Source organism: Zootoca vivipara, chromosome 5 (assembly GCF_965207765.1).
Source record: "Zootoca vivipara chromosome 5, rZooViv2.hap1.1, whole genome shotgun sequence".
NCBI classification, from domain to species: domain Eukaryota; kingdom Metazoa; phylum Chordata; class Lepidosauria; order Squamata; family Lacertidae; genus Zootoca; species Zootoca vivipara.
This window is the reverse complement of record NC_142588.1, coordinates 61,638,936-61,783,114: the sequence shown is the minus strand read 5'-3', so window position 1 is coordinate 61,783,114 and position 144,179 is coordinate 61,638,936. Positions and strand designations below refer to the sequence as shown.

Here is a 144,179-nt window from a genome sequence, read left to right as displayed (position 1 = left end):
ATGCTCCGCCGAGCTTGACTTCCCTCCCTCCCCTCAAAAGGTTTTCTAATCAGTTCTTATCTCGCAGTTCCATTGTATCTAATCTTTAGGGTCAATTCGTAGGATTTATTTCACGCCTGCAAGTGTCTTTAAACCTTTACAGTTCATTTCCATATAGTCCACAAATTTACTCCAATCCCTTAGAAACCTTGTCTCCCTCTGGTTTCGAATCCTGCTAGTCAGTCTCGCTAATTCTGCATATTCAATCATCTTTGTCTGCCAGTCTCCAATTGTCGGTAAGTCCTGAGTTTTCCATTTTTGGGCTAATAATGTCCTCGCCGCGGTTGTCGCATATAAGAAAAGGGTACTATCCTCCCTAGTTATCTCTTGGCCTATCAGTCCTAACAGAAAGGCCTCTGGTCTTTTGGGAAAAGTATATTTAAATATCTTTTTCAGTTCGTTATATATCATTTCCCAATATCCTTTAACCTTTTCACATTTCCACCACATATGATAAAAGTCCCCTTCCTTTTCATTACATTTCCAGCACATTCTGTTACTCATTCTATACATTTTCGCTAATTTCACTGGAGCTAAGTGCCATCTATACATCATCTTCCAAACATTCTCTTTCAAAGCGGTACATGCTGTAAATTTTATTGTTTGGTTCCATAATTTCAACCACGCATCATATTCAATATTATGCCCAAAATCCTTAGCCCATTTTATCATTACCTCTTTCGTCAACTCATCTTTAGTATACCACTCTACCAGCAAGTTATACATTTTGGACAACAATTTTACTCTGCCCCCTAGCAACTCTGTTTGAAATTTGGACCTTCTCTCCTCAAAACCCATTTTTTTATCTTGCACAAATACATCATTAATTTGACGATATTGCAACCAACTCGTCAAATATACTTTCACCTCTTCATACGGTTTCAGTTTCCAACCTTGTTCCGATTGTCTTAGAAAATTTTCATATGTTGGTCTCTCACCTTCCATATTCACTTTTTTCACTATGATCACTTCCATTGGTGAGATCCACCATGGCGTCTTGGTCTCTAACAAGGCTTTATTTCTTTCCCATACTTCAAATAACGATCTTCTTATAACATGGTTCGTAAATCCTTTATGGGTTTTTTTCTTATCATACCATAGATATGAATGCCAACCTGCTCTGTTGTCAAATCCCTCCAAGTCCAACAGACCATTTCCCATTTTTAAGAGAAGCAAACTGTGCCTTTTATGACTGTGGTTATTTCAGAGGCAGCTGCCAAGCACAGCAAAGTCAAATGTTGGCTTACCCAAGGCGGCTTACCCAAGGCGGCTTCTCAAATCCTTATTTATCATAATTCTCAGAGAAACAAAGGTGTGTATGAGAAAATTATACAGTCTGCATCATAAAGCTGGCTTGAGAAAAGCAAATACTCTGGAGCTTTAGGAAATAAACTATTCTGAATAAACCAAGGGAGATTCCATACTAGCCATTAGCAGGTAATTGCCAGACTTTGTTCAGTCACTCTATATGGGACATCCACGGTGGGCACAACTGGGCTGTTGCTGTTTTCAGGTGGGATTCAATCACATAATGGCAAATTCAGGTTGCACAATTAAAGTTGATTTGGAGCTATTGCACAACAAGTCTCTGCATCAGATTTTTTGCAGTAAGGAAAGTGACTGGAAAATGCCCTGGAAAATGTGGGATAAAATTTGCTTGATGCAGCACCATCTAATCCCCCTGCAATCAAACCAGATTGAATGTTCAATAAATAGGTGACATAGTCTAACCTGCTTTCAAAACATTGTCCAAACAAATCAGGATGAATGGCCAAGAAACAAGTCATCTGGAAATTGATCACCATAGTCTAAAATCTCATCATGTTTTTCCCTTGCGGTTCTTCTGTCTTTTCTCTGACTTTGGAAAATTTGACTTTTTCAGAAGAATGAGTAGCACCATCTTCACAGGTGTAGATGCCTTTACCACTAGTCAGTGGCAGGCCTACATTTTTTGGAGCCCTGCAGCTTGAAATAATATGGAGGCCCTTTCACAACCAGCAATGAGGTGAGGTCTGAGTAGCCATTGCTATTTTCACCAATTGGGTTGTCTACAACCTTTACAACATCTGTGCTGCTGACTCTCAAACTTTGGGATAATTGAGTCAACTAGACCAAAATAATTCCTTCAGAATTAGGGGCCCTGAAGCTTAAGCTTCATTGGTTTCATAGTAGATCCGCCACTGCCACTCGTCTTCGCTCCTTTTTAAAGGGTGGGGTTTCAATGTGGACAGTGACCTAGCTAGACACTGAAGTGATTCCAAGCCCTACCCTGGAGATGCTGGGATTGAACCAGAGACCTTCTGCATACAAAGCAGATGCTCTACCACTGAGCTATGGTCCTCCCTGAATACTTGCTCAGATATTTACTGAGAACTTTTGTGGTCACCATAGGAGGTATTGGTGTGTGCATGAGTTAGTGACCTAACATGTCTGGCTCATAGCTGCCAAGTTATCCCTTTTTTAAAGGGATTTTCCCTTATGCTGAATAGGCTTCCTCGCGAGAAAAGGGAAAACTTGGCAGCTATGGTCTGGCTGCGGGAGACTCTATAGCTGAGCATGCTGGCTTGCCTTCTCTGTCTCCAAGAACAGCCACCTGGAGATTCTTGCAATTCTTCAACCATTGTGTTTGTCAGCAGGTGCCATTAGTTTTCTCTGCTATGTTTCACTGAACTGCAACATAACAACACTGCTGACATTTAATTTGAAGTTACAATGAACTAGATGTTTGCCACACTGAGCTGGAAGCCATCCTAAATCTTTTGACCTGCTGGGCATTCTTAACCTCCTGCAGACTCTATTAAAAGCGGCACACTTTGAGGAATGGAAGCATCTTGGGCCAGTGATGTTGTGATGAGCACGCCTTTAAGGAAAAGCTACCTCTGCACATCCCAGGAAAAGCTCCTGGGCAGCCATGGCAAAATAATGCTTTTCTGTTAACTCTAAAGTAAACCATACCAAGTTTGAGACCTGTATTTGCAAAGGATTACAGCTGACCTTGAAAGGCACCTTAAAACTGTTAGGAGGTAAAGTATTTTGATGGCTGTGTGGGAGCCGGCCTATTTTGAGATAGACAGTGCCACAGGGGAATATATAGATATAGATATATTCCCATGCAGCCATTTTAACACATTCTTGCATATGTGTAAGGGAACAGGACCAATTACTTGTGATAAATTCAAAATTCTACACACATGCACTCAAAATCAGGCACATAGCAAGGGAGGGGCAAAGGGGACGGGCCACCCCTAGCTCCACTCTGGTGGGGACAGCGCACGGGGGCTGCGCCCCTGGCCCACCCCTTGCCTCCTCCACCCAATGAGGAAGAAGCAGAGCACGCTATGGAGTGGGTTGCTGGGCGGCGCCGGCAAACTGCGAGCAAGCCTCTCTGTGGTTTGCCGCTGCTGCCGCTGCCTGACAACCTGCTCTGTAGTACGCTCTGCTTCAAAGCGGCTGGCCGAGCAGAGCAGCAGCACCAACCCGGACGGACTGCGCATGTACGGACATGCGCAGTCTGTCCTGGTGCGCGTTGTGCATCGTGACATTACAATGCATGCGTCAGGATGCATGCGCGCTGAAGAGTGATGCCCCATCCCCAGGGGGTGCCACCCCGGGCAGCCAAACGGCACCGTTTGCCACTGCTCAAAATTATGCTAATATTTGCCATTTTCCTGTCAAATGGGCAGTCCCCCCGCCATTGCCAGTGCAGGGGGCCTAATCCAGATTGGGATCCTAGCAAGAAGGGTAGGGAAGAGTTAACCCTTTGCCCCCTACAGTGGCCCTGATCTCAGTTCCTGCCTTCCTCGTATGCCCATTTGTGAAAAGCAAAACACCGTACTTAAGGCCAGACTTATGTATTTGAGGCCAAGTGTAGTTTAGTCCCCAAGATCTACACTTCAGGGCAAGGGTGTGGAACTTGATCTGGCAGGCAGGGAAGATCCTTATCTTCCCTACTTCTTGCAGGCCAAATTTCATAGATGGGTGTGGCTGCCCACCTGTCAATTACCCGATGTCACAATGATATCAGGGATCATCATCGGGACTCTTTGGAGGATTTGCAAAGAGTTTTGATGTGCCACTGATCAACAGGTTTGAAGTCATTCCCCACCAAGTTTGCTTTCAGTAGGAATTTGTGGCATGACTGAGTTCTGCACAGGGAATTCAATTGCATCTCTACCAGTCCCACATCTAATGTTACATATGACATCAGGTGTGGGGCAGGTTGCTGTGTTTTGGGGGAAACGGCTTTGTGGGCCAAATTAGGATGCAGGCTAGCCCACGTGCTAAAGCTTAGGGCCAGAGCCTGTGGTTTTCATACAGGAACTCCCAGATTCCACCTCCAGTTAAAAGGATCCCAGGTAACAGGCCTGTGAAAATCCGCTGCCAGAGATGTTGGAGACATTCCCGGACCAGAGGGACAGATGCTCTGGCTCATTATAAGGCAAATTTATGGGTTCCACTCAATAAAACATTAATCATACAAAAAAGGGAGGGAATGTACAGGTCTGTGGTTTAGGAAGCTTTGAACTCCTCTCTGGGATGTCAGTTACTGCCACATATTTATTTAATCTCCTTGGATATCTTATCAGACCATTAAGAACGGCTAAATAAACAATGCCATCAAGGTGAACCTTTGTCCTTGCTATATACTTTTCCAAAGAAGCACAACCGGTTCCAAAGTCTGGGGTTCTTTTAAGATAACAAGATAATTTTAGGCTTATTCCAAAGACAAAGCCCTGATTCTACCTCACTGACACTGGGCACAGAGTAGGAGATGTTGGGCACTTGCCTTCCATGGTCTCTACCTTTTTTCACATGCTTGAAATACAATATTTTGTAGCTGGGGGAAGTGCTATGTTCTGTGCATGTTTATTGGAAATAAGTCCCACTGTGTTCAATGGGGCCTACTCCCGAGGAAGAGGGTATAGAATTGCAGCTTTCATTGCTCTTGCAATTGGGATGCGGCATGTGGATATGTTGTATCATGGTCACACACCTATTGTCTAACAGTAGGGGAGTGGAATAACTGACAACCCCCTGCCCCATTTCATTTTTTTAAAAAGAGTTTTTATTTTCAATGTGTGTGCTTCAAATTCTAAACACTATTCCACACTATTTCTCAAAATCTGGAGAGCTCTCCTAACAATAAATTCTGCAAATGCCAGCAAATGTACTACCTTTGCTGCAGTAACAAACTGCCATTTTGTGAACATTTATGTATTTTTCAACTGCTCATCTAACCTTGATTTTTAAGAAAAGTGACAAATCATAATATTTCTGCTCCTTGCAGATATGCATTGGAAACCAGTGCAGTTGAAGCATCAATACACTAACAGTGGAACAATCTGAAGAAGACCCAAGAGAAACCCACCAGGGCCTTTTCCAGATGGCCTGTTTATTGAGCATTCACCCTGATTTTGTTCACACACAAGTTTCATGGAAGGTTATACAGCCAGCATCTACTGTTGGTATTAGAATTGTTTAGGGCAGCTTGATGTGGGGAAAAAAACTATTCCCTCCCTCCTGCGCCCCATGAATATTTACTTTTATACAAAAATACACAATTAAAACTGATGTGGAAAACATATGTGTATCATCTATTATAGTGCAGTATTAATCACATTGTTTTAATGCATGTATCACAATGCATGCATACAATCTTAACATATAATAAATTAAGCGAGAGCAACTTGGAATGAAAATTTGACCTTCGATGTGGGAAGGTAGAACTGTGCAGGGGAGGCAGACAAAGGATACACTGGGGCCTTGTCCAACCCCCACAGAGCAAGCTTATAGCAACAGTCCTGTGGGAAGGAACATCCGAAGCTGGTTCTTGCTCTGGTGGAGCTAGTTCTTTTGTTCTTTGAGCATGTGGTTCTTGGTCTATCTGTTGTGTTTTATAAATGTTATTAGCCGCTTCGAGGACTCTAGCTGAAAAAGCAGAATATACGTAGATCTGTTGTCTTTGTCCATGGAGTTTGTCCATGGAGTGCTCACTGGAAGGACAGATCGTGAAGCTGAGGCTCCAATACTTTGGCCACCTCATGAGAAGAGAAGACTCCCTGGAAAAGACCCTGATGTTGGGAAAGATTGAGGGCACTAGGAGAAGGGGATGACAGAGGACAAGATGGTTGGACAGTGTTCTCGAAGCTACGAACATGAGTTTGACCAAACTGCGGGAGGCAGTGCAAGACAGGAGTGCCTGGCTTGCTCTGGTCCATGGGGCCACGAAGAGTTGGACACGACTAAACGACTAAACAACAACAACAACGTAGATCTACTAAAGAAATAAAACATAGCCTTGCTGCTTATAGTGCATTCATTCTGATTTGTTTACATAGATAAGACATCACTTGATTTGGCCATGACCTCGCATTTTCCAGTGCATTTGCCTATCACTTTTCTTATCCTCCAAATAGGTCTGTCTTTCTTTCTTTCTTTCTTTCTTTCTTTCTTTCTTTCTTTCTTTCTTTCTTTCTTTCTTTCTTTCTTTCTTTCTTTCTTTCTTTCTTTCTTCAGGTTTGTTCTGTTAGAGTGCCAAATGCAGTATATGATTGAATCATACTCACAAAATAGTGACAGTGCAGAAGTAGGTGGGGACACATAAAAGACGTTAAATAAAGTTGTTTAACAGTGCCATCTACTGAACCAAACTGCAGAACAGCACTGCTAACCTTTCTCTTTTGAATGTCTACTGTATAGGGATAGTTTGATCCTGTTTACAGAGTTGCAGCCGTAGAAGGTTTGTTGCAACAAAAACAACCAAGAGTCTTATGACATTTTCAAGTCTAGCCCATGGAAGGCCTAAGCTTTCATGGGTTCAAGTCCATTTCATCAGAAGCTTGGAGTGTAGTTCTTAATAAGTGGTATAAATACGCAAGCTTTCCCCTGATGCACAAGGGCTGTAAACATTGAGGTAAGAGTGCATAGCTGCCAAGTCTCCTGTATTCCCCGGGAAACCCCCGTTTTTCCAGCTGTTCCCCCCCGGTTTATTCTGGCGCTGCCGCCATTTTGGAACTGGACGGAGCATGCTCAGAAGCGACTTTTGATGCTGCTTTGCCCAGTTCCAAAATGGCTGCAGCGCAACTTCTGGTGCGGTGGCCATTTTGGAATAGGGCAGAGCAGCATCAAAAGTTGCTTCTGAGCATGCTCCGTCCAGTTCCAAAATGGCGGCAGCGCTTCTTCTGGTCTGCTACTTCCGGTCCAGTCCCTTATTTCTCAGGCCGGAACTTGGCAGGTATGGTAAGAGTGCAGGGTTGGGATTTTTTTTATTATTCCATTCACATTTTGTGAAACCAAAGAAGAACCAAAATACAGGCATCCTTCAAAATCCAAAGTTCTCTGAATTTTGCAATGCAGTTGTCCAGCCAAGTAACTCAAGTAATGTGTACAGAAATGCATATACTTAGGTAAAGTGTGCATAAAACTAATATATCAGTGAAAACAACATACAGTACAAAATTAATTGTATTTTGGAAAATTGCACTGCAAAAATGAGTATATTAGGCAAAATTGCATACAAACATGGGTACAGTGGTACCTCGGTTTGCGAACGCAATCCGTTCCGCGGAGGCGTTTGCTCGCCGAGGTATTCGCTCGCCGAAGGCACGCTTCTGCGGGTGCGTGAAGTGCTGATAGAGCGCTTCTGCGCACGCGCGTGCTGCGCAGATCGCTTCTGTGCACGCGCGTGCTGCGCAGATTGCGTCTGCACACATGACGCCACGGAACCTGGATGTAAACACTTCCGGGTTCACAGCGTTCGTAAACGGAGGATTTCGTAAATGGAGGTAGTCGTAAACTGAGGTTCCACTGTACAGTAATACTCTGGTTCCGCACCGCCCTCCTTGCGAACGCTTCGGGTAACGAGCTCCACTAACCTGGAAGTAGGTGCTCCTGGAAGCGAACTTTGCCCCAGGATGCGAGTGGAAGTCACGCGCTGGAGGCGCATGAACAGTGAACAGTTAGAGCCCAAATGTATTGTTAGAAATGCTGGGTGCCACCCCCACTCGTTGTCGAGCAGCAGCAAGGTTCCAGGGGGTTCCGGGCACTCACCCAGGATCTGTGTTCCTTTGGAGAAATGAAACACGGCAGAGACTGCCACAGCTTTAAGAAATGTAGTTTATTCATCTATTTACACCTTCAGTCTGCATGAGGGAGTCCAAATCTTAAAGCAGGTAAAAGTAAATCTTACAGCATGGCCATCTCAAGCAGGGCTTGTTTCCCATAGCATTGCAGCACTGGAGTCAAATGCATCTCTCCCAAGCCAGCCTTCAGCCAGCCTGCCCAAGGTGGATCCCAGTCCTCCCCCCTCCCCCTTCCTCTTCCCAGCACACCTTGCTCCAAAGACCCTCTTTTCCTGAGGGTTACCCTGGCAACCTTCCAAATCCCTAGTCTCTGTACACACCTCAGGGCAGTGGGAGGGGGGGGGGGAGGACAGTTTCCCTTGTATTTCCAATGCCCCTCAATGACCCTGTATTGTTTCTTAATGGCCCTAGCTAGCCCAGGAATTCATCTGCAGCTTGCATTTCTCCCTTCAGATCCCAAATAATCAAATTTCTACCATTTATTAATTTATAGGGTTTAGGGGGGATTCCCTCCAATTTATAACAATATGCTGTTCTCATTGGTGCCAATAACAGACACAGAAACGTAGAATGCTCAGGTAGTTTCCTTAATAGCTGCTTCATTTGCATTAGTGGTTTTTACCTCTGAAATGCCACAATTCCTCAGCAGCTTTTTTCCCTTGAGTTCTTTTGACTCTGAATGGATGAAACGAATGACTGGCCCTTTCGCAACAGTACTGAATGGGTTTTTCCACCTAGTGGTGGCTCTAGCCCACATCCAGCTCAAATCACAAACTGTGCTGGCAATATCAAAAAGTCCTAAGGTCACTGGTGCCCGGATAGATTATCTCTCAGTTTTCTCTTGAGCATACAATTGTGCTCAATGGCTGGATTGCCAATCAGCTGTCTTTCCTGACCCTTCAGTGATTGCTTTCTCATGTTGATGATTCACTAAGGAATAAAAGCTAACAAAGGACTTCTTCTTCATCTGAAGAAGTGTGCATGCACACGAAAGCTCATACCAAAATATAAACTTAGTTGGTCTTTAAGGTGCTACTGAAGGAATTTTTTTATTTTGCTTCGACTCAGACCAACACGGCTACCTACCTGTAAAGGACTTCTCTGTGTAGGAAAGAGAATAAGCAGAAAGATCTGGTTGCGAATTTGGAAAGAAAGCAATGCCCACAGAATGCATCTGTGAACAATAACTACAGAAACTTAAAAGAATTCATTTGCTCTTTTTTCCCTTATGGGGTATCCAAGAGCCCGTATAGAGTCCCTATCGGTAGGAGAAAATAACAGAGGCCAACCAGAGAATATTGAGAAGCAAAGCAGCTAGTAAGCCTGATCTTTATTAAACTGTTGCAACAGGGTCATTACTCACCATATGCAGGAGGGAGGAGGAGCCCAGAACAATGGCGTACAAGCCCTTATACAGTGGTACCTCTACTTATGAATAACACCACTTATGAATGTTTCTACTTACGAACGGAGCTCTGTCCGCCATCTTGGATGCAGTTTAGATAGGATTTTTTCTACTTACGAATTATTAGATAGGGTTGCTTTGACTTACGCATTTTTTCTCCCAATGCATTCCTATGGGATTCGACTTACAATTTTTTTCGACTTACGAATGTGTGTTCGGAACGCATTAAATTCGTAAGTAGAGGTACCACTGTATAGACTCTTTGAAATTGCCACCCTGTAAGCTTAAGGCCACCCCCCAATACATCATACATACATCATTGAAGGGGTGGTCTACAGCAGAAATCCTGTCTGGCAGGAAACCTGTTGATGGGTTTACCTGGAGAGCCTGGCTATTCTTTTGTGATGATAAATACTTAATTCCTGAGTCCAGGTCACAGGCTCAGCCTATTTATACCCAAATGTGCCCTTGAGTGCAGAGACAATGGGGAGGTTTTCCCATTTCCTTGCTCCTTGCAGAGAGACATTTGAGGTCAATTTGGGAGAGTCAAAATGGTTTCAGAACTATTTTCCTGTACTATTTCAGACACATGGTTTACATACTTATGTATGTGTTGCCTTGTAAATTATGAACATTTAATTTATATATTTGAGACCTTAAATTCTTATAACAATATCAATATGATACAATATTACCATCATTTTAATAAGACAATAACAATGGTCAGTTGCAAGCAAAATAAGCTAGCTTCTTCTTCTTTTTTTGGCTGCCTGTTACTGCATACAGAGACATGCTTTTGGTGTTTGATCAAGGACTACACAAATAGCTGGGCCAAGGTTGGACCTTTAACTTCCTCTAAATAGCTGGTCAGCACTTCAGATGCAAACAGGATTAGGGTTCAAGGTGCATGCAATAGGGAAAAAAGTCACAGTGCCTATTCAAGGAAGAGTCTAGTGAATAAGGGAATAGGGCTGGAACTGATGGAGAGAGCAAGGCCATTCTGCGGTTCACCTCAGATGCCAGATCTGTGCCAACTGCACATCTGAGGGGAGGGCATTCCAAAGACCTGCTGCAGAACTATGGTTATATAATTGCAGGCCAGGAACACCAGTCTAGTCATTTGTGTCAACACTTGCAAGGCTACTCCTCTCTTGCAGTAAAGCCCTGCCACTCTGTAAAAAAATAATCTAGTGTTTGATTGATTTTTGGACGTTGCAAATTCCCATCATTGCTGCACTAGTTCACCCACCTACAGGTATATTGAATTCATTATTAAGACAGGGAAACAGCAACACAGCTGCCCTCTTGTAACAGCATTATCCCTGCCATCTGTAAAGTGGGAATGGGACAGAATGCTGTGGTCACCGGAACAGGATTTATAACTGTATTGTACAAAGACATAATGCTGCTAGGGCGTGGTTTGTCTAACTGACCAGAAATGCCTTCAGATTCCGATTCCGAATTAGAAATGCAAACACATAAACTTTAAAAAAATCTTTATGGTACCTCTACACGTGCAGCAGTACTCTTCATTACGTAATTGAAGAATAGGGCATCTGTGGTCCTCCAGATGTTGTTGGACTACATCTCCAGAATCTCCGGCTATTGACAATGCTGACTGAGGTTAATGGGAGTTGAACAACATCTGGAGGGCCATAACTTCCCCGTCCCTGATACCATGTAAGAAGGGCTGCAACCCTATCTATAATGACCTGGGGAAAACTGCCACTGAACTAAGCAAAACTCAGGGGTGCCAACTTGAATAAAATATTGTGGGGGCCCAGGTAAGCATGATGCAGCGCACACACACCATTTGAATGGGAATGCCTATCAACTTTGCGGGGACCTGGCCCCCACTAATATTTTATTGTGGGGACCGAAGCCCTCACAGCCCCTAGGAGTTGGCTCTGATGGTGGAACTTAATTCTGACTGAGACATGTGTTGGATTGCAGTCTTACAGTAAGACTGCAATCCAATGCATGCTTACGTAGGAGAAACATTGGGATGCAAGCCTGCATAGACATGCGTAAGGCTGCATTGTAAGTTACGGCCATCGGTCACAGCTGCTTAAACAATCCCTTCACTGAACCCTTTTGAAATGCTCTGTCCAAGGTTGTGTGAAGATCGGTTGTTTGCTTAGCAAAGAGCCAGGTGTTTACATGTAAGGTAGTAGATTAGCTTTGTACTTTTGCTCCCCAGATGTGACATTGAATTGGGCTTCAGCAATCTGGAGCCTGAATCAGCTAATTCACACAATTCTTTGCCTCCTCTGTTCATTATAATAATGGGTGTCATTTAATTCCCAACTTCTACTTCTCTAGAGATGATCAGTTTAACCAGCATCTAATTCCTGTCAAGAACAAAATATTTTGGACATTAAAAAAATCTGTCCATGCTCTCACAACTTTTTGTGCAACATTTGAGACATGCATACAATGTCTTGCCCTTGCAAGTCTCCCTAGAAAGATTTATTGTATGTGCATATGTGATTTTTTACTAGACCGGACAGATATATAATGGAAATTGCAGGTCCACAGTGAGTACAAGCTTTTGAGTTTTCCAGAGATGCCAAACAGAACGATGTGGGGAGGGTGAGGTTTCAACTGATGTTCAAATTGTATAGGGTTGCCAGACTCAATAGAGGACAGGAATTCTGTGCCGTTAATTGCCCTGCTCTCTTTTGAGTCTGGAAACCTTAAAGAGAAACCAGCAGACCCTTTGTTTAATTTCCAAGCAAAGGGTCTGCTGGTTTCTCTTTAAGGTTTCCAGACTCAAAAGAGAGCAGGGCAATTAAAGGCACAGAAGTCCTGTCCTCTATTGAGTCTGGCAACCCTAAAATTGTAGTGTCTGCATCTGGGCACAGTCTTAAGATGGAATGTGGTGCGGGGAGCAAGCATAACAAGGAGAGGAGTTAGTAATCAAACAAGACCCTTTTGGGTGCTGGTTGGCCTAATAAAGATTTTGCCCCAACATGGATTTTGTAATTATACATTTGCAGTCTCTGGTGTGTTGGGCGTCAAAAATGTTGAAATGTCGAAATGAGTGGTCTGGCAACAGATTCAATCTAAAGTATTGCAGCATTTGGGTAGCTGCAGCTGCTAGAAGTTGCTAGAATAAGGTAAAGTTTTCCTGACCTCTTCTTCCTCAGGGTTTGTGTGTTTTGAGTAAGACTGATGCTCACATTCCTCAGCAAGGATAAATACAGGGAGCGGTGTGGCATTTGTGTATGACGGGCATGTAGGAAGGTGCTGTTATTTAACAAGGAAATCTCATTTTGACCCCCTGTACAACCCTTTGAGTTATCCACCCTGTCACTGGAATTAGAGTTTTTCTGCCTTTGTCTTTCCTAACAAACTTAAATGCCACAAAAACCTGACAGCATTGTGGTGTTTGTTTGTTTGTTTTTTAAAAAAACCAACAGAGGGGAATTTGCAACAAGAAAACATTGTACTGTAATCCTCTTCAGATGTTCTGTACTAGAGTTAATTAAACATGAGGTGGTGGCACAATGATGTGTCAATTTTGGTTCCCTCAGGATCCCCCTTTTTACAATCTTAAATTCAGCTCTCCACATTTGCAGCAATTGTGTGTGTGTGTGTGTGTTCATGAAAATTCATCAGCATTTTAGTGTGACTTCTCCTAGGAATTTTTTTTTATATTCAGTTTTGACTAATGTACACATTTTTGCCTGCAATTATCCTTAATAATAATGCATTTTGTGTGTTATTTTCATTAATGTCTTCATTTTCACGCACACTTTCGCTGAATATATGCATTTTCGTAAACATTTTTTGGTTGGAGAATTGCATTGCAAAATTCAGATAATTGCAATTTCAAAGGGTGGCTGTGTTTCAGCTTTCATGCTGTTTTGGAAAGTGCAGACTTGATAGATTTGGGTTTAAATGTGTACTGAATTAAATTATTCCTCCACCCCAAGTCACTTGCTCACACTCCCCCTTTGCCATTCCGGCCACCTTCTATTAGTTGGAGGGGGGGACAAGCAGAAGGATCTTTGTGTGTTTTAGAATGCACAAGGAAGTTACATGAGTACTGGAAGCTCCCTGCTTCATTAGTTTCCTTTCCAACTAGTGGGGGGAGGTGACTTGAATGGTGTCAGGAACAGCAGACCTATTGCATTTGCTCTCCTTGCCCACCTTGTGTGCTTTTTTAACCCTAATATGGAGCATCTGAAGAGGGCTTCTGCATCCCTGAGGGGAAGGTGTACATTATCTGTTTCCTGTTCACTGCTTCTCTGCTCCACATTGCACCCCTAAACTGTTTTTCCACCTGTGAAAGTAAACATATATGTGGGGTGGGGAGGGGCTGCCCCATTGCTTCTCTATTCAAATTGCCCACTAAGCCACCTTTTCTCATGTGGGGGTAAATAAGTTTGAAACCCCAAGGTAAGGAAAGTACCTAGGGATAGGGGAGGGAGGTAATTTGGGGCAGAAAACTGACAGGCATAGAAAGTGTTAAATACCCTCTCTCCTCTGCTACTTTTCATTGTTGGAAGCGATCTCCAAACAGCTTTCCTGTGTCTCCTTTTTTATTTTTTATTTAAGACTTTGGGGTTTTGTTACATACAGTGTTTACTCAGACCTGTCATAATATCTGGAAGCTTTAAAAGTCTTTCTTTCTTTCTTTCTTTCTTTCTTTCTTTCTTTCTTTCTTTCTTTCTTTCTTTCTTTCTTTCTTTCTTTCTTGACTTTTCAGGCCATATGACAAAGTTTGAGATCCCTTGGCACAGTGAAAATCCAAAGCCGGAGAATGTTGGCAAGCTATCAAAGGCTTTACAAGAAGTCAGGCAATGCGGTGCCACAAGGCGTCGTTATTTATTTATTTTTATAAAGCTACCCTAGGAAGAAGAGAACTGAAAGAATGGAGAACAATCTGCTGATTCATTGTAGCAGGAAGCTGGTGGGGGGCAGCGGAGTGGAAACATTATTAGTTTATGCTGAGAGATCTTGGTTTTGCTGTCCTCAAAATACCTGTTTAGGCATTCTCCTTATAGATTATGATCTAGATGGAAGTCCAAGTACTACTAACACATAGATCAACCTTCCCCAACCTGTTTGGGACTACAGCTCCCATCAGCCTCAGTCAGTATATCCAATGGTCAGAAATGTTGCAGCCCAGCAGCTTGCGGAGGGCTAACATATAGCGATTACCAGCAACAGATCCATTTTTATGGACAATTGTCAAGACCCAGCACATAAAATTGAGTCGAGCCCAAGAAATTGTGCTCCCTGAGGGAGAGAAGCAGATGGTGGCCCCTCCCCAAGTCAAGGTGCAAAGATGATGCAATTTCGCATTTGAGGCAGAAAATCCCCCAAGCAACTCTCCCCCTCTTTCACAGTAAAAATAAGGGGGAGGGGAGACTGACAATTTAGTGTCATTTCATCACCTCCAAAATCAGCTCTCTGGTAGCCACATCATCCTACCTAACAGCAGGGCCAGTCCTGCCATAGTGGAAGCCTGCATGCCAAGCCTGCATGCCACACCACAGGTGCTTTGAAAATAAGCTGGGTGTTTTTAGCTTTACACACATGAAAAGGGAACAGGTAAGGTGGCTGTACTAAAAGGTAATAAAATAATAGAGTTAAACGTTGATTTAAAAGTCAGGTACTATAAGAAGAGAGAGCAGCAGGGGCTTTGTGTACCGACATCACCAGGTTAGCAGACCAAAGTGATGCACAGCTTACCTGGTCAAAGTCTTTCCTCATTATGGCAAGATTTACTATATTTCTATTTAACATACTAATTATAATTTACCCGCTGCCTTGAGTGAAATCTTTGGGAGAAGAAAAGGCTATGGAGTAACCCCTATACAAATCCAGAGTGGAGTCCGTAAAGTGATTGGATGGCATCTTATATGCCTCCTTATATGCCATGCCTTATATGCCTTATATAGCATCTTATATGCCTCCTCCTGACAAGCTGGAACGTGTCCAGAGGAGGGCAACCAAAATGGAAAAAGGCCTGGAAACGATGCCTTATGAGGAACGGCTTAGGGAGCTGGGTATGTTTAGCCTGGAGAAGAGAAGGTTAAGGGGTGATATGATAGCCATGTTCAAATATATAAAAGGATGCCATATAGAGGAGGGGGAAAGGTTGTTTTCTGCTTCTCCAGAGAAGCGGAAACAGAGCAATGGATTCAAACTACAAGAAAGAAGATTCCACCTAAACATTAGGAAGAACTTCCTGACAGTAAGAGCTGTTCGGCAGTGGAATTTGCTGCCAAGGAGTGTGGTGGACTCTCCTTCTTTGGAGGTCTTTAAGCAGCGGCTTGACAGCCATCTGTCAAGAATGCTTTGATGGTGTTTCCTGCTTGGCAGGGGGTTGGACTGGATGGCCCTTGTGGTCTCTTCCAACTCCATGATTCTATGATTCTGTCAACTGGTGATGTATTGCTCTGCTTTCCTTTGGACCACATCAGCAAGGCCAAGAAGGGATTTTTGTCATCTGGGCAGCCCAGGACCTCCATGCATACTGCTCAGGCTTGTGGCCCCAAGAGGTCACTTCAGTGCTGCTAATACAGCAGTTTGATTTCACCACAAAGGTGCACTCCATAGTCTCTCAAGGCAGACAGATGCCAACAACAACAACAACAACTGGTCACCCTAGGGTCAAACCTCATATATGTGGGACTGTTCTCTTCACATGCTTTAGCAATCCTTGGGTTTGAGGGGCAGCAGCAGAAAGGAATCTATCTATCTATCTATCTATCTATCTATCTATCTATCTATCTATCATCTCTATTGGTATAATATAGGAATACCAATACAGGCAAACAGAAGAGGATGCAGATTTGTTTAACATCTGCAAATATTAGAAATGCATTTAAAATGATTGCTGTAATTTAAATAGAACTATATCTCTCCATGGGAGGAAGTTTGTGATGTGATGACCTATGTGCCTGCTCTCTTTGCTGCCCAACTCTTATCTTCAAGACTCCTGCTCTGCCTTCTTACATTTATTTTTCTTTAAACCACACTTGGATAAGACCTGTCTGCAGGAAGGCTTAGAGGCCTACCCGGGATTTCAGAGCAGTGTCAATCGTTTGTGGGACATTTACCTCTGACACAGTTTAAAAGTCAACTAAACTTCACAAATCTCCAAAGCAGCAGGTCATAATAAACCTGATCTCCTTCGTTCTCACTGTGTTGTATAACTTATGATAGAAATGTGAAGATTTAAGATGTCATAAGTGTAGTGAATCTAGAACAAGGTGAGGAAAAGAGCAGGCAGATGGGAATAATATTCTGAGAACTCAGACTGTAATGTACACAATGCTTTGTGCACTTTAATTAAATCTGTTCAGTCTAGTATTGCAGGCAGTGCTATTTTTCTGGAAAGGGAGGTGCCATAACTCACCATGAACACCTTCTTCATTCTCTTAGAATGGCAATGGCGCCCACCTGATATTCCAACTCAACATCAGGAAGAACTCTCTGACAGTAATAGCTGTTTGACAGTGGAATGGACTCCCTTGGGAGGTGGTGGACTCTCTTTCCTTGGAGGTCTTTAAGCAGAGGTTGGATGGTCACCTATCATGTATGATCTAGTTGGGATTCCTGCATTGCAGGGGACTAGGTGGCCCTCGGGGTCCCTTCCAACTCTACAAGTCTATGATTCTATGACTCTAACCACTACAACTGGCTGTCTTTACACTACAACTTTGGAAACACCTCCCATAGGAATTTATTAACATCACCCACAGTGGTGAGCTGTGGGGTGCTGTATTCTGTCCTCAATTCTCCTAACATCCACTGTAAACACTGGATTCCTTTAAGCCCATCCTGAGAGCTTATTTGCATTCAGATCCATAGGCTGGGCGACAAATATTGAGTAAGCTTATGGCAGAATTCAGCAGAAATGAACATGGCGCAGCAGTGCATTCTGGATCACATGCCAAGAGCCTCATTTTCTTTGCAATTAAGAGATCAATGGTGTAGAGAGCCTTTCTCCCTGCCAAGCATCCAGTGTTCTTTGTACAATACCATCCAATCATAGCAACTTATTTCAAAACAGGAAACAAGCCCCTTTGGCATGTTTAATATTTGGTGAGGTGTCCGAAGCAAAAATCCCTTCTTGTTATTTCCTTATTCTTACAAAACAGCTTGTTTTCAACAGCAGGTCAAACCTTGCTGAGAATATAAAGGATTTCAACCCTTGGTGCTCTTCTTGCTTAAAGAAAAGATTATTATGTATTCAATCACTGGTGGCAATACAATGGTATTTTAGAGTAATGAATGTAAGTTAAAATGTATGTGAACTTGCTGCACCTGGAGGTGTTTTCGAGAGCATTTTTTCTGCGGTCTTGCTAAACAGAACTGCTGTGGCTACTTTGGAAACACCAGTTCTCACTTTTGCGCCAGTTCCTGTGGAGCAACATTTCATGGAAGGATCTTATGTCATCAACTCCCAGAAGCCCCATGCAGGAAGAAGGGTAACAATGCAATCCATAACTAGATTTCTTCCAGAAACAGCATGGTGCCAAGCAATCTGGAACATTAATTATTTCTGACAGGGCTGGCCCTACCATTAGGCAATGTAAGGCAACAGCCCCAGGCCCCAGATTTTGGAAAGCGGGCAGCAGTAATGAGGTGTTGAACAACTGAGCTGTGTGTGCAGTTCTCAGCTTTCCTATTGCCCTCAGGTGGAGGATACTACCTATGTTGAAGTAAACTTCAAATGCCAATCCAATTGGTTTCTTTAGTGGAGTGTTTGTTTGTCTTCTTGCTCTTCATCTCAGGCAGCAAAATGTCTTGGGCAGGCCTGATTTCTGACAACATAATGTAGTGCACTATCGTGAATGCTTGAGCAGAACATTCAGAACATTGTGTAACCCACTAACAACCTTATATCTGCAGGAGTGTTCAAGTTCAGTCTGTACGCCGACAGTGTGACTATCACCCATGGTTTTACTAGGCCAACCCTGAAAAATTAAAAGGGAAATAAAAATCAATCAATCAATCAATCAATCAAAGTTTAACATTTTAAGTAAGTTCAGTAGTTTTATATATAAATCACCAAAGCATATAAATAATGATGACAACTCTCAGGACAATTTAAGACTCTGATTACTAAGCCCATTCTCTGTATCAGAGATGACAAATATATTCAGCACCCTTAGGATAATAAAGAAACAGTCCCAACTGAAACGGCTCATAATCCTTGGGACTTGACATTGCCCTTTAAAGATAGCAGAGTCTTTTATTGATGCTCATGCCCTGCAAATAGTCAAAAGCAGTCCAATAATTAACAAAGGGTACTTATTCTAATTAATGCATGAAAGGGTTAATACTATAGAGTAAGCTGTCCTGCCAGGCTTAGCTATGTCACTTCCCCTCATCTTGGGAGGAAATAGGTAAACCTATTGTATTTAGTCTACCTGAGAAACTCAGTTTCTGAAAAGGTTTGAGGTGGTTGCTCCAGCCACTCTTGAGTTCCTATATCAATAATCTAGGAACTTTTACTACTTTGCAACTAAGCTAAGTTATAATGCCATTACAACTTTTCTGACTGATGTATGGGAAAACACATGAACCAGAACTTTGAAGAGTTTGTAACTAAACCATTTTTAACTCACCAAACATGTGATCTTTTCCCTATGCACCAACAAATCTTACAATTTTACTTTGTGTTATGAGGTCCTTGATTTTTCTCATTCTTTGTGGAATATGTTTCAGGAATACTGTATTTGCTTTAAAATTTGATGATGGATGTTATCCTTTACATCAAGTGTGTGGCATATTTGGCCCTCTGTATGTTGCTGAACTACAACCTCCATCAGCCCCAGCAAGCATGGCCAATGGCCAGGGAGGATGGGAGATGTAGTTCAGCAACAAGTGGAGAGCCAAAGTTTTATATAGTACTCTTGCAATTAATGCGCCGGTCCTTATATTCATGTAAGGTGTGTAAATATTTATGTTTTCTTATCATTAAGGAACATATGTATACTCATATTTAAAACAAACAAACAGATTCTCATTGACTTTTCTGGAGGAAGTTAAGATCTGTTGGCAGAGCTTCCTACTGGCATATTTCCCTGCACACAAGGCAGAACATTCTCTCTTGTTTCTGTTTATCCAGACTTGTTATTAAACCATCAAGTGGAATAGCAGTGAAGGCACATACAACAAAAGCCTTCCTGCGTTAATCTGACCTGTAATTATTGTTTTTGGGTGGTGTTTTTTTGTGTTAATACCATCCTGGGGACATTAATATTGTATAAACACCTGAAGCTTTAATTTTCAATATTGCAAAATAACCAGTACTGGATGGTACAAAGAGGTTGCACAGAGAGTTCCTGGTGCCGTGCATAATGCAGGTGTGGTCAAATTTAAAAGCAAAACCACAATGCAAAATTGTTTCCTGTAAGCCAAGTTAGCATTGTTACATGCCACCTCTCTGAGCCATGCAAGATTTCAGGGATTCCAAGTGCTTACCCAGAGTTTGTGTTTCCTTTGGAAATGAGGCACAGTGAAGACTGCGGAGTCTTTATGAAATATGGTTTATTTACATAGATGGTTATCTACCAGAGAGAAGGTCGCCGCCCATGGGACAGAGGGACATCGATGAATGATAACCCAGCTCTTACCTTGGGTTTTAATAGGTTTAATAGGTTTTATTGGTAACCATATATGTAATGTATTTTTGTTAGTGTTTGTCCTTTTGATGCTATGGCCTGTCGGCTACGCAAATAAAGTTTGATTTGATTTGATTTGATACATATATGTGCAATCTGAGCCTACAATGGAGAGGTTCACATCATTAACACTCCAAAAGGTTTTTGCTTCTCAGTCTTGGGTACCCGCAGAAATCAGCCATGTCTCCCTGTCCCCCTGCTTTAGCCTGCTGCATTTTACAGACATAAAAAACCTTTGCCCCAGAACACGCCACAGTGTTCTTACAACCCTAGGCTTTGTCCTGCTAACTAACCCTGAGCTGAAGAAAGGGCCCCTCTCTCGGGTGAGATTCCTCATGGCCCATCACTTTCCTTTTGTTCTCCTTATCAGCTCATCCCATCTCCTGAACATGGGAACCCAGCCTATATTGATTTTAACATGCTAGATCCAGTGTCCGGCACTTAGGAATTAGAAGGGGCCTCAGGAATTAGAAGTGGGGTCCAGGCAGCCCAGAAACTCATAACAGTATTCACAGATTCAATTAGCTGATGGATTTTGAAATCACCATAATAAAAAAGGATTAAATAATAAATGTAACAAAACAAACAACTAGAACTAAATCATTGTGCTGGTGTGAGTTCAGCTTCTGCTAAGTCAAGTAACTTCAACTTTCTCAGGTATCTTCAACCTTTTATCCCAAATATGCATGTGGGACCCATTTCCTAAGCTTTTGCGATATATTTGCATGGTGGTCGTGCTCCTATTGCCAGCCATATTGGATCAGGCCATGGTCCACTAGGGAGTTCTGACCCACCTGTTGAAGACCAGAGTGCTGCGTGTATACCTCTATTGCATGGATTCTGTCTTCAAGCAGGGACACTCTTCAAATATGGATTTGTGCAAGTGTCCAATCTAAGCTCAGCTGTGTGAATAGAGCTTTTAATCAATGCAGCAATGATTCCAGGCAAAGGGACAGCTCTCAGAGTTCCCCTTCAACATTCCTCACCCTTGAACTTCCTCATTATAAGCATCCCCTGTGGTCTGACTATTCATCTATAAACAGTCTGGCTTCCTCGTTCCAAATTCTCACTAGCTTCATGAAGTTTAACTCTCAAGGACCCTGGCATCGTGATGAAAGAAACTTTTGTAGATCTGAAGTGTGCTCAGTTGGTAAAACAGTTTATCCCTTTATAGATGCAAAACCACCTCCAACTCACAATAAAAAATGCAACAGATCTCTGAAGTGGAAGCTCTCATTCTTCGCCAGGGCAAGTTTCCTTTTAAGCTTCCCCCCCTCAGTAACCCCTTTTCTTCCACACAATACCTACTATGAGTAAATGACTTGGGGTTAACAACTTTTCCCTCCTTGGTGGAGTACTCTGTGCCTTTTAATAGCTATTGCATAGGCAGAAATTCTAATCAGGTGTAACCGCCCCACCCCCAGCATCTCTGTGTTGAGGGGGAAAAAATATGTGCTGCATTTCTGCCTGTTAGGAAGTTACAGGCATATGGTTTCTGTCAGGAGAAATGGTGTGAATCCCATATGACACCACCTAATTCTGGGGCTGCCAATGTAGTGCCTGTGGGTACAATGGTGACCCTGAGAACGTCTGGATCTGTGGGTTGTTGGTGTTGTGGGGGAGCAGGGGGGCATTTTGCTCACAGCAGCAAAATGTCTTGGGCCACACCTGGGTTTTGCCATTTACCAGTACTCATGTCTCATCATGTCCCTCAGGCTCTACCCAGCAGATCAAATATGGCCAGGCTCTTTCCACACATAGCCAGCCAGATAACATCCTCTGTCCCCACAAAGCACCATGAGGTCCTTCTCTTCTTCTAGGCTCCCCTCATGAGCTGGCAGGCGCTGCCCCTTAGCTGTTAGGCTCCAAACTCTGCCGCTCAGAATCTGAGCTTCTGCAGTCCTAGTGATCCTAACCCTAGGTAATTGCAAGACACATTGGCTCCCACAGCCAAAGGGGTATGGGGACAACTCTTCAAGGCCAGCCCCACGCCTATTACATCCAGTTGGGCATCTGTTCATTCCATACACTCTAGCATTTCTCTGATGAAAATAGGGATGTCCCATTTCATAACGATAATTTTACTATTTATACCCCACACATCTTACTGGGTTGCCCCAGCCACCCTGGGCAGCTTCCAACATATAAAAATAATAATAAAACATTATTATTATTTTTTAAAAAACCTTCCCTATACAAGATGGCCTTCAGACGGTTTGGGGGTCGGATAACTCCATACCCTCCAACATTTCTCCAGTGAAAATAGGGACATCATAAGGAAAAGTGGGACATTCCAGGATCAAATCAGAAACTGGGATGGCTTCTCTAAATCAGGGACGTCCCTGGAAAATAGGGAAACTTGGAGGGTCTGTCATTCTAAGAACAGAACATTATCTCTGGGTCTGCTTTTTGACTGTGTCATTCATGAATAGTTCGTCTACAGATCAAACTGATTTCTGAACATAGGAAGCTGCCTTATAGCTGTACTGTCAACAATGACTGGCAGCAGCTCTTCAGGTTTTCAGACAGGGATTTCTCCAAGCCCTACTTGAAAATGTCAGTGATTGAACCTGGGACCTTCTATGCGCAAGCCAGGTGTTCTACCACTAAGCTATTGCCCTTCTGTTTGTGGTTTGTGGTTAGCCACTGTCTTCTTATTTTGAAATTTTGGATATTTTCTTAAGGGATGAAGGGATGCGGACATTTTCTTTCTGGGAACACCCCCCTGCCTTCTTAAACCAATGTTATTCTAAAAACAAACAACCTAGATATAACCTGTAATTATAGGTTAAATGGGATCAAGATCCGAATGGGCAGTTATCAGGATAAATGTATTTGGACTTACATAACCTAACTCAGTGAGCCTTTAAAAAATGTCATATGCCTGCAAGGACAAATTTCAGAAGAAGAACTGCCATGGTTGAGTTCCAAGGGCAGTGTCACAGCATCCCAGCTTCCAGATGCTGTGCCATGTCTAGGAAGGGAATTCTGGCCTGAACCAAGTGTACCCCTCTGCTTGTCTGCACTTCCCATAGGACCTTTTTGCTGCCAGCAGTTGAAATTGTCTATTTTGCCCTTGCTGCCTTCCACCAAACAGCCTAAAATTTCCCCGCGTCTCCTTGAAAAAAAAACCAAAACTTTCAGGGCAGTGTAGAATTTGGTGCTTAGACATTGGTGGTAAATCAAAGGAGACGACAAGGTTTTATGAATTAATATTAAAAGTTTTCTAAAAAAGATAAAATATAACTCTTGGGGGGGGAAGCATAGGGACAGTTACAAACATTCACAGCTTTCCTCCCACTTGGAATAAAATAAAAAAATAAACTATCCATCCTTGATCTGCCTACTATGCCAGATTATTTGGGGAAAGTATGTGCTGAGAGTGCAGCAAAACTTTCAAAGATGGGTTGAGAAAGAAAGAGCAAAAGGTGTTCACAGTTAAATTGCAGTGCTAGAAAATTCCACTACCAACCGAGATCACAGCAGTGCACTCCTGACATTCAAAAATCTTACTATAGTCTTAATAACGTGACCATGCTCGATATGATTACCACCACCCCGGGCAGGTGGGGAACAGGACTCCTGCATGATGAACACAGATTTCTCAGCAGCAGTAGGGAAAACTTCATCAGTTGGATTTCTGCAAAACATGTGACAGATGAAGAGGTTGGCAGCCTACAACAACTCTCAGCAGGTTAAGCAACTTGGGTCTATAGCTGCCGGGAAGAGAAAGGAGTAGATATCTCAAGCAGAGTGCCCTTTTTGCTTTCGTGGTTTGTAAATTGGGAAATATTTACATGCAAATATTGATTCAGTGGGCACCAGAGCTTCCCCTGCTCTGGTTGCTTCAGCTCATCCTAATCACAAGGGAACAAATGGAATTTTATTAACTTTACAGTGGGTGCCTAATATCACAAATGGGTCATTTAAATATTGCAGCAGTGTTTGCCATGCGACTAGTGATTTGGCTTGGTGCTGCTTGTGTCAAAACCAGGAGCGGCTAGCGGGAAGGACTGGCCCTGCAGATCTGACCTTCCAGCACCAGCAACACTGCCATGTACCAGGACCAGGTGGGGTGGAGCAGGGGGGCAGTGAGGTCAGGATGGTGCAGCCACACCAGCAGAGCCAAGCTGGTATTTGTGTTGGTGCAGCCGCACTGCTATGCCCCCATCCCAAGAAGTATCAGAGAAGTCGATGCTGAGAGGCTAGGTCTGTGGCGTTGGCCCTCCCTGTTGCCTGCTCCTGATGAAAACTAATTTGACACCTGATATAAGTTCAATCTGAATGCTCTAGAACTGGGTGTGGGGTAAAGTAAAGTAAAGGGACCCCTGACCATTAGGTCCAGTCGTGACCGACTCTGGGGTTGCGCGCTCATCTCGCATTATTGGCCGAGGGAGCCAGCATATAGCTTCCAGGTCATGTGGCCAGCATGACAAAGCCGCTTCTGGCGTGGGGTAGGAGACTGAAAAAAAATCACATCTGGCAACCAATGCGCACCTTGGGTTTCAGATAGTACATGGGTAGATGAGTCTAAAGATCCCAAGACACAAATTTTCATGGCCCTCTACCAGCTATGGTGGTTTCCATGCGCTCTGGTTTCCGTCACAGTGTTCCATTGCACCAGAAGCGGTTCAGTCATGATTACCTGGAAAGCTGTCTGTGGAGAAACGCCAGCTCCCTTGGCTTGAAAGCGAGATGAGCGCCACAACACCATACTCACCTTTTACAGGATTTAACCCTCCAGGGGTCCTTTACCTTTTTTTTTTTATTTACCAGAAGTAATGTTTGTAGTGTTAACTCTGGAAGTGTATACTAAATTCTGATCACACAAAACCTCCTGGTGTATATTAGGCTCCAGGAGGCTCTTTTATGTTTTTAAGATATGGAGGCAGCAGGTGTTTCACTCTGTGGCTAACCAGGGGCCCATGGCTAGTCTACTAGTAGGACTTTAGGGCAATAGCCTGCTTACAGACTTTCTGAACCCTTGTTGGAAAGATGCTGCTGGACTAGACTTTGGTCAGAGCCAACAGGGTACTTCTTATGTTCTGTCTTTTACAACTGTTGGGTTCACTGATCATTGTGGATCTCTCCAGTGTTGTTCATATCAGCAATGAAAACTCTTAAGTTGCTAGTGCTTAGTCCTTTTTTTTTGTTTTGTTATTATCCATGCTCGCACATGCACTTACATAACCTGTGGTCTATATTGGTAAACTATTAAACTTCGAGCTGAAGAAATATGCTGTTGGCCTTCTCACTTCTCCTTCTCTTATTTTGACATGGGGGCGTGTTCCTCTTTGGTTGTTGGTAAGAAAAGAAGTGAATTTCCAGCTCTTCACAATTTCTGTTGCAGAATAAACACATGGCATGTTTGCAGTCATAGTTCATCATATTAGTGATTCATATCTTATAAAATCTATAAGATTTCGAGTTATGTCTGGTTTTTATATATCACTGTATAAAAAACCAGATTTATGCATATGCACCCTTTTAGCATGGTGAAATCATAGAATCGTAGAGTTGGAAGGGACCATGACGGTCATGGGGCTCAAAGCCATAACCCTAATATTAAGAGTCTCCAGCTCTACTGACACCTGCTATCCAAGTAGTACCTTGCCGTTTGGCCCATGGTGAAGCAGTTGTAGTAGTGCTCAGCTCACATCCAGTCATTTTAAGTGAGGCTTCTTTATTCTTTAGGACAGGGCTTGTGGTGAAACCTGTCTCCATCATCCAGATGCTGCTGTACTACAAATCACAATACCCCTGACTATTGGCTCTGCTGGCTGGGGCTGATGAAAGTGGGAGTCCAATAATATATGGAGGACCACAGCAATTCCTGCTTTAGGAACTGCTCTCTCTCTCTCTCTCTCTCTCTCTCTCTCTCTCTCTCTCTCTGTGTGTGTGTGTGTGTGTGTGTGTGTTAGAGAGAGAGAGAAACTTTCCCAGTAAATCAAGTGGCAATGCTGAGTTTCTGGCCAAATGTGACTTTCTTTTTTTACCTGATAACATAGTCATTGCTGTTGTGAGCACAGGGTATGCAGTATGACTAGTCCCCATGCCTTCATTAGTGATCTATTTCTACACTTCTTCTATTTTGTGTTTGGGGTAGAGGAATCCAATGAAAGTTGAGGAGTGAAAAGTAGTATCGAAATGATATTATTATTATTATTATTATTATTATTATTATTATTATTACAGCATCTTACATATGCTGCTGATGCTGGAATGGATGCATAGTATGAAGGGAAAGGGGAAGGTTGATTGGCAGTTGTGGGTATAAATCTTAATACTAATACTAATACTAAAACTAATAATAATAGCAGCTGGTGGCTAGGCCTCATTAACTTTCTGTTAACAATCTGTATCCCTGAGGCACTTGCTAATCAAGGCAGAAAGCAGACACAAACACAGATGAATTTTAAGCCGTTCAGCTAGCTTCTCCTGCAGCATCTTGTAGCAGCAAGTCAGTTTTAAGCAACTAATGAGTGGTCCACAGTGCAACAAAGTTTAAAAATCTATGGGGAAGGGCCATAGCACAGTGGGAGAACATCAGCTTTGCATGCAAAAGGTTCCAGGTTCAGTTCCTAGCGCTTCCAGGTTGGGATGGGAGAAGCTCCTGACTGACAGCCTGGAGATGTGCTGTGAGTCAGTGTACACAGTAATGAGGTAGATGGACCAATGAGCTTCCTATGTTCCTAATTACTGACTTAACAAATTTTAGGGGATCGAGTGAGCATGCCTAGAATTACCACCCAAGGCTGTGGTCCTTGGGACCATCACCCCGAAGGAAGCGCCCTTGAAATCTGTATTTCAAATAAATATATTCAGGAGTGAGGTGCAAAATTCACACAATCACCTGCTCTTTGTCCTTTTCACTGTGAGCGATGGCTCTGTCACTTGTTTGGGTGGATCAGGGTCCTTCCCTTTTTTTGACCAAACCAAGCCTTCCATTGTTGCTGAAGAGGAATGTCTTCCCACAACTACCTCATTCATCCAGTGTGTGATAAATATCTTGAATGCAAGGGTTATGGCATGGAATGCAACTCTTCAACATATTTCCCCCTTTTATTTGATCCACTCCTCCATCTGCATCTTCTTCTTTTTAATTTAAAAATAACTTCATGAATCATGGGAATCACTCGGCTGACAAAAATGAAAGGAATTGCTAAAACTATCACACCAAAACACCCTTATCTCCACTGAGAAAATAGTCCCCCATCCTGCTGGTAAAACTGATACAGCTAACATGTTGCATGACACATCTCACACTTGTACCTGATGATACGATCATATAAATAGTTTCTGAGCAGCTGTCATATTACACATAGCAGCTTCCTGTACCCACGGTTCATTATGGGTCCATTCTGGGAAGTTTCAGAGAGAGCCACATACCTTTCCTGCCGCGCGTGTTCCCCATCACCCTCCTTGGCCAATAGTCTGGTGGCAGCATTCTGAACCAGCTGAACTTCCTGAGCCCTCTCCAAAGGCAGCAACTAAGGTATGTGTAACTGTGGTCATACCGCAGTTTTTAAAAATGGGCACAGTTGCCACGCCAGCATGAGCTGTGCAAAGGCTCTCCTGACCTGACCACCACCAAAACCTGGGCATTCACATTCATGAAGTGAATATACATGGTTTTATACTATTTTGTATGTGGTTTTATATTATTTTACTTTGCCTTAAGCTTTAAAATTTGGGATTGGTGTGGTTGTTTTTTAAATATATACAGTATACTGGTCATTGACCGTCATAAAACGACAACCACTACTACATTCAGGACTCAATCCAGGAGCACACCCAAACTGTGCAACTGAATTTTCAAATGGAGTGTACCCTTATTCAAGACAAGTTGAACTCTTATTCCCTAATCTGCCCATCTATTGATTAGGAACACCACTGGCTTGTCTGCATTAAGTATTTTATTTATTACATCTATATCTTTTAAGGAGTTCAAGGCAGGGTACATGGTTCTCCTCCTCTGTGTTTCCTCCTCACAACAACCTGTGAGGTAGGTTAGGCTAAGAGATGGTGACGAGCCCAAGGTGAGTTTCAATTTGGTTGCCCAATACTAGCATCAGACCTGATTCAGTATTTGAACATATTTCTTGGATTGAGATGGAAAGGAGAAAACAGAGTTGGGTGTCATTAGTATACTGAAGTCACTGAACCTTAAAACCCCAGGCAGGGGCGTCTTGCCCATAGAGGCAAGTGGCGCAGGGAACCAGGGCGCCAAGTTCGCGCCCAGTTCTGGAGGGCACCTGGGAAGAGGCAGAGGCTGGACGCATCGACTCACTGCCCTCGTTCGCTGAGTGGATCTTGGTTTTCCTCTGCAAGGCCATCTTCAGCGCTTTGTTGAGGCCACTGGGGTTCGGCATGCTGCAGCAGCCTGGCACTCAGCAGCGCCCAGGCAGAGGCTGGAGATGAGCCCAGCGGCTGCCTAAGGCTGCGGCAGCAGTAGCAGCAGGAGGAGAAGCGGCGGCGGCGGCCGTGATGACCCCACCATCCACTCCTGGCTGCTCTCTGCCTTGTGTGCACAGCCGCCTCCCCGTGGCTGGCGGGCGCTTTGACCTCGCTCCTTCAGGGAGCTGCTCATCCCATGCACCACTTTTGGCCTTGGCTCTCCGCTGCGGCTCTGCGAAGGATGAGGAAGGTGGGGGTGAGCGGGAACTATAAGACAGTGCCAGCCACCTCTGCGGGGAAAGAGGCACTGCAGACACCAGAGCCAGCCCTGTGTTCACCCACCGCTCTACAAAAGCGCGGGAAAGTGAGGCCATAGGTCTGGCGCCTTGCGCAGTGCCTCGTGAGGCGCAGTTGCTCGAATGAAGCGCGTGGCTCTGGCTTTTTGGGTGGGGAAGTGGGGGCGGGGTGCCGGAGGGATCTCTGAACCACGCCGCTGGATAGTCTTAAGACGGCCCTGACCACAGGTGACCTCACACAATGATTTCATGTGGGTGTTAAATAGCATGGGGGTCATGCTGGAACTCGGGACAAAACTGACTTGGAATAATCAACATAACACTCTTGGGTGCAACAGTGCCTTTGAGGAGGACTTCCCTGATACTCACAGTCTCTGAGCCTCCTCCCACACACATTGCCCCTTTTGTCATGAGATGGTGAGAGCAGCAACTCACCCACCGAAAGGTACATAGAGCTGAAGGAGGAAGCTGTACAAGTGATGCTCTTTCATGCTTCCTCTTTCATCTCTTGGAACAGGAGCACCTGAACTGAAAGAGGGTGAAAAGGTAGCAAGGGAAAGGGGGGGATCAGAACCACAGAACCTATAAAGCCTTAAATGGCTCAGGACCACAATACCTCAAGGACTGCCTCTTTTCGTATGAACTGACTCAGACCCCGCAATCGTCCAGAGGGTGGCAACAAGAGAACAGGCCTTTTGTGTGGTGACTCCCCATTTGTGGAATGCTCTCCCCAGGGAGGATCACCTCTTGGTTTTAATTTATCTCTGTGGGGTTTATTGTATATTTTTTGGGTTGCCTTGGGCAAGATAAAACAATTAACAAATGTAATTAATAATAATAATAATCCTAAAGTAGCAAATAACCTAATCTGAACTAGGTGATGAGAAGTATCCAGGCTTCAGTAGTTTGTTCACATTTCATCTCCTCCATTTTATTATGTACCTCACCTTGTTTAGTATAGTGAGAGAAACTGTAAAACAGAACATGAATGAATGGAAATAAAAAGAAGTTTGACTAAATAGGGAGTTTCTTTCTCAGATGCTTTCCAAAATTAAATCCTAGAACTACTTTTCATTCTCTATTGGTTATTAAGCAGTTCCTTAAAAGTCCTTGGTTTCAAACAGCTTTTAAAGTCAGTAGCAGGTATATGATTTAGGTTACAATTTTATTCTTAAAGAAATCAATGGCAAAACACACATCAATGTCAACGGAGTAGGCTTGTTACACAAATAGCCTAAATTCAGAGCCGCCTCAAACAGGCTGTTCTGTGGTTTGCCTTTGCGACAATGGTGGTGAAGGAACAGACAAGGTGTTACTGCCAGTTTATCATTGTACTTCAGGTCCAGGAAGAATTAAAATGACAGGGGGATTTCCCATGTGAAGCCTCTCAACCCCTCTTGTTGTCTGTCCATATGAATCCTTTGCCAAAGTGACATTCTTCCTGCAAATGGAGGGAGGAGGGGGCGGGGAGCAGGAGCTATTGGGAAACAAGGGCAGACAAACACAGTTGGGTCACTGCTTCTGCTAACACTGCAGAGTCCACTCTCTCTATAAAAAGGCAAGGCTGCTTGAGTCAAAAGCCTCACAGACGCCGTGGGAGCAGTCTGTGACAGACAACTCTGCAACACCTCTCTCAAAGTCTCCAGGAAGAGCACAACATGAAGCTTGCTCTCCAAGCTGTGCTGTTCACTGCACTTCTGGGTAAGTGAATGCAGGCTTGCAGAAAGAGGCAAGTCAAAGGCACTTCAAGGCTGCAAGGTGGAATTAGAGTCAACCTTTCTGCTGCTCAGAGAATGGCAACCCTTTAAAAATCAGGCCACTTTAATTTCTGAAATAGGTTGCAAGCCTTTCAAATATTTTCCCTCTGGAAAACAGCAAAGTCCTAGTTTGGGATGGCAGAAAGCCCCACTGGTTTGCAGCAGTTCCCGCCTTCCATTGAGGTCTCAGTCCAAAAGCTCTCCTGAGTTGAATGCTTCTGCTGTCTTCTGTCAAGCCTTCACCATATATTGAAAGCACATGGCTTCCCCCCAAAAGTCCTGGGAACTGGAGTTTGTTAAGGGTGCTGGGGATTATAGCTGTGTGAAAGGCAGGGCTTTTTTTCCAGCTGGAACTCGTCAGAACTCAGTTCTGGCACCTCTCAGGTGGGCACCACTGTCATTATAAGAAAACAAGGTGCATTCATGGTGAGTTCCAACACCTCTTTTTCTATGAAAAATAGCACTGATTGAAGGTAAACTACATTCCCCACAATCTTGCGTGAGGGGAAGCCATGTAATTTCAATGTACTGTATAGTGTGGGTCTGAACTTTAAGTGATGAAGCTTCCGTTTATGCACACACTGAACCGTGAACCAGAATATCTTTCTTAGAGATTGAAACAGTGCTTAACTATAAATATATAGTTATGTAAGCTTGTGTTAGGTACAGTGAACAGCAAGATAGGTTTTAATGAATAATATTTGGGGTATGCAACTCTACCTTCCGGAAAGGGCACCAGTAACATTATTAATTCCACGATGGTGATGTGCTTGGACCAGGATAGGGGGGCAGAATTGCATATTCCTCTGTGAAATGGTTCAGAAACCCACATTAGCGAAGGCAAAGTGTATGTAGTACAAAGGGCATTTGTTGGGGAGACTTGGGGAGGACAGTATGGTGGTCAAATCCTCCTGTATTTCTTCCCAACTGTTTTCCAGCTGCAGAAAGATAGATGTAGAAACAGCTTGAGGGAGATGCAGTCAGGGAAAGGGTTTCACACCCTCCTCCTGGCAGCCGATTCCCTACTGCAAATCTCCCCAAACTGGGAGCCCCATGTTTGCATGTAATCTATGGTTTCATAACCGCACCATTGCATTTAAAGCACATCCAACACACATCTTCATCACAAAGAATCCTGGGAAGGGCAGTTTCTTTCTCACAAAGCTGCAATACCCAGCACCCTTAACAGACCACTGCTTCCAGAATTCTTTCCCAGGATTCTCGGGGATGCCTTGTGTGCAGAGCAAGTGCCCTACCACTGAGCTATTGCCCTTCTTCTAATGAGGGCTAGACTCAAATCAACTGGAATTAAGCCACAATGAATAGGGCTGTGTTAATTGCATGAGTGCAATTAATGCGTCTGGTGTTGGGAGGAAGCGACAGTTAGGATTGGTACTGTGGGGAGTAGGAAGAGATGTGTTCTTGACTCATTCACCTCCCATCATGTGGTCCCAATGAAACCCTCTCCCCAGCACATTACTTTCAGTACAAAAGGGATTCTTCCCCTGGTGTTTAATATGTGTCCGAGTTTTGGTGCTAGCAGGATTTTATTCTTGAAGCACACACAAACATGTATTGGGATGACTGTGTGCGAAACCGCCCTTCTAGAAAAGTTAACCAACAAACTGAAATTAGCACAGGGTCAAGCAAAGGAGGGTTCCTTCACCCCATGTGGTTCCCTTTTATCACATACTCAGCTTAAAGCCACTTGAGCATGTGTGGCTAAAAGTGTGAAAGCAATCTCTCCAGACTCTTTCGATCCAGAATGTGATAGCTCTGGCTGGACTTGTGACAGCCCAGTTGACATCACCACAGGCTGAATAAAAATCTCAGCTACCACGGACTGAAATAATTCATTGCCCTTAAGTACTGCAACATCAGACTAAACGAAGAGTGTTGCGTTCCTCTAAACAGCCGAGTCTTTGTCTTGGGGCCAGTATGCGACTGCTCAGTGTGATGCAGTGCAAGACCTGGATTGAGGCTCTTGTGTGTAGGTTAAGCAAAAGAGTTCTGATGAACAGAATCTGCAGAGATGCACTGAAAAACACACAGCTTTGAGAAAATCTCATTTACAAGGACAACAAGGAAACAGCAATTCAAGGATGTGTACCTAATGTAGGCATCTAGGAGCAGTTCCAGATCTTCAGGATTTTCTGCCTTGATAGTCAAGGTTAGTTTAATACAGCCTTCCACAACGTGGTACCCAACAGATGATATGGGCTACAGCTCCCATCATCCCTGACCAGTGGCCATGTTGGCTGAGCCTGATGAACGTTGCAGTGCAAAGCATCTGGTTGGGGAAGGTTGGAATAACACAAACCTGGTGAGCAAATCTTCCTACCTTGATCTTAGTATTAGACAATGGCACAGATGGGAAGAAAATCCCATACATCTGGGGAGGTGGACTTCAGACAAGGCAGTGTTATTGTCATTCATGGCCCATGATATCACAACACTTCCCCTCCTTCATTTTCTTCACAGCATTCTGTTTTGCATCTTCCGGGGTAAGATGGTGTACAACATCAACGGCTGAGCACAACAAGTGTCAAAGACTGCAGGAATGCTTAAGTGCCTCCCAGCAACCTGCATCTTTCCCACAATTCAGCTGTGTGAAGAAGAGTGGTCCCCATGACTGCATCAGTGCCATTGCGGTAAGTGAAATAAAAAAATTCCTTCAGTAGCACCTTAAAGACCAACTAAGTTTATATTTTGGTATGAGCTTTCGTGTGCATGCACACTTCTTCAGATACACACTGCGGTAAGTGATTAGTGGAAGCTGGACCCAAACACTGGGGGACTTCCCTGAATTCGGTGTGCAAGACGAACTAAACTTTTGCTGGTGGGTCTGTCAACTCTGCAGAAAATGGTTCGTTTCAAAGATCCTAGTGCCCTGGTTAGGGTCAGAAGCAGGAGCTAGAAGCGGCCCATGAGACAGAACCTGGACTAGGGACACACATTGGAAAGTTCTGACTGATTACAGAAGTGGCTGGCAGAATCCCTGGGGTCATAGAACCTGGAAGGGATCAATGGTAAAACAGTATTTGCCTGTATACTGTTTTTTCAGACTCCAGTATGGGTTATTTGCCAGAAAATGGTTTGAGTGGTTAAAACAGTAATCAGCCAATCACTTTATTATGGGGCCATAGATCCAAACAGGTTAAAACAATAAAATATTGGCCTGGCGGCAACCTAAAACAAAGTCCCAGGCAACTAGAACACTAAAGGAAGTCCCTTCTTGATCCCCTGGGCCAAATTATCAGTTTAAGATCGCTCCATACCCCATTTCTGACTCTGGCACTGTGAAAAAAAGAGAAGATAGCTCAGTTAATTTTGGGGTCCATCTGTCACTGTGTGGTACAATAGTCTTTCTAGCTCCTTTCATTCCTGTCACTTCTCCTTCCCATTTGTGTTTTCTTCTTCCCATTTGTCTACTCTTATATGTTTTCAGGCCTCCGAGGCAGACGCTGTCAGCCTGGATGGTGGTCTCACTTATGATGCAGGCTTGGCCCCGTACAACTTGAGGCCGGTTGTAGCCGAAGTTTATGGCACAAGTACAGGAGGTAAATTTCAACAGGGCTGATTTTGAGAATTCTGTTGTGCTCTGTGTTGTGGCAAGGCCCGAGGTGGGATCAGGGTTCAGAGTTAGAGGGATCAGAGTTAGAGGTTAGAGACCCATCAGGTTCATCTGAGAGTGCTGCTGGAGCAGGCCTTACATGCCCATGGAGTGTAGGAGTATAGGACTGGAACCAGTGGCTTCAAGTTTAGAATCTGACTAAACACCAGGAAGAACCTTCTGACAGTAAGAGCTGTTCAACAGTGGAATGGACTCCCTTGGTTTGTGGTGGACTCTCCCAGATCTTATTCCAATGCTGTAACCACTACACCACACTGACTCTCTAGTGCTAGGAGTGGAATAATCTGTCCGTTTGGGTTTCTTCCAGCTTCTCATTTTTCCATTATTAAATTCAGCTCTCCACATTTCTGCATCAGATTAGATATTATTTTTAAAGACCTCATGAAAGTTCATCAAGCTTCTTGAGTGCATTTCTCCTAACATACAGATTTTTGTATGCAGTTTTGCTGAATTTGCAAGCCGTATCCTGTAATAATACACTCTAGTGAGCTGTTCTTAAACTTAGTAGACAAAAGGAGAAGGTCTCCAGACTAGGGAAGGAGAAGTAGGAAAGTTCTTCAGGAATAGCTTTCTGACAGTAAGAGCTGTTCAACAGTGGAACACACTCCCTCGAATGGTGGTGGGTGGACTCTCCTTCTTTGGAGGTTTGTCAGCTGAGGTTGGATGGTCATCTGTCATGGATGCTTTAGTTGAGATTCCGGCATTGCAGGGGGTTGAACCAGATGACCCTCAGGGTCCCTTCCAACTCTACAATTCTATTATTCTTCATTGCCGCACAGGTCACAATATGCCTTCTCTCTTTCTCTCTGTCAGGAGAATCTGTTACCAGTTACTATGCCGTGGCCGTTGTGAAGAAAAATACCGTCCAGTCACTTGCTGATCTCCGAGGGAAGAAATCTTGCCACACTGGCTTGGGCAGATCTGCAGGCTGGGTTATGCCAGTGGGGCGGCTGTTGAGTCTTGGTCATATAGAATGGGCTGGAGCAGAAACAGAACCTATAGAGAAAGGTAAGAAGCAGAGTGACGAAAGCCACGAGATTGATGTGGAAGGAGTGAGAACGGGTAGGAAGGTTCACCAGACCTTTGTTGAGTTAGATGACTTCCCAGCCACACAGAAGTCAGAGATTTCTTTCCATCCTCCAGTCAAAGAAACAAGAGGTGTTATCATAGTTCAGAGATGCATTCGAGCCAAGGAAAAGTACGGTACTCACAGGGTGCAGAGCAGGGCTGGTGAGCGGGGTGGCGGCCTGAGGAGTGTCATGATAGAGAGGGCTGCATTCAGCAACCAGGCCTCAGGTTCCCCATCCCTGGTGTACACCCTCTGGGAATTTTGGCATTCTAACCCAGCACATGTTTTACATATAGCCACTCTTCATAGGTACCAGGTATAAAATCCAGGGTTGACGCAACACATTTTATTTACCCAAGTGGCTGCAGAGCATGATGTGAGAAGTGTGTCCTGGTATTCTGTGTATGTGTGCACTTGTGTAAATTTGTGTGTGTGTGTGTGTGTGTGTGTGCACGCGCGCATGAGAGAGGATGGAGGAGGCCAACTCCTGCTTTGTTTAGGCCACACCCGTCTTTTGTTTTGGCACATGGCCCCCAGAAGGCAAGCTGAGACAGAATGTGGTCCTTGGGCTGAAAGAGGTTTCCCCAGCCCTACCTTGCCAATATAACATTGCAGAAGCTTCTGGGATGTCTATCACAAGTTGTATGCCTCTGCAGTTGCTGAAACAGCATAAGGACTGAGATTTGTTTTCTGGGACGTCACAGAACAGGGTTGGAGAACCTTTGGCCCTCCAGATGTGGCTGAACTACAACTTCCCTCAGCCCAAGCAAGCACGGCCAATGGCCAGGGATGGTGGGAGTTCAGCAACACCTGGAAGGCCCACGGTTCATCACCCCTGTCACAGAGACTCCTTGGACTTTGTGTTCCACCTGCTTTCTACCAAGAGGCGAGTGCTGCCCTTGACAATAATTGCGTCCTGAGGCCATGACTGAGATGTTTGTGTGGCTGACCCATCCCTGATGCTAACTAATAGGTGAATGCTATTTAGAAGAAGGGAGCTGCCAATTCTTTGCCTGTGTGGTCTTCTTTTACAGCCGTAGCCAAGTTTTTCTCAGGCTCCTGTGTCCCGGGTTGCAAAAATGAGCCAAATCTGTGCCGCATTTGTGCTGGAAAAGGTGATGAAAAATGCAGCCGGAATGACCCATATGCTGGATATTCAGGGGCTTTTCAGTAAGTAACATGCATTTTCCATTTGGTTTTTTTTTGGGGGGGGGGTTGTGTGTGTCATAGCCCTAGGAAATTCAGGTGCTTCATAACCAAAACAGGAAAAGAAGGGGTTTGTTCTGAAAGGCAGAAAACAATTTTTGAACCTAACACTGGAAACATGCAACCTGAGAGCCTTTCTGGACAATCAAAGGACTGGTGGTTGGTACACTTCCAATTTCCTTGAACAGCAAGAGAGCCTAAGAGCATCGCTACCTTCTTTTGGCAGAGATGGGGTGTTTTTGTAATATTTGGTTTATTTAGAAACATACAAGTAGAGCTATACATGCTGCTATTGTGCAGTGGATTCTCTACCCTGCATCAGATGAGAGGCTCCCTATACACAGGTGATGCTTTCAGCTTCCTGGAAACTCTGTTTTAAATGATAGTTAGCAATTATTCCAGGGGCGGCTTCTTCTTCTTCTTCTTCTTCTTCTTCTTCTTCTTCTTCTTCTTCTTCTTCTTCTTCTTCTTCTTCTTCCTCTTCCTCTTCCTCTTCCTCTTCCTCTTCTTCTTCTTCTATTTCATGCTAGGCCCATGGAGGAGGGAATGTTCTTCAGGACTGTAGTACATGGGGATTTGAATTTTAACACTTTCTTCCCCAGCCATGATCTTGACAAAAATCAAAAAATCTGTGACATGTCTTTTAGAGTTAAAAACAAAAATTTAGCCAGATGTACACTCCAGTACAGGAGACGGGGAACTCTGTTACAAAGGAATAAAAACAATCCACTCTATTAACAGTGGAAAACAAACCAGAATGTTTCCGAAACAGCTAGACATTGCTGCGGGTGGGCTAGCTTAGCTGCCATTTTCCACGTAAGTAAATACATTTTTTAAAAAATAATGAAGGAAAACAAAGTTTCACATAATAGTGCAAGCATGGACAGGAAATTATATCCAACAGATGTCAGTAACATTTTCAGAACATGTGACGTTTATACTGTACTGCCATCACAATAGCAACATTGCCCTTTTGTGTGTGGATGCATGTGCAAATCATTGCAGAAGTGCAGAAAGAGATGAAGATTCTTTATTTTTGCGCAATAAATGCACAAACGGCTGAGTGTGTGGAAGTCTCCCAGTAGTTTCTGTGGCACAGAACTACAGTATGTGGCAAGCATACCAAGGAAGGCTTTTAATGTTTAATAGATTATTTTATTTCATTTTTCTGTTGTAAGCCGCCCAGAGTGGCTGGGGAAACCCAGCCAGATGGGCGGGGTATAAATAATAATAAATTATTATTATTATTATTATTATTATTATTAAGCATTAAAATGCCCCCAAAGTCTTGTATATTCTGGTTATCGTGGGTAGCATGAAACTGGTTAAATATCTCTACATGGCAATGTAAAGTTCTACCATCAGGTTGTGGAAAAATGAACTTTTATTGTCAATTTCCAGTGAGGTAGCCATTTCAATCTGCTGCAGAAAACATGATAAAAAAAACTTGTGCCACCCTAAGAACTGCATACTCTTGTGACATAAGCTTTTGATGACTACAATTCCAGATCATAAAGTCCACAAAAGCTTGCATCATAATACATTTGTTAGCCTTTAAGGTATTACCTGACTCTTTGTTGTTTATATTGTGAGTTTTTGCTATGATGTCTGTTTTGGAACACTCAACTTGCAATGTCTGATTCCCTCTCCATTTCCTCACAATAAACCTTTCCTTTCCGGAAGAAAGTTTTTCTGGAACAATCCAAGCCTCACCTTACCTATTCTTCCACTCTCTTACTACTCATTTCCCATGCTTGGTCATTCCTGAGTCCATCCATGTTTTATCTTTGTACTATGATTTTTAAGTTCTTCACGTCTGGACTGTATCACTTCTGCGTTCTGTTGGCGCTGAACAAAATAGACAATAGTAGTTTTGTATGCTCAGGATCTGTAATTCCTTTCTGCTTCTCTGAACATGCAGAAGGTTGGTGTAAGGACCCAAAAATTCAATTGATCTGATATTTCTTCCTCTGCTTGTTCTTCTAGATGTCTGAAAGATGGAGCTGGAGATGTGGCCTTTGTGAAAGACGCAACTGTACTAGGTAAGGACGGAGGGCAAGTTTAGCCCTTCACATGTTGTTAGACTCCAGCTCCCATCAGGGCCCTGCCAGCACTGCCTAAAGGTCAAGGATGCTGGGGACTGTGGTCCACAAAATCTGGAAGGCACCACACTACCTGCCCCCAAGTTCCTAGTAGAGCTCAACCCACTGTGCAGACGGAATTCACATTTTTGAGTCAGTTTGTGTTGAGTTCCATGGACTGAGTTGGTTCTATGAAGGCTGATTATATGTGCAGAAACCTGTATGGATCAGTTTTTTTCGCAGTGTAGCAAGTGCTAAAAAATATGCAACTTTATTTGTGGAAAGGTCATGCAATTAGTCTAATATTTAAAGCTGGAGATGCAAACTAGTTATTTTCAAATTTAACAGCAGTGTAATAAAACTGGTATAGAGCGATCCTGTCTAGTCTGTTAGTTACTCACAACCACTAATTTCAAATTCTCCTTTCCTTATTTATTACTACATCCTGCTACCGTACAATATGATCTTGAAGGCAACTCATAGTTCTTTGATTCCAAATTGCTGGCAAGATTAATTTCCACCTCTTTGACAGTCACGGCTTCCCCCAAAGAATCCAGGGGAGGTTGCTAGTTTGTTAAGGGTGCTGAGCGTTGTTCGGAGACTGCTATTCCCTTCAAAGAGCTACAATTTCCCGAGTTTCCTGAGAAGAGCAGCTGATTGCCGAGCCATGCTAGGAATAGTGGCTTTTTGAAGGGAATAGGGGTATAAGTTGTATAAGAGTACTTCAAATTTACAGTGTGTGGCTATGATCAGCACCTCTTCTGCAGCATTCAGTCTTCAAGCTACACAATCACAAGGCTGGAGGGAAACCTGAGCATCACATAGTGCAACTCCAACCATGCAACCACAGAAGCATGAGTTGGGAGGGTAGGATCCTGTTATGTAGACCATTCATCTCATTATGTAAGGTATATATATGAAAGTTTAAGATTTGTGTCTTGTTTCTTCCAAACACAACTTGGGAAGAATCATATTAATAGCAACTGCGAGCCACAATTAAACAGAAATACAGTGGTACCTTGGTTTTCGAACAGAATGCGTTCCGGGAGTCCATTTGACTCCCGGAACCATTCAAAAACCAAAGCGCAGCTTCTGATTGGAAGCTGTGGAAGCCATACCGGGTGTTCGGCTTCTGAAAATCGTTCGAAAACTGAAACACTTCCAGGTTTCAATCATTTGGGAGCCAAGGCATTTGGGAGCCAAGGTAATGTACTACTGTAATGTACTACTCCTTCCCTCTGCTGTTCCAGCACCTGGTTGACTTCATTTATTGTATCCTAAGATCAAACACCCTGTCTTACAGAGATGTAGTACAGTAACCACTTGAGCATTCCTTGGAAGGAACATTGGAAGATCTGCCTTATGCCTAGCCAAACTACTGTTTCAGTGTTGTCTACACTGGCTGCTGGTAGCTGTCCAGAGTTTCAGAAAGGATTCTTCCCCAGCCTTCCCCAGAAATACTGGAGATTGAACCTGTAACCTTTTGCCTGCAAAACATGTACTCCACAGTTGAACTACAATGCTTTCCTGCAGGAAATTGTAAGCATTGTAATACTAGATGGACTCTCAGTATATACAGGTGGAATCAGTACCATGTAATTGTAGAGTTTCACCTTCATTGTTTTTCATCATTAGCCACAGCACAAAACTCTTAATCTCAGATTTGTGGGCTCAAGCAAAAGATTCCTGCATTGCAGGGGGTTGGACTTGATGACCCTCGTGGTCCCTTCCAACTCTACCATTCTATGAGTCTATGGGCTTCTCATTTCTCAGCATTTCAGGGTGGAACCTATCTTACATACCTGGCTTTAAATCTTGCTAAAATCTTTCATAGCTCTCAGTGCAGAAGAAAGAAACCAGTATGAGCTGCTCTGTGATGATGGCACTAGGAAGCCTATTGAGAAGTACAAAGAGTGTTCTCTGGCTAGAGTCCCTGCTCATGCTGTGGTAGCACGAAGTACCGACGGTCGGGCAGATGAGATCTGGACGGTCCTCTCCAAAGCAATGGTATGTATGTCTGTATTTCATAAATTGTTTTCAATGAGGTATCCCAATGCAATTTACAATATAGTGGCCAATTAAAAAAAAAAACCCACAACGGCACATAAGATTTATAAGACCTATGGGGGACTTCCAAGCATGCAAGTTTGTAAATTAAGAAATGCACACACACAGAGAGTGATATTAAATGCTACTCCTACTCTCCATAGACCCACTGAAATGAATGGATAGGACTAACTTTAGTTCATTAATTGCAGTGGGTTGGACTTAGGTGACTACAACCCATAGTAATGGAAACATACACAAACAAGCCTGCTTCAGGACCGTATCTGAAGAAGTGTGCATGCACATGAAAGCTCAAACCAATGACAAACTTAGCTGGTCTCTAAGGTGCTACTGGAAGGATTTTTTATTTTGTTTCGACTACGGCAGACCAACACCTGCTTCTTTTAAAAAATATCTTTGCACCTGGCCAATATGGCCAACTATCGCCTAGTCTCAAATCTTCAATTCTTGGGCAAGGTGATTGAGCAGGTGGTTGCTGAACAACTCCAGACACGCCTGGAGGATGCAGACCATTTGAAACCCTTCCAATCGGGATTCAGGCCTCACCATGGGACTGAAACTGCCTTGGTCACGCTGGTTGGTGATCTCCAGCGGGCTAGGGACAAAGATGAAAGCTGTTTCTGCTGGATCTCTCAGCGGCCATTGACCATGACATCCTTCTGGACCATCTAGAGGAGCTGGTAGCTGGGGGCACTGTTATACAGTGGTTCCACTGCTTCCTCCTGGGTTGTGTCCAGAAAGTGGTGTTGGAGGATGAGTGTTCAGACCCTTGGGCTCTCACTTGTGGGGTGCCTCAGGATTCTGTCCTCTCCCCCATGCTTTTTAACATCTACATGCAGCCGCTGGGAGAGATCATCAGGGGGTTTGGGCTGGGTGTTCATCAGTATGCGGATGATATCCAGCTCTACCTCTTTCAAATCAGAACCAGTGAAGGCGGTGAAGGTCCTATGTGAGTTCCTGGAGGTGGTTGGAGGATGGATGGCAGCTAACAGATTGAGATTGAATCCTGACAAGACAGAAGTACTGTTTTGGCGGGACAAGGGGTGAGCAGGTGTGGGGGACTCCCTGGTCCTGAATGGGGTAAGGTAACTGTGCCCCTGAAAGACCAGGTGTGCAGCCTAGGAGTCATTTTTGACTCACAGCTGTCCATGGAGGTGCAGGTCAATTCTGTGTCCAGGGCAGCTGTCTACCAGCTCCATCTGGTACGCAGGCTGAGACCCTACCATGCATTCTGCATGGGGGCACCTTTGAAGTGGCCGCTGAGACCATATTACACCAGTCCTTATAGATCCACATTGGCTCCCAGTACGTTTCCGAGCACAATTCGGCCTTGGCTCAGTATACCTGAAGGAGCATCTCCACCCCCATCATTCAGCCTGGACACCGAGATCCAGTGCTGAGGGCCTTCTGATGGTTCCCTCGCTGCGAGAAGTGAGGTTACAAGGAACCAGGCAGAGGACCAGGCAGAGGACCTGTGGAACACCCTCCCATCAGATGTAAAGGAAATAAATAACTATCTGACATTTAGAAGACATCTGAAGGCAGCCCTGTTTAGGGAAGTTTTTAATGTTTGAAGTTTTGTTCTGTTTTTAGTCCTCTTTTGGGAGCCACCCAGAGTGGCTGGGGTAAAAATATATAGTGTAACAATAATAATAATAATAATAATAAATTACACTACAGTCCTGCATTTCTTCATTGTTTCATTAGACCCCAAAAAGGGAGGTGGAAGTCAGGTAGACTATGTGAGTCTAGCAGTTAAGTTGAGGGCAGGTGAACCAATGGAATGTTGAAGGTGTCCACTGGAAAATAAAAGGGGTGGAGAGAGATGGAATTGGCCTGCTTTTGGCAGGGTTGGCGGTGGTGATGCATATATCATGAGTTTTAAAAACTCTCATTGACTTTGCGTTTTCTTCTTACCCTTTCTCACTCTTCAATGAATATCTTAGGAGCTATCTTCCAAGAACGCACAATCCGGTTGCAAACTTTTTGGTTCTCCTGAAGGTCCTTCCAAAGACCTTCTATTTAAGGATTCTGCTGTCAATCTTCTTCGTGTACCTGAGTTAATGGATTCTCAACTCTACCTGGGCTCCCAGTACTGTAGTGCTATTCGGGCTATCAGAAAAGGTATGCAGGAGATCAGCTGCTATGGACCATCAATACATTGGCGGTACCCGACTCAATTTCTCTGTATCATCTGAACTGGGAATAGCTGAGAAGGCTCCAGGCTGGTGTCTGGATGCAGTGGCAGGCTAGATTAGCTTAATGAATCTGAATCCTGACAAGACAAAGGCTCTGTGGGTGAGTGGTTCTCAGATCCAGTAAGTTGATACATTGCCTGACCTGGATGGGATCAAATGCATTTTGGAGTGTGTTCCTAGATCCAGCTCTGTCACTGGAGGTGCAGATCCTCACAGTAGGTAGATGTGGTAAGAGGTATCTCTGCTGGTATTCTCTACTCTCCGGCACATGTAACAGCACTGGTGCCAATTAGGGTTGGACTTTGGGGCAGCTGTCACCAGCACTTCCCTCTACCAGCACTTAATTTGCAGCACAATGAGGCATCGGAACTCCTGGTTAAGTGACTTTCTCCTTTCTGATCCCTTAGACAGACCTTCCGCTGATACAGAAGGGAGGGTCAGGTGGTGTGCAGTGGGCAAGGCTGAACAAACAAAGTGCGACTCATGGAGTGGAGTGAGCGGAGGCTCCATTGAGTGTGCTGTGGCAGAAAGTCCTGATGACTGCATCATCAAGATCTTGGTAAGTGCTTCAAGCTGCGCAACTCTTTCCCTTGCCCCTTGCCACTGTGAGTCCTCACTTGGGTTTCATTGCTTCCACCTGGTGTGGTTTTGCTTCTGAGGCTGTGTACACATCACACATAAGCATGTTTCCTCACGCACACCAAGAATATTGGGATCTGTAGTTTTCAAAAAATGATTTATTAAATTTGTTAGTTGCTTTATCTTGCCCAGGGCAGAAAACAACTTACAACCAAATAAATGGACATACAACACACCCCACATTAAAGCCAAGAGGAAAGAGAAATGCATTAAAAACATCCCGCCCATGTCTAAAAGGCCATAGGTAGTTAAATCTATATGAGATAGCGAAGAGAAATCTCTCATAAATTAAAATATCTTCATATGAAGCGGGAACTCCCACCCATTTGTTCTATAGCAGGGGTTGGCAAGCTTTACCTCGCCTGGGCCAGTTCACTCCAGCGGCAATCCCTCTGTGGGCTGGATCATGTACATGCGCAGGATTTCCGGTGTCTGCGTCTACACAGACACGATTTTCGGCCCCGCAGAAGCGAGCCCCCATGCTGCGCTGGTTTAGCGCAGCGCACGGGGACTCGTCAAGTGGGTGGCTTGGTTCAGGGGTGGCTCAAAGGCCGGTTAAACGACCCCCGTGGGCCACTTGTGGCCCATGGGCCTTAGGTTGCCGACCCCTGTTCTATAGCACAGGGGAACCTCTTTGATTATGCTGATCATCCTACTTAACTTGCCAACCAAAGTCATTCCCTTAATAAAGGAACCAGTTTGGCAAGATTGCTCTTACACATTCTACCCCCACAGATGAATCGGAAGGGACTCAGATTCTGCGTCATGCAGAATGACCCCTGCACACTCAGAACGCTATTCTATCTTTGACCTATGAATCTCAGGGATATCCAATATACTTATAGTAAGCTCTGGGTGTTGTTGGACCACAACTCCCATGATCTCTTTTCATTTGCCATCCTGTCTGGGACTGATGGAGGTTGTAGTCTAACGTCTGGAGGGCATCCTATTGGGTACTGCACTATTCTATTTCCCCACCTCTTCTCCCAAGGAGCTCAAGTGTCATTTACTGCCTTCCCCTTCCCAAAGGGCTTTAAGAGTACTTTAAATGTTGGTGTGGACGTTACCAACCGTGTGCATTCTGTGCTCAGACACACTGAAATGTTTGGAGGAAGCTAGCTTCTGAGTCTTCCCCATTCTTTCTAGTCAGAGCTCACTAACCTGTGAGCAAGACTGCAGCCAAAGAAGTTTAATATAGCGTTAATTTCACAATGTGTATTTATTTTCCACCTTCCAGACTCAGTGCCTGGAAGGCTGAGAGATTAATGTCAAGCTGCAAAACTTAAATTTGAATTACACGATTTTAAACATGCTTCCTCTTATGCAACATAGAGGTTAAATTTTAGAAAGGTCAACCAATCTGGTGATCTCTAGATGTTTTGGACTATAGCTACCAGTATCTCCAGCCAGCATAGCTGGTAGTCCAAAATATATGTAAAGTACAGTACCAGGTTGAGGAAGGCTTTCATGGCACATGCATGTGTTTTGTGGCTTAAGACTTTTACAATTTGACTGGGAAAGTGCAAGCATAACAAAAAGAAAACGGTTTTCTCTAATACTGGTTATGTCCAGATTGTTACATTTGTATATGTATATGGCTCTCTTACACATTTGAGTAGATACCCGCACAGTCATACCTTGGTTTTCAAATGCTTTGGGGGAAATGTTTTGGCTCCCGAACGATCGAAAACCGGAAGTGATTGTTCCGGTTTTCGAACGTTCTTTGGAACCCGAATGTCCGATGTGAACTCTGCAGCTTCCGATTGGCTGCAGGAACTTCCTGCAGCCAATCGGAAGCTGCGCCTTGGTTTCCGAATGTTTTGAAAGTTGAACGGCGGTCCGGAACGGATTCTGTTCGACTTCCGAGGTACCGCTGTAAGTGCTCTTTACGCAATAAAAGCACACCTTCATAATCCCTCCCCCAAGAAAGCAGCTACATTGCAATAGATAGCAATGACTGAATAATGCCCCTGAGCAACACATTTGTTTCAAACACAATGCACGTTTTCTGATGCCCCCTTTCATGCATGGATGATGTTGTCTTGGCTATATAAAATATTTCACATGATGAGAATGTGTTTGCTATTAGCATATCTGATGTTCTTTGCAGAAAGATGAGGCTGATGCCATAAGCCTGGATGGAGGGTTTGTCTACACTGCAGGAGTGTGCGGTTTGGTGCCAGTGATGGCTGAAGTTTACTGTAAGTATGGAAAATGGCAGTTTGACTCAATACAGTCCACACTATCACAAGCACACATCTGGACATAACTTCTGATAGACCTTCATTACAGTTCTGCAAGGGGCCCAATGGGAATTTTGACCACAGGCTCAATGTTTTACACCAATTTTGCATTGTGTTTATTGTACCTATCTAAATGGGCTAGCATATTGTCACTTCAGATGAGAGCACATCACCGCGAAGGTGTGCCAAGCAATGCTCTGCGTGTGATTCACTTTTATTATAAGTTCTCAGGAAGCATCTTGTGTCTGTCCCTCAGGTCTGTGACCACAAATGGCTTTACTCCCATCGCTGTTGTGGCATTGCAAAAACTGGGTGGGTTTGGGGCGATATTCAATTAGCGTGTCCCATCAGGATTTCTGTTTGCACAACAGAACTTCCCCTCATTTTCTTCCCCCCTACTCACCACCACACATGCACCCCGCACACTCCCGAGATTTGCCCCAAAGGTTTAAAGGGGGGAGGACAGGCGGAAGCAGAAATCCTTGCACTGGCAGAATGACTTCATTAGTGCTACTTTGGATACAACTCTTTGTCTTGGAATATTGTGTCCAGAACCTCTTTCTCATTCTCTTTGTAGCCGACCCTGATGCATGTGCCCATCCAGAAAGAGAGGCAACAGGTGGGTAACTCTGGGACGTACAGCCATTGAGAGTAAACCTAGAATTTAAAGCTTTTGTTCATTTGTTAAATCTATATCTATATCTAAATCTATATCTTACCCAGGGCAGAAAACATGTGACTCATAAAACAACAACCCAACAGCTGAAAACATGGACAAACCTTTTTGTGCAATGTTTGTTTGAGAGAGAGAGACAGAGACACAGGATCTAATATTATACTTCCATTTCAAGCTGTATTTATATAAATATAATTTTATATTCGTTCATATTTATATAAATGTACTTGCCAGCTTTAAAACTCTTTCAAATCCAGTACTATTGGCAAAGATGGTGGGTGTCGTGGTCTCCATGGCGCCTGGCAAGATCGGGCAGGGTGTGTCAGAAGAGGTAGAGGATGACAATTCCATGAAGGGTGTAGGTAGAGACAGTGCCGATCGGAAGGTCGGCTGTTCGAATCTGTGCAATGGAGTGAGCTCCTGTTGCTCTGTCCCAGCTTCTGCCAACCTAGCAGTTTGGAATCATACCAGTGCAAGTAGATAAATAGGTACTGCTGTGGCCAGAAGGTTAACAGTGTTTCTGTGCACTCTGGCACTCATCACAGTGTTGTGCCAGAAGTGGTTTAGTCATGCTGGCCTCATGACCCGGAAAGCTGTCTTAGACTGAAGTGAGATGAGCGCCGCACCCCATAGTTACCATTGACTAGACCAGGTCCAGGAGTCCTTTACCTTTACCTTTTTTTAAAAAAAAACTTTTGTAGAGACAGCTCAAGCAGTGCCAGGAATGAGGGTCCCGCCCCCTGGTGGTCAGATAGCTCAGAAGAGGAGGGGGAGCCAACAGAGGCAGGTACCACCCCACCTCCTGAGAAGCCAGCCAAACCAGGCCCACCCCCGTCTCCTGCGAGAGCGTTTCCCCTGGTGGCTGAGCAGACCTGGCCAGGCTGGTGGTAGAGGGACAGTCATAGGGTTGGACCACGTCATTGCTGAAGGCACACCACTATCAATGCAGGCGTGACCGCTGAGTGAAGCAGAGGTGCAGCTGATTTCTTTAATAAAACTTTCAGGATTTCCTGAGCTGGGAGTCTGGGTTTTTCATCTGAAAGTGGGAGCCAGGACAGAGAACCCAGTTTTTAAACTGGTCTATGAGCAAAGCATCCTTTTGACTTGTGCCTATTTTTCAAATAAGGACACAACAATAGAGAGGTAGCCAAGACCCTACCCACTCATTCATTCAGCATGTGAGAGAATTACAAGCTCTCATTGGCCAACTTGTCTCCCTCCCTCCATTGATTAAGGTCTCATTTGATTTGAGGTCTTATTTGAGATTTTTCTCCCCCTGCCTCCAGTAAAGGGCTACACTGCTGTCGCTGTTGTCAAGAAAGCTAATACCGGATTCAACTGGAAGACATTGAGAGGAAAGAAGTCCTGCCATACTGGTGTTGATAGGACTGCTGGCTGGAACATCCCCATGGGCTTGCTTTACCAGGAGAACATTGGAAACTTCAATATTAGTGAGTGACCTCATGTTCACTTATTTACCTACTTTGCACATGACTCCCCTTTGGAGCCAAATGTGGCCAAGTGGTATACAACCTGTTTAAATACGTAAACAAGCCATCTCACCCTTTTTCCAGGGAGTCCAGCGCATAATGCATACTGTCTAGTTTATATTCATAGCATATATAGCAATTGTCCCAAAGTTGCATAGGAAGCAGGGCTTATGAACCCACAGATGCTTCCACCCTATATATTATGTGTCGGAAACCTGGTGCCTCCTTTCCAAAGCCTGGGAAGCTTCTGCCCAGCTTAAGAGGGAGGTGTGATGCTTACATGTGTGACATCACCCCCACCTAATAACCTTTGCAAGCTCACACTTCCGGCCCTAACTGTTCCCCTATGAAAAAAATTCACTGCATGCCACTGTTTAGCGCTGCTGTTGTCCTTTTAAAAGGGCAGGGCTTTACATGGCAGAACACCCTAACCAGCAAGGTTGTGGGAGCTGGGAAGGACTAGGAGATAGACACTTCCACTCTATTCAACCTCACTCTGCTCCTGCAGCACAGTTAGCCAGTGCTTTGCATTGTTCTGCCCAGCCCAGCGCTATTCTGCCCATTTTATATTAGTTGCAGTAAAATATGGCACTGTGAGCGCAACATTGCTTTAATACTATTCAACAAAAAATGTTTCCCAACACTTTACCACGTTGCTGAAATCTGTGAGTGTACACCTTGTGATATCTAGCCAGGATGGAGTGCTGAGAATCTGCCATTCCAGTCGCCTGCTTAAGAATGGCTGAGTACAAATGTATGGCACTGCCTTTTGAAGAATACCGTTGGATTGGCTGGGAATGTTTCGTTAGTCTATAGTGGTAATCCAGATGGTTGATAAACCATCAGATTGGGGGGGGGAGGGATGTTGGATCCTGACATAGTCATGCTTAGAGCAGACTCATTGAAATCATGGTTGACTTAGGTCATTCCTTGATTTCAGTGAATCTATTCTAAATGACTACATTTGGATGCAACCAAAATATTTTTGGGATGGGTGGGATACTTTTAAAATAAGATAGGTAGCCTGCCAGCCAACAAGACTGAATTTTTAAGAAGATGTGGGGGGGGATCCACTTTCCTCTGTTCTATTGGGCATTCCAAATATCTATCCTTTTTTGTGTGCAAATATTTCACTGCAAATATAATATGTGGCCAACTTGCAAGAACAGATACAGAGGAATTCCAAGTGACTATTCCATGTTCTCCTGTCAGGTACATTCTTCAGCGAAGGCTGTGCCCCAGGGTCACCACCTAGCAGTCCACTCTGCAAGTTGTGCAAGGGCACTGGCACTGGCGGGGCACTCGCTGACAAACACAAGTGCAAAGCTAGCAGCAACGAGATATACTACGGCTACAATGGTGCTTTGCGGTAGGTAACTTGGATATTAAAAACAAACTCTTATTCAGGAGATGATAGAGGAATGAGAGGCCAAACTGTCCCCAGCCATGTGGGTGCCAGTCACATGGTGCGTATCTCTATGGTAGCTAATAACTAGGGATGGAGGGGAAATTGCTTTAGTTCACATTTAGAGGTGAGCCTACCTAATTTGCATTTCTGAAACACAAACTGAACCATCCTTCAAAATTCACACTTCTTCACGTGTTGTTGTGTAGTTCTCCATCCAAGTAATGTTACAAAAATGCATTTACTAGGGTAGGTTAAAAAAAAAAAAAGGTAAAGGACCCCTGGACGGTTAAGTCCAGTCAAAGGCGACTGTGAGGTTGCGGCACTCATCTCACTTTCAGGCTGAGGGAGCTGGCATTTGTCCACAGACAGCTTTCCAGGTCATGTGGCCAGCATGACTAAACCGCTTCTGGTGCAACGGAACATTGTGACGGAAACCAGAGCGCACGGAAATGCCGTTTACCTTCCTGCTGCAGCAGTACCTATTTATCTACTTACACTGGTGTGCTTTCGAACAGCTAGGTTGACAGGAGCTGAGAATGTATTTGTTAGTGAAAGTGGCATATACAGTGCATTATATTAGGGGAAATGGCTTGGGAAAATGTGTGCATTAGTAAAAATTCACACTAAAATGCGGGTGTGAATCATGGGGACTTAAAAAATAATAGCCACAAACTTAAGTTCCCTCCTCCACATTTCCATTCTCCACATAAGACTGGAAAAATGAGAAACTGAAAGTGATGTTGACAGATTCACCCATCCCTACAGATTTACTATATCATATAATCATAGGAGTGGAAAGGCACCCAAAGGCCGCCCACTCCAACCCCAATCCCACAACCAAGCCATGGAACCCAGACCAAATACCATGAACAAAGATACCTTAGAGCAGGCACCCCCAAACTTCGGCCCTCCAGATGTTTTGGACTACAATTGCCATCATCCCTGACCACTGGTCCTGATAGCTAGGGATCATGGGATTTGTAGGCCAAAACATCTGGAGGGCCAAAGTTTGGGGATGCCTGCTTAGAGGTCAGAACAAAGAGCTCTAGATGACTCTTGAGAGTGAATCCATCAGCATACCATAGGCAACTCATCTCTTCACAACAGCAAACCAATCTGATCTGGAGAGGGAGGGAGAAAGTCTTCTTGGTCTCCCAAAATAGTAGACTCTGAGCATGAACCAAAATTGTACCCATGACTTTTTCAAAGAGAAATCTTAAACAGCTGCAGCAACAAGCCATCCAGTGTTTTGTCCCTATTAGTCCATCAGATACCTCCTCAGGCCCAGTATCCTCCTCCTCCTCCTCCTCCTGTTGTTGTTGTTGTTGTTAGTATTATTATTTTATTTTATCATCAGTGCTTCCCCCCCCCCTAAAAATGTTTCGGGGGACTCTCGTTTTGACTCAAGAAAACCACCATTTTATAGTTCAAATTGGGAACAATAAATACGTACAGTAAATGAACAAAAGTACAAAGATTCACAAAATGTTTAGGAGTATGCGTCCCCCTGCGTCCACCCAGAAAAAAAGCACTGAATTTTGTTGTTGTTGTTTGTTTGTTTGTTTTTAAAGAAAACTTTCATGAATTCCCAGGATTCATAATCCTATGCAGGATATAGGCCTTATTAGTATTAATTTTAAAATTCACAGGGCAAAGCTCTACTTAGGATTCCCCCCTTATCTCTGGTATGTGGAGCCTAGAAGCAATCACTTTTTGGGTACTAAATCACAAACAACAAGCTCACATATTCCATGTCAAAACCTGGATACTGAAAGCCAGTTTCAAGCCAAGATGTTTTGACTTCTGTCTCAAATGAAATCACTGCTCCGCCTAGTGGGTGGCACAAATAAGCAAAAACAACATTTTCCCCACTTCAAGTAAAACATATTAATCTGTACTTTTGACATGGCTATTAAATATAAATCCAGGTAAATAGGGAAAAAAAATCTGGTTGCCAGCATATTGCCGTGATTTCAACATTACTGAATTGGCCAGAACTCTTTTCAGTTCACAGCATCTCATCAAATTATCACCTGTGATTAATTGCGTCTTTCACTTCTCACTGCAAATTTTGAATCCGTTTCAACATAACTGGAAATATTCAAATTCATGTCAGCAGTCTGATACAAAGGAATTGACAAATGCCACACTAACATTTTTCTTTTAATTGTATTTTCTAGGTGTTTGATTGAGTCAGGAGATGTATGCTTTGTTAAACACACCACAGTCGAGGAGAACACACAAGGTATGTGGGAGGTTCATGCTAGGCCTTAGCAGGATCCACAAGGAGCCCTACTCCTGAGAATTAATCTAACACAAATTTCACAAAGTGGCCACAGGTTTTATAGACAAATGGATGTCTATTTTCCCCATCACTACATGCCCATAAACGCCCCCTGCTCACAAGAGGGATCCAAGCAGAATAGCATCTAAACAGCAAGCCAATTAGCAAGTCCATGGAAAAGAAGGGGAAATTCTGCATGAGTTACACTGAGGATGGCCAACAGCTGGCCCATGGACCAAGTGTGCCGTGGCGGAGTTTCATGCTCCAGGACCGGGGGGGGGGCGGAGAGCAGACGGGGTGGGGCTGGCGCGCGTCCCAGGGGTGTGGTGCACCGCCTGCAGGGGCATGTTGCGTGTCCTGGGGGCATGGCACGCTGCTTGTGGGGCATGGCGCCCAGCGCACGGGGACGACGACCACAATGGCACCCCACCGGGATCGCGCTGCTGGGGGCAGTGCGCTCCCCCCGCACTCCTCTTCCTCCGCCAGTGCAAGTGTGAAATCTGAAGCAGTTTCAAGGGAAGCTTTGCATATACTGTTGTATTATATGGTGGCTTGCATGAGACTGGGGACCCTGCATGATCAGAGCTCCCAGTTACAAGGAAGCCTCCATATTGCAAGAAGCCAAGGGCCTCCTCTTGTAGGAATGACAGCTCTTGGATGCTTGCTTTTCTCCTCCTCCTCCTTCTTTTTACAAAATTTCTTTTATTAACTGACAATCTTTGCATACACTCTGCTTTTACAAGCTGTAAAGAAAAGGGGGAAAGGAGCAGGTAAACTCAGTTGCTTTCACTTGTCATAGTTCTCATGGAAGTTACATAAAAATGTATCCCCTTAGGCCTCTCACTGTGCCACTGCTAAGCCATTCCTCTTAAAGAAGCAAGTTCCAATACTATATGCAGATACCAAAATATATAAAGCCTTCCCCCCTGCAGGTGTTGGTGGGGTATGTAACATAGAATAGAATAGAAACTTTATTGTCATTGTACATAGTACAGTACAACGAAATTGAATGTCATCTCTAACATCAGGGTCACCTGGTGAGTGCTCACTTGACAGATCCCTGAATAGAACAATGAAAGCTTTATAATATTTAACATTCTTTTTTCCCCCCAGGAGAAAACAAACCTGCTTGGGCAGCGAACCTCAGGCCTACCGATTTTGAACTTCTGAAACCTAATGGCGATCGCTGTCCAGTTACTGACTATGTAAGATGTGGTCTGGCCACAGTTCCCACTCATGGAGTAGTTGCAGCCCCTGGGAAAGCAGACGCTGTCCGTCGTGTGTTACTTGAGCAACAGGTGAGGTTTTTTTTTTTTTAAAGGGGACTTCCCAGATCTCACCTCACAATAAATCTGTTGGCTTGTGATAGCTTTTAAAAATAGTATGTAAATAAATTACACAACTTCTGCAGTTGGTAGCCACAGTTGGACAAAATTCTTTGTACAAATGACACACGGAAGCAATCAAGGGAAGTGTAGGAACAGTTTGATCCTTAAGGAGCGCTCAGTAGGAAGAGAACAACTGTGAAACGTTTGACGCACCATTTGGATGGCATGTGATCACCACAACCTTTAACCAAAAAATGGGCGACCAAAACTTTAACATGACAGCTAACTGAATCCTGCTTTTCTTCCTTTATTACAGAATTTCTTCGGAATCACTGGATCAAGAAAAGAGGATTTCCAAATGTTCCAGTCTGAAACCAAAGATAGCTTGTTCAAAGATGGCACTCAGTGCTTAGTTAGCACAAAAGAAAAGACCGTCAGTGGTTATCTTGGCGAGCAATATCTGACTGCTATTGCTGGATTCAAGAAATTCTCACCTTCAGGTATCAATTATACACTGGGATGAATGACACCAGTCAGCTTCAGGCAAAAACTGGATTTCAGTTGGAGTCTAGACAGTACTCTCTTATAGTCTAAGAGGAAGCATTGTATTTTTCCTCATCAAGGCTTTCCAGATGTTGTTGGAGTGCAAATTCCATCAGTCCCAGCAACATGATCAATGGTCAGGGATGCTGGGAGCTATGGTCCAGCAACATCTGAAGGACCACAGGTTTCACGTCTCTGTTCTGCATCTTTTTTTTTTTAATGCAGCCTTCCCTGATCTGGTGCCCTCCAGAAGGTTTGGACTATAGCTCCTATCATTTCTGACCATCAGTCATGCCGGCTGGGACACATGAGAGTTGCAGTCCAAAACATCTGGATGGTACCAGGTTGGGGGAGTCTAGTTTAAAGGGCATTTTAAGTGAGTGGCAAAAAGTAAATATCAATAAGGACCAATGCTACATGAACTTTTTTAAAGGCAGTTTCATAAACTATAGGTTGTATCTCCCCCCCCCCCACTTTTGGCTTGTGAATTTTTAAACATGTGTGCTCCACTATATTCTATAACAATTTTGCAAAGCAGATTTACTATAAGAGGTGATGAGTTGTAATGTTAGGATCATTCTCAAAACTATTTAGATATCTCCACCCCCCCTTTTTAAAAAGGTTAGGTTACTAAGATCTAAAAACAAAGAAAAGGCCTTTCAGAGCATGACATCTGGGGGACCATAGGTTCCCAGTCCCTGCTACAGAGAAACACCATTAAGAGCTCTGAACATGCTGTTTTCATCACTGAGCCAACGCAACTCACCTTTTTCAACTTCAGAGATGATTAGTGTATTCTTTCATCCTGTTGAGTTCTCAAAAGAATAAGAAAGCTATTTGAGGTACGGATTTGTAGGAATGGAATTTGTTGCTGCTAATGTGCTACACAGAAACCACAGGCCTAAGCTACATTGACTACTGTCAAGCCACAGAATGGTGATGTTGGTTTTTCAGTCCTATAGAACTTATGCAATCATCCTATCCCCAATATTCTAGATAGGAAAACTGAATGAAATATAATGTTATTAGCTAGCTACACTATTCATGCTCCCTTTCCTTCATTAGTCTGCACAAAACAGCCCTTTGAGAGAGTCCATACCCATATTCAAGAAGTGATATTACCCAAGACTTACCAGTAGGTCTTAGACAAATTTCCATGAGAGTACAATGGTTTCTAGGGCATTGCGAAACATTGCTAGAGTTTGTCTGTTTTGGTGTGCTGATCTTCAACTTTCCTTTTTATTTCTCTTCTCTTCTTTCTGTTTTTATGTTACAGAACTCCTTAAAGTCTGCAACTTCCACCATCATGATGTCTAATGTGATGAAAAACAGCTCCTTGTAATGAATGAGTAGCATTGCAAGCACCATTTTTTTTTTCTTGCCTGAACATGGATCTGTCCAACTGTTTCTTTTCTCCTTAACATCACAACAAAGTGTGTTCAAGCTTCTCTTTGTATGGCTTTTTAACTCCTTGGTGTCACGAGTGCAAATAAATAAATAAAAGTAACTCTCACAACCTAATTCATCCTGTTGGCTATGATTACTGATTCCTTTAGGGCAGGGGTAGGGAACCTACAGCCACAACCTCCATTATTCAAATCTACCAGCTATGGTGGCTGGGGCTGAAACATTCTCCACCCCTAAGAACATAAGAAGATCCACTGTAATAAATATATTTTCCCTCTTATATTCCATCAGGGAATTGCTGTTGTTGATTTGCTTTTAATTGGTTCAAGAATTGCTCCAGTTTGATTTTGACTCAGGCCAATAAAGATTCAGCACTACACCAGCATAGAGGAATAGGTTCATTTCTAGCTCGCATGGAACCATTTATAGATGGTTTATATTACAACGCTGATTTGCAAAGTTGGAAGAAGCAAAGAGTTCCTATTTGTCTTGCCTCTCAGAGTTACCTATCTCAACCCTGGGCCTGTTAATTCCTGCAAGAAAACAGTTCACGTACTTGAGCAAAGCTTTGGGAGATGGGCTCTACAAAGCCAAGTTGGATGGTGCTTGTGTGTACTGGGGGTAGAGTTTCTGCATCCAAAATAGAGCCCACACAGTACAGCTACTCCATTTGTTTACAAATCACCTACTACCAAGCAATACACCTATACAGGTTACCAAGCCAAGGCAGATCATCCTTACACAAGCTCCAACTGTGTCACAAGCACTAAGCAAGAACTAAAAGCATGTGGCTCAAGGAACTGAGTCAACCTGCATAACAAACCAAGCCATGTAAAGGCAGCACATTATCAGAGCTGGGCCATCTAAAGAAGGATGGTTGCCCGGGGGGGGGGGGGGGGGCTTGTAGGAATATAGGAAGCTGCCTTATCCCAATATGACAATTTAATCTGGCTCCGTATTGTCTGGTCTGACTGAAAGTGGCTCTCCAGGGTTTCAGCCCCCCTTTTAGGGCTCATCCATACTTCTGCCTGTGCCATGCCTAGAAAGCATGGATCCAAGCTGTTCTCTGCCTGACCCACACTTTCTGGGTATGGTTCCAAGCAGTTTTCTCCTTGCCCTGCTCTTTAACAACAGACCAGAACACATGTCGATTGGGAAATTTCTGTATTGCTGTTTGCTCCAATTGAGCGCTAAAGAACGGTTTCCCCCAGGGGCAAGCAGCAGTAGAAGAGGAAGTGTGCCTGGAGCTTCTGTCCTTTAGGAACCTGTCTAAGGATCCTTCTGACACTTCCAGTGGCAAGTGGTGAACATATTTTCTCAAAGTTCATACTTACAAAAAATTATATATGCTCAACAACGTTGCAAAAAGGGACTAGTTGGCTTGGCAACTATATCAACTGAACATGCCCAAGCATTAGCAGTTGACCTGAAGGAACTGGTGATAAAATTTGCAAAGGAAAAGGCATCCAAAGTGAGATCTTGATGTGCCTGAAATTGAAACTTTAAAGAGTCTTAAATTGCAACATCACAATTCACAAGATTATTCAAACTGATCTGTGTGCTAAAACATTTGAGAAATATATATGTATTACTTATTCTTGCAATTTAAGAAAAAAATAGCAGTTTCGAGTTCTGTGCTTTTCATTTTTTTCCTACGAGATATCTGTTTTTGAAAACAGAAGATAGCTATCGCTGTTGGTGGGGATTTGCAAGTAGATAGCCTTGCCTGCGGCGCAAAATAGCCTGGAACCAGCACTGCCCTAAGGAAATATGTCCTGCGCTTACTGAGATATTGAAGTCCAGCAGTTTAACGCTGAAAATTTCATGCTCTTTTGGTTTTCAGTTGAATAATGTTCACTTTCGGGTCAACAGCAAGGCGCCCTCCCCAAATACTAACCCTCTCTCACCAATTTCATTCCCTTCTTGCCATGGGCGTAGGACATTTTTGGGGGAGGGCAGGCTTTGGGTTGGGGGGGCCGGAACCTCATATTTGTATTGATTTACAGGCTGGGAGACAACCGCAACCCCTGCCCCCCACTTGGCTACGTCCATGCTTTTTGCTGGCTTTACACCTGCCCACTAAGGATAAGTGAGTCCTGTTGTCCAGCCCCCTAAAGCTCATGCTTACAATAACGTCGATGGCGCTTAACCAGGGCTGGATTTAGGTTTGGTGAGGCCCTAAGCTACTGAAGGAATGGGGACCTTTTTATGTCCAGCTGTCCTTTGTCAACACCAAATTGTCACTGTTTTTTGTGTTGAATATATGCTATGTGGTAATTTATGGACCTAATAGATATCTAAAGTCACTTGCACATGTTGCCATGCAACCAGTCCATGCAGAATGCAGGCACCCTATATATAGAAATGAGCAAACCAGTGATATTTTACGGAGCAGGCTAGCAGGCTGGGGCCCATTACTTACACCACAGGAGCCAACACAACACAACACAACACAACACAACACAACACAACACAACAACACAACACACTGTTGCTGTATGTAGGTTTTATTTTATTCGTTTTATATCTTATATTTTGGAAATGTACATCCAGGCTTTTCCCCTTTAATTTTTTTTGGGGCCCCCAAGAGAGTGGGGCCCAAAACTATAGCTTGTTTAGTTTATAATCCGGCACTGCTGCTTAACGTGCAACGATATCCTTTTGGGGGTATACGGACCCGCCTTCCGCCACCAAAACGCTCCCCTCTTCCTTTCGCCTATACAGTACATAGAACGAACCGTGTTACGGTAGTGTGTGTGGGAGGGACGGACAAACTACAACTCCCATGAAGCACCTGGGCTACGGAAGCGCGCGTCCCAGCAGTAGCTGCGCGCGGTGGCCGGAAGGAGACGAGTCCCGGGAAGGACACGTCGTCGCCGCTGCGTCGCGTCGCGCGTAGCTCCGTGGGAAGCGAAAGCGGTTCGAGATGGACGCGGTGGAGGTGACAGCCGCGCGTGAAGGGTCGCCTTCTCCTCAGGATGCTCCGCTGCCGCCCCAGGACTTGGCGAGGGCCCAGCTGCTCGTCTCGGTGGGCGTGGCCCTGCTCGTGCTCCTCGCCTCGTGTCTCCGTGAGTGCCGGCCTCCTTTAGGTGGCAGGGGAGGCGAGCGCCACTGCCTGCGGGGGAAAGAGCTCACACCACCGCCCCGCCAGCCAGCCAGCCTTCCAGTCAGGCTCTGTGCCTTTAAGAGCCACGTGGCAGGCAGAAGTTAGTCAGGTGTAGCTTTCCGCATCGCTGCAGCTTCACGCTGGGAAAAGGCGCCTGCTGAGGAGCTGCCTGCCCTGCAGTTCTTAAAGACACCGAGCTTCTCTTAGGGATCCGAGGTCGTCGTCTTTCGTAGGAATTGCGCCTGCTCAGTAAGAAGACTCTTGACACAGAATGCAGTGGTTCTTCTTTCAAAGAACTGCAGTTCATTTGCATGTTATAGAACCGAAATTTAAAAGTCTGGACTGGAGTTGTAACATTTAGTGTCACAGTTATTATTAGTTGGTATTTCTGGAGTGTTTTAGAGTGTTCTAATGGCTCTACGGGCATTGCGTTCCTGTAGGCCTTACTTTAGCAACATGAGGATAGTATTATTATTATCCTCATGTTGCTAAAGTGGGGCTGAAGATGTGTGAGACAGGTGGGCCGTGACTTGCATAAGCCCCCAGGGCGGGTTCATAGCAGAGGCAAGTTTCAAACGGGGATTGTTAGCTTGCCCTTTCTTGCCATGCCAGATAGAGAAGGAGGAGTTGGGCAGGAGTGTGTGTGTGGCTTTTATAAAATGTTGTAAGTTGTCTCAGGGCTTATACTGGTTGAAAGTTTAATACAAATGGTTACAATAAGTAAGTTAAACAGGGCAATTCAAACACCAGCTGGGCACCAGCCTGGAGCTGGGACAGCAATCAGGCCTGATGTCAATGAGTGACAGCTGTGGGGCCAGTAGGGGATCCAGTAGATCTCAAGCTGGCTTATGGTAGGATAACTGTGAATTCTGTGGCAGCAGAGTGGCCCTGGTATCATCCTCCACTTAGAGGCCAGTAAGGCTGGGTAGAGAAATACCTCTGCAAAATTCAAGGCGCCTCAAGCCTGGTGCAATGGGGGGTTGGATTGTAGTTGTAGTCCCTCTCCCCTTCAGCTCCCCTTCAGCTGGTCCCAACCAGGGCACATGTGTTGTGCTCATCTTTAATGTGCTATGCCTGAAATCACATCCTTTATAAATCAGACGATAATGAATTTGCCCATGTTTTCTGTCATGACAAATCAGGTGAATCTTTACTATATACTACTAAGGTTGTAGTGTAAACACAGTGACCAGACAGTATGCCCCATTGAACGAAATGGGACTTATAAGTTGGGCAGCTACAAAGAAAGATGGTAGAAATAGATAAAAGCAAACTTTAGTATGATGTGTAATTTTATTTGTGTGTGCATGTTTAAATGTGTTTGGCTGCTCTGAGAAATGAATTTCCTGTGTCAGATACTTAAAGCAGTGTTAGACTTAATTAAAGGATGCATGCATGAAATGCCTTGTTTTAATGTTGGCAAAATTGAGTTGCCTTGGGTATAAGCCTAAATACACCCCTCTAAGTTTTATCCTTCTTTCTAGTGATTTGGATATTTGTGCGGACCAGAAAGAGCAGTCGGAGAGCAGTGCTTCTGGTGGGTCTGTGTGACTCAGGGAAAACGCTTCTGTTTGTTAGGGTATGTGAATTCCTGTTTCAGTTTCTTTTGGACAGTTTCTGATTAAGTTTTTTGGCACTTCATTTTGTAAGATAAAGTAGAAGCATGGAGTATCAACTTGCACTGTTAAATTTGTTGTTAATATAGCTCAGTCGTAGGCAGCATATATGAGATGCAGATATATTTGTAAAAAAATGTTTTGTCAAAGGTGCTATCAGGGTATCTACAGATATATTCTGGTTCAGATTAGTTTTGTTGAATTAAGTGGCTAGATTAAGATTCAAGGGACTGTTTTTTGAAATAAAAATTGCTCTTTCCAACTTTCTGCTGTGTAGACTATAGCAAAATCATTTTAATTAGATGAATATTTTAATTAGTGAATATTTCACTTTCTTTTATTTTTCTTAGCTATTAACAGGCAATTTCCGAAATACACAGACTTCTATAACTGATAGCTCTGCCTTGTACAGAGTAAATAATGACAAGGTAAGAAGATGTAATGTTTTGTGTTCTTTAATGTTCCTAGATTATTTTGAAATGCATATAAAGTCATCAGGGTACAACCTTTCTAAAGCTGAGTTGGTCTGTGCCATGGTGGAAATGCTACCGATATGTATGTTGCCTTTAGTTCATTGATAGAAGAGAGGCAGATGTAAAACTAATTTCTGTATTTCAATACTGGCAATTTGTGTCTATAAAGTAGAAGAAGCCAGTATGGTGCCATCCATATGTTGTTAGACTGCAACTCTGGCCATGCTTGCTGGGGTTAGTGTGAGTTGTAATCCAACAACATCTTGAATACAAAATTAAATCAGTTTATAATATTTATGTGAAAGACTAAATATATGAAAATGGTGCATTAAATAGTTGGAACAAATAGAGATTGATAATGATTTAAACACAAGTAAGAGCATATGGATCTAAGCAGAATAGAGTAGACTGATTGTGACCCTCAGGCTAAAAGAATCATGTCTGCCTCATTTAATGTTCATCAAAATATTTACTGCTTCTCCTACAGAGAACAAATGTGACATTGATTGACCTTCCAGGCCATGAGAGCTTGCGCCTTCAGTTCTTGGATAGGTTCAAGGCTGCAGCTAGGTAAGTATTGGAGGAATGGATGTTTGTGCATTCAGGTTGTAGCCAAAAATAGCTTTGATGGTGGTGTGCTGTATGCAGTTGCTGTAATTAAACCTAGGCACCTATGGATTGGGGGAGAATACTTGAGTCGCTACATCTCCACTGTTCTTCCACAACCTGTATTTAGGTGCATGGTAGCATTGGGGTCAGTTTTTCAAGTCTAGCTAGTCAAAAAGTCTGCAGGTGCTGGAGACTATTTGGGTGAACTGCTGAGAGTGTAACATCTGTGTATTCTCTTTCTGCTAAAGTTGGTGAGAACGTGTAGACATAGAATTGGGTAGGGGACAAACAGCAAAAATAAAAACAAAATTTAGAAAGAAAGGACACGAACTGAGATGGGGCAAAGAGGGTAAAATAAAGAAGCAGCAAAGATGGGGGGCTACAGATGTGGTGCAGAGAGTGAAGATTTATTGTGAAATGACTTTGATATATTGTATGGGAAACTACTCAGAGAGGCCTGCAATGGTGTAGAGCAGGGGTAGGCAACCTAAGGCCCAGGGGCTGGATGCGGCCCAATCGCCTTCTCAATCCAGCCCATGGATGGTCCGGGAATCTGCATGTTTTTACATGAGTAGAATGTGTGCTTTTATTTATTTAAAATGCATCTCTGGGTTATTTGTGGGGCATAGGAATTTGTTCATTTCCTCCCCCCCCCAAAAAAAATAGTCTGGCCCACCACATGGTCTGAGGGACAGTGGACCGGCCCATGGCTGGAAAAGGTTGCAGACCCCTGGTGTAGAGAAATTGGTGCTTTCAGGAAATTGTTAAAGAATACACTGAATGAAAATTGTAACTCAATTGTTTTCCCATGGATAATGTGCTAGTGTGGCCCTTGTGAGTTAGCAATAATGTAAAAGCAGCCCTTGAAGTAATTTTGAATCTTTCATCGCAGTATAGACAGTATCAAAGCTTGTGCTCGGAGCAGAATTTCAGGGCTGCTTGCATGCAGTTAAACGTTCCATGGAGGCTATCTGTTCACCGATGCTGCTAGCTGCAGAACTATGCCATACGAGACCATGCATGGTGTACTCTCTTTATTCCGCAGGGCAATTGTATTTGTTGTAGATAGTGTAGCATTCCAGCGGGAGATGAAAGATGTGGCTGAATTCCTGTACCAGCTCCTGATTGACAACGTAGTGCTGAAAAATGCACCTCCCCTGCTAATAGCCTGCAACAAGCAAGGTAGTGCATGTCTATTTGGAATCAAAATGATGACTGTTGGTAGATTTTTACAGCAAATTGGCATTTTACCATGTCCTTTTTCTTGCATAAGACATGGAGTATCTGTACATGTTTCTTCTATATGCCATACAAATGAACCCTTTGTACATTACATTGGATAAATAACCAGGCTGTGCTATAAAAAACTGTACAGCCTGTAATCACCCAGCAGAGGCATCCTTTTAATTTTACTATTCCCAATCCCTGTTGTAATATAGCATTTATATTTGTTCAATTGATTGTAACTGTGATAGGAGGTGACCATTTCATAGTCTGTCTATAAAGTAGTCTTATCATTTCATATTCCTCACCTTCAGAGGCCAGCCTGACTGTGCCATCACCTACAGCTTTCCATCTGGCAATAACCAGGAAGAGAGCCTTTGTGCTGGTGCCCATATTCTGGAATGGTCTCTTCCCCAAAATAAGCCATGGTACCAATGCTATTACAGTTTCAGCATAATCTGAAACCTTTTGATTTGCCTTGGCTTTTGCTGGTTCTTGATGCCTGTCATCAAGAGTTTTAATTCATTAGGGTTTTAATTTAATTTAAATATTTTATTATATATTTCTGTAGAACTATCAAATTAGTGCAGTTTTGAATTCTACCTAAAGAACTGAACTGTGGCATCAACTTGTAATTTTATGAATATGGGGTGTGACTGCTCTCAAATTAAGGAAAAAGAATGGATTGTGAGAGTGCATGATAGTTTTACTGCCATGTGTTTTCTTGCTTTACCTGCTCGCTTTCAGTGACATTTTGCTGACAAGGATTTTAAAAAAGGTAGTTCCAGTCTTTTCCTTGGAGCCTTCAGTTGTCTCTCACTCTGTTGGTTTCCCTTTATATAACTGCCAATGAGGCCTTTGTACAATACGCTTAGGAATTCCCAATAGCAAAAACCCAACAACAACAAAAACCCTGTGGCAAAATTGCAGGCTCCTTTTGTAGGTGAAATATTTAGTGCCAAATAACCCAAGGTTTTCCTTCCTTCCTTCCTTAGATGTTACAATGGCAAAATCTTCCAAACTCATACAGCAACAGCTGGAGAGAGAACTGTAAGTTGAAATGGTTGGTTTGTCAAATCTCATTCATGTGTATGATGTATTGTCCAGAATTCTTGCCTGCATCTGATGTGACATCTCATACTTATTATCTCCATATGCGTCATAGTTTATTGCAAAAGGATGACTGAAAGGAACACAGAGCCAATAATTCGCCATGAGAAATGAAATGTATACTAAGGACAGTTCTGACCATAGTTTCCAAACTGTTCAGATGCCTGAAGTGGGGGCGGGGGGAGAGGGAATTGCTGGACGGTGACGTAGAAATCAGTTTAATCAAATCAGTTCACGTGTATCACATTTTTTTGAAATATTGCCATGATTCAGAAATCTCACTAATAATTTTTAGTCAGTTAACAGATGAATTGCCAGTTCTTCTCCTGTGTCCAGCAGGTGGCAGTAATATAACTTGGGTTGGTCAATTTTAAATGCGATCCTGAAAATACATTTTCATCTTTAACTGACTGGGATTCTACCTCTTAAAAGGGTGTAGGGCATTACACAGAGAGAAAAAAGAGTTCTCCCAGTCCCACAGGCCAGTTTCCCCCAATCCTGCTGTATCTCCCCCTTCTTTACCAATTCACTGCATATGGTTTGCACTTTAGAAACTGAATGGTATAAAAAATACAAACTATATTATCACATTATTCAGTGTGATAAAATAGAGCACCTCCAGAAATAGGAATGTTGTCGTTGCCAGTTTAAAGTGGATATCTCTAAATCAGTGGGTTGCGCTTTCACAGTCTGTTTTTCTTCTTCTTCTAAAGTTAATTCTCTCTTCTCCAACAGCAATACCTTACGAGTGACCCTCTCAGCTGCCCCAAGCACATTGGAAAGCACAGGCTCTGGATCTGCCTCTCAGCTTGGGAAGAAGGGCAAGGAATTTGACTTCTCCCAACTGCCCATGAAAGTGGAATTTATTGAATGCAGTGCCAGAGGAGGCAAGGGAGAGGAGGGTAGTGCTGATATTGAAGACCTGGAAAAATGGCTAGGAAAAATTGCCTGAACCTGGGAGGTAGCAAAGGCAACTGCTGGGAAAATGGTATGAATTGGAATGAAATTTTAACGCATTGCCAGGCACAGCCTGGATGGGGTGAAAGTAGCACTTGGAACTGCAATAAGGGGAAATTCATTCTGTGTTCTGCTCTGTTTTCGGCCATCTCTGCTTACCCTTTAGCAACTCATTCATTGTTACAGAATGTTCTGCTGGGATAACGGATCTTTCAGCAAAGTGCAGCCCCCTTTGCGCTTTCCGTTCTCAGCAGTTTCCCCTGCTTCATCTTAATCGGAGAGTCTTTAAACGAGGATTCTATTTTTGGATGAAAGTTGCAAGATACTGTGGAGTTACTTCAAACTATCATTCCAGGACTGTAATTTCTCCACTTCTGGGTTGCCTTCTGTTGATATTCTCACCTGAGATACTTGTGAACACCCACTTGCCCATTCACATTTTATTTGCTTGCCCATTTCATTACCTGGGAAACATTACAATATTCAGGAGTGAATGGAACCTGCTCTTATAGCATTGTGCGTGTTTGTGAAGGAAAGTTATGGGTTGCTAGTTAGATGCATCAGCAGAGGAGGACACTGCTTGCAATGCCTAGAATTGCTGTTCTCCTAGGTTTGGGCATTGTGTTGTTTCTGCGAATAATTTGTTACTGAATAATTATCACACAAAGCCAGAAAACTCAAGTAGCTGAGGAAAATATTTTGGGTTCTACTTCCAAGTAGTTTTTTCCCAGTCAGGGAGGACTGAATTGTGATGTACTACATTTTGCTTGATTGGTATTACAGTGTTCGAAATGTGTTTCTGATTAACTACTTCCTATTCTTTGGCTGATCTGGCTGATTTTTTCCCCATCTTAGATCTGGCAATCACTAATGTAACATTCTGCATAAATCTGGTTACAGGTAGGTAGCCGTGTTGGTCTGGATCGAAGTAAAATAAAAAAATTCCTTCAGTAGCACCTTAAAGACCAACTAAGTTTTTATTTTGGTATGAGCTTTCGTGTGCATGCACACTTCTTCAGATACAGTGAACATTTTCATACAGTACATTTTCACTGTATCTGAAGAAGTGTCTGAAGAAGTGTGCATGCACACACTTCTGAAGAAGTATCTGAAGTATCTGAAGTATCTGAAGTATTCTGAAGAAGTATCTGAAGAAGTGTGCATGCACACGAAAGCTCATACCAAAATAAAAACTTAGTTGGTCTTTAAGGTGCTACTGAAGGAATTTTTTTATTCTGCATAAACTTCACACCAAAGGAGTGTTGAGTGCCTAGCTTTTCAGTTCTGAATATGTTATCCATGGGTGGACTGAAGCCTTCCCACAGTGCCCCCAAGACCTGTCAGTGCCCCAGGTATTGGGAAGTATGTCTGACAAAAGAATTTTAACTGTCCTGTGATACGTTAGGACAATTGTCAGAACTGCATAGCTGTGTTTGACTACTAAGCTAGGCATAGCTGTTCTAAATAATGTCCATGTGTAATAATGTGATTTGCTTTTTAACATTTTTTTTAAAATAAAAGAAAGATGCTTAGGGTACCATTCCACAAAGGTCTGAAAGATTTTTACAGCATACGAATTGTATATCCCAGCAGTGAACACTGTCATTTCAATGGGATATGTGTGTCTATAACTATAAAACCCACCCAGCTACTGCTTCTGGATGCTTGTTTACTATATTCCCATAGACATGTGTCTATTCCTGCAGTGAATTTGCTGTAAAAACACTTCCATACTGTTCGGAACAGCCCTAATGTTTTAAGTGCATCTAGTAAAATCCATGTATGTTCATTGTTAGTGGCTCAGCCGCCATCATGGTGTGCTCCAAATTGTGGATTGTGTTGGAAATTAGTTTCATACTTGCGTGCAACTGAGTTTGGGACATTTGGACATGAAACAGCAGCATCCTGTCTGAAATCTGAGCTCTAGAACTGTGCTTGTCATTATGCTCATGGCTAAAGTTGCTGTCATGTATGTATGGGACTGAAGAGCTGCAAAGATGCAAGAATCCATCTCTTTTAAATTATTCTCTACTGATATCTGTAAATAAACATGTTTGACTAACTTTTGACTGGAATTTCTACTGCAGCTCTGGTATCCCTTGTCATTGTTATGAATACTTTCTTCAAATAAGGCAGTGAAGCAATGCATTTACACTGTTCTGGTTCACTGAAGTGAGTTCATTTTCAAACACAGGATTTTGTGTTTGTTTTTCTTGTACAAAATGTTTATATGCTTAGAAGAAATCCTAACTTGTGTCTCAGTAACCAGTTTTTTACACAGAAGGAAACAGTAGCAGTGTTGACTTAAACAAAAATTCTGAACTTGATGTTAGGGCAATATCTGTCACAAAATAACTGCATCAGGCTAGAAGGTAAATAAAGCTGGATGAGTTTGTGGGATAGGACTCATCCATTGTTTAGATGGTGGTGCAGGGGGCATGATTGGATAGAATCCAAAATAAGCTTATTGACTCATGGAGAGCTTTGCTGCAAAGGTCAGAGAGACTATAATTTCTTTTCCACATGCTACCAAATACCACTACACAAAAGCCCACCCTCTCCTCTTTCCCCACAACACCAGCTAATCCCACATCAACATTGAGGAACATTGCCATAACAGGTTAATTCCTAGCGCTCTTTCGAAGAACAGTCTTGCAGTGCAGAGGAGTACAAGAGTGTGAAAAAATAGCTCACTCAATGCCACCGCCCCAGGAGTCAAAGGAAATTGTTACTCGCTTGGAATGCACCCATGGCTTGTTGAAAGTCCACATTGTTCAGCAGGTAAGTTGGAGGAATGTGACAAGAAGAAAGAGGAATCTGAAGTTCTATGCAGAGTTCTATGCAGTTCTCCTTAGCTGTTTGCCGTATTTCGGAGCTTGTGACCGAGACTTGCAAACAGACTTTTGCGAAGGATTGTTGGAAGAGACTAGAGAGCGAGCTTGTGTCTTTTGAATTAAGGCTAGTCACTTGTCTGACCTGAGGCTTGCTTATGGGTTTGTATTTCTGTGGGTGTGCCCATGTCTGAGCACATGGTTTGAGAGCGAGTGGCTACTGCTGAGTCTAAAGGAGGAAGTGAGTTGGGGAAGGGGTTAGCAGCCACCAGCAGTTCTGCTTAGCTGTTTGCAGTCTCTGGGAGCTTGTGAACTCGCATTCGCGAGGGTGGTTAGCGGGAGAGTTTGAGGGAGAGGCCTGGAGTGTTCTCTCACAGTATACGTAGACCCATGAGACATGGATGGCAAAGGAGCTGCTGCGGTGTTCTGCAACACCTGTGCCACGTTTGTCTTCCTGCCTGAGAATGTGTGGAACTACACCTGCAGCAAGTGCAAGCTGGTTGCCTCGCTGGGAGAGAAGGTGCAACAACTTGAGGCCTGCTTATCCACTATAATCTGCTGTTTGCCATTGTCACACAGCACCACACAAGTTGATTATAAGGTGTACAACATTAATGTCTCCATCCTGGCCTCACCTAGGAAAGAATGCATTTATAGAAACTGTTGAAGCAGATGCAGATGATAAGACAATTCTTACCCCAAAGAGCCACTCCACCCCCCCCCCAATGGCTGGCCCAGTATATTTTGCTGTGGGAGGGGCCTGTCTCCTACGTTTAGAATCCAGTTGGGCTAGTGGTTGACTATTCAACACTGGTGATAGAATACCTTATTTCACTGCACCTAAGGCAGCAGACATCTTGGTTGCAGTTTCCACTGACTTTAAAACTCGAGTTTTGTTGAATTTCTACAAGCTTTTGTGCACAGGAAGCTGCTGTCATGAGTTTCCAGTTCATCTTTATTGTAGCAGTTTATAATGCTTTGTAGCCTCTGGAGAAAACTCCAAGGATGGAACTGAAGAGATAAAAAACTGTGTTCTTCATTGTGACGTTCCTACACGTCATGCAATTTATTGTGCATGTTAAAATTCAGTGGTAAAGTCGTAACTGTGCTCATGTGCATCTGAAACTCCCTGGATGTTTTGGTGTGTGTGTGTGTGTGTGAATATGGTATTTCTGCAGAAGACTCATTTAAAATGGAAAAACTGATTGGAGCCAAACTTGTTGCACGTACACCCTCTTGTAATCAATGTGAAAAGTTAGTTCTGACTCCAGTGGGACTAGGGTGCAACCCAAAATAGCTAGTATGTACCCATGTGGCAGGATAAAGCCATATTCAGTTATAGAAGTAATTTGCTCAAGCATGTGGAACGACTTTGTAAGATACAAAGGTGGTTATGTAGTTCTGATGAGGTCATTCAAAGTCAATCTGACATTGCAGATGGCTATTATCAACCTGTCAAGGTCTACAGTAAAATGTGTGGAGATTTTGCTGACATAATAGGAAGCCTGTTGTCTGATCTTCCATTGCCCATCATTGCTTAATAGTACAGCTTGCTGTTTGTGACTGTTGGGCTAGGACTCATTATATCATCTCCCCTTTTATGGAAAAAAAGAACTCGATGCAATAGCTTTTGACAAGATTCCTCAGAGGCCTCCCCTGCCCCCTGCCGCATTTCGGCAACACTTGAATAATTTTTAGTGGCACTTTTTAAGATCTTCTTTGGCGATCACTCGTAGCCGAGTAAGATTGTCTTCCATAAACACAGTTTTAACAATGGGTCCGTAAGTGACTGTGGAGGCCAATTCTGGATCCACACGCCCTTCCACAGTGGGGACATTGGTTTCCGGGCGGGAGTTGATCACGGTGTGGATTTGCCAAGCGTGCCTTCCTCTTAGCACATTTCTCCCTTGCGTCCCGAGATCGAGTTTCTTCAAAGCCCGTGACACCTTTGGTAAAGGCTGTTCTCCAACTGGAGCACTCACAGGCCAGTATTTCTCAGTTGTCATCTGTTTCCTTGTTCTGCTGGATCTCTCAGCGGCTTTTGACACCATCGACCATAACATCCTTCTGGACCGTCTAGAGGGCTTGGGAGCTGGGGGCACTGTCATGCAGTGGTTCCGCTCCTTCCTCCTGGGCCGTGTTCAGAAAGTGGTGGTGGGGGATGAGTGTTCAGACCCCTGGGCTCTCACTTGTGGGGTGCCTCAGGGTTCTGTCCTCTCCCCCATGCTTTTTAACATCTATATGCAGCCGCTGGGAGAGATCATCAGGGGGTTTGGGCTGGGTGTCCATCAGTATGCTGATGATACCCAGCTCTACCTCTCTTTTAAATCAGAACCAGTGAAGGCGGTGAAGGTCCTGTGTGAGTGCTTGGAGGCGGTTGGAGGATGGATGGCGGCTAACAGATTGAGATTGAATCCTGACAAGACAGAAGTACTGTTTGTGGGGGACAGGAGGCGGGCGGGTGTGGAGGACTCTCTGGTCCTGAATGGGGTAACTGTGCCCCTGAAAGACCAGGTGCGCAGCCTGGGAGTCATTTTAGACTCACAGCTGTCCATGGAGGCACAGGTCAACTCCGTGTCCAGGGCAGCTGTTTATCAGCTCCATCTGGTACGCAGGCTGAGTCCCTACCTGCCCACTGACTGTCTCTCCAGAGTGGTGCATGCTCTAGTTATCTCTCGCTTGGACTACTGCAATGCGCTCTACGTGGGGCTACCTTTGAAGGTGACCCGGAAACTACAACTAATCCAGAATGCGGCAGCTAGACTGGTGACTGGGAGCGGCCGCCGAGATCACATAACACCGGTCCTAAAAGACCTACATTGGCTCCCAGTAAGTTTCCGAGCACAATTCAAAGTGTTGCTGTTGACCTTTAAAGCCCTAAACGGCCTCGGTCCGGTATACCTGAAGGAGCGTCTCCACCCCCATCGTTCTGCCCGGACACTGAGGTCCAGCTCCGAGGGCCTTCTGGCGGTTCCCTCATTACGAGAAGCCAAGTTACAGGGAACCAGGCAGAGGACCTTCTCGGTAGTGGCACCCACCCTGTGGAATGCCCTCCCACTAGAGGTCAAAGAGAACAATTACCAGACCTTTAGAAGGCATCTCAAGGCAGCCCTGTTTAGGGAAGCTTTTAATGTTTGATGGATTTCTGTATTTTAGAATTTCTGTTTTTTTGGAAGCCGCCCAGAGTGGCTGGGGGAACCCGGCCAGATGGGCGGGGTATAAATAATATATTATTATTATTATTATTATTATTATTATTATTATTATTTAAAGATTTGCCTTGAGACAGTCTTTAAACCTCTTTTGTTGACCACCAGCATTACGCTTTCCATTTTAAAGTTCAGAATAGAGTAGTTGCTTTGGAAGACGATCATCAGGCATCTGCACAACATGACCAGTCCAATGATGTTGATGTTGAAGAATCATTGCTTCAACACTGGTGATCTTTGCTTATTCCAGTACACTGATATTAGTTCACCCATCTACCCAACGGAGACACCATTGATGGAATCTTTCGAGGAGTTGGAGATGGCGTTTATAAGTGGTCCATGTTTCACAAGCATACAGTATAGTAAAGTTGGCAGTACAATAGCTTTGTAAACAAGCATTTTGGTTTCCCTGCGAATATTTTTAAGATATCACGCTCTCATTGTGTAAATGTTGACTAAACACTTTGGATCAGAGCCTGCTTGCTTATGGAACTCTGTAAATTATTATTATTTATTGAATTTATATACTGCTCTATACCTGGAGGTCTTAGGGCGGTTCACAGGGCAGTTATACATGGAATATAGATAAAGGTAAAGGGACCCCTGACCATTAGGTCCAGTCATGACCGACTCTGGGGTTGCGGCGCTCATATCGCATTATTGACCGAGGGAGCCAGCGTACAGCTTCCAGGTCATGTGGCCAGCATGACAAAGCCGCTTCTGGCGAACCAGAGCAGCACACGGAAATGCTGTTTACCTTCCTGCTGTAAAAGGTAATGGTAAAGGGGTGCCCTGGCCATCAGGCCCAGTTGTGCCCGACTCTGGGGTTGCGGCACTTATCTCGCTCTATAGGCCGAGGGAGCCAGCGTTTGTCCGCAGACAGCTTCTGTGTCATGTGGCCAGCATGACAAAGCTGATTCTGGCGAACCAGAGCAGCGCACGGAAAAGCTGTTTACCTTCCCGCCGGAGCGGTCCCTATTTATCTACTTGTACTTTGATGTGCTTTCGAACTGCTAGGTGGGCAGGAGCTGGGACCGAGCAACGGGAGCTCACCCCATTGCAGGGATTCGAACCACCGACCTTCTGATCAGCAAGCCCTAGACTCTGTGGTTTAACCCACAGCGCCACCTGGGTCCCATACCTTCCTGCTGTAGCGGTACCTATTTATCTACTATTTAAAAACAACAGGGAAAGCCTAGTGCTATATAAAAATGTGTTATTGAAATTATCTCTCTCTCTCTCTTTTCTTAAAAATGCTGGATATGTTCATCCATTCATTTTGAATATTTTTTTCCCCTCCATAGCTGACCATGGTTTCTTTTGTACTTGCTGCGACAACAAAATGACACGGTTTTGGAGATAACCTGTTTAATGGATGTGAAGCCTTTGGTGATGACTTTGAGAAATGAACAGTAAGAAAATCTGTGCTGCTGAAAAACAACTTTTTTTAAAAAATGGCACTAGTGCATGTAAGGGGAATGATCTAATGATTACTGTGACTTATGGTTGAGTTCAATTATAGCCCAGATTCCATTGGCAACTATTCCCTTGGGGCTGTGCCCCCTCCTTTTAGTCTTGGCTGTCTACGGCTAGCGCTTGTTCTCTGGATTGCCAATTAGTTCAGTGGAGGACCCTCCCCTGTGTGATCTTTGCAGATTGCTCAGGAGAGTTCTATAGTAGCTGTTCCTCGACAGCCCTTCATCCCAGCCAGCCTTTATTAGTTCTGCCTTCTGGTTTAATCTCTTCAATTAACTTGAGTGGGTGTGGGTGGAGAGGAGAGGAGAGGAGAGGAGAGGAGAGGAGGGAATGGAAGCTCCACTACACCTTTGAGAACTTCCCAGTGTTTCATCCACATGTGTAAATCACTCAGTGTAAATGCAACAATTTTCACACATGTTGGATTATCACATGGAACTTACGGTGGTCCTACATAATGTGTGCTGTTCTCTGCAAGAAGCCAAAGTATCTGGGTGCACCCCCGAATTGCAATTGATGATAAACTCTATTGGTTTATAAGTTCTGCTTTATATCCTGTATTTATCTTTTCTTAGCAGTATGTGCCATTAGTTTGGCCTGCCTTCTGTTTAAAATGTAGTTTAGCAAGAATAACTAAATGTCACAGATGAGGAATCTGTTTCCTTCTGGATGTTGTTGGATTACAGCTCCCATCATCCCTGACCATTGGCCGTGAAGACTGGGGCATATGCGAGTGGTACACCAGCAATATCTGTAGGGCTGAAGGTCTGCCATCTGTTTTCTGAGATTAGCACAACTGAAGCAGTATGGGCAAATAGTACCTAAAACACCGTGCTAATGGGGTTGCTTTGCATCCATACTCTGAGATAGTCTTTGGACCAAACATCTTGGGATGCTGTTCACATAATTAGCTATTGCACATGGGAGATTCTCATGTGGAGGGGGCAATCAGGAATGGCACCATGATATGCATTGGGGAAAGAGAATAGTATTTTTGTAATGTGTCCCACCGGGGCAAGGATTTCTGTTTTCACAGAGGGACCTCCCCTCCTCTTGTATCCCATGTACCCTCTTCAAATCTAGGGGGTTGGGGGAACCCCAGAACATATTTAGGGACTATGCGGTGGTGGGGAGGAAGAGGTGGGAATAAAAAGCCAGGCAGGAGGGGGGAATAAAAATATTTGCCTGCCATCTGAGACTAGATAAAGATGGTGTCAGGTGTGCCTCCTTAGGGAGAGTGTTCCACAATGGGGGTGCATCACTGAAAAGGTCCATTTTCATATTGCCACCCTCTGAATCTCTTGTTTGCCGAGAAAGAATTCGTTTCATCCAGTTCTAATGTTTTCTTGCCTGTCTTTTGGATATCTGCCAATTGCTCTTGCCAGTTTGATAGTGGTTCTTGCCTCATAGACTTCTGCTGCATGGTGGCAAGAACCCCAATATTCACCTGGAAAAACGCTTCTTGGATATATGTTTAGCTTTCTCTTACACTGAACTTCATGGGCATATGAGACAATGCTAGACTTCTTAGCTGGCCAGATCTTCAAATGTATGATCAGGTACTTAAGAGTGTTCTCACTTCATTTGTTATTGTGCTGTGTTGAGATCATGATAGTCTTATTGTTTATTCAATTTATAAGTTGCCTAATTAAAAATGCTCTTAGGCAACGGATACATTCCATGTCCTTCTCTTTCTGAATCCTACCCAAAAATAAACCTATTAAAATTAGACATACAGGGTTCTGATGGACAGGATAAGCTCTGGAGCTCTGCTCCTTGTGTTCACTTTGGAAAAGGGGAACTTGAGTAACCCCCTCTATCCAGCACAGAGTCTGTTGCTTTGAGATAAAAAAGTGGCGGGCATATTAGTAAACATGGCTAGCTGGAGCTGGCCCAAGACATTTTGGCACCTGGGGTGGACCCCAAAATGGCTTCTCCCTCCATGTCAGGGAAAGAAGGGGCAAGGGAAAGATATACATCAGGAAGAAGGGGGGAGAAAGATTGACATCGGGATCTGCTGCCCCAGTAGCTCATGCCGCCTAAAGCCGATTACCTCACCTGCCCCATGGATGTGCCGGCCCTGTGGTTACCACTGAAACAGAAATAGGTTATTGAGTTATACACTGTCTCAGTTCATCACAGAACAGCTCTTAGAGTCCCTGTTTTGGAGCAGAGTGCTGCTGTAGTCTTGTCCTGCTTATGGTCTTCCCATGGACTTTGGTTGGCCGCTGGAGGAACAGAATGCTGGACTAGATGGGCATTTAGTTTGACCCAGCAGGGCTTTTCTTCCTTTCTCATGCATGAGGGTCTGTACAGAGCAGTCTTCCCAAACCTGGTGCTTGCCAGATACTTTAGACCAGGGGTGGCCAACTTCCAAGAGACTGAGATCTACTCACAGTGTTAAAAACTGGCGGTGATCTACCCCCTTTTTAGGGGTTCAGGTCACAGTTGTTGAGCTTCTTTTAGGGAGGAAGAAAGCCACATTTTGGGGGGTGCAGGGCAAAAATGTTGAGCTTTTTTTAGGGGAGCCAAAGTTGTTGAACTTATTTGGGGGGAACCAGTGATCTGCCAGTGATCTACCACGGACGTCCAGTGATCTACCGGTAAATCACGATCTACCTGTTGGACATGCCTGCTTTAGACTATAACCCTAGCCGGAGACTACACTGGCCGTATTTTCTGAATCCCCACCCCCTGTCCCTAATAATTGATGGTTGATTGGATTTCTGATTGTGCATACTGCTCCAAAAAGCTTGGAGAAGTGTAATTGTCTGAATTAAGTAGATGAAACCGTCAGTAAAAGACATGTATGCTGGGTTCCTGAAGGTCTTTTGCAAGAGTAATGGAATTCTAAGCAGGTAATGATAATGAAGAGGAGCCCACCATTAGTTATGCCATGAGAACTGCATGTGTTTCCTGGGTAGGCCAGTGTAACTGCAGAGTGCAGATGCCCCTTTTCTGTTTCTTCCGAAACTTGGGAGAGATATAGGGAATGCTTACAGCAACTGGAGTTGCGATGGCGTTCTTAGGTGGAATTTCCCCATGAAATACAGCCACTGAAAAACTCTAGCCATGAGACAATGTTTGAGAATAAGACAGTTTATTGTTGATTGGACTAACATGCTAAGTTCTGGTTTATTTTTGTTTCATTTTTATACAGTTTTATGGAAAGTTGACGTGGCAGCCAATATCCTCCACCAAGCTACTGAGAAACTGAAAGACTCTGCCCTAAACTGCCTGCAGCCGCTCAAGAAATGGGTATGATGTTTTAGTACAGGAAATGGAAGAAAGATGGAGAAAATGAAAAGGGACTTCTCAGGTGATAACCCACAAGTCTGGGCTTAAGAATGCTATGGAGGCTAAGCTGTTTGATAATTATCCAAGTTTGTCTCTGGGTAGAGTGTGTGCCTCTTCCTCCAGTGCCAGGCTTCTTTTTAATTATGTAGGGTAAGAAAATGGTACTCATATTTTAGAACATGACAGCTATTTTCTTAATATACAGTGAGGGGCAATGGGTGAGCTCCTAATTGGTAGCCCATGTGGCACAAAAGAATAGAATGGCAATTCATGTGAGATCAGCATGCTGGGAGATGGGTGCCTTGTCTATCAGTGCCCGAAGGAGGGCAGAAGGCTTTATAGGGTCTTTGGATGTGCTTCAATATGGGAGCCTGTGTGCTAGGAGTTTAAACCTTTTCTTAATTCCCTTAAGTATCAGTTATGATGATGCATATAATAATGCATTTTATTCTCTTTATACACAGTCCTCTCCTTGGTTTCCTACTTATGAATGGCACCCTCTCTGGCTCTGAACAAAACAAAACTGTTAAGACTGGGTTATTGTGTAGGGATTTTAGTTGGGGGCATTGCTGCTGCTGCTGCTATTATTTGTGTATCTTTATTTTAGATCTTATTGTGATTTATGTGGAAATTGTCAGTTTGGTTGTGTACTTTTTGATGTTTTTATTTATTCTTAAGGATTACTTTTGTATTTTTTTTTCATGTCATAAGCTGCCTTGAGCATGGTTTTACTGTGGAAAGGAAGCGTACAAATAAATAAGTATAAAATGGATTTTCTCAATTTCCCCCCATGTGTCCAGTTTAAAGTTCCCTCTATGCATAGCGGGGAGCACTGCTCAGACTGAAGGAAGCATTTCCTAAAATGCATGCTAACTCTCAGTTGTGCTGGAACCTACTGCTCGCTCGCTTGGAGCTAGTCTATTCAGCCAGTTGACCTGGCCTGGTGATGGTTAAGGAGCCAAAATGAGGCTAGTGACATCCTTGCAAGCCAAAACACAGAAAGCTCAATGTCTGCTTGATGAATTTGCCTGTCAAAAAGTATGGAAATTTGTGATGAACAAACTTTGAACTTGGGTGTGGCGGTCTGTGCCACGACTGCTGTCTGGTTGTAGCCTTGCGTGTGCTTGAAAGAGATTAAAATTGTACTAAAGTAGCTTTGCTTGCTTGCATCCAATTTGTATTCTCTTCTGGTCAGCTGGGCTCTTGGAAGTAAACCATACCAATAATCTCCAACAGAACTGTCTGTGGTGTTGTACTGTATTGGCATTTGTTGAGGTTTGGGACTTTCTGACATTTACTATTACTTAAAAGCTGTCTTTATACTGCCTACAATGGTTTTTGCAAACCTTTGTAGGGCAGTATTTCCACAGTCCAGTTGTTTCCTTTTATTTTATTTCCTCTTCATGTGAAACAGACTGTCTAATCAGTTTCTTTTCACATGGTGTTAACAGTAAAAAATCTCTATGCCTCCTGCCCCATCCCATTCTCTTCAATTTCAGCTTTAGTTTCCAGTGGACGCTACTGGCCTGCATGCAGAGTACCTATCCTCAGACTGCAGCAATCACCTACATGAGAAGTTAAAGCCATTGGATGAGGACCTTCAGATCCCTCCAGTTTGTGACTTCAACCCAGGGTGCTCACAAATGTCTTTTGTGAGCCCGTTCGTTCCAAGGTATTTAGACTTCTGATCCTTTGTGAAATCATCAGCTTTCTCATCTGTGAGTTATTGTCACAAATGTTATGGCATACTACATATAACCAAAACTTAGATTTAAAAAGGAAATGTTTGGGGGAGGCTTTTGGGGTAGTATATGTATTTGAGACTTTGCCAATAATATTTAAGATATTTTGGACACTTAACCTATGATTATTCTTTCTGAAGCTTAAGTTCATTGGAAACCAATAGTCTCAGGGAAGTCTCTGGTTTTTCGCTGATAATTAGTAAGAGCTGCCTATGGTGGTTAGGAAGAGGGACACTTATGTTTCTATTTGCTTGTCTTTGACAAATGGATGCTGTCATTTAGTTATTGTTCTGCTCAGTGTTTTGTGCAAATGCTCATCCATTTGCAAGCCCCACTTTAAGCACTGGATTCTTTTGCTTGGTAGTAGCAATCAGCTATGTTCCATTTAATTAAATCTAACACTTTCACATTTCTGGCTCAGTATCATGCTTTGGACTTCCTCATGACCTTTTTCTAAGTGTAAGCCAGGCTTTTGCTTTCTTTTGGTTACCAAATTCAAGATAATCAGCTCACTTACCTTATATGCCAGACTTCTTTAGCATTGATTTCCCCCCAACACACTTTCAGTTCATCTAGTTTTACCCTTTTGCAAAGTGCTTTCTTATGTTCTCATGAAGGACCCCTGTAGAAGGAACATCTGATGGATGGCAATCTTTCAAATCAAATCAGCCCCTAAGGATTCCCACCCTCTTCCTCAAAATGTCACTTTAGGATCATTTCACATGATTTAACTGTGAAACGCACAAAGCCTCAACACTTTTCAAAGCTCTTTCAGTGAGGCAGTGATGCGTTGAGGATGGCATTAGATGCAAATAGGTAAAAATGCTTCTATGATGATTGAGGCAAAAAACAAAACCGAGAAGGCAGGAAGTCTTAAAAGGATGGCGGGAAAGGTAAGAAGGGAGAATTGAGGAGAAAACAGCAGGGAAGCTAATAAGTTAAAGGAGAATGGAGTTGAGACAGAAGGAAAACTTGATCACTTGTTCTGGCTGCAGGCTACAATTGGACAAACTAAAAGGGCAAATGGGTCCTAGTGCTTCTCTATGGCTACTCATGAGCAAAAGAGACCTCCGAAGTGTGTGCTGGTAAGCATGTGAGGGGGTGGTTGGTTTTTTTGTAGCACAGGAATGGCACAAAAGTAGCAATATTCCACATAGGAAAAGATAACACCATATTAATTCAGTTATCACATAGTGGTGATCACCGTGACATTTCCTGTAATGTAGGCTAAACGTTGAACTAGAAAACATCTTGGATCCTTTCACTGACTGAAATGACCATGAGTTAACATGAGACCTCATGACAGCCACTTTCTCTGGAGTAATGCCAGAATATGACTACATGCGCTATCACACATTGATTGACAACATCTGGAGATACATCTCCGTGCATTTTTTTTCTAGCTTCACATGTATCTTGAGTTTAATTTATTGAAGACATGACAAATCACACTTTTCCCCGACAATAACAAAAACCTTCTAGACCCACACACTGCACCAACTGTAATTTTCCACAACTGTTGTTGGTTGCAAAGTTATAACAGTGGGAGAAACCAAGCATCTATATTGTGCATGGGTGTGTAGACATACACCTTCACACAGCTGTGTGTGTGTGTCAATGTATGTTTTATATCAATATAAAACATGCATACACATGTTACAAAAATTAAATACATTATCTATCGTATCTTTGTTGCCAAGGCAATCTTCTTTTCTACAGAGACAGGCTCTTTTGCTCTTTGTTCACTCATGCAGAAGTTATCATCACTCATAATAATGATCAACCACCATGAATAGTACAGTTGGCTAAAAGTGAGGTGACCCCCAAGGGATTACCTTTTGAAGTTACAGTAATTGACAATTTCCGATTCAATCTTGGCCATCATTTTGAGTTGCTTCCTTAAAGAAATCTACTTGTAACAATAAGCTTAGAGGGAGCCTTTGGATAACTATTTTATTCTGCCATATTTCCCCCCTCCCCCCCCCTTTTTTGGCAAAACCATCTGAGTGCTTTCTTTTTCAATCCAATGTTAGCTACAAATCAGCAGCTATCATTGACTGAGGTGGCCTTTTCAGGGAGTAAAGGCTACTGCTGGGCCCAACCATCCATATACACAGCAATGCCATTGGTATCACATACACGCCATAGTATATTTGTGTGGTGGCTTATGCTAGCTAGTGTGATGTTTAAAAAGTTGACATACATAGGCTACGCGACACAAGTGAAGGTCTTAAAAACAGGTATCCACCCACAAGAAGTGCTAAAAAAGGAACATCTCTCATGGTATAGTAAAATATAGCATGGTGCATGATGGTAAGCTGTGCAAGCGCAATAGATCCTTATGCATCTGGGAACTATGGAGGTGCACTGCCAGTGTCATGAATAACATTTCTCTAGTTGTAGCTCTCTCCCCCACCTTTTCATAGCCATCTAGTCAGATGTTACAACCGGTGGTTGCATGTTTTGCTGGCCTCTCATTGGAGTGTGAATGGCACAGTTAGTGTTCGGTCAACTAATTGGGGGCTAGTTTACTTCAAGGATATGTCTACCATTTATGTCAAACACTGAAACTAGCCAGCCTGTATAATCTTGGGGTTTTCTCTGTAAGTTTACAAATATACAATTTAAAAAAAAGTACCCCAAAAAGGATATTAAGTCCCCATGGCTGAGAGTTGTATACACACAATTAAAGTGTCTTGTTTAAAATTCTGAATTGTTTTGGCATTTTTAATAAAGTACAATATATTACAACTAAACCAAAAAAAGAAAAGAAAATAGAACCAGTGGTTGAATCACATAGTCTGATCCTTGCCACCCACCCCTTCCCTTTCCTAGAGAGACACAGAGAGAAAAGAAATCCTCCCCATTGAATAACTCAATTCATATTATTAGGAAGCTAACCAATAGGAAGCAACACAACAAGCGTGTGGTGTCAAATGGAGCTGACGAATCCTGCGCTTTGCATTAACAAGAGCACCCGCCTTCACTGGGTGGTGGTTCCTGTGGTTTGTCCAATTTAATGTCAATCACTGCAGAAAAGGGTTAAGGGAGATAACAGGTTTATGCTATTGAGGGAAGTGCATCATTCCCAGAGTGTCAACAAGGTAACGCAACTTACCAAGGTGTCTCTACCAACAGCAGCAAGCAAGTCAGCTGGCAACATAAATGCTCATCAAAGCTAGTTAAATTCCATATCACAACAAGATCTAAGTCAGGCACCCCCAAACTGCGGCCCTCCAGATGTTTTGGCCTACAACTCCCATGATCCCTAGCTAACAGGACCAGTGGTCAGGGATGATGGGAATTGTAGTCCAAAACATCTGGAGGGCCAAAGTTTGGGGATGCCTGATCTAAGTGCATGATAGAGGTACACAAATACCTGTAGAGAACCCAAGAGGATGGTACACAAATACTGTTATCACACGTTATGTCCTCCTTGCCGCCAACTAACACAATAATAAAAATGGGCACCTGGAGTCACTTGGTTCCCACTCCAGACCACGAGTCCTGTGACTGGTTTCTGTAGGATGAGGTTGGGAATTGACTTTGTAGCCAAGTTCCCCCCCCCACCTATATCTCCTGCCTCTCCTCCTCTTGCTGTTGATGAGGTGTTAGCTAAGTCAGTATAAGTGACCAGCCAAAGAACATGGGCTGTTTCCAACACTGCGGCTTTGCTGGTGCAACAGAGCTTCCTCTCCCTCTCCAACATCTCCCCCGCCCACCTATGCCCTCAAAATCAGGGTGTGTTTTTTTTTTGGGGGGTGTATGTGTGTTGGTGGACCATCCAGAGCTGATCTTGAAGGTGCATGGGGAGGAGAGGAAACAGAAGCCTGGTTGCTCCAGCAGCAGAATGCCACCCCCCCTCCAATGGAGTGTTTAATACAAACCCATTATTTCTTCTGACAAAGCTCTCACTTCAGGCAATGTTAAAAAACCACAGTAAGGAGGTGCTCCTGCAAGTGACCAAGTAACTTAGCAGGCAAATACCCAAGCCAAAAAGTGTACTGCAATGTTTGTATGACTGTGTGTTGTATAAGCCTTCATGCTGTCTTGCCTGTCGCTTGACAAGCAACTTAAAGAATTGGGCTAAATCCCTGCCTCTTGGAGCAGAGGCTTTAGCCCTGAGGACTCAAGAAGGATGACATCACACCTCTGTCTTCCTTAACCAGCCACAGACTGGTCTCTCGCTCTGCATGCAGCAAGGGCCAAGCCCAGGCTGTGCTCTCTGCATGTGGCGCTGACATATGTAATCTATATCAAACTCGGCGCAGGCCCCCAAGGGAGATGACCTTTCCCAAGCACAAAAGGCAGCAATTAGGGGAGAAGAGCTGCTGTCAGTCACATCCAGACACTCTCTCTCTTCCGCCACAATGGTTCGCAGGCGCCATGTCATCTCCCCTTCCCAGACAGGCACTCTCTGCCACCGCTGCCGCATGTGCCCCTGGGGCAATCAAGAGAGAAGGAAAAGCAAGGCTCAGCAGTTGTGCCCCTCTCTGTGGAAGAGGATTGGTTTCTGTAACCAGCGCCAGCTCTTTCTTGGCCTAGATACTTCAGGTTGCAGGAGGTTGTAACTTTGAATGTTTCCTACAGCCTAAGAATTTTTAAAATATACGGTGCTGTATATTCCGGCATATAAGACGACCCCCAGCTTTTCCAGTTAAAATATAGAGTTTGGGATCCGGCATATAAGACGACTGGGCGTATAAGACGACCCCCAGCTTTTCTAGTTAAAATATAGAGTTTGGGATGTACTTGCTGTATAAGAAATACGACCCGACGTATAAGACGACCCCCAACTTTTGAGAAGATTTTCCTGGGTTAAAAAGTAGTCTTATATGCAGGAATATACCTGAATATATAAATGGCATACGAACATGGACCAGGCCATTGGCACACCTAGTCCAGCATCCTGTTTTTGCAGTGGCCAACCAGATCCCCGTGGGATCTAGGTGAAATAGCCCTCTCCCCTCCTACAACAGGTATTCAGCGGCATTCCTGCCTCCGCCTGTGGGGGGACAGCACAGCTTCCATCATGGCTAGTAGCTTTGACTATCCTTCTCCTCCATGCTCTAGATAAAGTCTAGGCTGAACTCTTCTACCTGCTGTGGTAGTTGTTTATGGGAATGGAGTTTTTTTTTTTTGCTATAAGTGTTCAGATATGAGAATTTCTCCATTCCCTCCTCACCAAGCATGAGATTGTTCGGTCCCTAACTACAGCTTGTCTAAATTGGCCTGGAGAGAGGGAAAGGGCCATAGCTCAGGGGTAAAGCATCTGCCTTGCATGCAGAAGGCCCCAGGTTCAATTCCTGCCATCTCCAGGTAGGAGTCTCTCCTGTCACGACTGGACCTAATGGTCAGGGGTCCCTTTACCTTTTTAAAGGGGGTATTTAGGGATACCCCCTTTTAGCGAGAACAATAAGCACACAAACATTGGTCTTGATTTGGGGCCCTTCAAAATGATTGATGCCCATCAACAAGGGGACCAGTGTGAGAACCAAGGAAGCGTAATTCACATCTACCAGCAAATGGCAACAGATTAAATTAGAACCCAGGAGCAAGCACAGATCAGTCTACTGGATGCAAAATAAGGCGCTTTTTTAAAGCTCTTTTAAAATGAAGTTGATGTCATCACTCAGCCTCTGTTTCTGGGCCCTCATTGGGACTCTCATCAAGATCATTTCTAAATCACACTGTTAGCAGTGAAAAATAGCTATTCAGGGCAGAAGGGATAATTCTGTGGGCCTCCTGCATAACCTATGCAAGGGAACATCTGGGGACATGGCATGAGCTGTCATTGTTTGGCAAACATTCCCTGTGTAACCATTATTCTTTATTTCCTGCCAGCTTCAGAGGGAGAGGAAGCCATTACTGCTGTGTTTAATTTAGAAACCATGAACTTCTCTGTAATAAATAACACTTAATTGGACCATATTCATTAGTACTGCTCTATGCTGATGCTTTCCTTTTGTGTGTTCATTCCATAATTGGAGAATGGGGATTCTGGGTTTAGTTTAACAAGGCCATTTGTGTCTTGAAGAACTATCGCAACAGGAAGGAAATCGCTGCTGAGCTCTTGCATTTGACCTCGGACATTCTTCTAGGGCAAGGCTAAGAAGTCATTTAGACACAATGTGAAGTAGTGATGGGCATGGCTTGCATAATCCCAGCTTTTTCCAACAGGAAAAAACCAAGCAAGGCAATCTGAACTATTTCCATCACTGATGAAGATTTTCTGAAAATATGCAACTCTCATTAGAGTGGACCTTATAGGGACAAGGAGCTATGCATGCAGTTTTGAATCATGTACACATTTTTGTAAGTGACTTCTAATACAATGCATGTGTGTATGTTATTTTTATTAGTATATTCATTTTGTGCACCTTTCCCCCCTATTATATGCATTTTTTTTTGGTAAACATTGGTTAGGGAACTGCACTGGGAAATTCAGATAAGGGCAAAATTTGAAGGGTGGCTGGGTATTTTGGTTATTACACTGTTTTGGAATTTGATAGATTTGGCTTCAAATGGGAACTGAACTAAACTTCCCCCCAAATCCCCTACCTGTAAGATTTCGAATGGGAATGGTTGCTTGAGAAGCAATGATTGTTAATCAAGAAAGGATACTCCCTTCTTTGCTCTTCTCTTGGACACTCTCCATGCCTGGCAGAGCAGAGGCGACGCGTCGGAAGAGCTAAAGCAGCATGCAGAGTGTACAGCAACAAAGGCAGACAGAAGGATGGGTCAGGGAGGAAGAGAATAAATCATTAGTACTTTCTAGTTTACATCCCAGCAGCTAAAAAAGTTACAGTATGTGTGACATGAGTTAAGTAAGCCCCAAGCTTTCTTCCATTTATACATCTGCCCAAGAGAACCAGACTTGGAGCTACTCAGACTGCTTACTATCAGGGGAAGATGTTCCCTTGTGCCTCTGAAAACAATGGTTGCTATGATGTATAATTCCAACTTCCAGCCATGTGAAACAGGATGACTTGAAGATCAGTTACAGTCAAACCTCAGTTGTCGAACGTAATCCGTTCGGGAAGCCCATTCAACTTCTGAAATGCTATAGACAACCGAGGCGTGGCTTCCAATTGGTTGCAAGAGCTTCCTGTACTCAAGCAGAACCCGCGTTGGATGTTTGGCTTCCGAAAAACGTCTGAAAACCGGAGCATTTACTTCCGGGTTTTCGGCGTTCAGGAGCTGAAACGTTCCAAAATGGCGCCGTTCGAGAACCGAGGTTTAACTGTACCAATATGGGAGAAGGAGCAGCCAGATTGGGGCTCGGTGTCAAGGGAGCCTTTTAACCCTTTGCTTCTGCCATGGTCCTGATTGGACTTGCCCCAGCACTTGCTAGTCACATTGGGAAGAAAGCTCCTGTTGTGCAGGAGGCAATTCTGATCATGACCACGGCAGGGGCAACAGGTTAAAAGCCTCCCTCCCTCCCCCATGCCACAGCCCCAGTCTGGCTAGACCCTCTCCCATATTGGTTATTCATCTATTTTTCCAATCTGCTATGCAGATCACATCTCGTTTGACCTTGAGGTGCAACTAGTTTGCAGCCGAAGTTCCTGGAGAGAAATCAAAGGAAAATGAACTCTGCACAGAGTTAACGGGCTGTAAATGCTCACCATAGTATTGTACAAGTATATTCTGCTGCCACCAAGGGCTTCTTGATACATTTCTCCCTGAATCAGAGTAATCTAGCTTGCTAATAACAATGATAAAGGAGACACTTGTATTTGTGTGTGAAAAATGCATGTTTCATCCAGTCTGCATGTGCCATGCAGGAGTCTGTAGCATACAAACTGGATCACGCTCTCCTCCTCACCCAGGAACAAAGGCACCTTACCTGTTTTACATTGTATCCTGTCTTCGCACTTGTCTCAATAAACATGACATTCAGTTCTTTAGCTCTCTGTTCCCCTTCTTCAATTGTTATCTGCCTAGGGTCAGACACACAGAAGAGGAGGAAATGGTAACTGTCTCAATGCAGCTGCAAAAGGGTAGGGAAATGGGTTGTGGCTCGAAAAGTGAAGTTGTAATAATGGCACCAAGCTGTGCCCTCAATCTTAACGATTCAGAAAGGGTCAATAAAACAGGAGTTGTCACTCTAGGATATCTGTTCCTATGGCAACAGTAGACAATGGAGCATCTCTACAGTATGTGGCTTATTGCCCTTTTGCAGGTTTCTTGTGTGTCTAAGGAGTTTAACCTTCTCTACCGGAAATTAATAATCCTCCCCCTCTTCCTCATTATATGCATTTACCTCTTATCGGCAAGGTCTGTTTTGTTGCCCACTAACATGATGATGACATCACTTCCTCTTTCTGTTCTGACATCATCAATCCATTTGGATGTCTGCTGGAAGGAGTTGAGATCTACAAGGGAGAAGAAAATCAAGGAAGGTGGGTATAAGACAAAGACCAGTCCTTCAATATGGGCGTCAGATTCTGATACTTTTAAAAGAAGCAACACTTATGACAAGAAGGGATGCTGGAGAATTCCAGTGAAAACAGAAAAGGAAGCAGAAATTGTTGCAGCTCACTTTTGTCTGTAGTCAGGAACGGAAATCATTCAAGCAAATACGACATCCCCCCCCCCCAAAAAAAATCATTGGGGATTTTGTGTGTGGAAGTTTGCAAATGATATGTAATTCATTGGAGGTTCTTTTTAATGCTGTTTCGACATTTCCTTTATGTTGAAATGCATGCAATTAACATCGTTACACAACTTTTTCTCTATAGGTTTCTCCTTTCCTTATCTTTTCTTCCTTCTGACTTTGTTCTCTTATAGACTAAATAGCTGGTTTTTTTTAGCATATTATTAAAAAAATACTTTGTAATGGGTATGTATTTTTGTATGTCTTTGAATAAGTATAAATAAATAAATAAATAGTTATGTAACTTATGTCACATGTTAAATAGTGGACAGCAAAACAAATAATGTAGCATTTGGCAGAAACCAAACTGCAGCAGAATGGAACCAGCACGGGCAGCACATCCACTGAGGAGAATCCTACCCAGATGTATCTGCATCCAAGCTTTTCCTGCCTGTTAATACCAGCTCCTGGCATCTCTGGTTACTGTAATTGTCAATGAAATTTTACTGTTGCTCTATTGCAGGAGTGGGGAACCTGTGGCCACCCGGATATTGCTGGAATCATCCCTCATAACTGGCCGTGCTGGCTGAGGCTGACAGGAGGTGAGGTTCAACTGCATCTGCTGAGCCACGGGTTCCTCCTACCTGTTTTACTTATTGTTCTATTTTGTTTTATGCTGTCGGCAGCTTTATTGTTCTTGAAATTGCTTTGGCGTTTCTGTGACGTGAAAAGCAGCATACAAATAATAATTTAGATAAATAAAGAAGCCATGCCTCCTATCCACAGATGGCTCTCTGGCTGCGCATCTCATTGGCAGCACTTTCAACTGATCCCCCCCCCCCCCGGGCTCACAAGCTCTGACGGGAGGCAGAGGCCCAGACCCGCTGAAAGAGGCGGTTATTAAACAGCTTCTTAAAAAACCATCTTTAGATCCGGCCAATATGGCCAACTATCGCCCAGTCTCAAATCTTCCATTCTTGGGCAAGGTGATTGAGCGAGTGGTTGCGGAACAACTCCAGGCACGCCTGGAAGAAGCGGACCATTTGGATCCCTTCCAGTCAGGATTCAGGCCTCATCATGGGACTGAAACTGCCTTGGTCGCACTGGTCGATGATCTCCGGCGGGCTAGGGACAAAGGTAGGAGCTGTTTCCTTGTTCTGCTGGATCTCTCAGCGGCTTTTGACACCATCAACCATAACATCCTTCTGGACCGTCTAGAGGGCTTGGGAGCTGGGGGCACTGTCATGCAGTGGTTCCGCTCCTTCCTCCTGGGCCATGTTCAGAAAGTGGTGGTGGGGGATGAGTGTTCAGACCCCTGGGCTCTCACTTGTAGGGTGCCTCAGGGTTCTGTCCTCTCCCCCATGCTTTTTAATATCTATATGCAGCCGCTGGGAGAGATCATCAGGGGGTTTGGGCTGGGTGTCCATCAGTATGCTGATGATACCCAGCTCTACCTCTCTTTTAAATCAGAACCGGTGAAGGTCCTGTGTGAGTGCTTGGAGGCGGTTGGAGGATGGATGGCGGCTAACAGATTGAGATTGAATCCTGACAAGACAGAAGTACTGTTTGTGGGGGACAGGAGGCGGGCGGGTGTGGAGGACTCTCTGGTCCTCAATGGGGTAACTGTGCCCCTGAAAGACCAGGTGCGCAGCCTGGGAGTCATTTTAGACTCACAGCTGTCCATGGAGGCACAGGTCAACTCCGTGTCCAGGGCATCTGTTTATCAGCTCCATTTGGTACGCAGGCTGAGTCCCTACCTGCCCACTGACTGTCTCTCCAGAGTGGTGCATGCTCTAGTTATCTCTCGCTTGGACTACTGCAATGCGCTCTACGTGGGGCTACCTTTGAAGGTGACCCGGAAACTACAACTAATCCAGAATGCGGCAGCTAGACTGGTGGCTGGGAGCGGCCGCCGAGATCACATAACACCGGTCCTAAAAGACCTACATTGGCTCCCAGTACGTTTCCGAGCACAATTCAAAGTGTTGGTGTTGACCTTTAAAGCCTTAAACGGCCTCGGTCCGGTATACCTGAAGGAGCGTCTCCACCCCCATCGTTCTGCCCGGACACTGAGGTCCAGCTCCGAGGGCCTTCTGGCGGTTCCCTCATTACGAGAAGCCAAGTTACAGGGAACCAGGCAGAGGGCCTTCTCGGTAGTGGCACCCACCCTGTGGAATGCCCTCCCACTAGAGGTCAAAGAGAACAATTACCAGACCTTTAGAAGGCATCTCAAGGCAGCCCTGTTTAGGGAAGCTTTTAATGTTTGATGGATTTCTGTATTTTAGAATTTCTGTTTTTTTGGAAGCCGCCCAGAGTGGCTGGGGGAACCCGGCCAGATGGGCGGGGTATAAATAATAATAATAATAATAATAATAATTATCCACACGGCGCTTTTTGCCTGCCCCTTCCTTGCATTTTGCCAGGAGAATCTGCTGCCAATTAGAGGCAGAGTTTAGTGTAGCTATAGCAACCGGAGCATAGGCAATCCATTAAACAGGAACATTTTTAATGAGCCACTCGGCTCAGACTCGGCGTAGGTCTGACCCTTCTGCGACGGCTTCGGCTGCCTGAGCCAGCAGGGGCCACCAGAGGGAAGCAGATCCACTTTTCTGTCACTTTTCATTTCCTCTTACATTAATTGCAATAAGGAACATGGTAAGTCACAGCAAACGGCGAGAGGTGGCTATGGAAAAGGTCAGAGTGTTCTTGTCAGAGTCGGGCTTCAGAAAGGTTTGAAATATTTTGCTCGGTGGCTCCTTTATTGAGGAGCATTGGATTCCTCAGAAGTGAGGACCTCAGTGCTGCATGAGACCCAACGTAGTTCAAGGGTTGGAGCACCAGCTAATGGTCATGTCTGATGGGAGTTGTGTTCCAAAACCCCTGGAGGCCACCTGGTTGGCTAAGGCTGGGTCAGTGTCTGATTACTGCTGCGAAGTCCTAGATTCAAATCCTCAGTCATGTAGTTTCCTGGTTGATCTCAGGCCAGTCACTTTCTCCCCACTTTGCCTAGCTTACACCCCCCCCCCAAAAAACAGCCCAATGAGGGCCAAGGGCGTGATCCAACCCCCCCAATCCACTACGCTAGGTTTGTGTATGGATGCAGAAGGGGTATCCCTCCATTTGGGACAGTCCTGCCAGCACAAAGCTCCCTGTTCCGCCTGCCGAAAAGTGTAGGGAGGTAGATGTGGTGCTGGTGGCCTGTCAGAATCCCATGGAAAGCCCCCAAAGAGCCATTCTGGGGGTGTGGGGAAGCTGAGGCAACCCAGGATCGAGTGGGTCCTGAGCCAATCCTGCTGCTGTCACTTGACAGCCTCAGGTGTGATCTGGACCTGAATACCAGGCCAGCTCCAGGCTGCCCCCAGATTTTGCATGCCCGCCAGGTAAGCAGCCAGGTAAGCAGCAGGTTTGTGGATGTGGTGTGGTCCCGCAACTCTGCTACACCCCACCCAGGGCTTGAATTGCACTGTTGGTGCTTAGAGGTCTTGGAATGCCGACAGGCTGTTGGGAAGGGAAAACAAAAAATCACAGGGAAGGGGGAATGGGAATGAAGTCCATTTGACATCCTGAACCATGGGCATACCACACTGCAACACTCTGCCACAGGTCCCACTCATTTCAGCCTATTCATAAAATAACTGGTTTGGCAATCTGAGTTATTGTGTACATAATAGGAGGTAGTATCTCTCCTTAAAAAAACAACATCCTCCTCCTCATTTATCAGGTAGGAACCAACATATAGAAATGGAAGCTCCCAGGAGCATTAGTCTGGCCACTGTTGGGCACAATCTGGTGGACTGAATGGTCTTTGTTCAAAACACTCTTTAAAGGATGCTCCTAGAGGTCTTTGGATGGCCTTCAAACAAAGCCTGACTCTTGCATCCTCCTACAGGTGTGCATCTATCTAGGTAAAAAGGTAAAGGACTCCTGGATGGTTAAGTCCAGTCAAAGGCAACTATGGGGTTGTGACGCTCATTTCCCTTTCAGACCGAGGGAGCCGGTGTTTGTCCACAGACAGCTTTCCGGGTCATGTGGCCAGCATGTCTAAACCGCTTCTGGCGCAACGGAACACCATGATAGAAACCAGAGTGCATGGAAACACCATTGACCATCCTGCCACAGCAGTACCTATTTATCTACTTACACTGGCATTCTTTCGAACTGCTAGGTTGGCAGGAGCTGAGACAGCAGGGGCGTAGCCAGGATGAAAATCAGGGGGGGCAAGGGGCGGGGAGCAAGGGGCGGGGCCAAGGCCACATCGGAGCAGCCCGAAATCGGGCTGCTCCGACTCCCTCCTCCCCCTCCGCGATAGGAAGGGACGAGGGGGAGCCAGGATCAGCCCGAAATCGGGCTGCTCCGACTCCCTCCTCCCCCTCCACGATCGGAAGGGACGAGGGGGGAGCCAGGATCAGCCCGAAATCGGGCTGCTCCGACTCCCTCCTCCCCCTCCGCGATTGGAAGGGACGAGGGGGAGCCAGGATCAGCCCGAAATCGGGCTGCTCCGACTCCCTCCTCCCCCTCCACGATCGGAAGGGACGAGGGGGAGCCAGGATCAGCCCGAAATCGGGCTGCTCCGACTCCCTCCTCCCCCTCCACGATCGGAAGGGACGAGGGGGAGCCAGGATCAGCCCGAAATCGGGCTGCTCCGACTCCCTCCTCCCCCTCCACGATCGGAAGGGACGAGGGGGAGCCAGGATCAGCCCGAAATCGGGCTGCTCCGATCCCCTCCTCCCCCTCTGCAATCGCTGGGGCAGGTGGAGGGAAAGCCCCAGAGCCGCGCAAAGCGGTTGCCTGGCTTTCCCTCCGCCCGCCCCACAGCCAGCCGGCTAGAAGGGACGTCTCCCTTCTCCCTTGCTGGCTGTGGGGCGGAGGGAGGGAAAGCCAGCCAAACGCTTTGCGCGGCTCTGGTGCTTTCCCGCCGCCCGCCCCACAGCCAGCCAGGGAGAAGGGAGACGGCACCGGGCGGGCAGTGGGGCAGGCTGGCCAGTGGCCCTGCTTCTAGGGGGGGCAATTGCCCCCTCCTGCCCCCCCTGCCTACGCCCATGTGAGACAGAGCAATGGGAGCTCACTCCATTGCGGGGATTCAAACCGCCGACCTTCCGATCGGCAAGCCCAAGAGGCTCAGTGGTTTAGACCACAGCGCCACCCACGCCCCTCTATCTATCCAATCTATCTATCATCTAAAATTAACATTTAAGTAATAAATTAACTAGGATGCTTAGTACAACATGCATTTCATTTGACAATTGTTTACAAGACAGCAGAACAAGTTTCTTCATGTAAACGTCTGCAGGACAGAGGCAACTCCTTCAGAATGGAAGGTTTTACCATGGTGCAGAGACTGTGTGTGTGTGTGTGTGTGTGTGTGTGTGTGTGTGTGTGTGTAGTACAGTACAGTACAGGGTAGCAGTGGTCTATCCGTTTGTTACATCTTACACTGAGCCCGTACAACAGATAGTCCTTAGTGGATGATATTGAGCAGCAATGGGCAGATACAAGGTCTTCCAATGCTTTCCCCACAGTCCAGCGCCTCCAAACCTGTAACTCACTTGTGATGTCATAGACCACCACGGCTACTGTTGAGTCTCGAATGTAACTGGGGATCAAGCTTCGGAATCTCTCCTGGCCGGCCGTGTCCCAGAGCTGCAACCGCACCTGCCGAGAGGGGACCGGGAAGAGCGGCAGAGAGACATACAGTTAGGAGAAGAAACAGCCATTAAACACAGGAAGTCGGGAGACTGAACGATGAACAGAGGGAGCATCCATTATCAGTTATGTCCCCTGAGAGCTGCCATTTTAAATAAACAGCAACAACTGATTGCTCTTTATTCTAGCTTTCTGGTTATGTGAGGTGTGGCGAAATGACCATGTAATCCAGCATGATGCACAGGCTAGCCCTTCCCAGGTGGGCATAAACCATGGTTGGGGAACTGGATCCAGCTGGTGGGCTGGATCCTGGCTTCCTCTTACTCCCAAACTATGATATCAGGGGAAGCCTATAAACTAGTGGTGGCCTGCAAGTCTACTTAGTCCTGGAAGAGGCCCTAACCTGGTCCACAAGGCCTTTCCAACCCAAGCCACACCTGCCTGTCCTCCTCCTGCCATTACATATGACAACAGATTTGGGGACAAGTAAAGGTAACACCTGACGAAAACAAACCATGAGGCTGGCAGGCCCTGCTTCGGACCTCTATGCACATTTTATGGAATGGGTAGGGACAGTCCCACAGACAGCACAGCTGTATTTGAACTGATATCCCCGTCATGTGCACTCAGTACATCTATGTACTTTGAGCACCTGAAAAAGGCTCTTTTGTAAAACATATCTGGGAGTCTCGTGAACAAAAGGAAGAGTGCAGTAAAAGGCAAAAGGCCACTGAGATGTAGATCAAATGGAAAATGGGAAAGAGTAACATTGATGGGGTGGTTTCCTCAAATCCTTGAAGTAGGCCACACTAGTCTCACTAGGGGACACAACCCTGCTTCTCTGATAAGAAAAATACGACCAATGGCAGGTTGCGTCCACTGCAAAAAGATAGATCTCACTGACGGTAGATCTAACAAGGGTTGCTGACTCCCAATTGTTTAAGAACGGTAATAACAAACAAGATTTCTTCCTCTTTCAAAATTAAGCTGTTAGAATTCCTGATCTGAAGCCACTCCGCTGTAGACCCCCATCATGTATATGCGGGTCGTTCTAATGTATGGCTCCTGGTGGGACACAGTGTGTGTTTGGCTGCACCCTTTGATCATTTTGCACCAGGCTCCAGTTGGCGGACCTCTAAAGTGGGTCCTGCCTACACTGCATGATTCCAGCCCATGGGCTACTCCAGAGTTTTGAAAAGTGTAGTCTAATTTCCTTCTGCAATCCCAGGTCTAAGGCTCAGCCACATGGGACACAGTTGAGTCCTATGCTTTCACCCTTCATGGCCTTTCTGTTGAGGCTGCCAGCAAAGGATTTCAAGCTTGTGCCATGGTATCATGGAGGGCTTCTGGAAGCTGGAATGCTTTTGGAATCTTTCTGATGTGGAAAGGCCTTCAGCCACATGGGCTGGATTTTTGTGGGGCACCTGAGGCCACAAAATTTGCATTAACACCCATCAAATTCTCATTGACCTGAGAGGCTTTTGCAACGTTGTCTATGCTCCCGTGCATGGAGAGCGAGAGTGGATGGCCGATACTGCTTGTAATCTACTCAGCAGTTCATTTGGCTTCAGTATTTTGCCTCAGTTCCGAATCACCACACAACTGATTTGGGATATATTTTGGGGAAGAGATGGTGTAAATGAAGAGACCCGTTTCTATTTCTGCTGCTGGGTCAGAAACAAACCCATGGAAGGCGTAGGGAAATCTACCAGTGTGGCTCCATCTCCCCCCCCCCCCCGTCCCTAAATCACTCAGCCTGTGGCTTTCATTAGAGCACTTGGAAAGGCTTGGAAACAACCCATTAGGCCTGAGATGGATGTTGGAGAGTGCATTAACACTGCACGAGATAGTTAGCTGCTACTTATTAATGCAGCAGCAGCTGCCGCTTCCCCCTCTCATTATAGCCAACTCCCATCTGCACTGACATTGGGTTATCCTTGCACAAAGTCCCCCCAAAATCTATAAATCAAGACCTTTTTTGTTTTACAGTGGGTCCCCCCCCTTCCAATGCCATTTCCGAGAAAATAAGAGAAATGGCAAAATGCAGGCACTTAGGAAGGTCTTCCTAGCAGAGAGGATGATTGCCTGTCCTAGAAGAGACTGCTAGTCACAAACTTCCTGGCTCAAAGGAGAGAAAGCAGACCCGCTGTGGCTGCACATTCCTGGCTTATAAGGAAAACAGCACAAAATCACACCCTCTCTGCCTGGTGAGCTATGGCGGTACAGGGCTAGCTGGATAAATGCAGAAACCCCTGTTAAGTGGTGCAACCCCTTTCCTGTCTGGCCCACCTGAGGCAATAAGGTCTTCAATAAAGAGTGCACCTGAAATTAGATCACCAGGCTCTGCCAAAGTGATGGAAGAAAACAAGAAGTGCTTCAGCATGAAAAAGTGTTCTCTGGGAATAGAAAGGTTGAAAACCACCAGGACGGCACCATGAGTGCATCTTAGTCCCTGCTGCTCAGAACTAGGATGGAGCTAATGTACAGGAACTCTTGCCTGCATGTTACTCTATGTCCCAGTGTGCTCAGTGCACACAATGTTAACTACAATCCTGCATGCATGATACAATATCCTGCATGTAGCCTGTCATTTCTCTGAAAATACTGCATTTTGATTCCTTTTCCCATTCCAAATTGAGAAAAAGCTGTATTTGAAGCTGGCAACACGTACAAAGCCTCGGTCATCAGTATGACAGCTTATCAGTGTAGCTTCAAAGCCTCTGAACTCTGATTTCGCTGGGCTGGTGGCCGGGAATAAATTAAGGTATTGTGGCCAAAAATCCACGAATCTTGTGGCCAGCTAATATATATAATATAAAACTGTTTTATATCAGTTCCAGCTCCTCTTTACACAGTTGAGAGCATGTTATCTATAGAATATTATGACGGACAAGGACAGGCCCATGCAGAAGTGTCTGATTCCAACCCTCCTTAAAACACCCGTTTTTGACGTGATGCTCTGGGAAAGGTAAGCCAGCATGCAGGTATGAAAGAGCAGAGGCAGATTACTCCCTTATCAGTTTGGGCAAATCAGAACATGGGTTTGGTTCAAAAAGTCCCCTCTGCGTTCGCCCATTACTTCTGTCTGAATACGTAGCTTGGGAATGTCAGCTCCTCAGCAACTCCTGGCACTTACTGTCCGGTCTTCCAAGTACATGGTTTTAGATAAGAAGTCAATTCCAATTGTAGCCTATATAAAAAAAGAGGAATGGCATAAGAATTAGTAGACAGTCTGGAAGAAAAATAATCACACTGTAACTGGGATACACAGAACCACTTCAAGAGCTCTCAATGACTTGAGCACACCTAGTGGGATTTGTCTACCTTTAAACTCATGCCATGGAATAGACTGCTTCAGAATGTCCCTTCAGTTTCAAATTGTATTGCTGTGTTGCATGGGAGGTCGGCATTCCATGAAAGATGGGCCCAAAGCTTGCATGGGGTTGGCACTGCTAGATGCACCATCTTTCAGATCCCATCTCACATGTGCTGAGTGATGTTCCCCTTGAAGCTGTTCTAGTGGATTGAGGGCTTATCCATGCTTCCTCTTCTCCTGCTGCTTCCCCCCAGGGTAAACCACTTTTTTAAGCACTCAATTGGAGCAAACAGCAATTCAGGTTTTCCTCCAGATTGCCATTTCTTCTGATCTTTTGCTAGAGAGCAGGTTTTCCTTTGGGAAGGAGTGGGGCAAGGGCGGAACTGCTAGAGGCACTGCACAAGCAAAGTGTGGGTGAGCCCTGACAATGGCCCTCTCAGCTCCCTTGCACTGATTTTAAATACCACAACAGTCACAGTGCACAATGTGTTTCTGTACAGCCTTACCACCATTTCTCTGCCGTACAGAGTGCCATTCACAAGCTTCCTCATTTCCTAGGCTTCTGTCTTACTCAAATGTAATAAGCAATGGCACCAATATTTGAACATCCTTTTAAAAAAATTCTTTTGCCACACTGACTGTTCACAGCTCTCCGAGAGTTGACAGAGAGCCAAATAGGCTTTCCCACCATAGATGTTTTTTCGGTATTTTCTCTGTGGTTCCATAGAACTGGAACTCTAGAACACTGGGGTGTCATCCAGGAATGAATGCATAGGCTGAAACAGTGGTGGGGAAATCTGAGACCATCTGGATGTTCTTAGACACCAACTCCCATCAGCTCCAGCTAGGCCAGGGACTGTGCCAGCTTGGAACCAGTTTACTTGAAGAATCGTCTTCCTCTAGATATATTCCCACTCAATCACTTCAGTGTACAGAACTGGTACTTTTACAAATGTCACATAATATCAGTTCTGCCCTTGTAAGGAACCAATCTTTCAGCACAGCAGCACTTACAGTTTGGAATTCCCTGCCTATTGGCATTAGTCAGACACCCTCGTTGTCCTGTTTGTGGCACAGGCTCAAAACTTTTTTGGTTTTGTTTAGCCAAGTCTTTCTAGATTAAGTTGGCATGTATTTTAATGTGTTAATTAATTTCACAGTGTATATTTTCAGTGTATATAATTTTTATTACATTTTGTGTTTTACAATTTAAAGTATATATTTTTGTAAAATATGCAGGGATTTATGATATGTAAAATGAACCATGGAAAGAGAAGAATGGAAGTCCCTGATATCTTAAGGATGTAAAAATGAGCACTTTAAATCAGTGTATATATTTTTCAAACTACTGGTATTATTTATATTTTGACTTTTTAAGGCTAACTTGTTTTTAACCCAGACTTTAATAATTCTAATACACAATAGACAAATGAATAAATACAATTCTATAAAAAAACACCTCCCTTTACCTCTGAACTACAATATCATAAGTGGTGAAAGCAGTGTTGTTTTACTGAGAGATATGAGGGACCTCTGAACAGTTATGGCGATTAATGAATAGTCTTACTAACACACTAAGAGATACTTTGCTCTAAAATGTACCCAGCATGGCAAATTGGGTGAAAAATCTCATTGTGGATTTGCATGGTATATAAATGCTAGCCCCTTTTACTACCCAGGTTTACATTGGTTTCCAACCAAGGACGGAAATTCCAGAAGGGCTTATTACAGATGAGCTCCTGTGCCCCATGGCTGCAGAGCTGACCATTGTAATTAAAAGGAGCTGTCTCCAGAGCTCAGCCATTGAAACACTCACAGCTCTGGGAGTTTGGATTTCAAGTCACATCTGCTGCTGGCTTTAGTTGATTAATCAAACAGTATGTGCTGCAGTCTGCTAGGGGGCATCCTCTCTGGAGGGAACTGGCCAATATTTAAGAAGCAATGCAGCACTGGCTCTATAGAGTCTATATAGTTAGCCCTGCGCACTGAGCTGAGTTTGGCTAAGTGCTTGGGAATGCGAAAATAAGAGAATCTATCCATCTTCTACTGTCAAAACCACACTCGGTTATGTGCTGCTGAGCGGTCCAATTCAGACATCTGGGAGCGCCTTCTCAATTACAAGTGTCACGGCAGAAAAAGCAAACAGATGGAATCCAAATTTCTGCACATCTACATATGTACAGCAGCCACAACATCCCATCTTGTTCCACCCCTGTCCTTTGTTGCTGTTGAAAAGCTACATTTTGGCACAGCAAATTAGAGAGGGAAAACAAAGGTGAAACCGCCAATTTCTACCCAGCCGAGGGTGGGGTGAGGGGAACAGCATAAGAAGTTGAGGCCAAAAAGGTTAAATTCCTGCTTCAAATCTATCCCGGGCAAATGGTGGTGAGTGCTTGCCTAGCTCGACTTCGACAAGCTTCCATGGCAACAGTTAGTCTGGTCAGCATGAATACTGGGTAGCTGCACATTCTCCCACCTAAATATTAATGCTTGTCTTATTTACATTCTAATAGAGGACAAAAACTTGACTTTGGTGCCTGATAATACGAGCGGTGAGCAGCGTAGCAGTTAGACCTTGATATATAAGAGGAGGGTCTAGATCGGTGTCTAGAGCACCCATATTATCAGGGCTTGATAATATGGGCACATTAGGCACCAATCTAGATCTTCCCCTTATATAAAAGATCTAACTGCCATACTGTTCACCCTGCTGCCGATTGAGAGATTGCCTCCTCAAAGGACGATCTCTGACAAGATGGCAACAGCAGGTTTGGGATATGGCTCTTTCTGAGCATCTAACACAACACAGAAGGCCAAGCAAAAAACACCCAATCATTTTGAGAAAGTATGGTCCCTATATATCAGCTATGTAAACAGAAGTGATGTGAAGGCTTACTCACAAGAGGCTGTCATGGATAGTTGAAGCCTTGGCGATGGAGTCACTGATTCAGTTATTCCACCTTGTCCTCAATCAATTTGTTTTCTTATATGTGACCGATATAAGCATATTAACACTTTACAGGATTTTGCTGGAACTGATCAATGCTATTTTACTATAAAATCAATAAAATATATCACAAACCTTTAGTGAAAACCAAACAGAATGAAGAGAGAAGGACCACGTGACAAGTGTATAAACAGCAGAAGGAAGATACCCTCCTTGAAACTTAAGATGGTCCCTAACGCAGCCTTCCTCAGCCTGATACTTTACAAATATTTTACACTACAGTCCCCATCACCCAACTATTGTCCATGCTGGCTAGGGCTGAAAGGAGCTGTGATCCAAAACACCTGGAGTATGCTATACTGGGGAAGCTACCCTAATCTCCTGTTCTGAAGCCAGATTCTATCAGAGCCTTGGGAGATGCAGGAGAGTTGGAATCTATGAATCTGTGGGTGCGTTGTACTGAATTTGGATTCTTGGGGATCCCAGCTTTACTTATAATCAATCCATTTCCCTGGGAATGCTCTGAGAGTGCTCGGATGATGGAGAAAATGCTCTCCGGTAGAAGCACAGAGGGCCTGCGATTCCAGAGAGCAAGGAAAGGGCTTCGGGGGTCCTTGTATTGATTTGTTTCACCACTGTCTGAAGGGGGATTGAGTGGGATTTAAGAAAGAAAGATGTGTGGAAGCCAGGAAGCCAATTAAACCCAGTATCCTGCCCCATGCAACTCCCATCAGAAAAGCAAATAACCTTTTGAATTTCAAGACCCCTGAAGCTCAGTGGTAGCAGACACTTGAAAAGAGGCGAAGAGAAACACAACAACAAAAGGGCTGTGGAAGGCCAGTGGGAGATGGATAAGAATGAAACTAAATCATTTCTCTGCACTGCTGAAGTGGAAAGAGGATGGGAGGAATAGAGGCCGCTAGACAATGTTTGCTAGCCATCACTTCAGTACAGCAGGTTAAAGGCAGCTGTGGGGAACAGGATTTGACTGGCAGGACAGATCACAATCTTCTCTACCACTTTAGGCCACTTTGACAGGTGGGTAGGGCTGCCTACTTGCCAGTCACCTGACATCATTTTGACACCTGGTGATAATTTCAAAGGGGCTTGCTATCAGTGCCAATCAGCTGATTGGTGCTGACAGCAAGCCTGGCTTTGTCCCTTTTCCTCTGCACACTGGTCTGCAGAGGGAACGTGTCAGTTTGAAGGTGTATTTTAAATCCAAAACCATGCCTGCAAATGGATGACTTAAAAGTGGTGAGCTATCAGTGCCAATCAGCTGACTGGCACTGACAATGAGTCCTGCTTGCCAAGGAACAATTGAGATTGTATCTTAAGCTCCAGACTGTTCCTCTGAAATAGTGTCTTACCTGCCCCACACCTGATGTCACATATGTCATCAGATGTGAGGCAGGTGGGTGTAGGTCATAGGAGGGGTGTTCCCAGCTACCCCATCCTTTGCCCTTGGAAACCTTATAAGAAGCTGCTGCAGGAGAGGGACTGGGAGGGGTGTTTCTAGGACTAAGATCAGGCATCCCCAAACTGCGGCCCTCCAGATGTTTTGGCCTACAACTCCCATGATCCCTAGCTAAGAGGACCAGTGGTCAGGGATGATGGGAATTGTAGTCCAAAACATCTGGAGGGCTGATGTTTGGGGATGCCTGACTAAGATGAAACTTTAAAGCTTCCTTATTATTTTTGCTATTGGATGCTGCATGTTGTTTAAGTAATCTTGTTATATTTATAGTATTGAAATGTGGGTTTTTAATATGTTATATATTTGTTTTGTTGTGTTATTATGAAATTGTTTTTGTAGTGTTTGTTTGAAATGCATCCCTATTCCTTTGTTGTAAGCTGCTTTGAGCATTTTTTTGGGGGGGGGGAGTGGCATACAAATAAAGTGAATGAATGAATTGGTTGGGGAAAATTTGGCCTGTGGGCTGGAGGTTCCCCACCTGAAGGAAATACACGTCAGAAGAGCAAACATAGGGCTCTTTATATGAAAATATTCAAAATCTGAAACCAGAACATCCAGGTTCTGCATAGTGGAGAAATTAGGCAATTTAGTATACATTTTTTCATTTACAATAAGTAATTTCCTTCTGCTGATGAGGGAGATGGGACATGGTTCAGCCACTGAAGGTCCACCCCATCTTGGCCTCTTTTGTCTTCAGGAGACTTCACCAGGCATCACCCGCACATGCTAAGATTATTTTTGCAATCTTAAAGGCTTAGCCTCCCCACCCCCCTTTTAGAATAAAACTTTGGATTTCCCAGTTGCTGAACTGTAGTCCTAATACCAGCTCAGAGTCAGCTAGCAGGGAAGGAGCTGGCCAATGCACAGACATCTAGAGCTCATCTCAGCATCTCTCTGCAAAACTTAGAATTCAAAGGCACCAAATGAAGCATCTTGTCCAACTCCCTATCCTAGAACAAGGCATCCTGTCTCTAAAGCAGGCATAAGCAACCTTGGCTCTCCAGATGTTCTGAAACTACAACTCCCAAGATCCCTAGCTAACAGGGCCAGTGGTGAGGGATCATGAGAGTTGTAGTTCCAAAACATCTGGAGAGCCAAGGTTGCCTATGCCTGCTCTAAAGCTACCTCACTGTTGAAAAACATCCTGGAATTGGGGAGAGATTATGAGTCTTACTAGTTTATAGTGCAGCCCTAACCAGCTCTATTCAGATGTGAGTCCTACTGAATTTAATGGGACCGATTCTCAGGTTAGACTGCAGCCTTAAGGAGCTAACACATAGTGAGATTTCACTGTAACACAGTGGTTAAGGGCAAAGGCTATGAGCCAAAAAGCTTTTAGTGTCTATCTAATGCATTTACTCATTTATATGCTCATATGCCAGGGCTCACATGTATGCCAGATGCTGGAGATTAACAGCAGGGAATGGCTATTGTCAACTGGCTCTGCTTATGAGCATCCTAGAGGCATTTGTCTGGCCACCATTGCTGGTACACACATGCTGCATTAGTCAGACTAGCACGACAATTCGTGTGTGAAATCCCTGCCAGATGAGATCAGCGTCAAAATGAGCCTAAGCTGGAACTGTTTCAAGACCCCGTTCAAGAGTTCTTTTTGCACTAACCTTCCTTAAGCAACAGGAACAGGCATTTTCAAACACAAGTCATCAAGCGACTCCTGCTTTGATTAGTTTGCGATGCAAAAATGTCAGGCCGATATCCAGGGCCGTCTTAAGTATATTTAGCACCGTGGTGCGACGGATCCTACCGGCGCCCCCGCCCTGCCCCGTTTCCCAGCGCGGCGGGTGGGCGGGTGCAGCAGACAGCGCACCTGGCGGGCGGGTGCAGCTCCGTGGCGCCCCCCCTGGCGGGCAGGCGCCCTGGCACCCTGCACCACCCAGCCTGGCCGTAGGGCCGGCCCTGCCGATATTGGACAGGAAACTCATTCAACATTGCAAATGGCCCATCTCTCCTTTCCCTTCTACATTTAAACGATAATTAATATAATAATGCCTTGCCCTTCAAGGCCAAACCATATCAAGATGTCTTACAAAATAGACATCCAATGCAATGCTCAGATTTAAAACATGGGCAAAATATGGTCCTCTGCTGGCATTCTGAATTAAATAGTAAATATGTGAGGGATGGTGGTGTGGAGATTCATGCACTAGTTTTTCTGCAATTCAGATATAAACTGCAATAGTCATTCCTTTTTCCCAATCAACACTGGGAACTGCAGTTTGTTGGGGTGGGCTAGGGCTCTCTAATGTAGAAAGCACTGGGTCTCCTGATACCAGCATTGCTGGGAGGGATATGGGGAGGTCCCCAAATTTCAGTTTTCCAAATGAAACTAGCAACTAAAGGCGAGGCGGCAATGCAAAGAAACTGGGCAGGGACCTAAAGTTTGGACACAGAGCAGACCCTCCCTGCTGTGCTGAGTGTGCAAATGAGAACCCAAAGTAGGTTGCTGCTTCTCTCTTTCCCTGGTCAGGAGACGGAAGGAGCATGAATGAAAAGGTGGAGAAAGATCTTAGGGATTTTTTTAAGTGAAGAAAGGCTTGCCTGTAGGAATTCGGGACTCTTAAGTGACAAAGTGAGAAGTTGTGATGGATTAAGGGCTTTGTGATGATGCCGGCATTTTCGGGGCACTTGGAGACTACCTACATTATCAATGTCTGAACTGACCTGAGGCAGCCAAAAAATGAAATAACAGAAAAATAGCACATTTAATTGGGAGATTAGATATTTCAGGTTGTGTCTACTTTGTTAGATTTTAGGCATACTCCTTCCTTGGATCCTACCACTTGCTAGCCTGACAGACACCAAGCACACATAGCATGAAATAAAAGCTCTTCCTCTCCAAATAAGTGCGCCAAATACACTGGGCATGGGAAATATCATACTTTTGCAAAGTTATTTGCTGGTCACCAGTAGCAACCAGGCAAGAAGGAGCTTTCGGAAAGGTGGAAGAGAATTCTTGAGAGCAAAGATATTGCTTTTTCTGTTTTGTAGGACCCAAGAAGGCTATCGTGGAAATTGCAGCAGTCTTTAAAGAGAGAATATGTATCGTGTGCTCATGCAGTGCCGCTCCTGTGATGCATTTTAAATTGCTTGTCAAGAGGTGAATGGGGTGTTTGTTTACCTCACTAAATTGCAACACTGACTGAGTCAAGGTGGCTCTTTAAACCCAATGCAGGAGAGGAAATAATTGCTGAAGGCCATCACCTTTTAGCCTGAATGGAATGTGTTCTGTTTCAAACCGTAAGCGTGCTGCTGCAGGAATGGCATCCTTCTGGGAGGTGATGAACGTGCTCCCCAACCCAGAGATGAAGAAAAACAACACTCAGGGGGGAAATGGAAGTGAAGTGGGCAATTAAAGCAGCTTTCCCAGCTTCTCTGAGTGACTGTCCTCCCTTCTAAGTCAGTGACAGCACCAGAAAAAAGAGAGAAAACTCTGTTAGAGATTCCTATTCTCCCATGTTAGAAATGTTAGAATATGGGGCAGAAGCGGTAATATTATAACCAGGAAACCTAATGCAACAATCTCCTTGTCTGAATGCACCCTTAGTTTCCCACAATGCTCCTGGCCTAGTGCCACACTGGGATGTTGTGAGAAACTGACAGGGTGGCAAGACCCAGTTGCCCAGATCTACTTGGAGTACTGCTGCTGCTGCCACTATAACCAGGTAAGCCCACCAGGAGCTACTGACAGAACAGGAGGCCCACTGCCCAGAGCCACCTCGAACCAGCACTGCCAGGAGAACAAGCAAGGATTAAGGAGGTCTTTCAGAACCCAAAAACTGCCCTTTGGTGCTACATAAGAAGTCTGAAGAAAAACTCACTTTCCACTGCAGCAAGAAAATTGCAAGAGCCCGATAGGTAAAACAAAAAAAGCACTAACTTGGAAGCACAACATCATCTCCTGGCATGCAAAGCATTTACAGATCTGCAAGGATTGTAAATTCCTTAGTTCACACCCATGAAAAAGGCCTAAAATGAGGGTTGAAATAATGTGAGGCATAAAAATATAATACTGTAAACTGGTCATTCCAGGGAACCTGTAGGAGCTGGCAGGATGAGGCTCTCCACCAGGCGATACTCAGTACCTCACCACACTGCAATTCCTGGAATTATTTGGCTGAGGGTATTGTATTGAAATTGGTACAAGGCCTAATCTCAAGTCTGTGCTGTAAATAGGGCAGTCCCGAGGGATCGTGGTGAAGAGGTGTACCTCAGCACCCTCACACTGCATGGGGTTCTGGTCACACCCCTCATGTTGTGCATTGTTTCATTAGCAGCCTTCAAAATATTGCCAGAAATTATTGCTGCACTTGTTTATGCCAGCCTTGGTAGCAACATAGTCAACCAATTGCTTCACAGTGTGTCCAAGGTCCCATTTTTCCCCAATATGGGCTAACATTTTACTGCTCCACAGTTCAATAATGATTGGACAGTTTAAGGGTGGCACAATAGAATGTCAACCCACAATAAGTAAATTAGGATTCAGGTGCACAGTGGAAGCACCTGGGTGAATCATTTAAGTTTTTTAAACATGAAATTAATCCGCATTTATTTCCGGGAATCATACCCAGCAGAGTGCAAAAAGAAAGCATATTAACAGTTGCAAAACTGATACAGTAATGGATAACTGCTGAACAACGGCATGAGCAGATGAAACAATCAGATTGATGGAAGAATTATTTGCCGGCAGCCAAGAAACATAATTTTGAATCACCCTGAGGAAAAGCAAAGCTTATTGCAGACTGAGGAGCTCAAATTCTCATCTATACAGAGCAACGGGGGCACCTTTGCAGTTCCACACCCTTGAAGATGGCCGAGCAAGAAACCAGCCTTTTGTGTAACATACAATAGCTTCATGGGTTGCATCATCCAAAGGGAGAGCTCACTTGTTCGGTGTGTATTTTCCTGTTCCAGTGAACAGATGCAGCCGGCAAGACAGATGCTGCTGTCCTTGCCATGGATAATCATCCCATTTGGGGACTCATCCTGGGAGAATGGCCTCTCCTTTGCAACAGGGAGCAAGATATTTTTTTTAAGAGTACAGTATTGTTTCCATTTGAACAAATACTGCATTGGTCAGCAAACAGACCAATTCAAATGTTTTGCAAGTGTGTAGACTCAGTGGATCGTGAGTGACTGGGATCAGCAGGTCACACCCCCAAGCAAATACATTTCTCAGAGTTCTACCAGGGCTTTCTATCCTCTGTCATATTGTGTCAAGCACCAGAAAGGAGGCAGCCGGGGGGTGGGGTGGGTGGGCAGAGGAAACGGCCACCCTTCTCTCTCCATACGGTTTCTTGCTACTGCTGTTATGCTGGCACTGCCCATGCCAGCCACATAAGCGGGTTTTAAAAGAAAGGCAAGAGACGACGAGGTCAGATTCAGATGAGCTCAGAAATGACTGAGTCCATTTCCTGACGTTTGGGAGAAATGTTTTGGCTTATTTCAGAGCCAATCCAACTGAAGCCATGATTTTTTTGGGGGGGGGCTACGTGCCTTTCTGGGGTTGTGGCAAGGTTAAACCATCAGAAGAAAGCACAGGGAAGTTGAGGCTACATCTACGCTGATAGGTGCAGGGGATGAAAAGCTGAACAATGCTCAGATTTAAATTCTGCTACACCTCTTCTGCTAATTTGTCAAAAGGAAAAAGAGGGGAGCATTATTGTTTTTTTGCAGCCTTGATCATGCAACATGGCTATCCAAAACGTTGGGAAACTTTAGTTTTTTACCATGCTTCATGCAGTTGGAATGCCTCATAGGCGGTGAAACTCACCTGGTATGTGTTGTCAAAGCTGTCATACATAAACCTTGTGATCAGCGATGTCTTCCCAACTGGAGAGGGGCAGGGGAGGAAACACACAAAAGCCACAGAGATGCAATTAAAATAATGGATGCTGTGACCACCAATAATACAAGAGTCCTCATCCAATCACAGGGTGGACATTCTTTGGGGCACTCAAGGCCCAGGTGGATGTGACAGCGAAGAAGCAGAGATACAAAAGAACTTCTACAAACAGAAATCTGGTGGTGGTAAGAGACTGGGAACTGTGCCGCAGACTTAGCCTTTTAAGTTTGCTTTTTTCATATTTTTTAAAAACTTTTTGTTAAGTAGCCATGTGAATCTGTTGAATGGTAGAGTACAAACTCCTTAAATTGACATAAAATTATTGCTTCTTGTATTGCCTGGGGTTGGACTGGGTGACCTTTGGGGTACCTTCTAACTTCACTCCATGTGCTGTTCATTCCACCCTTCTAAAACCATATAAATGCGTCCATGTGCTTCCTATCAAAGCAAAAAGCAGCAGGTTGGGGGGGGAGGGGTCATCAGGGAAAGTGGTTCAGGGGGAAAGGGTTAGCTCTTTTCTCTCATGGTCTATGATTCTATGAGTCTTGAACTGTCCAATGTTCAGCTTCATTGAATGTCTACAAGTTACTGGCCACCTATATCAGGGTTGGGCAGAAGCTAGACTGCAATCTGCTAGTAGATCTCTGGGTGTTTCAAAGCAGATCAGAAGGGACTTCTGATTTCCAGTTGAGTAACAAGGGCAACAGGGACGCGGGTGGTGCTGTGGTCTAAACCACAGAGCCTAGGGCTTGCCAATCGGAAGGTCGGCGGTTTGAATCCCCACGCCGGGGCGAGCTCCTGCTGTTTGGCCCCAGCTCCTGCCCACCTAGCAGTTCGAAAGCACGTCAAATGCAAGTAGATAAATAGGTACCACTCTGGCGGGAAGGTAAGTGGTGTTTCCGTGCGCTGCTCTGGTTCGCCAGAAGCGGCTTAAGTCATGCTGGCCACATGACCCAGAAGCTGTCTGCGGACAAATGCCGGCTCCCTCGGCCTAAAGAGCAAGATGAGCGCTGCAACCCCAGAGCCATCTGCGACTGGACCTAATGGTCAGGGGTACCTTTACCTTTAACAAGGGGAACAAAACCAAAAACTCCCCCCTCCTTTTAAATCAAACTGCAGAAATGAAGAAAGCTGGGACTCGAGGCAGCTGTGGATTTGTGTGTAGAAAGACTAAGCTCCACTCAAAACAACCTCCTGGGCTCAGAATTATTTAATTCTAAATGTTTGTCTTTTCCACCTTTGGGTTGAATTAAAAACCAAGTAGATCTCACAAGCTGTAAATCTGCCCAGTGCTGACCCCCCTGGGAAGTGTGCATGCAAACCTGTTCTATGAAAGGCCACTGTGACATTGCATGCAGAGCTTCAGGGGCTGGATGTGGAAGTTATACATTTCTTACACAACATATGGTATTTTTGTATTTTTCAGGAGATGATGGATTGAAGCCAGGCAATTCAAGTAAGAAACCCAAACTATGAGAACTCACTAGAACAGATGCCTTGAAGAGACTCACGGGACCTCCTCTTCTCTTGCCACACTTCCATACCTAGGTATCTCCACAGAAAACACTTCTCCGTATACCCAAACAAAACCCCAGCTGATTTCCTGATTACAAAATGCACATTAAAAAGAGAAACATTTAAAGGAAACCTAGTTTAAGGCCCATCCCCCTGCCCCGAGGGCACATTTGTTAATTAAGAAACTTTACAATGCCATTCATCGGGAGTCTTAATTAAGTATGCTAATTCCCTCCATGGTGTGCCTTCTGAAGAGATGGGATCAGTCTTTAGGTTTAATGAGCACCCCGGTGTTCAGCTCACACCAGAAGGAGTGTGAGGGTCTTTAGTATAATTTTCTCTCACTCCCACCCCTATCAGAATCCCAGCTGAAAGAAAGGGGTGGAGAGAGACCATATTTCACCTCAGAGCTGCTCTCTGTGGCTCAAAGCCAGCCAGCTTAACACCTTAGCATTCCTCCTACATCCAATGAAGGAGGTAATTTGCCTCTGAATACCAGTTGCTGGGAATTACAAGTTTTGCATTCAGGTCCTCCTTGTGGGCTTCTGAGGCATCTGGTAGGCTACTGTGAGAATTGGATGCTGGACTAGATGGGCCTTTGGCATGAGCCAACAGTAGAACATAACCATTGCGGGCTAGTAACTCATGCATGCAAAAGGCTGGACTGGATGAATCCCAAGCCGGAATTAAGATTGCCGGAAGAAATATCAACAACCTCAGATATGCTGATGACAAAACCTTGATGGCAGAAAGTGAGGAGGAATTAAAGAACCTTTTAATGAGGGTGAAAGAGGAGAGCGCAAAATATGGTCTGAAGCTCAACATCAAAAAAACCAAGATCATGGCCACTGGTCCCATCACCTCCTGGCAAATAGAAGGGGAAGAAATGGAGGGAGGGAGAGATTTTACTTTCTTGGGTTCCATGATCACTGCAGATGGTGACAGCAGTCACGAAATTAAAAGACGCCTGCTTCTTGGGAGAAAAGCAATGACAAACCTAGACAGCATCTTAAAAGGCAGAGACATCACCTTGCCGACAAAGGTCCGTATAGTTAAAGCTATGGTTTTCCCAGTAGTGATGTATGGAAGTGAGAGCTGGACCATAAAGAAGGCTGATCACCGAATAATTGGTGCTTTTGAATTATGGTGCTGGAGGAGACTCTTGAGAGTCCCATGGACTGCAAGAAGATCAAATCTATCCATTCTGAAGGAAATCAGCCCTGAGTGCTCACTGGAAGGACAGATCCTGAAGCTGAGACTCAAATACTTTGGCCACCTCATGAGAAGAGAAGACTCCCTGGAAAAGACCCTGATGTTGGGAAAGATTGAGGGCACAAGGAGAAGGGGACGACAGAGGATGAGATGGTTGGACAGTGTTCTCGAAGCTATGAACATGAGTCTGACCAAACTGCGGGAGGCAGTGGAAGACTGGCGTGCTCTGGTCCATGGGGTCACGAAGAGTCGGACACGACTAAACGACTAAACAACACAACTCATGCATTTCACCATGGAAAAGCTACCCTAACTTTGGAAGATACAGAAGACATGCAAAAATAAGAAGCCAAAGTCTCTCCCTTCCTCACAATGCTGAAGGATACAATATCTACAGACACTCTCAGTACGCAGCATCACTTGTTGCTGGCATCCATCTGTCTTGGGAGACAATGGAGGGCTAAAGTCAAGCTGCTGAAAGGTCGCAGCACCTGCTGTGGTTGTAGAGGCCAATATGGGAGAGAAATATTTTGTTGCAGTTGGGGCAGATGAAGGCATATGGCTGTGCATCAACAAACATTTAAAAAGACACTAGTCATATAATTCATTTCTGATATTCAGGAAGAGAGTGTCCACACTGATGTAGCCAAAATGGCAGCACCAACACATGGGAAGGAGGTAGTGTTTCTTAGGCCCCTTCCACACCATACATTTAAAGCAGTATCACACCACTTTAAACAGTTGTGGCTTCCCCCAAAGCATGTGTAGTGTAAATGGGGCCTTATAAATAATTAAGAAAAGAACCTCCCCCTCCCCCCAAAACAGCCCATTGAGAACAGAGTGTGGTCGCTGGACACAGAATGCTGATTGGCTGTTGTAGGGGGGCAAAAAATCAGGTGGGAGGGGGGCATGATGCTGTGGCTGGAGGAGGAGGAAGAGGCACAGATATAAAAAGGATTGAAAGAACCATCTCATTGCTTGGATGAGCCATTTCTCACTTCATGCTGAGAAGCTATTTTAAAACGTCACCAGGTATGGGAGCTGCCACAAAAACAGAGAAGTCCATGATTCTAATGTGCCTGGATTGGGCACCAGTTTGTCCACCCTGCCCTCCAAAACCTCTAAAGGTAGCAGAAAAAAGAGTTCCTGCTTTGCAAGCAAAAATTCATTTGCCAACCACTGGAAAAAGCAGAAAGCTGCCTGGGTGTATCTGGGGATGTTTGGAAACTCATAAACCCAAGCCCAAGAGCAATTTCTCTATACTAACCTAACTTGGCTAATGGTAGGGTCAACCCATTTTAACAGCAATATCATACAACTACTGGTGCCTACAGTCAAACTCAAATTTCATGCTGGATCTATATCAGCATCTATACCAGGCATCCCCAAACTGCGGCCCTCCAGATGTTTTGGCCTACAACTCCCATGATCCCTAGCTAACAGGACCAGTGGTCGGGGAAGATGGGAATTGTAGTCCAAAACATCTGGAGGGCCGAAGTTTGGGGATGCCTGATCTATACTCATGGAGGATTGATTATTTAGAACTTCTACATATCATGTCTTCAGTACTTGCATGATTTCCAGTTCAGGTTACTTCCACACTAGCATTTATTCTGGAATAGCCATGGTTTATTCATCCTCTTTTTTCCCAAGCCATTTTGATGACATAATCATCCAGTTGTTGTTTTCCTGCATTTTCCCTGTAGTTCTTCCATTTCCCCCAAGACTGCATACATACAATTTTTGGCAGCAGCAAGAACACATGCAAGAACATAAATCATAATGAATGCAAATTAGTTTCTTTTGTAATTTGGCTTGCAAACTCAGTTCAGATCCCACAGTAGCAATCCATATCAACTAACTAACTGTACATGCACTCCTTTTAGGGGTTTAGAGTAACTGCAGTTTGCCAGGATGACCAAATTGAGCAAACTATGGTTAATATTAACCAAGAATTGCCTTCAAAGCACCATCTGAAACCATGCTTCAAAGTATGTTTGCAAACCATGTTTCAGAGGCAATTCCATGTTAATGATCACCATAGTTTGCTTGATTCATGTAGACATCCTAGTACATTTGACCCCAAATCATGGAAGAGAAAACTGGGATTCAAAGGGAGGATGCAAGAAAGAACAAGCATATGAGCCTATTGCGTATTACAAATTCTCCAAACAATTGAGTGAATTTAAATGTACACAAATGTGTCGTGTAATAAAACTAACACTAGTCAGCATCAAAACGTAAGTATCTGAATATTTGTGTTCTTAAATAGTTTTGTTTTGCACTGTACATTCCTTTTTTCTAATTCTGTGTTTATATTCCCATTCTGCTGTGAAGGAGTTAGACCTTGAATGACTAATGTTGGTGCATTTGCACAAGAGTTAATGGAAAGGTTCTGGCAATGGAATATGTACAGAGAGAGCCCACAGTAAACAAAGAGAAAGGCTATTAGGGTGGCTTGCTTCCCAGGATCAATCTCACCAGAGTTTTGAGATGGGTTTGGGCACATAGTACAGCTATAATACTATTTCCCCCCCTATTCTGTGAGTATCCTGTCGGATAGCTGATAGAGGTTTCCCTCTAGTATAAAGGATGCTCTCATCCACCTGTGAATTCCACCAAGCAGAACACACAAGCATGCACCCCTGAAATTGTCCTCTAAAACAGAAACTACAGTAAAAGCAGCTACGGTACATGTTTGGGAAGACTTAATTCCTTTATTAATATTTGCTTTTATAAACTGCAGTAAAAAACATATTAGTGGGGTAGGAAAACTAAACCTCCTAGAGCAAAATATACACCAGGAGGCTTAGTTTGGTCAGACACTTCCAGAGTTGATGCTAAATACATTACTTCTGGTTACAAATGAGCCTCCACAGCCGCTAGAGGGATGTGAAAATTTGTGTCCTGGGCCTTTTAGACACATCTACCCATGTACAGATCGTGAAGCTGAGGCTCCAATACTTTGGCCACCTCATGAGAAGAGAAGACTCCCTGGAAAAGACCCTGATGTTGGGAAAGATTGAGGGCATTAGGAGACGGGGACGACAGAGGATGAGATGGTTGGACAGTGTTCTCGAAGCTACGAACATGAGTTTGACCAAACTGCGGGGAGGCAGTGGAAAACAGGAGTACCTGGCGTGCTATAGTCCATGGGGTCACGAAGAGTCAGACACGACTAAACGACTAAACAACAAACAATTTTCAGCTCTCCTACCCCCACTACTGTACATACCATTCTTTATTACTTAAGTTTTTAGAGAGTCACTCATATTTTCTGAAACAAAAAACCACAAAGAAGTTACAAGTTGCTGGTGAGACAGGGACAACTTGCAAACCTGAGCTTTTCCAACATACATTTTACATCCCTTCCTTCCATTTATTTATACCCTTCATTTCCCTCCAAAAGGAAGTCTAGAGAGGCTACCATCATCATCCTAACAGGACAATTTAAACAAAAACAAAAACACACCATACAGGAGGAAATACCTGGCCATAAAGATGCTATAATAAAGCTACAAACTTTTCATTTGGTCTTTAAGAAAACTCCAGGTTAATATGTACAAAATTCTGTAAAAATGAACAATTGGATACTAAAATACAATCCATGGTTCAGCGAAGCACACCCACAGACACACACAGTCAATATAGACCATGCAAACATAATACTGAGGGAGACAAAGTCACCCTAGAGTCATCAGAAAGCAAGAGAAGAACTAAGAAGAATCAATGATAGCATAGGACACACAGAGTTTCCATACCCCAGAACTGTCTTATGTCCTGCAGGTTAATACGGAGGCAGAAGAAAGGGAGGTAGCCTACACTACTCTCATGCAAAACTGAAAACTGGCATCCAGCAGGGGTTATTACTTCTACAGCCAGACTGGAGCATGCTAACAAGACTGCACATTTCCTCCAGGTTGGCGGGCAGGCACAACCATCTTAGCCATTCAAGCAGGCTTCATGTTTCAAGCAGATCTACTGTATTTAAGAGTCAATAGCAAAAAAATTCTCTCTCTCTCTCCCTCTCTCTCTCTCTCTCTCTCTCACACACACAATTACTGAGGGTCTTGGTGGACCACTTAATGATTCAACCACAAATATATATTACATATAAATAAGCTTAGAACTTCCGCTCTCAGAGAAACTGAAATTAAATTCGCTCCTTCATTAATTTGAATGCAAAAACTTGAACAAGCCAACCTCTGCTCCTTTGCAACTGCTAAGTTGGTACACTGGACTAGCAAGGAGGGAGACGTGTGTATGGCTGGCTGAAGTTTCACCTAGAGTTGTTTCATGCCCTGATTCTCAAGGGAACATCTGCTTCAGAATAAACCCACAGAAGAAATACCAGATTCGTGTGTGCGTGCATCTGTCCATCCCATTCTGCACATGTTGCCGAAGCAACCTCTCCCCAACTATATAAAGTCCTGTGAGATGAGAGTTCTGCACAGGGTACCCACCTAGGGGCAATGGGCTTGTATGCAGGGTTCCCCCCCTACACCCCCATTTGCATACACAGGCTGGGATCAGCCTTCAGAGCAGGATCTGTACATTGGACCCAGGAAAGAGATGACTATCCAGCCATGATTAACACTCAACATCCACATGCAGCTTTTCAAAGCACTGTTTTTTTTTGGGGGGGGGGCGGGCGGGCGAGAGAACGCCACTCTGCTCACACATCGCCTGAGCAACTGAGCAGTTACTCAGCAAACATGAAGCAAGCAGGCTATTTGTATTCTGATCCCATGCGCCACCAGCATCCTGCTCAATGTTTCTGAAGGGAAATGCACTCCTTAGAAGATCTCTTTGAAACACGCCTTGGGGGGAAAAAATATGTCGAGCTTTAAGATGCAATTTCTGGAGCTCACGCAGAGATCTAACAAAGCAAAATGTGGAACGGGACATAGGAATGTCTTAAAAATAAATTAAGATGGATTTGCACTTAATGGTGCTTCCTCCGCAAATCAGGGCAGTGGAAAGCAAAACGGCTGGTATGCCCTCCCCCCAACTGCTTCTGGTACCCCAGATCAATCTTAGACCCAGTGCTCCACACACCAGCATGGGCAAGCGTCCACCTGCTCTCTCTCTCCTGCAGGTCATGCTCTGACCCCAGTTGCACAGAGATGCAAACAAGCCCCTATTTACTAGACTGGCCCGTATTTCCTGAGGAACCAAACACTAACTGAACCCTTTGGAATGCAGAGGGGGGAGAAAGCGCAAAGAATGTTGTCTCAGAGTGTAGACTGAACATCCCAAAGTCAGACAGAGTGCCTCAGGATGAGGAAAAAATATACGACTATAGAAAGTTTAACTCAGAAGTGAGTAAGCTGTGGTCCTACAGATGGCATTGGACTAAAACTCACATCAGCCCACAGCCCCACATGCTTTATTTAAGATATGTTGAGACATAGTGAAACAAAGCATAAGAAATGCAATACAGTACAGAAAAAGTAAAAATCAGTTAAATTTATTAAATCCCTGCTGGGATTTTTTAAAAAAATATTCACTAGGTGCTGGAAGTTCAATAAAGGCTCTGTCAAACTGGGAGTTCCACAAAATAGGGGCAACAATTTTATTTTGTTTAAAATTAATGCATCGCTTGATTTTGTTAAAAAAACCCTCAAAGTAGTTTACAAAAGATAAAACAGTAAAATCAAGAAATATGCAACCCTACTTTAAAACATACAAAAATTCACTCTGCGGTCCAAGGGCAGATTACAGCACTAAAACCAATAGTAAAACAACTTACAACCATAAAAATAAGGTGGGTTCTAAAAACATTCACCTCAAGTGTGAAAAACCAGGGTAAAGAGCTGCATCTTTAGCATTCTCCAAAAGCTTAGAATAATAGAATTGTAGAGTTGGAAGGGACCCTAAGGATCATCCAGCCCTACCCCTAGCAATGCAGGACTATGTAGCTGCCCCACATGGGGATCAAACCAATGACCTTGATGTTATCAGCACTATGTTCTAACCAACTGAGCTATCCAGTGTATAATAAAGGCACCAGACACACAATGCTGAATGCACAGCTCCTGCTGGATACAAGCCAGGCATCAGAACCATGAGGGGACCCCTAGCAGTGACCCCCCTGGAAGACCTCCATGATCTGGCAGGGATATAAGGAACTAGATGGTCCTTGGGGCATCTGGACCCCATGTTAATAAGGGCACTGTAAATTAATACAAGAACTTTGAACCTTGCCCAGTAGTGTCTGAGCACCCAGGGCAAGCTCTTGACCAATGCTCATCAATGGCTCCTCCTCATCCTGGAGAGTGGTGACTAGTGGGGTGCCACAGGGTTCTGTCTTGGGCCCAGTCTTCTTCAACATCTTTATCAATGACTTGGATGATGGGCTTGAGGGCATCCTGAGCAAGTTTGCAGACGACACCAAATTGGGAGGGGTGGCTAATACCCCAGAGGACAGGATCACACTTCAAAATGACCTGAACAGATTAGACAACTGGGCCAAAGCAAACAAGATGAATTTTAACAAGGAGAAATGTAAAGTACTACACTTGGGCAAAAAAAAATGAAAGACACAAATACAGGATGGGTGACACCTGGCTTGAGAGCAATAAATGTGAAAAGGATCTAGGAGTCTTGGTAGACCACAAACTTGACATGGGTCAGCAGTGTGATGCAGCAGCTAAAAAAGCCAATGCAATTCTGGGCTGCATCAATAGGAGTATAGCATCTACCGTGTTTCTCATATTATAAGACACGTCTTATATTTATTTTTTCCTCAAAAAAACACACTATGGCTTATTTTCAAGGGATGTCTTATTTTTTCCCCTCCTCCTCCTGCCGCGGCCGGCATTGCTGCTGCGCCTATCACTATGTCTTATTTTCGGGGTATGGCTTATATTCCTTGAATGATTAAAAATCCTGCTATGCCTTATTTTATGGGTATGTCTTAAAATATGAGAAACAGGGTAGATCTAGGGAAGTAATAGTACCACTGTATTCTGCTCTGGTCAGACCTCACCTGGAGTACTGTGTCCAGTTCTGGACACCACAGTTCAAGAAGGATACTGACAAGCTGGAACGTGTCCAGAAGAGGGCAACCAAAATGGTCAAAGGCCTGGAAACGATGCCTTATGAGGAATGGCTTAGGGAGCTGGGCATGTTTAGCCTGGAGAAGAGAAGGATAAGGGCTGATATGATAGCCATATTCAAATATATAAAAGGATGTCATATAGAGGAGGGAGAAAGGTTTTCTGCTGCTCCAGAGAAGCGGACATGGAGCAATGGATTCAAACTACAAGAAAGAAGATTCCACCTAAACATTAGGAAGAACTTCCTGACAGTAAGAGCTGTTCGGCAGTGGAATTTGCTGCCAAGGAGTGTGGTGGAGTCTCCTTCTTTGGAGGTCTTTAAGCGGAGGCTTGACAGCCATCTGTCGGGAATGCTTTGATGGTGTTTCCTGCTTGGCAGGGGGTTGGACTGGATGGCCTTTGTGGTCTCTTCCAACTCTATGATTCTCTTGGCTCCATCCATCAGTATCTAGCAACGGGGATCCTTTATTGGCAACTTACAAGCTTTTCCTGGGAAATATCCCCTTGTCAGGCCTATCCCAAATTGGCTCTTTCTACCTGGGTAACCACCTGCTGGAGATCGTTGGCAGGTCACAGGTTTAGGCAGAGGCTCAGTGCTATATGGCCAGTCATGTATTCAAGAGGGTGAGAAAGGTTTAGTCTCCAAACGAGACTGTGGCCTCTTTCAGTCCTATTCTAGGCCTGCTGTGTGGAGCACTCTTTGAAGCTTGCACTTTTCTGACCAATGCTACAATGGCAGCTGTCCATGGTCTGTCAGATCATGGAGAACCATCTTTCTCTCTGCTTTGCTGAATTGTGCTCTCCAACAGTCTTTGACCTGCTCCCACTACCACTGGCAAATACCACCAGTACCCACATCCCCCTGCCATGCTCACAGAGGCCTTCACTCAACAGCTGTGGGATCCCAAGCAACTGCAACAAGGTACCAACATTCAGGATGCCAAGGGCGCAGTCATGTTGGGTGGAATTAACCATATCTTAATCTTTGTTACCCTATAGAGCGAGATGAGCGCCGCAACCCCAGAGTTGGACATGACTGGACCTGATGGTCAGGGGCCCCTTTACCTTTACTCTTTGTTATGAGGAGGCTGCCCTGTCCTGCTTTGGACTTTGTGCCCATTTATTTCAAAGAATTACTTCAGTAGCTCCTCAACCTCCCCTCCCTTCCATTGGAACAATCGTTGTGTTAGAAGTGTGGCCTCAGCATTTGTCAAGAGGTCTCCAGAGGGAAGCCAAAACTCTAGAAGAAACCCCGGGGAGAATTACTGCGCCGCTGCTCTCGTTGGGAAGCCTGTGAAGATGCTGAGCAGAAAGGGAAAACCATTTTTATCCATTAGGCAGGCGGTCCAGCCAGATCAATACTAGATCAAAGGTGTCTAGCAGAAGATGGTCCCTGCAATCCATCATGGTGCTCTCAGGCCCCTTCTACATTATCCAGGCAGCAGGAACTGACAGAGTGGGGGCCGACTAGAGGGAAAAGAGGTACTGTAGCTGCTTTGTAGTCTATCTATAGACAACGATCTGCTTGCAAAAGGCTCCACATTATGAACAGAGAGCATCTCTTTGTGTTTCTGAACAGTACATAAACACGGCTGGCAGTAACATTCTGGTGGTGGCGCTTTTAATTTAGTGGCACCTACAGAAAACAAACCCACATAGCACTCACATGATGGGCACGACCCAAGATGACATTAGGCTAACTGTAGAGTGGATTCGCTTGAGAGGCTTTTCCAAATAGCTCCCCAGTTGTTTCGCATCCCATTTGCAGGCAATTGTGTAACTTGAGCATGAGGCTTGCCCTGCTAGAATCTCGGGATTCTGGGCCTCGCTGGTGCCGCTCAATGCCCTTGGCCAGCAAACTATTTTGCAAAAGAAGGTAGCAGCACCTCACCTCCACACACTGTGCTATTATTCCCCACAGCACTACCCATTTCATGCAACCCAGGGCCTAAGGTGCATTTTAAAAAGATTAAGGCAATTACAGATAATGGATAGCTAAGCTTTCCTGGCAGGAGAGGCAAAGGAAGGATATATATCGAGCTCAGGAGAGGTCCCAGATTTAATTCCTGGTATCTCCAGGCAGGGCTGGGAAAGATGCCTGAATGAAACCCTAGAGAGCCCCATGGGCCCCTCCAGTAGTTGCTGGTCCTCAGCTCGCATCATCTTGGACTACTGGTCATGTTGATGCAAGATGGCATCCAACATCAGTGTTATTTTGCAGTACTGCTGCTTCTTGTTAGCATGTGGGTTGCAAGATATATTCCCTGATATGTAGTAAAAATGCTACTTACTGTGCTTTTATTCTGGGGTTTCACAAACTTGTCTATGTTGGCGTTTTTTAAAAAAAATTATTGCATTGCCCTTGCACTGTTGATTCCCATGGTGAGAATGGCTTAGCATCCTTTCCCCCCACCTCGTATTTAGTTTTAACCTTGGGCAGGGCAGAATGAATCCACAGAACAAAATCTAATCCTTCATTATGCTCTCAATGGCTGGACCATTTTTTAAAAAGCTACTAAACCTGCACCTGCATAGCTGTACTTAATTTGAAAACCCAAATTTTCCCCTAAACCTTCACAGTTCACCAAATAAATCAGTATTCAAAACCACCTAGAGATGCTTGAATGACTAGCGGTACAGTCATACCTCATGATACGTCCGCTGCAGGTTGCGTCTTTTCAAGTTTCGGACACACCGAACCCGGAAGTCCCGGAATGGGTTACTTCTGAGTTCGGCGCACGCGCATAAGCACTAAATCGTGCTTTGCACATGCGCAGAAGCGCCGAATTGCATCACACGCCTGCCCAGATGCGGCACTTCAGGATGCGGCCTTTTCATGTTGTGAACGGGCTTCTGGAACGGTTCCAGAAGCCCGTTCACAACATGAAAAGGCTGCATCCTGAAGTGCCGTGTCTGGGCAGGCGCGTGATGCAATTCGACGCTTCTGCGCAAGCATGATTTAGTGCTTCTGCGCATGCGCCAAACCCAGAACAAAATCTAATCCTTCATTATACTCTCAATGGCTGGACCATTTTTTTTAAATGTTGCCAGTGCTGCAGAAGATGGTTAGTGTTCATTAGTGTGAAACAGTTTTTTACCATGCACTAAGTAGCCAACTGGGGTGCATCCTTTTCCAGGCAGCAAAAACAGAGTAAAGGAATGCAAAATACACCACAGTTCTCCTGTACAACCTGACCCAAATCATATCCTTATTTTCAAGCACAGGGCAGAGATTTTCCATTTAAGAACTTTGACGTTTAATATTTAAACAGGAGGTGCGCCTGCATCAACCTTTTAATAAAGTAGGTGTGTGTGTGTGGGGGGGAGGCACACTGATGTCTAAGCACACACAACTCTCTGGGTTGGTGCACATGCCAGGGTTTCTAAAAAGTGAAATTGCAGATACAATCTACTTCCTGTACTTTACAACATGGACATCCACCGAAGAGCTGCATGACCCAGAAAGAGGATGCAGTACATGTGGCTTCAGAACCTCCCATTTTTAACTGCACCTCCAACTGCCATGTAAGAAAGACATGGCATTACCAATGAAAGAGATATGGTGGCATATTCCATAAACTGGGACCCCTGAGCTGCAATTTCATTTATGAAAAATACTCCCCCCACCACCACCTAAAGGGTGCTATATTGGGATGGATGAAGTGGATATTGTTTATATGTAGCAGACAGATAAAGAATCTAAAATTCTTTATTTTCTTAACTTTATTTCTCTCTCTCTCTCTTTTAATATATTTTCTATTTCTTTTTCTTTATATATCTCTCTCTTTTTTTTCTCTCTCTCTCCCCTTCTCTCTGTTTTTATTTTATTTAGATTAATATTTTAGTTTGGATAAAAAAGGCATTTGATATTAAGCTTTGTGTTTCTATGAACCCTAATAAAAATTATTATTAAAAAATAAAATAAGATACCCCCCCCAACGACTTCAGTGTGGATTGTAGATGGCAGCAGGTCACCTGAGCTAGGTGGCCAATGGTCTGGCTCCCTAATAAGGCAGCTTCCCAAGGTCACTGTGAAGCTTAGAAAGAGCACCTGTATCTTTGAACAACTAGAAATACAGAGGCACAAAAATGAAGAGAGAAGAAATCCAAAGATGATACCCAGTGATTCCAGACTCCACGTTTAAAGCTGAACTATGCCAAGAGAAGGAAGGGTTAAGTAATGTTATACAGTATGTATGACTGAATAGTGCTTTGAATGTGTCGCCTGCTGTGTCCTGTCGAAATGCCAACTAGCATTATAATCAGAGGTGTACCAGCATTCTAGAATAGGTCATTTAAGTCAGCTTCTCCAAATTAAAAGTTGATGCCACCAACAGCTGCTAGGAAAGATTGCCTACAAAAGAAGAAGCTTCTTCAACATTTAAATGCCACCCAGACACACTTCATTCTTCAATGAGGGGGGAAATGAATGCCAACTCTGTCCCTACATTACCTATGGTGAATGAATGAGGGAAGGAAGACAAGAGAAACTGAATGATTTAATAAGCCTGAAAAGGGTGAAACACTATAGGTGGGCCCTGTTTTGATATGCAATCAGGTAATCTGCCATCAGTTATCTTAACTTTGCTTTAAATCATCCTGATTCTGTGCTAAAAGAATCAACCCATCATTTCACTATATTATTATAAATAGAATGACATTCCCACTCTGCATTAATTGCCAAATCTAAAGCCAGCACATTTATGCCATAATCCCGATAATCCAATTCTCTTTCACCTCTTCTGATACCTTCAGGTATGGACACCTTCTGGACCAGTTTTCTGGGATAGAGACAAAAGGGTGCCATGCTTCCATTTCTATCTTGATGTCTCTTTCGAGAAGATGCAAGGTAACACTGGAGGATCTGCAAGATTCTATTTTGTTTCATCTACATGAAAGTTCTGACATCACCTTGGAGACTAATAAGCTGATGAAACCAAACTTTCACCTTTTCATCAGATTCAGGTAAGGCTAGTAAGTTGATAGATGTGTGTAGTCAATAATTAACTGATCAGCCAATGAAGCAGAAGCTCAGTGCTGACACGATGAAACCAATTTGGTGGATGGTTCATCTGACTTGAGAAGGCAAAATCCAGCTTGTTCTGTAGAGAGCTGCATTCACCAAAAAGAATCAGGTTCACAGCTCTGAGAGTCAGCCTTATCCTTGGAGGACCAAGTGATTTCTGTGGCAGAAAGCAACTTCCACCAGTTCAAGCTGGTGTGCCAATGGCAATCACACCTGGCCATGGTTACCCACACTCCAGGAACATCTCATTTAGACTGTTGCACAGTGATACATGGGGTTGCATTGAAACACTTCTTGGAAACTTCTGTTTGGTTCCATATACAACAGAAAGGTCTAGCCAAATGGAACATACCCTGTCCCTGGCTTTGAAACAGGTCTGGCTCCAAATTTGCTTCAAAGCACAAGATAGTGCTCCTTTTAACCTTTCAATCCAGATGGGGAGCCTGTGGTCCACCTAATTTTGCTGGATCACAACTCCAATTACCCCTGACCATTGGCTGAGGGGTCTGGATCTAATGGAAGCTGCAGGCCTAGCACCATCCAGAAGGCCATCGATTCCCATCTCTGCCCTAAATGCTCTGCAAGCATTTCTACTGTGGTTACTGCATAGGATGCAAGTGTGATGGGCTCTTATTCGGAGTCACTTGCAGTGGAAATATGCATGAGACAGCTCAAGCATCCTCTACTGTATGGAGCTGCATTTTATTTCTTTATTATTTACTTATCGCTTACATTTATATTCCACCGTTTCCTCTAAATGCTTTAGAGGCAGAACCCTGCCACTCAACAGCAGGAACATTTATCCAGCTGCTGCTGCTGCTGATGTTGTTGTTTAAAAAAGGTGGTGGGAGTTTAAACTAGCAAGGCCACTCTCTCCCCTTTGTCAGCAGTTCTGCCCTTAGAACTGCCCTTAGAACAAATCACAAAAAATATAGAGGAAACAGAGAGGTTGAAATAGAGGAAAGACAGGCTCAGACGAGGGGGAAGGGACGGGAGGCAGCACCTAGAAATATTTGTGCGGGATGGGCGAGGCAAAGGGTTGAATCACAACCACACGACTGAGAAAATGGCAGATGACATGAGATAACAAGGGGAGGGATGGAGGAACAAAGAGAAGACAGAGTGCACCAGAGACAGGCAAAAGGGGAAAGTAGTGCTGTCAAGCATCCTGATGTATAATTAAAAGCCATCCCGATCTCCCACTGAGTGGAAACTGCTTCCCCCGCCCCATTAGCCATGCTTGGGCAGCTGGAGCCTACGTCATACTTAACAGGGGTCCCTGGGGAGGGGGGGGGGAGCATTGCGATAGTGACTACTGACAGCAGGACACCCACCCAGACAAGAGTTGGCAAGGGAGTGGCAGCCAGATGGTGCCACCGCCAAAGTCACACAGAATCGGCGATGCGGGGGGAGCTGGCATCCATACCTGAGGGGGTGAACCACAGAGTGCCACCGGTGGCTGCTCTTTTTGTGGCGGGTTGGAGCCAATAATTCCAAAGCCCATGCACCACGCACAACGAACTGGGCACTTTTCCACATCGAGCCAGCTGGTGTGCAGCCTCTTCAGCGGCGCTTCCGCTCCAGCACAGTGGGAGAGACCATCCAATTCGCTTTGTGTTTGCCGTTGGCCTTTTTTCATTATTAAAAAAAAGAGGAGAAAAGAATGTGGTCCTGACAGCAGGTACGCAAATACAGAGTGCTGCTCTTCACAGTTGCCAGGCAACAGACGGCAAAGTGAGCGCGGCAGCCTAAGGGGTCAGGCGGAGCTAGCAGAACTCTAGGTGACGAGCTTCAGGCCACATCGTTGCTGCATGGACATAAACACCCAATTAACGTGGAAGCCAAGCCAATGCCTGCCCACTAAGGAGGACACCCTTCCGACCTCTGACTGTAGTTGCTCCTATATGCAAGTGGACCCCGGACTGGAGCTGTAAGCACACTTAACAGGGTGTAAGCCCCGTTAAAAACAATGGAACTGACTCCCAAGCAAACATGCACAGCGGTGCACTATTAGGCTGCATGCACCCTGTGCATTTAAAGCACATGGCATCTCCCAAAGAATCCTGGGAACTGTGCTTTACCCCTCACAGAGCTACAATGTGCAGCACACTTCACTCTTGACTCCGAGTATATTTCAAAGTTACATTTCCCAGGATTCTTTGGGGGAGGGGAGTCATGTGCTTTAAATACCTGGTATGTACACAGCCCGAGTCTGTCTCCCTCCCTGCCTCTTTCCTGAAACAGCTCAATACGGCTGTGACCCCAAAGTACAAAAAGGTCGCACTGAAGAGTTGCGAAATTATAACAATTCTTCAGAAATTCTGTTGGACGGTTTGCAAGTCATATGGACACAGCAGAAAGCGACAGGAACGAGTATTTCATAATCCAGCACGAAGCAAAGCAGAAGAACCCTCGATTTCTGTGGACTTGGATTGAATTCATGGATGTCCACGTTCTGTCTTGAATTTAATGCTGTGTTCAGCTGTAGTCACAGCGCTTACTTAAGCCATGTAATTAAACACAACTGGTTCACTTGCTGATTTAGGAGATGGGTCCTTTCTACACCTACTGGAGGTTTCATCGCATGAAATGATGGGTGCCACTCTTCAGTACAATTCGTCAGTGAACGCAATGGGATCAAGGGGGTCAGGATGTAAACCATCAATGAGGGATATGGGTTAGATGCAGTTCACTAAATGAGGTAAAGGTAAAAGGTAAATGAACACAGAAGTCTTAAGACCAGACCAATAGCTTCTCTAGCCCAGTATCCTGCCTCCTACAGGGAAGATGTGTGTGAGATCGAAACAGTGAAGGAGCAGAAACAGAAGGGTTGACTCGCTGAATCAGTCCAATGGTCCACCCCACCCACCTACTGCAATCAAGTGGATGTCTCCAAGAAGATACTCACAAGCAGCCTTTGAAGAAAACAAACCTCCCTGTCCCCAGCATCTCATATTCAGAGATAGGTGCCCAAATGGTGGAGATTCCATTCAGACTACCATGGTTTATAACAAGGGTTGGAAACCTCAGGCTGGAGGGTCAAGTGCAGCCCTCCAGGCCTCTGTAACTGACCTCTGGGACTTTCCTAGGACACACCCCTCACTGGTGGTCCTCCACATCTTTTGCACTGTAATCATGTCTTTTCCTTGCTTAAAGAGGTAACATGTGGATACTGCTTGGTGGGGCTGGATCTGTACCCTACCATGCAAAGAGAAGAGTCACATTCATTGCTCCACTAGCCATTGACATATGGCCCTCAGAAGGTTCCCTAGTGGGGAATGTGGACCTTGGGCTGAAAAAGGTTGCCCACTCCTGGTTTATACCCATCAAAGAGGGTCCCCATGGATTTGCTTGATCCCTTTTCAAAGCCGGCAGCCGTCACCAGCACCTTGCAGCAAATAATTCCTGTTTAATCAACTGCTGCATGAAGAAATATACCCAATTAGTGGTTCTGAACCTGTTTCCACTCAATGAAAGTGGATGACTCCAAGTTCTACTGTTTTGGGGGGAAACAGAACAAAAACCAAGTCCTCTCTGTTCACTCTTTCTACACCATCTGTTACATTTCCTCTCAAGTTTCATTCTGAAAAAGGAGAGGCAACAGAAAAGAGCCTTGTCCTTTTAAGCTTTTCTTTGTAGAGATCATCATTTTACTTGCAGTTTTTTAAACCTTCTCCAGCTCCGTTTCTCCTTATTGAAATGGAGTCACAAGAACAGAACACAGCACTATAGATTTACAGGGAGACGTAATATAGGTTTACAAGGGTATATAATAGCTACTGTTTTATTTTCATTTCCCCTTTCCCCCATGGATTTAGCATTGTAAAAATACAATACAAATTGTTTTTTAAAAATACAAACTAATCCGAAAGTATTAGCAAAAATAATGCTCTTTTCCTATAAAGGGAACCTGTTGTGTAAGTTAACATTGATATACTGTATATATATATATATAGAGAGAGAGAGAGAGAGAGAGAGAGAGAGAGAGAGAGAGAGAGAGAGAGAGAGAGAGAGAGAGAGAAACACATATCATGGGGCGGGGGAATAAAAACACTCCAAATTACTCCAATTCCAGCTCCTATTGATTATAGTAAAGCTGCTATGTAATTTTATGAATGTTGTGTTTTGTGTTGCTTAAGATAAAGTGGGATGATGAAACAATTCTACATACCCTTCTGCCATGATCTCATGCTCTTTAAGGCACATGAATAAGGCTGCAGTTCAACCCCACTTACCTGAGAGTAAGCCCCATTAAAGCAAACAACTTACTTTCAAGTAGGCATGGGCTGCATTCACATGGTAAAAGGTAAAGGTAAAGGGACCCCTGACCATTAGGTCCAGTCATGACCGACTCTGGGGTTGCGCGCTCATCTCGCATTATTGGCCGAGGGAGCCAGCATACAGCTTCCAGGTCATGTGGCCAGCATGACAAAGCAGCTTCTGGCAAACCAGAGCAGCACATGGAAACGCCGTTTACCTTCCCGCTGTAGCGGTTCCTATTTATCTACTTGCATTTTGACGTGCTTTCGAACTGCTAGGTTGGCAGGAGCTGGGACCAAGCAACGGGAGCTCACCCCGTCACAGGGATTCGAACCGCCGACCTTCTGATCAGCAAGCCCTAGGCTCAGTGGTTTAACCACAGCGCTACCTGGGTCCTTTACTCAATTTTCCCTGTTCATGTCCACATTATAGTTGAGCTTTCACGCAATGTAAAAACCACTTCTGGAACTATAGTGGAATGCAGCGCATCTTTAACACTGAGGATTTTGATCTGGGGCTGCAGAGTTTATGCTCAAATCACAGGGAAACTATTCCTGGGCATTACACACCACACAATCCCCCAATATCAGCATTAAGCAGAGAGAAGGATCTGAAACATTTGTTTTGCCCCTTGGCAAAAAACTATAAATTACTGATTGACCTAAGTAAAAGAGAGTTTGTTGCCAGATAAAAGTGGGGACGAGAACTGGGATTTACTATCCCAGAGTCAATATGGTTTAAGACTTGGCGTTTTGTGAAAGATTCTTCATTAAGTTTATCAATAAGGGAAATTCAGTGGAAACTGTTACCGCACTGGTATTTAACACCCGGCCAGATTGAATAGAAAGTGTATGGAAACATGTTTTGCTGCTAAATGCACACACATTACACATGTTGTGGGAATGTCAACATACTTACAGATTTTGGGAGGGAACTGTGTGTCAAATATCAATGAGAGGGTGAACTCAGGGTTGATCTGGTTTAACTGGATTGAGGAAGATATTTGTGGAGAACAGAAGTCTTTAGTTAAGATCCTGTTGATAATTTGGGCTCGCAGATGGAAAAAGCCAGAAGTTACATCCATATGGGAATGGATACTTGAAGTGCTTAGAGTTGGCAGAAGGGACACTTTAACAGATTGATCCATTATGAGAAGTGGAAGTACCAATAATGTAAAGTTTGCTGGAAGGTGGTTGTGTTTTGTAAACTATTCAAACATGAATTATGGAAATAGCAGACTGGAAGGAACTTTATATCTGTAAATTATGAAGAAAAATGTTTTGAAAATAAAACCACTGTTGTTTGTTTACAAGATCTGGAAAGAAATCAGTTTGTTTTGCTTGTCCCAGCAATTCATTGGGAATTATATTTTAATATTTTGAGAGGGTTTTTAAACCTGCCCTTCACTGCACATCACATAAAAAATCCACCCATAAACTAAACATTGTGTTATATAAAAAAACACCATGTGAAAACCACATTATAACCTCTAAGGTGAACAGTAATAATCAAAGCACAGACATTAATGAACTGCAGACTGAAGTTAAAATGTCTTAAGAGCTCCCCCCCAAAAAACAACAAAAATGGTACCATTTCCTCACGTGTGGTGCCATAATGAAAAAGGCCCTGCCCCTGCTATCTGTGAATTTCTCGGATCTTACTAACAGGCGAAAAAGCAAGGCCTCAATGGACGTATCCTGATCACCACATCAATAATTGATGCACAAGGTCAATATATCTTAAGGTGTTAGGATGCTCCCCATACTATCTTGAAAACCAGTGTGTTTAGAGTGTCAGACTAGGGCCTGGAATACTGGGATTTAATACCCACTCAGCCATGAAGCCTACTGGGTGAGCGCGAGCCAGTCATCACCTGGGTTGTTGCAAGTAGAAACAGAGAAGGGGAAAAGCATGCACACCACTCTGAATTCCTTGATGGAAAGGTGGGCTAAAAATATAATAAATAAGTATCTTAAGTTACTTTCAAATCATAGGTGCTGTTCTATACTGCGAAGGCACCTCACAGTTTACTCCAAAGAAATTAGAGAGTTATTGATTACTCTGATCATTGTGGGGCAAATCAGAGGTGAGGGGGAAATTCACAATAATTGGGGGGTGTCTTTTCTTCACTTGGACTTATAGGATTGTATCAACAAGTTGAGTTTAAAGTAAGCGAACAGGACATTCTCTCTCTGCACTGGTAATCTCTAAAGAAAAAAAGTGAATGGCATTAGCACCACAAGATTTGACAGCTTACGATTCCCAACTCCCCCCACCCCCTGAGCATCTTCCTTGAAAATTATCATGACATGCAATAAATATCCCAGGACACATCTGGGTATTATTTTTCATATTGCAGTTCTAGTTCTAGTCACCTGAGTCACATTTGCCGAATTTGCAGTACAAGCTATTCACCTCTAGCAGCTATGCTATGCTATGCTATCACTGAACCATATTCCCACACAAGCGTGCTACAAGCAGACACTAGCAAGGCTGTGCTTGCAATTGTTAGACATAGGTCTTTACCAGCTCCTCGAATGCAGATCTGTTTGTCAGTCTTGCTTCCTTCCCCAAATGCTTTCTGCCTGGTATAGCTAACTTAAAACACAATCCATATCTTTATGCATTTAAGAGTACCATTTGTTGCCTCCCCTCACAAGTTCCAGAACTGTTATGTCCAGTGAGAAACTGAGCATGTTTGTGAATCCGTGACGTCACGGGCATCAGCCAGTCAGCACCCAGTGCACACCCAGCTTCTCTGGGAAATTCAAAAGAACTGTTTCCCCCAGAATTCAACCCTCGAGAAAACCAGACCATAGCATGTGAGTAACCCCCACTACTTAAGCAATATTTTGTTTGTATGCAGCCAGTGTTACAGGTAGCCAACTTCATAAAGAATAAAGGCCTTTAAGTCTTAATATGAATAAAACCTAAGAGCAGCCCTTCAGAATCAGCACTGTTCACACAAATTATCAAGCTGCAAGATGTAATAATCAGCTGTGCAAAAGTTCGCCATAGAAATATATCTACAATTTGGAGATTAAACTAAAGGTTTTAATTTTGACCTCACAGCAAGTAAGTGCCACAAATTACCTTGATTTCCAATACTTCAGGGGCCAGTTTTCACCCTCTGGCATCCAGGGCCGCAGTAGTGATGTTTGCCCTGGGCCTCCCACACCTGTACAAGTCACCTTTCAACTGTGTTTGGAGGGCTATTGTTATTGTTCATTATTATGGTGTGTATTTTTGTGTTTTCATATAGTAAACCACCCTGTGATCTTCAGTTTTGTAGAAACTGAAGTACAGTGGTACCTCGGGTTAAGAACTTAATTCATCCCGGAGGTCTGTTCTTAACCTGAGGTACCACTTTAGCTAATGGGGCCGCTGCGCTGCCAGTGCACGATTTCCATTCTCATCCTGAGATAAAGTTCTCAACCCGAGGTCAGGGGCATCGCAATAGAGGGGCGGGGCACCCCGGCCTCCGCTCTGCGGGGGGCAGCACAGCTGCGGGGGGCAGTTTCACTATGGAGCGGGTTGCCGACGGCGGTGCTCCAGTGCCCGGATCTGAGGATGCGTGCAACGCATGCACGCAACGGACACCCCGCCCCCTGGCGGGGTGCCTTCTGGTTTGCCGCCCCGGGCAGCCAGAAGGCTAGTGACGCGGCTACCCGAGGTACTACTTCCGGGTTAGCAGAGTCAGTAACCTGAAGCGTCTGTAACCAGGCACTGTAATAATTTCCTGGAGTAGCACTACATTGGGCACTGAGACAAAAGCCAACTCCCACTCCCAGGCTACTGTGGTGGCCAAATATGCCTGAGGCAACACATCTTTGTAAGAGGTGATACACGACAGGCCACTTTACCTCAGACCGAAAGCTGGCTCAGCATGTTCTGAGTATAAAGCTAAAGTATATCTGCTGCACATACCTCTGAGAGAGGCAGGCTAGGAGTATTTTTGCCGGTGGGGATCAGGCTTCCACCACCATCACTGCTCAGGAGAGTCATCATCCCCAACAGCCATGCAATGCAAAAAAGCTTTTGGAATGTATACAGCACAAGCATGTCCTATTGCCAGCCATTTCTGAAGGTTGGAACCCTTTTCCCCTTTTCTTTAGGGCTATCATACTTCTTCCATCCAGAAAAGACACAAACTTGCTAATAATCCAGCTTCCTGCTTTGTTGCCATTGTTATCAAGCCCTGCCAAGCATCCTACCCTGGCATGACACACCAACACACACTACAACCCAGTTTCTTATAAGGAAAGGTCCAAAACCTGAGATGTCAGAACCATCACAACCCTAATAAATAGCTCTGTGCTGTGCATGCAAAGACTCGATTTTCAGAATCATTTCAAAAACCTGAGCCCCACTTCCCTTGCTGGGGCATATACGGTACATGATTATATACAGCAAAAGTTTAGCATCTTGCCCACCATTTTGATATTAATTCCTCTCTGAACAGTACATAGAACCAAGGAGTCACCTGCATGGAGGCGACTATAAATAAGATTGGGTGGGAGGAACTAAGTGTGAAATGAGGCTTGTTAGCGCTTTAATCAACCCTCACTTAATATTCCAATCAATAACAGTTCATTGCAAAGGTTACTGATACTGGGAGGCACAGTCAACTCAAATAGCCAAGTTGCTTTGGTCAGTATTATCTAACGAGCTATAAACATTTTGTTACTTTCTACACATTTCTATACAGAGCAATCTTATACAGTACATGTCTATTCGGAAGTGGGCCTCACCGAGTTCAATGGGGCTTGTTTCCAGGCAAGTGGGTGTAGGACTACAGTCATAGCCATCTGGCAGTTAGCCGGTGGCCTAGATCAAACAGCAACAATTCCTGCTAGGTGAATAAGATGGTTTGTCAAGTAACCACTAAAGAGCACTTGGTGATACTTGGAACATGCAAGCATGCAGGGTGGTAATAAAAGAGATCACAGGCTATACATCTTACTGTATAACTAAATGGAGCTTTGCAAATACTAAAGGTCTACGGCAATCTTCCCCAACTTGATACTCTCTAGATGACTGGGCTATAATTCCCATTATCCCTGACAATTGCCCATGCTGGCTGAGACTGATAGAGGGCACCAGCTTGGTGAAAGCTGGTTGAAAACAAAACACAGACATGCTTGGAAAAAGTCAACTATGCAGCCTCATTCAAATCAGGGGAGCAGGGAATCCACCTCGCCGTGTGTGACTTACAAAAAAGGATGCTCAAAGTGAGCATTTCTAAGGCTACGTGCACATACTTTGCACCACATCTATAGGGAAAGTGTGGAGTCTTTGTTCCTAGGTAGTGAGGCATTTCACGCTATCTACTGGAGCAGGGGATAATGCCATACATCAGTAAAGAAGAACTTGTGGCCCTCTAGATATTACTGGACTACAACACTCATCACTGGCCATGCTAGCAGGGGCTGATGGGACCTGGAGTCCAACAACACAGGTCACCGGTTCTCCACCTCATCATACATTAACCTGCCTCAGAGACCTGACCAGGAGAGTGCCATCTCTTTGTGCTGATTCTTGCATCAGTCAAGAAAGCCTCAGGATGTCCTGCCAATATGTGGGTCAGTGAGCACTTCCCCTTCTAGATGCCTGGCAGTGAAGGTGGTTCACAGAGAACTGTGCAATTCAAATCGCATTTTGAATGCACTGCGTAAAAACCACGTTGCAGAGAAGAGAAGCCAAATGACCTTGGCACCAAACAGGCAGCTGCGTTTCAGATAATTGTGCTGGTTTTATATTATTGATCAAAAAAGAACTTTCAGCTGATCAATTTTTTCCATCCACGATTATTTCCCTGCCTCCCACTCCCAGTTTCACAGCACCATTACCTGTCCTCAGGGCAAAAAAAGGCTAGAGCAATTGGCTTTGGCTTTCTCCTCCCTTATCTGTCTTCTCTGACTGTTGCATCTGCCTGTTGCACTGTGCTTTGAGCTTCATGTCTGCTGCATGTTTATGGGCTTCCAAAGATTAAGCTTGAGATGGAGGCCCCTGAATATATCTGGTACTTTATCTATTACCTTGCTATGAAGACCTTCAGTGCCATCCATAGGCATATGCTCCTGAGTGAAAGGAGGAACCACACAGATTGGAAGGATCAAGGGACTAACTATTTGGTTCCTCTAGAACAGGGATGAGGGAAACACCAGGTGATGCTGGATTCCAATCCCTATCAGCCCAGCAGAGCCAATGGTCAGGATTGAAGAGAACTAAACTCCAGCAGCATCTGGGAGGACCACAAATTAGCCACCCCTGACCTAGAAAAATACTCCATTTTTAAAAGAGAGTCTTTCCACTTTTATTGTTTTTTAAAAGAACTTTTGAACTAGCCATTCTTCAGCACACTGCCTTCAAGGAGGACATGGCAAGCAACTCAATGGGGTGGTTTTTACTGAGCTAGCTTCTATGCTTTTTATCAGGAGCAGGAATTTAGCAGGCAAAGCTTATCCTGACATAGAGATCAAGCTGCAGAGAAGGTTTCTTCAGCTTCATACCAGCTGCTATTAATGGCACAAGGAGCAAGCCCCAAAAAAGGTATGGCAGCCTTATGAGGAATGTATTTGAAAGAAAGCCATCCTGCAATTGTCTGACTAGCCTGAAAGATGGCTTGAAGGAAAATGAATATTGTACTGTCGCATTTGTATCTTCTTTGAAATATGGGAGAGACAAGAGAAAATAAAACTGGGAATGGCTTAATGATTTTTTCCCCTTCCTTCCATGAAGATAAGCCAATATGTTAAAATATGCATCTATTTAAATAAATCAGCATGAGTCAGCCTCTGCAAGTCTGGGGTCCTCCAGATTTTGTGACTACAACTCCCATCAGCCTCAGCTAGCAAAGTGCTGGGAAATAAAATCCAAAACATTTGGAAGGACATAAGATTGGCAGAAGGCCAGCACATGTATACAAGGAGTGATCCTTCTCAATTCTCAAGAGATGTCAGGGACATTAGCTTGATTTGGAAGAGTAGGAGGTAGTGTGGCTATTTCTGCACTACAAATATAAGCCAGTTTCAAGTCTACTTAAGTGCCTCATGACATATCATAGATTTGGGGGCTGCAAAGGGATTACAACATGGTTTCAATGAGTTTAGGTATTTATTCCCAGGAAAAATGCTACAACAGCATATTCATTAGAGATATGCATTAATGGAAAGAGCTCCTGATGTGGACACCTAACAAAGACACACAATTAGGAAGCAATGGTTTAAAAGCATTTGATCAAGAAGATGAACATTAGTGTACTAAATTTCAAAAGGGAAAGGTTCAATGGGATGGAACTAAGAATGAACTGGCCTACCACACCACTTGCCTGATTAAGCCTCTGGTCATTGTGTTTACAGAGATGAGTGCCCTTCCTTTCTTGTAGTAGACACTGCTTAGTTTCTTGAAAGAGTGGCAAGCTGTGGAACTCAAACTTCCTTGAAACCATGCCCTCTCAGGCAGAAGGTTAGCAGGTGCTGAAGAGAGTCCAGTTCAGAACCAGTTTCTCCCCTCCCCCCCCAGGATGAAGACTGTAAAACTGATAAAAGTTAAATGGGGGGGGCGGGGCGGTGAAGAACTAAGAATTTTGAATGCAGCTGCCCCAGGTAGCAATTCAGAGAGGCCAAAGAACCACAGGTCAACACGAAAATGCCAAAGACAGCTGAAGAGAGCTGAAGCTAGAAGTCTCTCAGCCAAGATGGTGAACTGGGAATGCTTGGTTTTAGAGGATGGAATCAACATAGCGAGCATAATGGAAACATAGTGAAATGAAGAGAACCAGTGGCACATGGTTATCTCCAGATATAGAGTCTATAGATGGTATAGCTCTGAATACCAAGGGGCAGAATCCTACACAGTCATTGTGCTATGTGCTTTCATCCCCCCAATCAAAATGCTCAGGGAGATATTGAAATGGTATCAAGGAAGTATCCAAAAGAGGGAATGTTGTAGTTAAGGGTGACTTCAACTACCCTCACATAGATTGTTTACATATGTGTTCCACTCATGAGAAAGACAAAATTTCTAGAAACGCTAAATGATTGTGTGCTAGAACAATCGGTCACAGAACCAACCAGAGGGGTAGTGACCCTGGGCCAAATCTTGAGTGGCACCCAGGGCCTGATGTGAGATAATAAGAGTTGTTGAGTCAATTGGGAGCAGTGACCATAGTGCTATTAAACTAAACATACATGCCAAGTAAAACCAACATGGTCACATCTGACTTCAGAACACGGAACTTCCCCCAATGAGGGGACAGGTAAGGAAGCTGAAAGGCAAAGTCAAGAGGGTCAAATTACTTCAAAATACTTGGGAGTTGTTTAACACAGTATTAGAAGCTCAGTTAGAGCTGCAGATCAGGAAATATACCATGTGTTAGGAACTGTGGGTCAGATAGTAGTGATTAGAGGGGAAATCTAGGCCTAAAACAAAATAGAAACTGACAAGTCGTCAGGTCCGGATGGCACCTGATAGTTCCCAAAGAGCTCAAATCTTCTAACAACAAAAAAGGAGGTGTCCTTCAATCAGTCTTCATACCTCCAAACTGGAAAGTACCCAACGTAACACAACTTTTCAAAAAGAGATCCGGGAGCCTCTTGGAAATTACAGTCCTATTAGCTTAATGTCTGTCCAAGGTAAAAAGGAGAAAGTATAGAAGAACAAGCCTTGCTGAAGTACAGCAAGCATGGCTTCTACAAGCCCTATCACAATAACCTCTTAAAATTCTTTGAGAGTCTCAACCAGCATATTGATAGAGGTAAACTAGTTGACATAGTTTACTTGGGCTTTCTAAAAGCTTTTGACAAGATACCTCTCCAAATACTTCTGAGTAAGATTTCTATGAGGAAAAGGTTGCAATGTTTAGGACTTTTTGGTTTAGAGAAAAGGTGAGTAAAAGGAGATGCGGTAGAAGTTTTCTCTGTGCTGTATGGTGAAAGTGGATAGAAAAATGTTTTTCTCCCTCTCTCATAATACTAGAACACTTGGACATCCAATGAAGCTGAATGCTGGAAAATTCAAGACAGAGAAGAAAAAACATTTCTCCACTCAGAGCATTATGGAACTCACATCCCATCCACAAGAGACATTGATGGCTACCAACCTGTATCACTTTAGAAAAGGATTACACAAATTAATGGAAGAGGAGGCCATCAACAGCTACTCCCCACAATGGCCATGTTGTACCTCTACTGTGAGCAGCAGTATGCCTCTGAAAACCAGTTGCTGGGTATACCAGTTGCTACCACAGGTGAGTGAGTGCTATTGTGCTCATGCACTGCTTGGAGGCTTCCCACACCCATCTGGGTGACTGGCCTAGTTCAGCAAGCTCTTCATATATTCTTAAAGCTTGCTCCCCAAACATAGGGTCATGTATGTGGCTACCCAGCAGCAGGAGAGGAGTTGGGGGGGCACATCAGGCTCATAGGCAATATGTCATTTGCCAGGAGGGCAAATAGTGGGAGAGGCCTTCTGATGCTCTTCCCAGAAGCACCTGGCACCCTATGGGAAGTGAGATGCCTGAACAGGTGGGTCTTTTATGTGATGAAGAGCAGGGCTGTATATGTTCAGAGGCACTCTAAGATTTCACACATTCCAGAGGTGAAATTCAGATTCTGAATTGGGCAAGGGAATGTTATTGTGAACTGCTATATTCTTTTTTATTGTAAGCTGTAACATTGCAAGAGACTTAAAATCAAGTCCATGAAATGTCTAGGAAAGTAAAGCAAAACAGATCCTGGAGGTTGAGGTTTCAGCCCTGGGGCAGCTGCCCCCTCCATTCCCCCCTTGGGGTTGCAAATTGGACCAGGCAGATGGATCACAAATGCAGAAGGGGTTCTGGGGACCTCTGGGCCAATGAAGGAATGGGGGCCAGAAATGGAAAGCTGAGAGAGAGCGTCTCCAGGTGGTGCTCGCTATTGGCTCTGCCTTCAGATCCTGGGCAGGTATCTATCTAGCCACTGGGTTTTAATAGGGAGGAGGGGGGAGGGGAAGACTCGGCCAGCAGCAGGGTGTGTCTTCTCTCCCGGGCCTCGCTTCTTTATTTGTGCAAATCCTTCCCGGGAGGACCAGGAAAAAAATCGCCTCGTTAGGAATTTGCCTGTTTGCACGGTGGGCAGGGAGAGAGAAGAGAAACGACATCTTCAGATAGCCCTGGGCTGGCTACCTCGACCCCCCCCCCCAATTCCCCATCATCTATTTTCCAAAGGTTGTGGTCCCCCCTCCCCCTTCGCCGAAAAACGGGCACATGTCATTATCGTCTCCTTGTATCTCTAACAAGGGCGGGGGAGGAAAATCAGTTCTCCAAAAAGGCATCCACACCATGCGATCTAAAGCTGCTCCGCGCTTATCATTCCAGCGCCACTTTGATCTTCCCGTTTTCTCCTCGTACACCGCAGGCAGCAATTCCTGGGCTAGAAGGCTCTCGTCGCCCACCCTACCTCTCCGTGTGGGCATCCTCCGCACCCAAGAGCGGCGTTCTCATCCACCCAGATCAGACGGCGAAGCCGGGAAAGGGTGGGGGGAGGCGGGCGGGCGCCCCGTGACAGAAGCGCTCCCGCCGACAGGCAGGCAGGCAGAAGTTGCCGCAATGCAAGAGGCAGCGCGGGCACCTCGAGTCCATTGCGGAGCGCGGGGCGTCGCTCCGGAGGATCCCCCGCCGTTTCCCCCTCGCGGCCAAGGGCTTCGCGAGAAGCACCTGCCGCAGCACCCGGCGCCGCCGGCGCCGCCGCCCACACCCTTTGGCCAGGAAGGGCGCTGCGCCCGCCCGACGGCTACTACTCACCGCTTTGCTCCCCGAGGAAGACCAGCTTGAATTTCCTCAGCGGGTTGCCGAAGTCTCCTCCCGCGGACATGGTGCCTGGCTCCGGGGAGAGGGCAGGACGGAGGCGGGGGGCAAGCGGGCGCGGCTGCGTCGGCTCGGGGCGACCGGTCGCCTTGGCCCGTCTGGCAGGCTGTGATCTCGGCGCTCTGCAGAGGGGGGGGGGCTGCCCGAGCGGGGCGCAGCCTGCGGTCGGTGGCCGGGCAAGGGCGCGCGTCCACGGCGGAGAAGCGGCGCTGCTGCTGCTGCTGGAGATGCCGGAGCCAGCTCTGCCCCTATCGGCTCTCGCCCTGCCTCGCCTCTCCAGTCCGCGGCGGCGCCTGCGCTCTGTCCCTTTCCCGGCTACTCTGATGTCATGCTGGAGCAGCCAGCAAGCCAATGCGGTGCTGCAGGAGAGAGAGAGGGAGCGAGCGAGCGGCGCGGGTGGGGACGTACCAAGACGAGCTTGCTGGAGGGGCGGGCCCGTCTGGAGGGGGCGGGCCCGCGCCGGTGGGGAGGCGGGGGGTGGTGGAACCTGCTGCACCTCGCCCGTCGGGGTCCAGACTCCAGCACGCGATTGCGTCTCTGCCGCTGCCTCACTCCCAGCAGGTGTTTCTCCTCCCCACCCCCTCCCACGCACTCCCCACCGGCACCTGCTGGGGCTGAGCAGGTGGGAAGGAATCCACAAGTGGGTCTCGGGAGGGGGGACCGCGTGGGGGAGTGCAAGCAATTGGGCTGAGACGGATGATGAGATCATCCGCTTGCAATCCACGTCCATTAATCCGGAATTGCAACCTCCCGCTAGGTTTGCTGCGCTTTGATTCATACAAATCCTTCGCAGGGATTCCCACCAATCTTAAGGGGGCTTTAGACGGCTGCCTTTCTTGAAAGAAACGGCCTTCGCTCAGCGGCGACCGAGCACCTGTTTTGCATGCAGATGATCCCAGCTTCAATCCCTGGCGTCTGCAGGCAGAGGTTGGGAATCCTGGAGAGGTGCTGCTGCCAGTCAGAGCCACGCAAGGGTGCCCAATAGGCCATCCTCCAGATGTTGCCCAAAATCCTATCAGCCAATAGCGAAGAACAGGCACCCCAAAACTTCAGCCCTCCAGATGTTTAGGACTACAATTCCCATCTTCCCCGACCACTGGTCTTGTTAGCTAGGGATCATGGGAGTTGTAGGCCAAAACATCTGGCGGGCCGCAGTTTGGGGATGCCTGGCAAAGAATGATGGGACCAGTAGTTTGGCAACGTCTGTAGGGCAGCTGGTCCAGATCAGGTATCTTCAAATTTTTCAGATCCAGCACCCACTTTCAACCCAAACATGCATTTCTTAATCTTTTACTGTATATTAGCATGGTAGGTAGTGCATTTTAAAGCTGTACTCGATGTAAGTCTATGATGAGACTGTATTTTACAGGGGTTGTGGAGTTCATTGCCTGAATGAAATGGTGTATAATTTGCTTAGCATGGCTTCATTATGTATTGCTTATGATTATGAACTGTATTTATATAATTTTGGTATCGTATTGTATTTACTTAATATATTTATATCCTGCCTTTCTCCCAAGTTGGGATTCAAGGTGGCTTGCAATCCTTAAAAACATCCATTATAAAATACAGAATAAGAAAATCCCAAACAGGTTAAAAATAATAATCACAGCTGGGCAAGGACTTCTTGTGAACTGATCTGGCAATGCAGTGAGACATCCTGGCTCAGACATCCCCAAACTGCGGCCCTCCAGATGTTTTGGCCTACAACTCCCATGATCCCTAGCTAACAGGACCAGTGGTCGGGGAAGATGAGAATGGCCACACAGTTTCTCCATTTGAAGAGAAAGCTAAATGGGCTTGTCTATGCTGCTTGAAGATCCCTAACGGCTCTGGCATCATAGGGAAAGCACAAACATATGCTTTCTTTGTTTCCTGAAGGCTCCAGGAAAAAATATGCTTTAAAAACAATAACACAATGATAGATTGTAAAGGAAAATGCATATTTTAGGTAAGGTTATACCAGATGTCCCCGTTTCCCGGGGAATTCCCCAGATTTACAAATCAGTCCCCTGACAAAATCCATCTATTTAGTAGAAAGTTGAAAAGTGTCCCCGGATTCAATGAAAAAAAATCTGGTAACCTTAATTTTAGGTAATCTTATCCTCAGCCAGCAAAAGACTCTTTCCAGCATTTTGTCATATGCTTTGATCAGTATAATTGAAAGTGACTTGAGTCAACTAAGGAGACATGTTCAGTGGCTTAAGTCTGCACCTTCTCCCCACCCCCAAGTTCAGACCACAATCTCTTTTCATGAGTGCCAGATCATCTTCTGAAATAGATCCAGGAGCTTCCTCAAGTTTTGTGCTCTTTGTGAATTATATATGTATTTAAATGGTGAAAATGTGTCTGGAAACATGGTCATAAAAGTGGGGAGGTTTTCTTTTGTTTTTCCCGCCCCCAGTTTTCTTTTGTTGTTTCCGGCATAGAGATAGGATAAAGATGAGAGTGATTAGGAGCTGGAACTTCTGGTACTGAGCTAACATTTGGCATGACACTTCATGTGTACACATATGTTGGTCTCCTTCCATGTCTTCAAGGGATTGTTGGATTGGCACTGAAAATTTAGAGTGGCACCCATGTTTAATTCAGGACCGTAAGTTTCCATCAGAGTTGTACAGGGACCAGAACTGGTTTCCAGCTGACTTTGCTCCACATAGCTTTCCTCCATAAATAAAATTGGCCTCCTTTCCAAAGGAGTGGAAGGTTTTTAATGTGCTCTCAGTCCTGACCGGGAGCCTACTTCTGGTTTCATAACAGAAGTTAGTCCCAGACCATATCACCTTTGGGGGAGATTTTTGGCTGAAAACTGATGTAGGGTTCACATACAGATAAGAAGCATGGTGATAGATCAGGATGCTGTGTGGCTGCTTTTCCTTCAAAGCAAAAGTGTAAACAACACTGCATGCAGTTGGGCCCTAATAGGCATATCAGTTCTTTGATCCCATCAGAGCTCTGTTTAAAAAAAAAACACCAAGGTGTAAGCATGCTGTTTGTAAAGCATGAATAGTTTGATCCTTAGTCTAAAGTATGTTCTGTGCTAACTGGTGAAAAAGCTTTATTAAAGCTAGAATCCTTGCACATACTGAAGAACAAGCTTTGCTGAACAGTGAAGAGGGCTCAGCATTGCTTCATCAAAGGGAAAATTGTCCCTGACTCACCAATCAGAATTGTTTGAGAGCGTGAAGAAACATATTGATGTAAGTTATTCAGCAGGGATTTGATACCAGGGGCTCCTTTTGAGGTTTTAACAAAGCCGCTAACCAAAGTGTGAAAAATGAAGGCAACGGGGGTGGGGGAAAGGCGATGCAAAGGAAGTAGAGATTTATATTGCTCCTGGTGCTATTTTTCATAAATGATCTGAGGTTGGGCACTAGGGTGAGCAGTGAAGCGGTTAAATTGTGTTCAGCCACAAGTTATTCTGGATAGAGTAAACCCAAGTGGTCCATGAAGATCTCTAAAAGCACTGGAACCTTTGCCCCTCCAAATGTTATTGGACTCTCAACAGCAGCATCTGGAGAGCCACAGGTTCCCTGTCCCTGCCTAAAACTATCCTGCCAAACAAAAGGGCAAATGAGGTTCATATATAAGCAAAGTGATGCTCGTTGTGGTAAAACACTCCAAGCATATATTGGCAATATTTTGGGTTGTGTATAACTCAGTGAAAATGTCACATGTTGCAATGGTGACGAAGTCCATTTCTGTGTGAGGGATTATTAGGGAAATGATTGAAAATAGGAGGGCCAGTATTGCAATGGGGACCCTGTGGTTCCACAGCAAAAACACTTCACACAATGCATAGTGAACTCGTGGAATACACTGCCACAAGATATGATGTTGGTCCCTGGCTTAGATGACTTTAGAGGGGGACATATACATTTACACAAACGTACATTTGATGCGAAAAGAGGCTTCTAAGCAGTTTACAGAATGTAAAAACCAGTTACACAACATTATTAAAATACTTAATTGGAAATGCGCCACAATTAAAATACACAATAAAATGGTACCATATAAACGTCCACAATTAAAATATGTGGTTAAAAACAATCCCATTAAATCACAGCAAATAAAACAAGAGACTCTGTTCAAGAGATCAAGCGAATGCTTGCATGTGCTGAGCACCCTCCGGCCAAGGAAGGGTCTGATAACAATTCTTTATTGTCAAATGCACTTACTTACGGGCTTTTGAATTATGGTGCTGGAGGAGACTCTTGAGAGTCCCATGGACTGCAAGAAGATCAAACCTATCCATTCTGAAGAAAATCAGCCCTGAGTGCTCACTGGAAGGACAGATCCTGAAGCTGAGGCTCCAATACTTGGGCCACCTCATGAGAAGAGAAGACTCCCTGGAAAATACCCTGATGCTGGGAAAGATTGAGGGCACAAGGAGAAGGGGATGACAGAGGACGAGATGGTTGGACAGTGTTCTCAAAGCCACCAACATGAGTCTGACCAAACTGCAGGAGGCAGTGCAAGACAGGAGTGCCTGGCGTGCTCTGGTCCATGGGGTCACGAAGAGTCGGACACGACTAAACGACTAAACAACAACAACAGCTCCTAAGGTATCGCAGACTCATATGCTTCTAGCATCCAGGTCTAGGCAGCTGTTCCGAGGTCTGTGCCTTGTGAAGCAGTTGCAGCAACAGTGGGACCATGCTCCCCTACCAGCTTATGAACCCTCATCTGATGGGGTTTGTGCATGTAACCTGAGGCTTCTACACAGAATCCATCTTCAAGCGCCTCCTGGTTCTAGGAGACAGGGCAATGGATGGTGGGGATTCACCCCTCACCTGAACAGCCTCTTCTTCTGCATCTGACACATTCTGCACCTCCACCTCTGGCTGCTCCGACCCATCCTCTTTCCCTCTCCCTGGCTCCTGCTTCGTGAGCAGCACCAAACCCCACACATTGCTGGTCCTGATGATTTCGTCACTCATCCCTTCTTCTCCGGCAGGGAGTGGGGGCGCCATTTTGTGGTTCGCCTCAGGTGCCAAAATGTATTGGGCCAGCCAATGCATCACTTTTTATACCCCCTGATCAGTTGGTTCTAATGTTTGTGGAAGAAGCCCTCAGGAATGACCCTGCGAAGGAAGCAATGGCGTCGAGCTCTTGGAGAGTGCATTTTCATCAGTAAAAAGGGAGAGTGCTTTAATTTACTTTATTAGTTCTCATAGCAGTCCCTGTCAAGGACAGAGGGCAGTATTATTATTCAGATGAGAATGTGAGGTTGCAGTATCGTGACTTTGCTTTTTGAAAGCCATCTACTATAGCAAAGCTGGGAGCTGGATGTTAATTCAGACCAGAACCTTCCTTCCAAACCTGAATGGCCGAAGTCTAATTTTAAAGGCTGATATTTCCAGCCTCCCACTTTGAAATATGATCTCCTGATTTTGGCTTTGTTCTTCATTGAAGTTTCCTAGATAGGAATAAATCTGGGAGGGGGCTGGAGGGGGTCATGGCTTACTGAAAGAGAATATGCTTTGCATATAGATATTCCCAGGTTTTATAGATATTCCTGGCATCTCCATTTAAAAAGGGCCAGGTGTCAGGTGATGGGAATGAGACAGGCCGAAGACCCCAGATAACTGCTGCATTGCCAGTAGATAGTCTGATCTGCGCTAAGGAAGCCTCCAATATTTCTTACCATTTCAACCAAGCTGCCCATGAGCGAAGCTCGTAAAATCACAAAGCAACATTTTATTGGGAAGCCAGGTCCTCTACAAACTAAATTACAGTATACTTTGCAGAACCCAAACTGCCAGATTCTGAGCTCCACACAAGACCTAAGTGCCTTTAATTTATTTACTTCATAAAATGCATAAAATTCATAAAATTATTTACTTCATAAAATTATTTACTTCATAAAATGCTTGATTGTTGCTGTTGTTTTTTTTAAAACCCTCCTCAAAGCAGGTCCCACTTGCAGTTTTAAAACTCACTAAAACCAGCACTCCAAAAGGACTATATAACCATAATTTAAAGTTAAAACAGCTTGTGAAATCCTAAACAGTGCTTTCCCCCCCCAAAAAAAGGTACCACCAGTTCTCACCATGAAATTGTTACAGTAAGTGCCACAGTTTCTAACAACAAAAATGAGGGGCTGGTACTGCGTACCCTTGAGTACCCCCTGGGGGGAAAAGCACTAAATAAATTTTAGCTCACCAAATTGCTATGTCCCAAGTAAGCGGGCCTCCTCAAGGTAAAAGTACTTTTAAAAACCTCAGGTAGTTACCAAATAAGATCTAGGCCCATCTGACTGATGAATGAGCTAGTGTCTGCTTGCTAGATTTGTAATATTTAGCAGCACATGTTTAGCAAGTATATTTTTCAAGCAATTTAAGGTCTTGCCTGATCTCCCTGAAAACCCTGCATCTGAGAGATGCAGCAGCCCAGATTTGGCAATAATTGATCTCCAGTCTTCAACATCAGCCACTTTCACATACTACCACCATCCCTGTCTATTGTTATTGATCCTATGATGCTGTGGCATCCAGTCAGGCCAATGGGTGCAGAAAATGCCTACCTGCTTTCCAGGAGAGCCCCGTCCCTTAGCTGTAGTAGCTATTGCAAAATAGGCCATTGTTTGGGGAGCTGATGAGAACACTGGTGTGGCTGGCTAAGGTATTATCTTACAACAAAAAACTTGTCTGACTAGCTCAGCAGCCTCTTTTTCTAGATTCTAACCCTCACTTGATACAGGATCACATTCCTGGAAGGGATCTAAGTGTATCATCCAGACTGACCCTCCGAAGCACATAACAAAATTTTGAATAGCTGTGGCTTTTCCTTTTCACTATAGCAATGATGAAAGAAGTTACAGTTGAGGAGCTCTTCCTTTCTATGCAAAGCCTCAAGGTAGCAGACTGCTCTCCGCACCTATTTTCAGGGAATACCTTGGCTAGAAACTTGTATAGGCTGTGTACAGTGCAACTGCCATGACTTTCCCCAAATAAAGGATGGGGAACCTGTGGGCCTCTTGGTCAGGAGTAGCCAACACAGTGGTCTTTGGACTCAATCTTCCATCAGCCCCCAGCCAGCAGGGCCCATGGTCAATGTCATAGACTGGCTGGATGCAGAGGAGTGCTGGGAGGTACCAGCTGAGGAACCCCAAGGAGAAGAAGACTCGGAGCCAGGGGATTGATGGTGGGACAATGATGAGTAGTCAGAGGGAGAAGACTAGGAGGAAGAGGCATTGGAAGCTGAAGAGGCAACAGGGCGTAGTGAGCAGTGAGTGGCCGTGACTAAGAGCAGTCCCAGAATCATAGCTGTCAACTCCCCCGTTTTTCATGGCATAACCCCCGTATTTAAATCCGTTTCCTGCTGTTATCCTGAATTGCAAAATATCCCATAAATCCCCCGGATTTATAAGAAAGCAGCTCCTGCTGGCCAGGGGGGCTCCCGGGAATGCGCGGAAGCAATTTCTGGTGCCCAGCATAGCTGCCAAGTTTTCCCTTTTCTTGTGAGGAAGCCTATTCAGCATAAGGGAAAATCCCTTAAAAAAAGGGATAACTTGGCAGCTATGGTGCCCAGACATGCGGGCATGGGCAGCCCGGCACCGGAAGTCACTTCTGCGCATGTCTGAACATGCACAGAACCAATTTCCGGTGCCGCTCTGCCCATGTCTGGGCACCGGAAATCGGGCAGAGCTGGCACTGGAAGTAGCTTCTACGCATGTCTGAACATGCGCAGAAGCGACTTCCGGTGCCGCGCCACTGCTGATCCCTTATTTTCAAAATCTGGAAGTTGACAGCTATGCCCAGAATCAGACGCAGAAGTGGAGGCTGGAGAAGAGTGGGGCCAAGAGGCAGAGATTAGTCAGGCTGGTGAAGAAGCTGAGGTGTCTCCCCTTCCTGCTGTAACCACTTCCCCTCTCCCCTGGTCTCCCAAAACCAGAAGAGGTATGAAGAGGTAGGCACAGAGACAGGCACGGCAATGGCATCTCAGATTGCTTGGGAAGGATCTGGGGGAAGAGAGCTGTGGATTTCAGCCCCCACAACTGCAAGGAGCAAGATCCACCAGGATGAGTTGCTGTGCTCACTGGGCCCAACCTCCGGAGTCAACCCTGTTTCCTTGAATAAAGAGTTAATTTCACTGATGCCGTGTGATTGACTGCTGACCTCCTGACACCCACTGCTGGTAGTCAATGATGATGGGAGCCGTAGTCTAGCATCATCTGGAGAGCCACAGGCTCCTCAGTCCTCCCTTAAGTTATAGCCTACAATAATTTGGATTCATCACAGATCCTCCCAATAACAGGTTTGTGAAATTTGCTTTCCTAATAGGCTTAGAAACCCAACCAGCGCCCAAATGCACCTGGAAACAAATCGCAGTTGGAAATGAGCTACTGGCTGATGCTCACTTTCCTCTGCAATTTTATTCCTATTGCTCTGCGGCAAAAAAAACCCCCCAAAACAACCCAAGCCATAATAATAGCGGATGCTCATGGGGGGAAGAAACAGCTGGCAAAAATCATAAGGAGACGAGTAACTGCAAAGAAGGTTAAATGAGTTGCTATGATTGACTGGTTATAAATATATGCCTAAAAGGCTCTTGTGACTCTGAGTAAGCAAAACTGCCTTTGTGATGTGAAGAAGGGCAGTGGCATCTGCTGGAGCTTGAAAGGAGAGGCCAATCAGTCATGGCCATGCATATAGGGCTGGAAGTTGCTCAAAGGTGGTTCAATTCCAGGCTCTCACATTCTAAGGATATAGAAAAGATTGCCCTAGATGTTAACTGTGGTGTAAATTTCTATAGGCAGCCTGAAAAAGGGTGGGATGGGTGCCTCTTGAACTCAGACCTCCAGCTGCCAGTCTTTGGCATCTTGTCTTCTAGGTCCTCATCAAATCAGACAGAGGAGGCTCTGGGGATGAAGGGTGCCACCAACTGCCTAAACATTGTTACAAGAGCACAAGATGAGCCCTATGGGATTCAGGCCAAACACCCAACTTGTCCAGTATCTTCTTGTCATCTGGACAACAGATTCTATCTGAGAAACCACAAGCAGATAGCATTTGCTCCACTTGTCATTTCCCGGCAACTGGTATTCAGAGGCTGATTGCCTCCAGCTCTGGGACATAGCCATATCATGGCTAGTGCTATTGACAGCATTGTCCTCTAGGAATTGGTTTATTCTTTCAAAGTTGGTCCCAAGTTGGTGACCATTCACTTCACCTTGTGGGAGCGAATTCCATAGATGAACTAGGTGCTTGTGTGTGAATAAGTACTTCCTTTTGTCTGTCCTCATTCTTTCAACCTCCAGTTTCATTGGATGTTGCCAGATTCTAGAGTTATGAGAAAGGGAAAAGAAACCTCTCTGTCCACACCAACTGTCCCCTACACACACTAACTGTCTGGTCAATAGGAACATGCCAGCTTATAAAACTTTCTCATACAAGGGCACAAACAGGGGAAAAAAAAGTTAAGTTCATGAATGAGGAATCTGAGCAACATTGGGACTGTAGGAGGTGGGCAGGGAGAGTTTAACTCTCACCTCGCCACCTCAGTCATGGTACCAATGGAGGCTTCCCTCATGCTGCAAATAGCAGCGGGGGGGGGGGGATTTCATCAGAACCCCAGCTAGGGTTGATGGGCCCTGAGCACTATGTCCACCACCCCTGACCTACCCAACAATGACGTGAAAATGGTGACTGCCTGTCCCTAGCTTCGCTTGCTATGAAATGCGCCCTTAAGAAACAACAGGATAGATATGAATTGTGCTGAATGTTGTGTTTACACTGCTTCTCAAGCCAGGGGTGAGAGTGCATTGGATGCAGAGGAGGAGGAGATGGAGAAAGAGAACAGACAGATGTGTCATTTTGCCAAAATGACTCTCAAACTACCCAGCAAAAGTATTCCCAGTAA

At 44.6% G+C, this 144,179-nt stretch overlaps 3 protein-coding genes and 1 long non-coding RNA gene across 6 annotated transcripts; 3 read left to right on the top strand and 1 right to left on the bottom strand.

The window, feature by feature from the left end:
• Window positions 1-30,454: 30,454 nt before the first annotated feature.
• TF (transferrin) lies at window positions 30,455-55,014 on the top strand. Its single transcript, XM_035134084.3, has 17 exons — window positions 30,455-30,571; window positions 33,109-33,278; window positions 34,076-34,187; window positions 35,075-35,269; window positions 36,365-36,500; window positions 38,523-38,578; window positions 40,452-40,624; window positions 42,631-42,808; window positions 43,290-43,441; window positions 45,632-45,722; window positions 46,342-46,383; window positions 47,727-47,891; window positions 49,143-49,299; window positions 51,519-51,583; window positions 52,736-52,920; window positions 53,267-53,450; window positions 54,770-55,014. Exons 1-17 carry the CDS (start codon window positions 30,529-30,531, stop codon window positions 54,808-54,810), a joined length of 2,145 nt encoding a protein of 714 aa, XP_034989975.1. The 5' UTR covers window positions 30,455-30,528; the 3' UTR covers window positions 54,811-55,014.
• Window positions 55,015-57,742: 2,728 nt separating this feature from the next.
• On the top strand, window positions 57,743-66,057 carry SRPRB (SRP receptor subunit beta). Of its 2 annotated transcripts, none has more exons than XM_035134086.3 (7): window positions 57,743-57,968; window positions 59,491-59,585; window positions 59,973-60,050; window positions 60,583-60,665; window positions 61,750-61,886; window positions 62,924-62,978; window positions 63,774-66,057. In XM_035134086.3, the coding sequence occupies exons 1-7, from the start codon at window positions 57,827-57,829 to the stop codon at window positions 63,988-63,990; spliced, it is 807 nt and encodes a 268-aa protein (XP_034989977.1). In that variant the 5' UTR covers window positions 57,743-57,826; the 3' UTR covers window positions 63,991-66,057. The 2 variants fall into 2 exon arrangements, with proteins under 2 accessions (XP_034989977.1, XP_034989978.1); XM_035134087.3 differs by having other exon boundaries at window positions 57,747-58,255.
• Window positions 66,058-66,576: 519 nt separating this feature from the next.
• Window positions 66,577-75,959, top strand: LOC148685703 (uncharacterized). The gene is made up of 3 exons (XR_015950262.1): window positions 66,577-66,776; window positions 71,340-71,447; window positions 74,672-75,959. It is a non-coding gene; the product is annotated as an uncharacterized LOC148685703 (long non-coding RNA).
• A 2,003-nt stretch (window positions 75,960-77,962) lies between these two features.
• RAB6B (RAB6B, member RAS oncogene family) lies at window positions 77,963-134,674 on the bottom strand. 2 transcript variants are annotated; one of them, XM_088670761.1, is made up of 8 exons: window positions 134,253-134,674; window positions 104,324-104,382; window positions 93,929-93,982; window positions 90,696-90,816; window positions 84,817-84,928; window positions 84,400-84,493; window positions 83,175-83,241; window positions 77,963-79,579 (listed from the first exon to the last, which is right to left on the bottom strand). In XM_088670761.1, exons 1-8 carry the CDS (start codon window positions 134,320-134,322, stop codon window positions 79,515-79,517), a joined length of 642 nt encoding a protein of 213 aa, XP_088526887.1. In that variant the 5' UTR covers window positions 134,323-134,674; the 3' UTR covers window positions 77,963-79,514. The 2 variants fall into 2 exon arrangements, with proteins under 2 accessions (XP_088526887.1, XP_034989979.1); XM_035134088.3 differs by having other exon boundaries at window positions 90,696-90,801; window positions 134,253-134,631.
• Between the last annotated feature and the right edge of the window lie 9,505 nt (window positions 134,675-144,179).

Coding starts and splice junctions, on each gene's coding strand:
- TF (XM_035134084.3), top strand. CDS start 30,529: ATGAAGCTTGCTCTCCAAGCTGTGCTGTTCACTGCACTTCTGG. Junction 43,442..45,631: donor ACTGCATCATCAAGATCTTG/GTAAGTGCTTCA, acceptor TGTTCTTTGCAG/AAAGATGAGGCTGATGCCAT. Junction 45,723..46,341: donor AGTGATGGCTGAAGTTTACT/GTAAGTATGGAA, acceptor TTCTCTTTGTAG/CCGACCCTGATGCATGTGCC.
- SRPRB (XM_035134086.3), top strand. CDS start 57,827: ATGGACGCGGTGGAGGTGACAGCCGCGCGTGAAGGGTCGCCTTCTCCT. Junction 57,969..59,490: donor GCTCCTCGCCTCGTGTCTCC/GTGAGTGCCGGC, acceptor CCTTCTTTCTAG/TGATTTGGATATTTGTGCGG. Junction 59,586..59,972: donor AAACGCTTCTGTTTGTTAGG/GTATGTGAATTC, acceptor TATTTTTCTTAG/CTATTAACAGGCAATTTCCG.
- RAB6B (XM_088670761.1), bottom strand. CDS start 134,322: ATGTCCGCGGGAGGAGACTTCGGCAACCCGCTGAGGAAATTCAAGCTG. Junction 90,817..93,928: donor TGTACTTGGAAGACCGGACA/GTAAGTGCCAGG, acceptor CCGCTCTTCCCG/GTCCCCTCTCGGCAGGTGCG. Junction 84,494..84,816: donor ACAGACCTTGCCGATAAGAG/GTAAATGCATAT, acceptor GTCTGACCCTAG/GCAGATAACAATTGAAGAAG.